At 42.0% G+C, this 110,416-nt stretch overlaps 1 protein-coding gene and 1 long non-coding RNA gene across 2 annotated transcripts; both read right to left on the bottom strand.

The window, feature by feature from the left end:
- Positions 1-510: 510 nt before the first annotated feature.
- Positions 511-64,621, bottom strand: LOC127581792 (uncharacterized). The gene is made up of 3 exons (XR_007958012.1): positions 64,305-64,621; positions 52,789-52,988; positions 511-1,554 (listed from the first exon to the last, which is right to left on the bottom strand). It is a non-coding gene; the product is annotated as an uncharacterized LOC127581792 (long non-coding RNA).
- An 8,220-nt stretch (positions 64,622-72,841) lies between these two features.
- On the bottom strand, positions 72,842-104,284 carry LOC127581730 (YTH domain-containing family protein 2-like). Its single transcript, XM_052036399.1, is given in 6 exon segments — positions 72,842-73,726; positions 93,155-94,441; positions 94,443-94,724; positions 100,414-100,493; positions 103,607-103,631; positions 103,810-104,284. Coding segments are annotated over 6 exon segments (1,725 nt in total). The 5' UTR covers positions 103,837-104,284; the 3' UTR covers positions 72,842-73,702.
- Between the last annotated feature and the right edge of the window lie 6,132 nt (positions 104,285-110,416).

Raw genomic sequence — 110,416 nt, 5'->3', positions numbered from 1 at the left:
AAATATACTCAGTGACTGTATAACCTATAAAGATCTACAAAGCCCTCTTAGGTAAAGAATTCTGAAGCATCACTAACCTCTGGGTCAAGAAATCTCTGTACTGAGTGGCCAACCTCTTATTTTGAGACTGTGACCCGTGTTTCAAAATACCCCAGACAGAGAAAGCATTAACTTTGCATCCATCCCATCAAGCCCTGCGTGAATTTTGTATATTTCAATAAGATCAGCTCTTCTTCTTCTAAAGTTAAGAAATAATTGTCCCAGTCCTGTTAATTTTTCATCATATGACAAATCCATGAACATTCTTTGCACTCCCTTTATCGCAAATATATCCTTCCTTAGATAGGAAGACCAGACTTGCATATTTTAGATGCAGTCTCACTAAGGCTCTGTATAATTGAGCAGTCCGTCTCCTCTCTTCTGTTCAAATCCTCTTTCAATAAGGGCCAACATACAGTTTACCAAAGCATTAAAAAGAAATGACAGAAACACATCATTTTTTAATGGTTTTTCTCCAAAGTTCTACTTGAAACTTTAATTTTTGAAGTGTTTGCGTCCTCCTTGTGAATCAGCAACCTTAGTCTTGTAGTTTATCTGCTTCATTTCCACTTCACCAAACCTCCTTTGTGACTGGTTTTGTGGAATCAGGGTTCCATCCCACGTTCTCCCTACTACCTGCTCAGAGCACCTTGGACCATTGCTACTAATACTGAAGTGCAAAGTTAAATTAATCTTCTTCTCTTGATATTTTTCCTCTTGTGTTCCTTTCCATCTCCCATATCCCAATGTTGTGGTATAGCTTGAAAGGTTCTGCCCTCAGAGGTAGCCATTAACAGACGAAACTTTAAGCAGAGTTCACCAGCCTTTGAATTAGAGGATAGTACAGCACAGAAGGAAACCAGCCAGCCACCATGGTTGTGCCAGCTCCTTGGTAAAACAGCACCATTATTTCCACTCCCATGGCTTGTTGCCAAAATCCTTTACACGTGTTCCCTTAAACTGAACCATATTTAGGATGAAGCGGATTAGGTGAAGATTATCAAACAAATGATTTGCAGAGAAACATTTCAGCTCACAACCTGCAGAGGAAGAACATGTGGGTGACGTCAGTGAAAATTTCAGACGCTGATGAATATGCAAGATGGCCAAAACAGGGCTTAAGAGATAACACCAGTTTTGCCTTCAGGATGTCCTCTTGGTAAAGGAATCAAAGCAGCAAATAGACGTCTGGAGGCTCTTTAAAGGGTTGATTAAATGCCTTCCATACTCATCCAATAGGTACACAGATTTTTGGTTGCCAGCATTTGGCTTAAATCCCGCTCCAAACACTGACCAGCTGTCAGAGAGCAAACACGTCATTTTTGTCAATGTTAAGCAATACTTAAAGCTTCTGCTGGAGCAAGAGGATAAGGAGAACAAGTTGGCATGTGTCTTCCCTGCAGTTATATCTCTCCTCCTCTGGACCTCTCCCACCAGAACCTCCAGTGCCCTCTCTTCCAGTACCTGTGACATCCTTCAGTGGAGATGAGTGCAAAGAGCGCTTGAGTAATGAATCTATAGTAAAGGAAGAGAAATTCACAGTCATAGTGTCACAGAGCAAGAAAACAGGCAATTTGGCCCATCAAGTCCACATCAACATTAATCCCATTTTATTGTCCCACTTTCCCATCAACTCCCTTCAGATTCTACCATTCAACACAATTTGCAGTGGCCAATTAACCTACCAATCTGCATGTCTTTGGGATGTGGGAAGAAACCAGAGCGCTCAGAGGAAACCCAAGGGGTTACAAGGAGAATGTGCAATCTCCACACAGACAGCACCCAAGGTCAGGACTGAACCAAGGTCACTCGTGCTGTGAGGCACCTTGAGGCACATCTTGCACATGTGAATACATTAAACATACATAAGGGTTATAGGTCTTTCAGCACTAGAAACCAAATACAAATTCCCTCCCCCCTCCATCAAGTTCAACTTATGAGAAGTTCAGACTTTCAAACAGACTAGTTATATGAGTACTTCATCCATTTAGACTTTTCAGCCAAAATAATCCCCTCTCCCCTTGTATACATTTGATGTCTTGAGCAAGCTTCCAACTCAAATACAGCTCCTGATTGGAATAATTACTGAATGGAAACATTGACATTTATTCAACATTAAAGAGAATTTAATTCATTGCAAAAATTGAAATATTGTAGATGGTGGAAATCTGAAATAAAAACTGAAAATCTTGAGATAGGAATGTGGATAGACCAGATAATCCAGGGTTATTCTCAGTAGAGCAGTTAAGGAGTTTAATGAAAGAGTTCATTAGGACTTTGATAAAGTAAGTAAAGAAAAACTGTTTCTACTGGCATGCGGTCTGATAATGAAAGGATAAAGATCCCAACTTCCTAGTAACTGAACCTGAGGGGAATTGATGAGAAATGAACTGTTATGATCTGAAATGCAATACCTTAAATAGTAATTCAAGAGTAATTAAAAAAAAATCAGATAAATATCTAAAGGGGAAATAAACTAAAGTGCTAGAGGTAAACAGCAGAGGCATGGAACTAATCTGAGATGTCTCTCATTGAGTCAGGATTGACACGATAGGCTGAATGGCCTCCTTTTGTTTTTCTGACGCTAAAATGAAAATGCAGCAGGACTAACAACCTCTGTGGAGAAGGAAGGAGAAAATTGATGCTTCAAGTCAAGGAGGTTTCTTCTGAGTGGAATATCACCAACTATAAACACTATCCCTGACTTTCCATCTTCACAATTGCAGTCTGTCCTGTCAGATGTTTTTGGCATTGTTCAGTTTTTTAACTGTAGTGCATTGTTTTTATGCTTCTCCTCCCTAAAAGCAGTCACCACTCATAAGCCTCTACCAACATTTTTGATTTAGATTTAAGTGATGGGCAAAGTTGTATTGTAATGGGCATCAACAAAAATTATATAACATAACATTAGCCAAAGTCAAAGTCAAGTTTATTGTCATATGCACAAGTACAGGTGTGCACAGGTGCAATGAAAAACTTGCAGCAGGCACATAGCATCATATAGGCAGCATTCACAAGAAAAACATAAATTATTCACAATTTTTACAAGAAAACAGATTTATAAAGTGGTCATAGTATAGCTAAACTGCAGTGATTAGGGTTTTGCCAGTTGGTTCAAGAACCAAATGGTTGAAGCGAAGTAGTTGTTTTTGAACCCGGTGGTGTGGGACTTCAGGCTTCTGTACCTCCTGCCTGATGGTAGCTGTGAAAAGATGGGATGGCCCGGATGGTGGGGATCTTTGATGGATGTTGCCTTCTTGAGGCAGTGCCTCCCATTGATACTACCAATGGTGGGGAGGGATACGCCCATTATGTATTGGGCAGAGCCCACTACTCTCTGCAGCTTCTTACATTCCTATGCATTCGAATTGCCGTAGCAGACCATAATGCAACCAGTCAAGATACTTTCAACAGTACATGTGTAGAAGTTTGTTAGCATGTTCAGTGACAAGCTGAATCTCCTTAATCTCCTAATAAAGTAAAGACATTGGCTCACTTTCCTTATGATTGCATCTATGTGCTGGGCCCAGGAACAGGTCATCCAGTATGTTAATGCCCAGAAATTTAAAGCTGCTGACTCTCTCCACTGCTGATCCCCCAGTGTAGACTGGCACATGTTCGCCCTCCTTCCCCTTCCTGAACTCAACAATCAGCTCATTATCCACACTATTGACTTGAACACCCTGAAACTGTGCTGCAAATAGAACCAAAGTCTTTTGTAGCAGAGATGTGAGTATGGATTAATATTTTGAAAAATTTTGAACGTCAGAAAGATTTTATGCAGAAATTTAGTGTGAGAGGATCCATGGGTGAAGTGTATAAGTGCAGATCAATGGGATCTTTCCATATGGGGCAACGGGAACAGATTTAAGCACTCCCAGGTCAAGTTATTACATTACAAGATACTCTTCCTACTCTATCCTAACATTATGCCTCACGCCCAGCCTTAACTGCGTGTTCCTATCTCTATACCATTTTACCATTTCTACTCAGCTGCTTGAGATTACTAAACACGGACAAAACATTTAGCTTGTATCCACCAGACTGTTGCACCAAGCAGATAGAGATCTTCACCTCTTCCTGCCCCATCCTGTCATGCTGCATCAAGACCCATTTGTCAAGGATGAATTCAATTCTCCTACATTTGCCTCTTACGTGTAGCGAACCTTCCAATTCTCCACTCACTGGTCATGTGGCGACTGGTATTGACACAGACGGAGAACTGAGAACACTAACTCAATCCACATCCCTACCAAGTGACTTACAAATAAATGTACCTGTTATGCGTGCCAGATGTGGAAAGGATAGTCTGGATTGTAATGCTTTCTGCAGTTAAACAGACTCTGTCTCACGTGCAGAGCAAGCACCAAGGCAAGAAAGTGGGCATCCGGAGCTCCCAAAGTACCGTATCCCAAAATGAGGCACAGGAAGCAACCAGGAAGATCCCATTTGTTGCAAAATGATATTGGAGGAGATTTCTATTTTATGCTGAGTCATGTCATGTGGACCTATTTTTACAATAAACATCTTATTTATCAATATTTAATGGATCTGTTTGTAGCTTATTCCAAGTATGCAGTTCTGTTCAACTGGAAGGCCAAAGCACTCAACCTGCACACCCTTCCAGTAGAGCAAGAGTACGTACTCCCTCCAACCTGCAGTTAGAAAAGTGATCACTTTGAGAAGTGGTATCGTACAGTTTATTTTCTTCTTCACCACTTTTCCTTGGCTCTCTCTCTCTCTCTGCCTTGTTCACTGATGTTGCTGGCATGGGAGTTGCTGACTGCTGCTGGTACATCTTCCTGAACACTTGCCCTCACTGTGTAGTTGGATGACAGGAGACCCTTTACAGATCAGTTTCTCTGCCCATTACTGTACACCTCCACATGGCCTGAGAAGCAATAGCCAGTTCCAACATAAAACCATTGAAATCAATGCATCTCAACTGAACTCCTTTCCCTCTTCCACATGCATTTCATCTGTAAACAGATCAATAATACTGCAGTAGCATTCTGATTACCTAATTTGGACTGTGCACTGTCGGTGCTGAGGACAGGAGTGTTTACTATGGACACTCTGAATTGGCACCAAGAGCCCTGAAGTCAGGAGAAGCACAGAGAATGTGCAAAACAATGATGTCCTTATCATTGCCGTCTCAAACACTCAGAGATAGCACAAGTGAGACACAAGATGAAAGTCCCTTACTTGGGTCAGATGGACAGTGCCTCAGTTCAACAGTTCATCAGAAGGCCTACAATTCCCTCAGTACCACACTGGGAGTGTCGGCCTTGGTTACACACTTAAGTCTCGGCCACAAACCATGCTTTACTGTACTCATTTGTAATCTCTTTTTCTCACACTTGCTACTCTCCTAGTTCGTCTGACTGAAAATGCTAATTTGGTCCAAATCACTGCTGAGTGGGTAGAAGAAATTTGCTGTGCACCTGTGTACACAAGTGCAGGGTGAGAACTGTCTGCATTGTTACCACTGACATCTCCAACAGATACTGTTTAGTGACAAGAAAAGGAAGACGTTCATTTAAATACCATTTCACAACCTCAGGGCATCCTGAAATGCCTGACAGCCAATGTAGCGTGCAGTAGTGTTGTAACATAATATTAACAACAAACAGTTAATTCTCAACGTGTTCCCATTAACATATAGATCAGATTGTTCAGTTTTCAGTGCTGTTTGAGCAGTAAATACTGATTGTGACTTTGGGAAGAATTGCTTTGTTTTTCTTCAAGATGGTACTGTGGGAACTTTAACATCCACCTGAGGAAAGACAGAGTCTCAGTTTAACAGCTCATCCAAACGTCTGTGCTTTACCATGAAGCACTCCCTCAGTACCACTCTTGGTGCAGTACTGGGGGAGTGCTGCATGGTTGGAAGTGGAGGTGTTTGGATGCACTTAAGTCTCAGGACTGCATCTGAAACCCTTGGCCTTTGGCTTCACTGGAATGGACTGATGCCTACTGAAACTGAACTAATGCAAGAGTGATTCAGTGTTCAAAGGTATTATTAGTATTTATTATTTTGCTGTTCTCTATCCAGGCCCATCCAGGAATTTCTGGGCAGCCAGAACCTTCCCCCTCCCCTGAAAAAACATCACTATGTCAATACTTCCCCACTTGTCCTTCCAAGAAGAAAACACTTTGGCCTGCCAGCAGATCCTACAGTGACAGCTCGCAGGCTGGGTGATGGTAAACAGGACACTTAAGGTTCAACGGAAGGTTGCCAACTTGTATTCCTGGAGGTTTCTTCACATGATCTTTTGCCCCCGACCAACCTACCCTCACACCCACCACTGGTTGCTTACACATCCATCCTTTCCTCTGGACAACCAAAGTGCTAACAGCTTCTTGGTGATCTAGTTAGGTGATTCTTGATTGTCAGTCTTGCTATTCTTCTTCATCTCTCATATTGCTAAAACTAATAAGCAAATGTTTTCAAAGAAAATGAATAAAAGCAATTCTTTTACGAGTCAGCTGCAATCTTCCCTCCGGGTTTGCTCCTGGTGTGGGTTGGGGATTAATTATCAGCTCCTCGAGACACTGAGGCAATCCCAGAGAGCCAGCAACCCAAATGGAGCAGAGGAAGGTGGGATACTGAGAGACAGCCCTTTAATGTACAGATACATACTTGATAAATGAAGGCAATTCAGAAAGGTTCAATTTCCCTTTTAACCAAGAACTGCCAGATTGTAGTTTGTTCTCTACCAGTTAACTAGTACACCACCGGGCTGGTGGTGAACCAACCTTCACTGATGTCCTTGAAATGGGGCAGATTAAATCAATAGGCTCTATCAAGGATATCTTGGTGGAGAAAGAATGAAAAGTCAAATGGAGCTCAAAAGCAAGGCCCATCAAAATCAAGATGTCAGCAAGTTGCACTGTCAGGACACCCCACCCCCTCACAAAACTCAAAACATCACACTCATGCACACGAACCCCCAAGAAATAATACTGGGTTGACGAAAATGATTTAGAGGAAAATCTAAGAGGAAACATCCACCAAACCCCTCAGTCCCTTTGACTAACATCCCCAGAACCCCTTTAAATGGCCCACTGCTACAGAATACGCCAAATCATTTATAATCCAGTTTAAGATATTGACAGTGACAGAAACTGCTGGGCATTTATCCAGTTCTTCCAGTAATGTGGTATCTTAGCAACTGCTGCGTTGCTATGGAGAGGCCCTGATGGTTGCTGCAATCAACATGATGCACAGCGCTGTAGGCAAATCTTAGTTCTGCAGATCCTCATTCCAATGCATGATGTGCTGTGTGTGCTGAATACTAAAGTAGGCCCAATGGATTATCAAAGAGCAAATGTTGACTTTTGAACAAGCACAAAATTCTTTGTCTCTTTCACTCTTTCTCTGTCTGCCTCCCTCTCTCTCTGTCCCTCCCCCACTGCAGTCAACAGCCTATATAAACAGGGCAAGTCAGTAAAGAACAGAAAGGTCATTTGATTGCTTCACGCAGGCGGCTTTTAACTATTTCCCTTTCTCTGTTCTGTTTACAGTTTGGCATCCCTTCTGCTTGAGTTGGCCAGTATACATTGCTAAGTCCAGCTCTGACTCCGCTGGGGTCACCAATACACCAGGATTGCTCTGGATATCGGATTGATCTCCACGGCACTGCTGTGAGCAAATTCCATAAAAAAACCATAGGGGTATTAAAAAACTGAATGTACTTTAATATTAAAATTCCTGTATACTTTTCCTATTAATCATAAAAAGTATTGGCCAGGCGATCATACATGTGGAGTTATGTAGTAATATCAGTAGGAATACATTCAGCCTGAACTGGGAAACCTTTTCCAACCCCAATGGGTTTTTATACTCAATTTTTCTGACTTTTTTCCCCAAACTGTGTTGGGACCAGGTCCACAGATACCATAAGCTCAGTTCAGCAGTCATTCTTGTGAGTTTAAGATGATACACATTCACACAAGAATATCACACCCAATTCTGGCCTCAACCTGACTTCCATATCAGGGCCCTGGTCCTGGCCAGAAAGAATCTTTAGAGTTTAGAAGAAACATATAAAATCCTGAGAAGGCATGACAGGGTAAATGTCAGGATGTTTACACTAGTGGGAGAATCTTGAACGAGTGGACAAACTTTGAAGATAAGGGACCAGTCATTTAAAACTGAGATAGGTAGAAATTTCTTCTCGCAGAGAGTGGTGAACCTCTGGAGTGTGTAGGCAAGCTCATTATAAGTATTTAAAAGGGAAGTAGATATATTTTTCAAAGACTTGGGAGGGGGGGGGGAGTGATTGAGGGCTGTGGGGTTCTGGCACAGAGGAGGATTTGAGGCCTGGGCTAGATCAGTCATGAAAATACTGAGTGGTGGGGCAGGCTTGAGGGTCCAGGTGATCTACTCTGTATTCTTTTATTCTTGTGGAACAGTGTCCTCTCTCTTGCTGATTCTGGATAGGATCCACTCACTGAGGGCAATTTGATAAGATAAGATATCTTTATTAGTCACATGTACATCGAAACACATAGTGAAATACATCTTTTGCGTAGAATATTCTGGGGGCAGTTCTCCAGTGTCGCCACGTTTCTGGCACCAACACAGCATGCCCGCATCTTCCTAACCCGTGCATCTTTGGAATGTGGGAGGAAACCGGAGCACCCGGGGGAAACCCACACAGACACAGGAAGAACATACAAGCTCCTTACAGACAGCAGTGGAATTGAACCCAGGTTGCTAGCGCTGTAATAGTGTTACACTAACTGCCAGAATACCGTGCCTGCCCCCTACTGTGGCTTAGTGTGGCAATAGTTACTGTCTCAACCAATAGGGGAGACTTCACAAGCCACTGACCAATATTTGCTCCACTCTTCCTGAACTTCTGCCTTCCACTGTGCTCATTCTCACACACTTCAATTGGCTGCATGAAAAGGCCCAAGAATTTTTTTTTCTTCTTTCACTCTCTGACCCCATGAAACTTGACACCCTTGTAGACATTCAAAGACTTTGGCTTGACAACATGTTCTCCAAACCTGGCTCTGGGTGGCAGGTAGAACAGTTAAGCTGCAGTCTTAGGGTAGCAGTTCAATAAGCTTTCCTTCCTAGGCCATTCTTGATTCTCCTCACCTCTTCATCTCCTTCACACACCTCCTTCAGTCACCACCTCCCCACAAATCATCTCTCATCACCACCCCGCTCCAATCACTGCTTCACCCATCTAATCAGTATCCCGTCCCACCAATCAACATCGATACCTACCACTCCAGCCAATCACCACCACCCAACCAATCATTACCTCACCAATCTCTACCTTTGTCCCTCTCACCACCTCAACCCCTCCAGTCACCAGTTCTATCATGCAAGGTGGGACAGTAGTAAAGCTCCAAAACCTGGGCCTCTGTACCTCCCTCTGCAACTGGATCCTCGACTTCCTTATCAGGAGACCACAGTCAGTGAGGATCAGTAACAACATCTCCTCCTCACTAACAATCAACACAGGCGCACCTCAAGGATGTGTGTTTAGCCCACTGCTCTAATCTCTCTACACTCATGACTGTATAGCTAGGCACAGCTCAAACACCATCTATAAATTTGCCAATAACACCACTGTTATTTGGCGTTGAGGAGGTGTACAGGAGTGAGATAGATCGGCTGGTTGAATGATGTCGCAACAACAACCTCACACTCAACGTCAGCAAGACCAGGGAATTGATTGTGGACTTCAGGAAGGGGAAGTCAGGAGAACACACACCAGTCTTCATTGAGGGGTCAGTGGTGGAAAGGGTGAGCAGCTTCAAGTTCCTGGGCGTCAGCATCTCAGAGGATCTAGTTTGGGCCCAACACACTGATGCAATCATGAAGAAGGCACGCCAGCAGCTCTGCTTCATTGGGAGTTTGATGAGATTTGGTATGTCATCAAAGACTCTTGCAATTTTCTACAGATGTACAGTAGAGAGCATTCTGACTGGATGCATCACTGCCTGGTATGGAGGCTCCAATGCACAGGATCAAAAGAGTCTGCAGAGGGTTGTAGACTCAGCCAGCTCCATCACGGGCACAACCCTCCCCGCCATCTACCCACACTCAATCTTTCAGGAACAGCTTCTTCCCACCTCCATCAGATTTCTGAACAATCCATGAACACTACCTCGTTATTCTTCTTTTGCACTATTTCTTTATTTTTGTAACTTCTAGTCATTTTTATGTCTTGCACTGTACTGCTGCCGCAACACAACAAATTTCACGACCTGATTCTGATTCTGAATTAGTATTCCACAAGCTGAAACCAAAAGATCCACGAATGTGAGATCAAATCCCGCCACAGTGCCTGAAGAATTTAAATTCAATTAATTTAACAATCTGAAATAAAAAGATAGCAGCAGCGGTGTCAAACCTGGCCTTTGTTCCCCAGAATATTCAACAGGCTTCTGGCTATCAGTCCACAAACGTTACCACAATGCTTTTCTATACAAACTAATAACAGATTCCAGGAAGTTATGCACTTTCCTGATTTTCCTCCCTTCCTTCTTTCTTCATTAATGAAGTGAGAGTCACAATTTTATAATCCCTAAAGGAGAGGCCTTGAACTTAAAGGGCTCTAAAAAATTATCATTAATGCTTTTATATGCTTCTTTTAATGCCCTGATGAACACTATTGGGTCCTGTTTTCCAATATCCTAAGTCCATTATTTCTTTCTATCACCATTTTTTTAGCTTAAATTACACTTATTAAATTGCCCTGAATTAGTTTCACAGATGTTTTGCTTTTTCCCATGAAGATAGATATAGCCCTCAGTTAACAGGTTTGCCATTCCAGATAATGTACTTTGTTGTTTTCTTGTGAATGTGTGGATAACCCAGTGTGTGGGGAACAGAATGTAGAATTTACATCTTCAAACTGCTCTCATGGGACTTGAACTGAGCATCCCTTAGCTTAGGGTAACTACTAACATAGTAGAGAATATTGTAACATGGCAGTTCTTTTCCTGGATTAGTAATCCAAAGTCCTGGACCAATGATCCAAAAACACAAGTTCATATTCCACAACCCTAATCACTACAGTTTAGAAAGACTATGACCACTTTCATCACTTTGCACTAAAGTGGACTTTACTTTTTTTGTTCTAATTGTGTTCTTTCTGGAAAAAATTGTGTATAATTTATGTTTAATTTATGTTTTTCTTGTGAATGCTGCTTATATGATGCTGTGTGCCTGTGATGCTGCTGCAAGTAAGTTCTTCATTGCACCTGTGCACACATGTACTTGTGCCTGTGACAATAAACTCCACTTTGACTTTACCATTGTAACCTCAGGCTAATTAAGTAATCTGGAATTAAAGACCTCGAACTTGTGATGGTGACCATGAAGCTACAGGATGGTTACAGACCCTATCTAGTTCACTGATGTCCTCTTTGGAGAAGGGGACCTGCTGGCCTATGTTTGTTTCATTTGCAGCATCCAACTGCAAACTTCTATCACACAAGGCTCAAGGTGTCAGATGCATAAACACGCAATGGGCACAAAAGCCTTTGGTTTATTATTGTGCATTCAGCAAATAAAATCAAGTAGCCTGTGGATCGTGGGGTTGGGGGCTCAGTCATAGGGAGGTGAGGTGTTCAACCAATATAATCCAAAGACCTGGACCAATTATCCAGAGACACAAGTTCATATTCTACCATTGTAACTTCAGGTTAGCTAATGAATCTGGATGTGATTGGACTTGTGTAGGGGACTGTCAAAGAAGAAATTGTGAGGTCCAATCAACATGGCTAACACGAGGGGACATAATTTTAAGGTGATTGGATGAAGGTATAAGGGGGATGTCGGGTAAATTTTTTACACAGAGAGTGGTGGGTGCATGGAATGCACTGCCTGCAGAGGTTGTGGGGGCAGATACATTAGGGACATTTAAGAGACTCTTAGATAGACACATGAATGATAGAAAAATAGGGGGCTATGTGGGAGGGAAGGGTAAGATAGATCTTAGAGCAGGATAAAATGTTGGCACAACATTGTGGGCCGAAGGGTCTGTACTGTGCTGTAGTGTTCTATGTTCTATCAGGAGCAACGCGGTGGGAGGGGGAAAGCATATCTTACCAACAATCATCATGTCACAATCAATAGCAACAGACCAGGTATGCCTGGTCCCTTTTAACTGGTGAAGAAGTTGCCTTCAGCTGCCAACAATAATTTTGTGCAAATGAATGCATGTGTCCAGTGTCCATATGCACAGAGAGCCTAGAATGAATGTTGCACACTCTGTGACCCACACACATGGATTTGGTATGAATTTCTTCAGATAAGACACAACAATGCAAACAAATTTCGAGGCCACCACCTGACTCCAGATCCACAAGAATGTGGTGGACTCATACCTGGCTTCTAAATAAAAATAGTTCAGCAGTTCAAAGGTAATTAAGGATGCAAAATAAACGCTGCCCTTGGCATGACATAAATGAATAAAAATCGGTAATATAACCAGTGTGCCACTACACACCTGGGAAGGAGGTGAGCCAGGGTTAGGAAGATTTTCAGAGACAATGCTAAACCCAGTATATTTCTCATGCATTCACCTTCTGGCCAAGGTCAGCGCATGGTGATCAGGATCGAAACACCTGATCAAATTTTCCCTTGACAGATACCGGCATTCAATCATTGCTGTGCTCTGGAGGCTGCTTTCCTGCCCTGATCTCAGCACCTAAGCCTCACATTGCTCTCTTTTTTTGCATTGCTCTTGGCCTGTGTGCTTCTCTTTCTGCCTCTCTTGCTCTTTCTTTTCTGATACAGTTAAGTTCATTTTTTACTTTATTCCTGAGCTCAGCGCTGCATGAAAATCCTTTCAGGATGTTTTCGATTTTCTGCCTCAGGTCATCCTCAGCTTATTACTGGATCTGGTACATTAATGGAAAATGAAATATTTAGTGCATCCAAATGAATAGACCTGCATTTTACAGATGAAACTGCAGAGTGTTAAAGGAGATGGAAGAAAGCAAAGCAGTGTTTGAAGCAGCAGGTCTGAACTGGTTGCAGCTCTTCCACAAAGTGATAACCTCCGCAGCAAGCTGCATGGGGGGAAGGGGTGCACAAAGGGAATGCAGTGAGGGAGAGATTGCAAAGGGGGAATCACAGTGAAGTAGAAATAAGAAGCTCAACTTAAGCACCAACTTTCATAACCTCAAATGACTAAAGTCTTTCACAGCCAATGAAGCAATTTTGCTGTAGCTTCTGTTGTAATTTAGGAAGTGTAGTGGCCAATTTATCTACAACACAGCAAAGCCTCACAAATAACAACTTGATAACCAAATAATTTGTTTCTTGTTGATTTTAGTTAAAGGATAAATGGTGCCCTTGGAGAGCTGATACTCTGTCTGCAAGGGTATCCCTGAACTTCCAGTTACTTATCACTTTAATGCCCACTTTGTCCTGTCTGTGTGTGATCTATTACTCTGTTCCAAACATTTCATTTTCCAACTACGCACATTACAGACCTCAGTGCTCAACATTGAATTCAATAATTTCAGATAACCAGCCTTTCCAGAGCAACAAACAATCTGCTGGAGGAACTCAGTGGGTTAGGCAGCCTCTGTGGGAGGGAAGGAATTGTCAACATTTTGGTTCAAAGCCCTGCATCAAGACCTTTCTTTCTTTCCCTCCACAGATGCTGCTTGACCCATTGAGTTCCTGCAGCAGATTGTTTGTTGCTCCAGAATCCAGCATCTACAGTCTCTTGTGTTCCTCCCAGCCTTTCCAGTTTGTATCAGAACTGTCCATTGTCAATGGAAGACCATCAAACTGTAACACTAACTCTGTTTTTCTCCCTCCACTAACCTGCTGGGTGCAAGTTCTCCACAAATTAAAACATTTAAACCCCATATCTGCTGAGTTATTTATCTCATGTCTGGCAATATTTTGATGTTAAAGTTCCCATCCTTGTGTTCATATCCCTCTATGACGTCACCCCATCCAATCTCTGCAGCCTCCGCTAGTCTTACAATCTTCCAAGAGCTCTGATCTCCTCCATTTCTGGCCTCTTGCACATCCCTGATTTTATTCACCACTACCAGTTGTGTCTTCAACTGCCAAAAGCTCTAATCACAAAAAATACCTCCCTAAACCATTGCACCTCTCACACCCCATTCATGACATTCCTGTAAACCTACCATGCCAGCTATGACTTTGGTCATCTGATAATCTGGATTTGAAATTGTTTGAGACAGCTTTGCTGTGAAGAGCCTTGCAATGTTTTACTATGTGAAAAGCACTATATGAATGCAAGTTGTTGATATTAAGTAACAACAGGTAAATATACCAAATGCAAGGAACTTTAAATGTCCTCTTACAAATAACACAGTTCCAGCAAATTTGAAAACAAGTATAAAGAGATTATACCCTATAGCCCCCATTCACCATTGGAAGAGTGTCGATATTATAACAAACCCACTGATACACTGGCAATGAGCAGAAACCTCCCAATTAATGAGCAGTGAATTATTCTAATACTTCTTTAATTGCAGCTGGTTCAAAACTTGCAGGCTTGTTTTAAGATGGGGGTGATGGATTAAAGAAAAAATAAGAATCCTCAGCATGTTATTAAATGTACCCAGAATGATCATTATCGCTTGTATCACTGTCAGTGCAGAAATTACAGGATGGAGCTAAATATATTCAACAACCTGACAAACTGCCTGAAGGTACTGTTTGCCCTCGAGTTTAAAGTTCCTTCAACGTCTGACCTGGAGTGGTCACAGACTGAAGCGCACGTCATTTTAATAGAAGTAATTTAACTTGGCAATCTTTTGATTAGAAGGGGAAGAGCAAGACTCAACTAGCTTAAAAGTGATAAATTTGGCCCAGAACTTGCAGTCAAATTAAGACTGAGTTCAATGTTTAAATCATCCAGTGGAGCCACTCTGTGATTTGCAAATTGCACAAGTTACTGGGCAATGTATCAAAATGGCAAGTACCCTCAACAAGCTGGTGAATTCCAGGAATTCTCTTTTATCCATTCATTGGCAAGGCCAGCATTTATTATCCATCTCTATCTGCTCTTGAACTGAGTAACTTGCCTGGTTATTTCAGAGAGTAGTGAAGAGTCAACCACATGCAGTGGGCCTGGATTGTAGTCCAGACTAAGAAAGGAAGCAGAACTTCCTTTCTTAAAAGACATTGGTGAAGGACTTAGGTCTTTATGTTAATCCAGTCAATACCATATTTGATATGAGCTTCATTACAGAAATACTTATGACAATCTATTTAATCACCTGAATATAAATTCTTTAACTGTTGTGGTAGGAATTAAACACTTATCTTTAGAATATCTATCCAGATTTATAGATTATGAAAACAGTAAATTTACTACGTGGCTACAGTCCCACTTGTGCTGCATTTGCACATAATTATTCATTAACTTTTCTGCAAAAAATTAGGGGTGGTGCCTTGTAACAAAAGAACCTTCTGAACGTTTATCATAGAATCATAGAACAGTACAGCACAATACAGGCCCTTCGGCCCACAATGTTGTGCTGACCTTTAAACTTCACCTAAGACTATCTAACCCCTTCCCCCCACATATCCCTCCATTTTAAATTCCTCCATATGCTTATCTAGTAAGCTCTTGAATTTGACCAATGTACCTGCCTCCACCACCACCCCAGGCAGCGCATTCCATGCCCCAACCACTCTCTGGGTAAAAAACCTCCCCCTGATATCTCCCTTGAACTTCCCATCCATTACTTTAAAGCCATGCCCTCTTGTATTGAGCATTGGTGCCCTGGGAAAGAGGCGCTGGCTGACTACTCTACCTATTCCTCTTAATATTTTGTATACCTCTATCATGTTTCCTCTCATCTTCCTTCTTTCCAAAGAGTAAAGCCCTAGCTCCCTTTGTCTCTTCTCATTATGCATACTCTCTAAACCAGGCAGCATCCTGGTAAATCTCCTCTGCACCCTTTCCAATGCTTCCACATCCTTCCTATAATGAGGTGACCAGAACTGGACACAGTACTCCAAGTGTGGTCTAACCAGAGTCTTGTAGAGCTGCGTCATCACTTCGCGGCTCTTATACTCGATCCCATGACTTATGAAAGCTAACATCCTATAAGCTTTATTAACTACCCTATCCACCTGTGAGGCAACTTTCAGGGATCTGTAGATATGAACCCCCAGATCCCTCTGCTCCTCCACACCACCCAGAATCCTGCCATTAACTTTGTACTCCGCCTTGGAGAGTGTCCTTCCAAAGTGTACCACCTCACACTTCTCCGGATTGAACTCCATCTACCACTTCTCAGCCCAGCTCTGCATCCTATCAATGTCCCTCTGCAATCTTCGACAGCCCTCCACACTATCCACAACACCACCAACCTTTGTGTTGTCTGCAAACTTGCCAACCTACCCTTCTACCCCGTCATCCAAGTCATTAATAAAAATCCATTAATAAAAATATTCCTCCAATATCACTCAATCTCTCAAACTCTGAAGGGAAGATCTCATTCCTGAAGATAGTAAATTATTGTTAGAGTCTTTTAAAATCTAACTCTTAAAATTCTATTTTAATTTTTTTCTCCCTTTACTTCCCTTCCTGAATGTGATTACATTTTAATGTATGCCATTTCCTTCTCCGTCATCCCTCAGTTTTCCTCTTAATCATTGAATCTCATGAGTTAAAGGATAATTGGTTTTGACATTCACTGAGGTCTCACATGCCCATTGGCCTTACAGAGTTGTTATCAGCGCATGCTCCCTGTGAGTGATGATGTAAAGCATTTTCCAGCTGAAGAGTGAGGAAAACTCTAATGATTCACACTGCAAGATAACTGCTCCAGCAAGATCTGGGCCAATGTCCAATTCAAAATTGATTACAATTTTGGTCAAAACAAGATCATTAAATGCTATTCGATCAAGAAGGTATTCTTATGTTTCATTAGGTTCAGTAAAGTAGCAAAATAAATGTACATTTCCCTATTTCCCCTCTAATAGCCTGTCCTGGTCCAACCACATAGACGCCACAGCCAAGAAAGCTCACCAACACCTCTACTTCCTCAGGAGGCTAAAGAATTTGGCATGTCCCCTTTGACACTCACTAACTTTTATCGATGCACCATATAAAACACCCTATCTGGATGTATCACGGCTTGGTATGGCAACTGCTCTGCCCAGGACCACAAGAAACTGCAGAGAGTTGTGGACACAGCCCAGCAGGTCACAGAAACCAGCCTCTCTTCCTTGGACTGTGTCTATACCTTGGTGAAGCAACCAGCATAATCAAAGACCCCACTCACCCGGGTCATTCTCTCTTCTCCTCTCTCCCATCAGGCAGAAGATATAGGAGCCTGAGGGCATATACCACCAGTCTCAAGGACAGCTTCTATCCCACTGTTATAAGACTATTGAACAGTTCCCTTATACGATGAGATGGATTCTTGACCTCACAATTTACCTTGTTATGACCTTGCACCTTATTGTCTACCTGCACTGCACTTCCTCTGTAGCTGTGACACTTTACCCTGTCTACCTCAATGCACTGTGTAATGAATTGATCTGTACGAATGGTATGCAAGACAAGTTTTCACTGTACCTCAGTATAAGTGACAATAATAAACCAATACCAATACCAATTTAGTATCTTTCCACATTGCACACCATCCAATTCTTGGATTATTAGGGCAGCTGACATGAATGGGTGACAAAACTTTGGTCAAAGGTGTTGCTTTTAAGGAGTGTCACAAAGGAGGAGGGACAGAGAGAAGCAGAGAAGCTTAAGGAGAGATCGTGGAAATCACACCTTGAGCTACTCAAACCCAGTAACGCGATGACCTCCTTGGGCTCACTTTCTTCTTCCACCGCATACACCTTGGAGCGTCCTGCTCTCTCTTTATCATGGACACTTGTAGCAAGCTGACAGCATTTGAAAGGTAGACTCACCAAGGTTGGAGAAATTCAGCTCAGGCATGCACACGGTGCCTAAGTGGGGGAACACAGAATTTGTGGAGACAGGCAGAGGTTGGGAGAAGACTTGGTGGGATTTGAACATGAGGATGATAAAGGGGATGGAGCATTCTCCTGCTCAGGGGTGAAGAATAAAGTATGTAAGGGTGTAATGGTGAGGACAACAAGTAAATTGGCTTGTGCAGAGCCATTTTGAAAGTTACTATTGAATCAGCTCTATCCCTTCTTTCAGTGCAGAAAAACTCCCATTTCTTTGCTGGCTTTTTGCCAACTAACTGTGTCTAATAGTTACCCACGTTCCTGCCACTGGAAACAATCCCTCCTCTGACATATGCATCATTTAGTTGGCGTACATAAAAATGTTGGCCAGGACACTTGGAATAATCTCTGCTCTTCATTGAACAATGCCACAGGGTGTCTTTTTAAGCTGGAAAATGAGCCCTCGGTTTAACATCATGTCTTGGAGATGGCACTTTCCTGAGTAATGCACTGAAGTGTCTGTCCAGATTACATGCTTAAGCGTGTTTGAACCTAGAATGTTCTGACTCAGGCAAGGGATTCCTTCAAACCAACTCAAACTGACATTTATCTCAGTCGGTCTGAGTTTCAGAGAAACACAGGGAAGTGTTGCCACAAAAAAGTGTGACAACTATGCAAGGTCATGCCATGTTAGCATGCTTAGATTACAAAGAGAAGGGAGAGAAAAAATTGGATTTATACAGCATCTTTGGAACATCAAAAACACTTTACAACCAATGAAGTTTATGTTCTGAATTATAGTCACAATTGCAATGCAGAAAATGTGACAGCCACTGTCCATCAAACAGTATTATGATAATATGCAGATAATCTCCTTTGTGATCTTAATTATGGGATAAATACTGGCCACACCAACCAGGACACTCCTTCAAAAATACTGTGGATGCATTCATCCACCTGAGAGAGCAGACTGAGCCTTGGTTTATCATCTCCTGCTGTTACTGGAATCACCACCTGTGCAGTGGTCATTCTGTAGTGCACTGCAGTGGTCAGGCTTTGTACTCAAGTCTGTGAAGCGAGGCTCAACCACACAATCTTCTAAACTTGGTGGCAAGAATTCCACCCACAGAGTCGCAGCTAAAATACCCCATGGGGAGTGTTTTACATAGTAAACACACAATTGGAAGAATGGAAACATAAAAGCTGTGTCAACAGCTCAGAAAGAAATTAAGTTTGAGTTGGGGGTGGGGGAGGAGGGTTTTTATCACAAGAAGCATTGAGATGTTTAAAGCAGATTGCCCACACTGATCCCCATGGTGTTGTGCATGACTTGCAAATAGTGTAAATTTAAACTATATCCCAAGATATCAGCACCTAAACTAGGGTGGGATTATTGTGCATGTTGGTGGAACTGCTTCCAATTGAAAGCTCTATTCTTCAGAAGAAAAATTCACCCACAATCCCACTTGTTTGTTCAAATTGCCACTGAAGATTCCTTTGCTTTTACCACTGCCTTAGACAATATTCCACCTGGGATCTGTATTTGCATAAAATAAGAATCAATGTGACTGTCACATGATGCATAGAGTGAAATGGCAGCCAGTTTCACTTCCCTCTTGATTTGAATTGTTCAGAAATAAAAACGAAAAGAAATGTGAATGGAATCTCTATTGAACGATATATGCTATTGTACAGTGTACAAATTGCTCTGGTGACTGCTGCATTCACCTACTTAATGAGAAGGACCATAACTCAAAGCAATTTATTGTGTGTGAAATATTATGGGATATTCTGAGCAACATGATTTGGTGTTTCTCACATTTCAATTCATTGGCGATGGTTATATATAAACAAAGGTTTACTAGACTGATTCCTGGGATGAAGAACTGATATATGAGGGGAGATTGGGTCTATAATGCCTATATTCACTGGAATATAGAAGAATGAGGGGGAATCTCATAGAAACCAATAAAATTCTAACATTACTAAGACTAGATACAGGGAGGATTTCCCGATGGCTGGATAATCCAGAACCAGGGATCATAGGTTCAGGAGACACAAGAGACTGCAGGTGCTAGAATGCGGAGCAAAACACAAAATGCTGGAGGAACTCAGTGGGTCAGGCGGCATCTATGGAGGGAAATGGACAGTCGACGTTTTGGGTCAAGACCCTTCATCTAGACTAAAGACGGAGTCCAGGTGAAGGGTCTCGACCCGAAATGTCAACTGTCCATTTCCCTCCATAGATGCTGCCTGGCCCACTGAGTTCCTCCAGCATTTTGTGTGATCATAGCTTCAGAATGTTGGGAATGCCGTTTAGAACCGAGATCAAAAGAAATCTCTTCACCTGACGAAACCTCTTCACCTCACAGAAGGCCATGGAAACCAAGTCACTAAATCTATTCACAAAGGAGGTAGATATATTTCTTAATGCTAAAGGGATCAAGGGATATTGGGGAGAAGGCAGGAGCAGGCCAGGGGGCTGAATAGCCTGCTCCAGCTTCTATCACCCTTCGCTCCTGCATTGGAACACCTTCAGTTGTCTCTCTGGGATGGTATCTATGGAAAATCCAAATTCAGTACCAGAGATCTTCAGGTTTTTGTTTTCTTTATGAGCTGCTGAAGCAGAAACCCTCAAATTTGTTTTCTTTTTTAGAAGAACAGCAGAGATCTAATCGAATGTATGGATGAACAATTGCTTCCACACAATACTCAGCAGAGTCCAGCTGGCTGGAGTTAATGAGCCACTGTAAAACCATTCCTGCTCCACATGAAACATTTATCTGGTTACTTTTGATCTTTAGTTTGCCCAAGATGCAAATTAAACCGACAGTAAGAGTCAGTCATTTAGTTTACAAAAACCTGCAGTTTACTGCTGGTTGGTATATTAGAATACAGAGAATTGTTACCGGATTTTTAATTACCTGTTTACATTTCATCTAAAGCAGGCAAACACTTGGGAACAGATATTTGCTTGCAAGCTACCTTCATGTGTGGATTAACTGATCATAGGGAAATTTCTCAGCTTACTATTTCAACAAAATCACAAACGCATTTAAATTCAACAAGTTAATGAAATTAGTTATGTGTCTGCTGTGGCTTAATGGGCAGCACTCTTACTAAGTTAAATCCCTTGAGTGGACTCCCTATGTCTTTTTTCCCCCAGGATTGACGGTGATTTGCTTTCATTCCAGATTTGTGGATTCCATGGTGACTGGTTAATGCTCCAATACATGCAGGTCATGTCCTGCCTCCACCAAATGCTCCCTTCCACTTCTCCTCCCCCTAACCCACTAATGCCCAGAAGCCTCTGATGGAGGCCCAATCTCCATTGCCCCCGACCCCACTACTCCCAACTCCAGGCTCTGATCATTGGTGAAGATCACCTTACCCCATCTCTAGACCCTGAGCATTCCTGAAGACTCTTCTCAGCCACCTAGCCTCTTACCATCCTCAGCAACCTGATCCCAATCTTTGTCTTCTGACTGCTGGCTCTCTTCCCACCCAAACGCTGGAACATCCTGAGGTGTAGGTGGTACATTTTCCACTGTAGAAAGGTACAATTTCAGCAGTTTCCACTTAACAGGATCTTGGGTGTATTAGAATCTTTTGGCCATTATCTGATCTTTATCACATTGCTTTGTGAAAATTGGTTGCTGCTCTTAACACCATTATCCGTACAGTATATTAGGGTGCTATGAATGACATCATAGAAATACCTGACTTTATTTTAGTTCTGTGTGTTATCATACAAGTTTACCTACCATATGCTGGACAAATTGTCCAAATGACACTGAAGTTTTGCCAATTTTTTATGTGTCTCACAAAATCAAAGGATCAACCCTATGATTTCCCAAGTGCAATGGCTCTCGCTAAAAAAAGAACAGCAAATGCTGGAAATGGCTAGGGTTAGGGTTAATTTAGTCCCAAAGAGAAATAGGAGAAACATTTCAGGTATGAATTTCACCTGAATTCACATGCTTCAACCTTTCTGCAATGAATTATTGGCTACTTACACCACGTGATTAAGCCTGCACTTTCCAGACCAGATGTTCATGGGTTTTGGTGTGTGTTCAATGAGCTGACCTCAGGCAGAGCCAAAACTAGGAGCAAAGGAATTTACTGTCCAGGGAGCCCAGCTGGAAAATCTGTGCATGATCAATGCTCTACTGTAACGGCAGTGGCCAGAGTAACAAATAGAATGTTACCAAAAAATTGATCCCCAAATGCAGACACAAGAGACTGCAGATGCTGGAATCTGGAGCAAAAAAACAAACTGCCAGAGGAACTCAGTGGGTCAGGCAGCATCTGTGGAGGGATATCAACAGTCGATATTTTGGGTCGAGACCCTCCAACAGTTTGTATTTTGCTCCAGATTCCAGCATCTGCAGTCTCTTGTGTCTCCATCTCCAGGTGGAGGGTCTCGACCCAAAACATTGACTGTTCATTTCCCGCCACAGTTGCTGCCTTAACCGTTGAGTTCCTCCAGCAGTTTGTTTTTTGATCTCCAAATGCAGTTGGGTGCTTTGTGCATGATCAATGTGCTTTCATAACTTAGACTGTGATCCTCCATGCAAATGCTGCATACGCCCACAGAGGCTATTGAGTATGTACAGTGACAGCAAGCAGCTACTAACATTGTTTGTTTGATTGACATATAGTGCTGGTTTCAGCTGCAGTAACAAACCTCCCCTCGCTCCTATTTCCTACCTTTTCATAGCGCCCATTTATAAGAGGCCTTTGTTGAGGAGCCAGTGGTGAAGACTCACCAAGATTTACCAAGTACGCAATGATTTTTCTTGTTGCCTGGATTGGAGCATTTCAGTTACAAGGAGACTGGATAGGCTGGGTTTGTTTTCCCTGGAGTTCTTTTCAAGTTTCAAGTCTTCAAGTTTCAACTTTTCACGTCCTTGTACTCTCTACACATCCTGAAGGATCATGCCCCACCATCAATTTACCTCTTGGTTCCTAGTTCCTCCAATTATGCTCCCAGACCCCAAATCTTTCCTATCGCACTGATTGTCCACCTGTTTCCACAACATCAAACATCTCTGCACCTCATCCTCACAATCTTCTCCCCAGTTCCTGCAATGTTAGCTTTGATCCTTAACTTCCTCTCTGGCTTCCACCATGAACATCTCCTTGGCCCTATTCCAATCTCCTTGTTAGGGAGTGCAGTGTTCTCTATATGTGCCCCAATCCTCAATCCTGCAGGCGATGGTGTTCCCACACACTTAGTGTCCCTGCTCTTCTTAGCAGCAGAGGTTGCAGGATTGAGAGGTGCTCTTGCAGTAGCCTGGGTGAATAACTGCAATGAATTTTGGAGATTGTACACGCTGCAGACACTCTGTGCCAGTGGTGGAGGGAATGGATGTTTAGAATGGTGGAGACCGTGCTGATCAAGTGGGTTGCCTTATCCTGAGTGATGTTGAGCTTCTTGACAGCTGTAGGAGCTGAACTCAGCCAGGCAAATAGAGAATATTCCATCATGCTCCTGAATTATGTCTTGTAGATTCCGTAAAGAGCTTGGAGTGTCAGGATGTGAGTCACTCACTGCAGGATATTGAGCCTCTGACCTGTTCTTATAGCCACATTATTTGTGTGGCTGCTCAATGGTGCCCCCAAAAATAATGATAGGGGGACTTGGCAATGGTAATGTGATTGAATGTCACGGTAAGTGATTCGATTCTCTCTTGCCCATTGCCTGGCAATTTTGTGGCACTGAAATTACTCACCACTTACCAGACCATGCCTGAATGTTGTCTAGATCTTCTGCACATTTCCTGTCATTTGTTTTCCCTTCCTCTATTTTCTTCCTGTTTAACTCTACTTGGGAGGAGTGTGTATCTTGCCAGTGTTTCATTGTACGAAATGTTTAAACGTTGGGACAATGATTAATCATGCTCTGTCAGATTCTTCTCATTGTTTGTCAGACAAATGCTTTGAACTTTTCATTGTGGTTAAGTGAATGTTTGGCTCTTCCATAAAGGAGCAGAACTATCCAACATACTGAGGGCTGGTGAGCCAGGGATTGCTCTCCCAAACCTTTCTGGAACATTGTTAAAATGATGTTTAGAATTGACAGGGCACCGGTTGTACCACAAATTTATGTTTTATTAAGAGGGACTTTGCTATGTACCACTGAGCAAATCTGAATTTTTGCCCAAAAAATGATGGCCTGGTGTGAGAGATTTGGAGTGTTCTGTTGTACATTGAAGACAATGGGTTAAAGAGCAGACTTTCTGTGGAGTCATCCTGTACTCATTCTACATAACCAAGCTATTTACTAAGTTATAACTGCTGTAAAGAGCACTCTATTGTAAACTGGGTGGGAGGTGGGCTGGGGAGAGAATGGGGAAGGTGGAGCCAAAAGAGGAACAAGAACCTTCTGCCAGTTTTTTCCTCAGGCAAGATAATTTAAAAGGGCAATGCACCAATCCTACCATTTGTCATCACAATGACTTGCATTATATAGTACCTTTAAGATAATAAAAATCATGAGGCATTTCACAGGAGTGATTGAAAAACCAAATTTGACACTGATGCAATTAAAGAGATATTATGATCAGTGACTGAAAACTTTGTCAAAATGATAGTTTTCAATAAGCATGCTAGAATAGGAAGAAGAGTTCGAGGGGTAGAGAGCTTTAGGGGGATAAATCCAGAGCTTTGTGCCTGAACAGTTGCAAGCTGTTCCTTACTACCAACACTTTATGAAGGGTAATGGAAGGGATGCCAGCCAGGCAAATATTGGAATAATCAAGTCTTGCAATAACAAAGGCATGGGACAGGGTTTCAGCAACAAATGGGTTGAAGAGGGGTGGAGACATGATATACTGTAGGTGGTCTTGGTAATGGAAGTGATGGGGAATGGATAGTTCTGCCCAGAATTATTTGGTGACAATGTTCCCCTGCAGCTGAGCCTGGTCTCCAACCAACCTGGCCCTCATTGCCATGGATCAAGACCTTGCTCTGTGAAGTCTGTGTGGTAGCTGGTGTGCAACACAAAGCAATGTCAGATTAGAAGCCCTGTTATGCAGCCGGGCTCCTAAGCTGGTAACTGGGTGATGTGTGTGTGTGTGTGTATGTGTGTGTGTGTGTGTGTGTGTGTGTGTGTGTGTCTGTGTGTGTGTGTCTGTGTGTGTGTGTCTGTGTGTGTGTGTTGTGTAAGTGTCTGTGTATTGTGTATGTGTGTGCGATGTATGCATATGTTTATGTGTCTGGTGTGTATGTGTGATGTCTGTGTGTGGTGTATGTGTGTGCGATGTATATCTGTGGTGTCTGTATGTATGTGAGGTATGTATGTGTGTGTGATGTTTGTGTGTGTTTATGTTTGTGGTTGTGTATGTGTCCTGTGTGTGCATGTGTGCTGTGTGTGTATGTGTGCTGTGTGTGTGTGGTGTATGGGTATATGGTATATATGTGTGTGATGATTGTGTCTGGTGTGTATGTGTGGTGTGCATGTGTCTGTATCTGTGTGGCACGTGTGGTGCATGTGTGTGTCATGTATATGTGTATTTATGTGTGTGGTGTGTATGTGTGGTGTGTGTGTGTGTGGTATGTGTGCATGTGTGGTGTATGTGTGTGTGATATATGTGTGTGGTGTGTATGTGTGGTGTGTGTACAGTGTGTGATGTATGTGTGTGGTGTGATGTGTGTGTGTGTGAGTGTGTGTGTGTGTGAGTGTGTGTGTGTGTGAGTGTCTGTGTGAGAGTGTGTGTGTGTGAGTGTGTGTGTGTGTGAGTGAGTGTGTGTGTGTGAGAATGTGTGTGTGTGTGTGTGTGTGAGAGTGTGTGTGTGGTGTGATGTGTGTGTGAATGAGTGTGTGTGTGTGTGAGAGTGTGTGTGTGTATGTGTGTATGTGTGGTGTGTGTGTGTGAGAGTGTGTGTGTGTGTGGTGTGTGTGAGAGTGTGTGTGTGTGTGAGAGTGTGTGTGTGTGTGTGGTGTGTGTGTGTGTGTGTGTGTGTGAGACTGTGTGTGTGGTGTGTGTGTGTGCCTTGTGTAAAAACACATCTGCAAGTGAGTGCTCACATGCTGGGTGATACCTGTGCATATGTTCTCATTCCGAATTCCAGCCTCTGGCTGCATACCCGACCCACATTTCCCATCCCTTGTGTTCTTCTGGAAGGGCAAATTGGAAGAAGATCAGCATCTTTGTGCCATCATGGTCGAGCTAGGCCTGCATCTCAGCAACTCCCCCGTGGAATTAGCATAAGATGTATGGCCTTTCAGTCAATAAGGACACACTAGGTTCATTAGCACATGCACCCCAATCCTGGAACTTTCAGCTGAGGTCAAGATGGACTTCCTGGAAAATATCAAGGCTCTCATGCCAAAGAGAAACAAACTGATCCTCCTGGGTGACTTCAACACCAGGGTAAGAAGTGACACAGATCTCTGGGAAGGAGAGAATGCAAGCAGGGAGTGGGTTAGACAAACTCCAGTGGGTCCTTCTCTTGACAAAATACTTGGAGCATAGCCTTTTCATAACAACTGCCCTGTTTTGTCAGGGGGACAATCACAAGACGTCATGGAATTACCTGTGATCCAAGCACTGGCTCCTGTAAGATTAATTTCCTGAGTGTGGGACTGCTAAAGGTGTGTATCACCCAAGCCACGACAGATCCCAATGACTGCTGGATTGACCACTGTCTAATCTCCATCAATCTGGCTTTAAAACACCAGAACATCAGCATCAACAGAAGCATTGCCACAAGAAGGTCAATGTTGAAGCTCTCAAGGGTTCCCACAAATGTAGGGCTCCTCAGACAGCACCACATAGATAATCTGTTGACTCCCAGTCTACAGGAGCCTCAGATTGTCCACAGCTTAAGGGCTGCCCTGAACTCCACCATATTTGGCATCTGTAAAGAGACACTTAGCTTCTCTACCATTTAATGAGAATGACAAAGAGATTGAGGAGCTGAAGAACTGCAGATGGAAGGCACTATTGGACTGGGAGCTCCTCCTTTATTCAAAGGAAAATAAAACATTTCACAGGCACCTGAAGGCCGAGGCCCAGCAGAAAACCTGTGACATAACCAACTGAGAGTGGATGGAAAGAGCACAAGAAGCTCTTTGACATGCCTAGGTTCTTCAGCACTGTAAAAACGACCCACAACCCAGGCAGCCAACAGCCAACCCCACTGTGAAATAGGAACAGGGTTGAACTCATCAGCTATAGGCAGTCAACACCCACTGAAAGGAACACCTTGAAGTCCTCAGCTACAAACCTGTCTTTGATTTGAACACCCAGGCCAGCCTTGCTGCCATTCCTGACTGATAAGAAGCTTCGAAGGCCATATCCCAATTCAAAATTAACAAGGCCTCAGAGGAGACAGAATCCCCAAAACTCGACAGCGAAGAGCTTCAGTCATGAATCCATGCCCTCATCGTCCACATCCGGGAAGGAGACAATATGCCAGGGGACTTCAGTGATACTGTAATCATGACCATCTTCAAGAAAGGAGATATCCAACTGTAGTAACGACAGAGTTGTCTTCCTGCTGTCTGTCACGGAGAAAGTCATCGACTGGGTGCTCCTTAATTGCCTCCATTCAGGGATAAAGACCTGGTCCCTGAATCACCGGATTAATTCCATCTATCTAGAGGCATAGTTGAGGCATAGTCTCCTTTGACTCTCACCAACTTTTACCGATGCACCATAGAAAGCATCCTATCAGGATGTATCACGGCTTGGTATGTCAACTGCTCTGCCCAAGATCGCAAGAAGCTGCAGAGAGCTGTGGACACAGCCCAGCGCATCACAGACACCAGTCTCCCCTCCTTGCACTCTGTCTTTACCTCTCGTTGTCTTGGTGAAGCAGCCAGCATAATCAAAGACCCCACCCACCCAGGACATTCTCTCTTCTCTCCTCTTCCATCGGGTAGAAGATACAGGAGCCTGAGGGCACGTACCACCAGACTTAGGACAGCTTCTACCCCACAGTCATAAGACCATTGAACAGTTCCCTTATACAATGAGATGGACTATAACCTATGACCTCATGACCTCACGATCTATCTTGTTGTGACCTTGCACCTTATTGCACTGCACTTTCTCTGTAGCTGTGACACTTTACTCTGTACTGTTATTGTTTTTTTTTACCTGTACTACATCAATGCACTCTGTACTAACTTGATGTAACTGCACTGTGTAATGAATTGACCTGTAAGATCGGTTTGTAAGACAAGTTTTTCACTGTACCTCGTACAAGTGACAATAATAAACCAATACCAATACCAATACCAATACATAGTTTTCATTACGTGACAACTACAAGAAAAGTCCAGGGAGCAACATCAGCCATGATACACAGCCATTTTTGACCTCACTAAATCCTTCGGATCCATCAATCAGGAGGGACTACGGAACACCATCCTCAAATTTGGCGGCACAAAGAAATACATCTCCATTTTACATTTGCTCCACATTGGCATGCAACTACATGATACAAATAAATTGGTGTGCAACAGAACCAATCGAATCGGTGAAGACCAGTCAAACAAGACTGCATCAGTACACTAACCTTTTCCACCACAATGTTCTATCTCCCCTCCAACAAACTTCGTGTGGGAGCAGAGCTAATCTTTATCACTAATGGGAAACTGTTCTACACTGGAGAATCAAAGTCACTCAGACCTTAGTTGAGAGGCAGTATGCATTTGTGCACACATGGAGGCCAAGTCCAGGACATTGTCAACTCATTCACCAAAACATATGAGAGAATGGGTCTTCCGCGAGACCAGAGTCCTCCACCAACCTACCCACTGTACCACACTGAACTCTGCCTATAAAGGTTCATGGTGAGATCCTGACAAATGGGGATCCCTTCCAGGCCTCGTCAGCCACCAGTTGACAAAGCTGACATTGATAATGAAATTTACCACTGTCTTCAATGTGCCAGCGCAGTCATCACAGTCATTGGTCGATTGAGGAAAAGGGTATTTGAAGATCAAGTCTTCAAACAGAGCACAAAGCCCGTGGTCTACCAAGTAGCAGTGATTCCTGCTTCTGAGACCTGAAGTAGGCACCTCAAAGCACTGGAAAATTAGAGCAATGCTGTCTCTGCAATACCCTTCCAACTCACTGGTAGGATAAGCAAACCAACATCAGCGGCCTCTCTCACGCCAACATCCCCAGCACTGAAACCCTAGTTACTCTCAGTTGGCTATGTTGGGCAAGCCATGTTATTCACAGGTCTGACACCCAACCCTCAAAACAGGCCCTCTATTCTAAGCTCTGTCCTGAGAGAAGATGACCAGGTGGACAGAGAAAAAGATTCAAGTTTGTGCTCAAAGCTTCTTGGAAGAAATGCAACATCCCCTCTGACTCCTGGAGAAAGAACATTCAGGATGGTATTGAGAACCTCAAGGCCATGCAATAGGTGCACACAGGTGACTACAGGCCAGTCAACCTTACATCAGTGGTAGGGAAATTATTCGGGAAAATCCTAAAGAATATTAGGTTCATTTGAAAAGGAAGAGGCTGATCAGGGATGGGCAGCATTGCTTTGTGAAGAGGAAATCCTTTTAGTTTTTCGAGGAGCTATCTAAGAAGGCTGATGAAGGCAGGATGGTAGTTATTATCTATACTGACTTAGTAATGTACTTCACAAAGTTCTGCAGGGTAGACTGGTCCAGAAGTTTAAGGCATGTGGAATCAGAAGCAAGCTGATTGATTGGATCCACAATTGGCTCGGTGACAGGAGGCAGAGGGTAGTAGTGGAAGGATACTTTTCTGATTGGAAGTCGGAGACCAGTGTGATACCACAGGGATTGGTGTTGGAACCCTGGTTGTTTTGTGATACGTACTAACGACTTCGTTGTGAATGTAGGAGGTACGATTAGTAAGTTTGCGGATGACACAAAAGTGGGTGGTGTTGTGGATAGCGAGATGAGTTGTCTAAGGCTACAGCAGGATATGGATCGGATGGAAAACGGGGAGGAGATTTGGCAGGTAGAATTTAATTCCAAGAAGTGTGAGGTGATGTAATTTTGGGAAGTCAGATTGTGGGAGGACATGTACTGCAAATGTTGGGGCACTAAGGGTCATCGATGAACAGAGGGACCTTCAAGTCCATAATTCCCTAAAAGTGGCAATATGGGTAGATAGCATGGTGAAGAAGCATATATAGGATATTCATAGGTCAGGGCATTGAATATAGAATTTGGGACGTTTTGTTGCAACTTCACAAAACTCTGGTCAGATCACACTTGGGTTATTATGTGCGGTTACAATTGGCACACTAGAGGAAGGTTGCCGTTGCACTGGAGAGAGTGCAGTGGAGCTTCACCAGGATGTTGCCTGGATTGGAGGACTTTAGTTATGGGGAGACATTGGATAGACTGAGTTTGTTTTCCCTGGAGTGAAGGAGGCTGAGGGGTAACCTGATAGAAGCTTATAAGATTATAAAAGATATAGATAAGGTTGATAGTCAGAATCCTTTTCCCATGGTAGAGGTATCAAAACCAAGAGGGAATAGGTTTAAGGAAGGAGCTTTAAAGGGGATTTGAGGGGAAAGGTTTTTACACAGAGCACAGTTGACATCTGGAACTCGCTGCCAGAGGAGGTGGCAGAATCAGACACAATCGTTATATTTAAGAGACATTCAGACAGGCATTTGAATTGGCAAAGTGTGGAAGGATATGGACCCAATGTGGGAAAAATGGGATTAGTGTAGATGGACAAAACAGTTGGTATGGATGTGATGGGCTGAAGGGCCTGTTTCTGTGCTGTAGAACTGTATGACTCAATGACTACGAGAAGCTCTACAAAAGCAGGAAAGGAGCTCACTACCTCACAAACTCTCCACCTGCCCACCACACCAACCACCTTTGAGGAGTCTGTGGTTCCCACATTGGCCACATCAGCCTCCTCAGAATCCACAAATCTGGGGTGGATGGAAATTGTTTGCCTAAGGGACTGCCCAAAGGACTGCCTAAAGAGAGGAAGACAGCTCACCCTCAGTTCTCAGTACTTCAGTGGGTTTTAACAGTGGTGACACCAACCTGTCAGCTTTCTGATCCCTCCCTCATGAAAATGATTTGTATGCAAAGAAGTTTAACCAAAGGTTGAATAAATCATTATTTTGAAATACTTAATGACAATTAACTCTAGTTAATTTGCTCCAGGTCTCACTAAAGAAAGTGGCCAGGTCATGGTTGCCTCACAGAATCCCTTATTATGCAGACATGGAAAGAATGAAGTCACAGAAAACAAAAGCTGTGAGGGGTGGGGAGGGGAAGGGAGGGGACACATGTGCTCATAAAAGGGAATTGTGGCTGATTCTGCAGTGTAGGTGTTGCAGGATGATAAACGTCTTGTGGGATCCTGTGTAAATGTCCTGCCTCGAAATTAGATCTGCTAGGATTCCCTGACTGGCTATTAGGTCAAATGCCACTCACTGCCCTCATGTAATCCCACCTGGATTATCCAAGAATCATAGGAATTAACCTCTAAGGCAACCCCGGAGAAAAATCACTGCAATGTTTTCTCATTGTTTTTCAGCTCCTTTTCTTTTATTTATAAAAGAACATTGGAGAAAAGGGTTAAGCCGTTTGATTTAAATTGAGATTCATCTAATTGGGTAAGGAAGCCTTGGTTCTGATTGACTATGAGCAATCATAACAGAAGGAAGCAGGGTGGAGGTGGATTGTTGGAGGCTGCAAGTCATGTGATGAAACCTCCAGGGAAACATCGAAGTAGAGTTGGCAATACTAATCCGATGCCACCCACTGTGCAGTTTAACCTGTGTTCTGTTCTAAATAACAGAAAAGGAAAACTCAAATAGCATTGCTCGGAGCAGAGAGATTTATATTTTTGGAGAAGATATATTTAAAAATGAGTCACCGCAGACTTTGCATTGTGGTAATTTCCTGATGCAGAAGAAATTACAAGTTTATGAAGAATTTTTAAAAACTACTGTAGTATAGGAAGAGGTCATTCTGCCATTGAATCTTTGCCAGCTGTCAGCAGAGCAAGCCCATTAATTTCATTCCCCTGCTTTTCCCCATTTACCCTACAAATAATCCTCTCTCAAGTGCCTATCCAATTCCTTTTTGATGCTGTTTCCTCCACCTTTATAGGCAGTGAGCTCGAGATCATAATCTGAAAAAGATTTTCCTCAAATCTCCCTTGATTCTTTTTCCCTTAGTCCTTGAACCATCAGTTATTGGGTCAACCTTCTTTATTCCAAGGAAAACAGCCCCAATTTATCCAATCTAACTCTGGACCTGAAATTTCTCATCCTTGGAATCATTCCATTAAAATTTAGGGTCACACATGGACTCCAATCTTCTGCACCCTCTCTAGGACTTTCTCATACTTCCCAAAGTGCAGTGACCAGAATGAGATGCAGCCCTCCATCTGTGGCCTGACCAATTGTTCTTTTCATGACTTTAGTAAGCCCAAAAGCACTCGACAGTCAATGGAGTATCTTTGAAGGCTAGTCACTGTGTAATGCAGAACAGAATTTATCTTTGGAGTAATTCTAAAGTAGATCTGAATAAAAATGACTCTGTGGATCCAGCTAATAAAAAATGTTGTTAATCAGGCAAAGTACAATAATCTATAGAAACCCATACATTAAAAATGAGGGTTACAATCTTCTGCTGCATCCATTTCTACTACAAAATAAAGAATATGGTCAGACTGTCAAAGAATGTTCTCCCAGAGTAGACCATTTATAGAAATAAAATTTGGAATGGTTTCAAGTGAGATTATTCCACTAATGGGTTAAGGATTTCATCAATAATGTAGGACATATTAATAAGATTGACCTAATTATTTCATAATTTTAGAAAAATAAGTAGGCCAAAGCACTTAATAAGCAATTAATTATTTTTAAAGGAAACAGGATGTTATATAGGTAAATACAATTCCCAGGATACCACAAGCAACAAATGAATTAAGGATCAGATGTTGGGTTAGGACCCTAGATTCCCTTGAACAGTCTACCTAAGAAGACAAGAAGAGGTCTCTTTCTAAACATTACACCTAAAGGACAAAACCTCTGACGTGCTGCTGTCCATTGCTATAGCACGAGCCAGGTTTGTTTATTTATATCCTAAAGTGAGACTTGAACCCACAACCCTTGGTGAGGGTGTGGCAGTACAGGACCAATTGAAGAACTGCATTTATGTAGAGAAACAGGGATTATTCTTCCTCAAAGAATTTTAAGAGGAAATTTATCGGATGCACTCAAAACAACCGATAGAATAGATAGAGGGGAACTGTTTGCAGTGATGAGCACGTTGATAATCAGAGGACATGATTTTAAGGTAATTGTCAAATGAATCAGCAGGAGGAAAATTTTTTTTACCCAGAAAAGTATTGTGGCTTGCAATGCACTGCATGAAAGGGTGGTGGAAGCAGATACAACAGTAAATTTATAAAGGCAATAGGTGCACATATACATAGGCTACGGAGTAAGCAGGACTCATTTGATAAAATCCAGCACTTCCACACAATGAAGAAAATTGATTCCTTCTCTGTCTTATTATCCCATGATTCTATAAGAAATTATCTAACTTGACACATACAAAAGAAACAGATTAATATTAATGACTAACAAAACTTTCAGGGAAACCTATTGCCCGAGCGGTAGGAACCACTATTGTGAAATTCTCCAGCACTTAAACTAAAAAGGGAAATTCTTAATAAGATTCTGTGGTCTCAGATGTGCATCCAAGCACAGATTCATCTGAACAAAATAAAAACAGAAAATGCTGGTAAAACTCAACAGGTCAGGCAGCATCCGTGGACCTTCTCTGCAACTTGGACTGACTTGTTTCTCCCTTTCTCAGTTCTGATGAAGAGTCTCAGAACCGAAACATTAACTGTTTCTCTTCCCACAGATACTGCCTGACCTGCTGAGTATTTTCCAGCACTTTTGTTTGCATTTCAGATTTCCAACATCTGCAGTTTTTTTTGTCAGAATGATGCCTGCTATCAAAGTATTAAATTATAAAGACAGTTTGCATAAACATGCTTGTATTCCCTTGAGTTAAAACAGTTGAGGGCCAAGCTAATTGACAAATTGAAAATGATTGTGGAAGTTGATAAGGTAGATACATTTCCCATGGGTCAGATGGGTAGTAGGGTGTGAACCCTGAAAATGAGGGTGACTGGAAGTTTTATTTCATACTAAGTGGAATGAAAATCTGTGAAAGTTACCCTAAAAGCATTGAAGCTGGGAGTCGCTTTGACGCTGACATATTATAATTTGGTGACAGTCTTAAGGTTTGTGAAGTTAAGTCTGGAAAACGGATATGTTACAAGTCAGCCATGATTTGAATGAATAGTGAAACAGGCTCAAAGAACTGGATGTCATCTCATTGCCCCCATGCTTCTTTATTTCTAATGGTTAAGCAAGACAGAGGAAAGTAATATTACTGAGTGACGTGATATCCTTGAAAAGGTGGAGTACATTCAACCATGTTTTGCTTGGTAGTGTGTTCCATTTCAAACCTGACCTTGGGTATCAGTTCTGTGCAAATGGAAATGATTCATAAATGAATCCGGGCACCTCAGATATGTTCTCCCAATTAGCTGTTTCAGCAAACATTGTTTCAAAATAAATTGGTGACTGTTACATCTAAGAGATACACTGAAAAATATGTGATCATGTCAGTGAATTCATTAAGAACAAATTCCATAATTGTTAGGCTCCATAATGATTAGTGACCTAGATATCTTAGATAAACCTACAGAGACAGAATTAGTTAAATAGCAGGGTGTATTAATAGTGGTTTACTCATAGATGTGACTAAGAGCAGCTTATTAAATTTCCCAGTCCAATGAAGAAGTAGATTCCCCTTGAAGTTACACACCATTCTGATGTGAAGATATATCAATGATCCTTCCACATCCTAGGACCTGCTCCCAACAATACCATTAAGGATTACTGTAGTTCATGAAGGTAGCTCAGCCCCACATTCCCACTTTGCCATTAATGCCCTGTTCCTGGGAATGTAAGACAAATGTGTGTGAAGGCAAGAGCGAATGTTCATTGAAAGATCATCTCAGAGGATAAACTTTAGATGTGGACCCACCAGAGACAAGGAATTAGTGGATGAATAACTGCCCAAAGTGGAAGGAAACTGTATTTTATTATGGCTAATTTGCAAACAAGACCATTTCAAATCAGAGCAAGAATTTATTTTCTTTTCCAGCTTCAGAATAATGTGGCTAGCAAATTAAAGATGACAGGCATTGATCCAATGCAGTATCAGCAAATTACACACCTTAAGCTTTCACACAAATACCGCATCACTGATTGTAGGTCAGATGTGATTCAATTAGCTACTTATATTGAGTTGATTTCCCACAACATTGAATGCAGGGATGAAAGACCACAAATAGTTTTGGGGTGAAGTGGGGAAATAATTAAATAAGGATGGCTAGAGATAATTAGGTTGCAAATTCAATGCCACACATTCTGCCTTTATTTTTGATATTATATACTTCCCTTTTGACACTGAGGCCTGGAAAACATTCAGGTGGGAGATACAGATGAATATGACTTGAGACATCTTAAGTTACCTAGATAGACATAAAGAGTTTTTGTTACATAGTTTAAAGATGTAGATTCCAGCACAACTTGATTGGGTTCTACAAAATAATGCTTAATTGTGTGAACATTATTAAAGTAATTCTATGCAAGCTATTGTGAGTGTTTGCATTTAAATTATGCAAGGGGAGAACTAAGTTTTAGGTGTTGGGTAGTTTTCCCTCTCCCAGAGAACAGTAGGTGCATGGAACAAGCTCATAGAGCAAGAACTGACTTATTTTGAAAGCCAGGTTGGTTTCTGACTGGGAGGGGATTATCTCATTCAAGTACCAAATAATGTATATGAAGGTCAATGTGATCTCCTGTTAGTTTTGGACACTTCCCATTCCTTACCTCCCATTTGGCAATTTGGCACAATTTTTTGATCAGGTGTTTTGCCTTTCATGGGAGTTTCCAATGAGATGCATAACTAGATGATAAAGGATAGTCAGACCAACTCATCTTCCTTGTCTGATGTTCTTATATCCACAATTATGATGAGAACTGGCATGTGGTCTCTGGTAACTGGTATTTCATCATGTGGACATGGTGTGGCTGATTTACACAGGCATTCCCAACATAAATGTGGATTTGGTATTTTTAATAGAAAAAGTTAACAGCAAATGTAAGCAGATTTCATTAAGACATTGTGGAGACAGCCCAGATGGGGGCCTCTGTATGTGGTGTCTTAGCCAATAGTTACCCTGCAATCAACAAATAAAATTATATGCAAAAAAGAGTTGCTGGAGGAACTCAGCAGGCCAAGCAGCATCTGTGGAGGGAAATGAACTGTCCATTTCCCTTCCCATGCTGCTCAACCCACTGAGTTCCTCCAGCAATATCTTTTTTGCTCCAGATTCCAGCATTTGCAGTCTCTTGGGTCTCCAATAAAATTAGATTATCAAGTCATTTTCACATTGCCATTTATGGGAGCTTGTAGTGTGTAAACTGTCTGTATCATTTCCTACATTACAGCAATGATTACACCACAAGAAGTATTTAATTGGCTGTTGACTGCTTTGGGAAAAGTTTCATATCAATGCAAGTCCTTTTCTCTTTCTGTATTCATTGAAACTCAGAAAATTTTTATTTTTATGATACATAGATGATGTATTTCCTGGCTGGGGTGTTAAGATCCAGGGATCACTGTCTCAAAATAGAGGTTCAACCGTCCAGACTTAAATGAAAAGAATTCTCTTCACCCAAGAGGACTGTAGAGGCTCAGTCATTGGGTGCATTCAAAACAGAGACTGATAGATTTTCGGATATCAAGGGAAGCAAGGGATATGGGGTTAATGCAGGAAAGCAGAGCTGAGGAGTGAGATCAACCATGATCTTATTGAATGGCAGAGGAGTCATGAGGGGCAAACGGCCTACTCCTTCATCCTTCTCTTGTAGGTTCTTATATTCTCTGTAACCTACTCCAACCATCCTCCAAGATCAATATGCTCCTCTAATTCTGGCTGCTTGCATTCTCCAGATTCACCTTCCCAATACTGGTGCCTATGCCCTCAGTTGCCTAGGCCCTGGGCTCTGGAAATGGTTCCCTAAACCTCTTCAGCTCTCTTTCCTCCTTTAAGATGGTACTTGTAACCAGCCAGTTTGACCGAACATTTGGTCAGCTGCCCAAGAATTCCTTAAGTGGACTGATATCAAATTTGCTCGCTGAACGCCATAGAATATTTTATTAGATTGACTGTGTTACAAGTTGTTGTTGAACATGCAGGCGGGATGGAGATCTGCCAATAAAGGCACTTTTCAAGTGGCTGTGCCAGAGATTTAATTCTGAGTTTAAGAACCAAAACAAGCCTACAGCAGGAGGGGGCGGTTGCTCTAGTAGGCACAGAGTTGGAGGAACTGCCATAAAGACTCAACAGCCACACATATTTTTATATGTGTTAAATGGTAATCATTCAGTTCATTGGTATTCATATGTAATCCTGTGAAAAACGTGTGAAGAACACTGAAGTTCCTGGAACTCCTGAAAATACTGACACACTCTTGGGGAACAGAGATAAACATCATGGGGATCCCCAAAAACACTGGAACTCTCCAGGATACCTGAAAATACTGGGGAACACTTTAAAATACATCCATGCTCCTGGACAACCACTGAAAATGCAGACACACTCCTAGAGAAGCCTATAAGATACCAACAGTGTCTGGAGAATCCCAGTTCTCCCTGACACACTCCAGAGAGAACTGAAGTTACTGACACACTCCTGGAATGTCAGAAAGTACTAACATATTCCCAGAGAACCCCACAAAATACTGGAACATACCTGAGCAATAAATGAAAATAATGATGCACTCCAGGGACACTGGAAAATGCTGACTCAACTGTTAAAAACACTGTTACACTCCTGGGGAACTCAGGATATACTCTCACATGTTTCAGGAATCTCCAAAAATACTTACACACACTACAGAAGAACCCCTAAGCCACCTGCAGACTCCTGGGAAACCCATGTAGATACTGAAACACTCCTGGAGAATCCTTGTAAATACTGACACCCGATCGAGGTACCAGTGGAAATGCAGACACCTCTGGGGAATACCTCAAGCTACTTACGTGCTCCTGGGGAACCAATGAAAATACTGACATGCCCCTTGGGAGGCAGTTTACATACAGGCACGTTCTTGGGGAACAATGGAAGGCACCAACAGAATCCCAGGAAAAACCTGAGGACACTTATATAAATCTTGGGGAACACCCGAAAATTCCGACACAAATATTGACACATTTCTCGGGTGCTCCTAAAAAAAAACTGCCACTATCCTGCAAAACCCCTCAATATATTGTCACACTTCTGTGGAAAACCTGACAGCACTGACATATTCTTAGAGACCCCTGAAAATATAGACATTATCCTGGGGGAATACTTGAGAATAATAACCCTACCTTTGGTAACCCCTGCAAAATGTAGGAACACATGGAAATACTGACACATACCTGAGGATACTGGAAAATACTAACTCACTCTTAGGGAACATTGAAAACACTGACACTAAGTACACCTGAAAATATTGATGCATAGCTGAGGAACACCCCCCCCCCCCCCACCGGGAATACTAACACACTGCAGGGGCATCTGAAAATACTGACACACTCCTGGAGAACTGTGAAAATACTGACACATTCACGTAAAAACCTCTAAAATATCAGCACCTCCTGTGAAGCAACTCCAAATACTGATACACCCTTGGGTAGCTCGCTGGCACAACTAAAGGAGCTGCTGCCTCACAACATTCCAGGTTCAATCCTGACCTGATGCTGTCTGTGTGGAGTTTGCATGTTCTCTCTATGACTGCATGGGTTTCCTTCCACATCCCAGAGATGTGTGGATTGGTAGGTTAATTAGCCGTGCTAAGTTGCCCCAGTGAGCGGTAGCATCTGGGGAGAGTTGATGGAAATGTGGGGAGAATAAAATGAGATTGGTGTAAGTTTACTGTACACAAGTGCTTGATGGTTGGCTGACTTGGTGGGCTGAAGGGCCAGTTTCTATGTGTTTGACTTTAATACCTGAAAATACCGACAGACTCTGAAATTACTGAAATGAGTCTGGGGAACCAATGTAAATGTTGACACACTTCAGGGACAACTGAAAAACTCCTAGGAATGCCCTAGGGTACTGACACACTCTGAGGGAATACCTAAAAACTCGGACACTTTCCTGGGATATCCCTAAAAATACCAACTCCCATTGGAGAATCCATGTGAATACCCTCCTGAATCACCCTAGAAATACTGGTGCAGACCAGGATCATCTCAAAGCACTGAAACATTCTCCGGAAAGCCATGCGAATACTGACACATTCCAATGGAAATTCCTGAAAATATTGACACAATTCTAAAAAAACCACTGAAGTTATGGACAAATTCATGGGGAACCCGTGAACATGCTGGTGCTCTCCACCAAATGTACTAATGCAATCCTGAGGAATCCCTGAGCATAATAACACATTCCTGGAAAAAACCTGGAAATACTCTCATAATGCTGGGGAATCCCTGAAAACATTGCCTCTCGCCTGGGGACATCACTAAATTTACTGACATTCTCCTAGGGAATGACTGAGAATACTTCACATTCCTGGGAAACCCCGAGAGTATTCACACACCTGGAGAAACACATTAAAATTCCAAAGCCTTCCGAGGGAACACCTGTAAATACTGGTGCATTCCAGTGAAACTCACATAGTCCTGGGGAATCAACATTGTCGAGGGGACCCCCTCAAGATACAGACACAGTCTTGGGGAATAACTGAGAATATTGAAAGAGAAGTGGAAAAGCTGGAAGAACTCAACCAGTCAAGCAGCATCTGTGGAAAGAGAAGCCAGTCAATGTTTTGGGTCGGGAACCTGACTGGCTGAGTTCTTCCAGCACTTCTGTATTTGCTTCAGATTCCAGTGTTTGCCACTTTATTTGTTTCCCAACTAAGAAACACTGGAACACCTTAAAATACTGACACATTCCTGGTGAACCGTTACAATTACTGGTGCACTCCAGCAACTATTGAACACACTGACACACTCCTGGTGAATCATTACAAATACTGGGGCACTCCAGCATCTATTGAACACACTGACACACTCCTGGTGAACCGTTACAAATACTGGGGCACTCCAGCAACTATTGAACACACTGACACACTCCTGGTGAATCATTACAAATACTGGGGCACTCCAGCAACTATTGAACACACTGACATACTCCTGGTGAATCATTACAAATACTGGGGCACTCCAGCATCTATTGAACACACTGACACACTCCTGGTGAACTGTTACAAATACTGGGGCACTCCAGCAACTATTGAACACACTGACACACTCCTGGTGAATCATTACAAATACTGGGGCACTCCAGCAACTATTAAACACACTGACACACTCCTGGGGAACCCCGTAAAATACCCCAAACCCTCCTGGAGAAGCCCTATAAATACATACACGTTTCAGGAACAGTTGAAAATAATGATGGACTCTAGGGAAAACACTTAATATACTAATATGCTCCTGGGGAACCCATGTAAATAACACTGCACTCCTGATGTACCTGTGAAAGCACTAACACACTCCTGGAAACCCAGTGAAAATGCTACCAAACTACTGGGGAAGCCCAGTAAAAACTAATACATCGGGGAAGTCTTAAGATGCTCCTCGGGATTTGGAAAATACTGACTCTCTTGGGAAACCTTGAGAAAACCATTATCAAAACTCCCAGGGGACATGTGACCATTTGAATTAGGAGCAGGAGTAGGGCCTCCCAGTCCCTCAAGCCTACTCTGCCATTTAATAAATTCACGGCTGACCCTATTGCAACATCAAATCTCCATTTCCACCTCTGCTAGCAGTAACCTTTCACCCACTTGCTTATCAGGTATCTATCTACCTCTGCCTTAAAAATGTTCAGCGCCACTGCTTCCTTTAAGGAAGAGAATGAAGACTCACAACTCTGGAAGAAATAAATGGGAAATGCCTTAGTTTTAAACTGCTTTAAATTCTCTGGCAAGAGGAAACATCCTCTCCCCATCTGCCCCAGCAAGACTCCTCAGGGTCTTATACATTGCAAAGAGATCATCTCACAATCTTCTAAACTCCAGTTGATAAGAGCTGAGCCTCTTCAAACGTTCCTCACAAGGCAACCCACCTATTCCAGGTATTAAAAAAAACAAAATGCTGGAGGAACTCAGCAGGTCAGAGAGGATCTGTGGAAAGAGAAACAGAATCTATCTGACATGCTTAGTGTTTTCAGCTATTTTTGTTTTTGTTTCAGATCTCCAGCATCTGCAGCCTTTTGGATTATCATCAGTCTAGCAAGTCTTCTCTGAACTGCCTCCAATGCATCAATATCCTAAATAAAGAGAATCAGTACTATGATACCAATGTCCGGCTATATAGGGCATTGGTATCAGTACCAATGCCCTATATAACAAAAGCATAACTCCCCTACTTTTGTAATCAATTCCTCTTGCAATAAATGGAAACATTTTGTTAGCTTTCCCATTTACCTGCAATCTAGCCTTTTGCGAATTACATACCAAGGTCCACAGATCCCTTGTAGCTCAGAGCTCTGCAATCTCTTATCGTGTAAATTATCTACTTTTTTTTTGTTTTTCCAGCCAAAATGAACAATTTTACATTTTCACACATTTATCCTATTTGCAAGATCTGTATCCACTCACAGGACTTATTGACTATCTCTGTAGTCTCCTTATGTCTTTTTCACAACTTAATTTCTTACCAGTCTTTGGGTTACATCCTGACACAGTTGAGGAGTCACCAAATCAACCCAATCCCATAAATCATTGCAATTACTGACACACTCAAGAGGCTCCTGTGAATATTGATGCACCTCCGGGGAACCTTTGGAGATTATGACACACTCCAGGGGAACCCTCATAGTTGGAGGTCCCCTCGATATGCCTTTTGCCCTCATGTTTTCTTACGGGGTTCCGTGATTCCATTTCCTGCCCCTGTACCCCAAAACTCCATGAGGAAATAGCTTCCTCCCAAATTACCCCCCTTGATTACTCCATGTGGTAGCGATTCCCTACCAGAGGTTGACTTACGGCTGATGGGAGACACAAGAGACTGCAGATGCTGGAACAACACAAAAAGCACTGGAAGAACCCAGTGGGTCAGGCAGCATCGATGGAGGGAAATGGACAGTCGACGTTTCGGCCGAGAACCTTTATCTAGACTGGGAAGGAAGAGGGAATAACCAGTATAAAAGGTGAGGGGAAGGGGTGGAGCAAGCGCTGGTGGGTGATAGGTGGATCCAGGTTGTGGGAGGTGATAGGCAGGTGAGGGAGGGGGAGAGTGGGTATGACCCCCTCAGAAGCTGGGATGGAAGTGACAAAGGGCTGAAGGTGATGGAACCCGATAGGAGAGGATGGTGGAACATGGAACAGAGGTGGGGAAGGGAAAGAGAGAAGTGTGTAAGTGAGGAGCAGATGGAGAGGGGAAGGGGAGGGGAGGGGGAAGACATGGGGTGATGGCAGCCAGTTGGATCAGGAGGAGGGACAAAAAGGGAAAAATAAGGGGAAAGGGGCAGAGGGGGAGCGGTTACCAGAAGGTTAAGAAACTTGTCTTATGGCTACTGTCCCTGTTTTAGTCTCCCACAAGTGGGAACAACTTGAGAAGTAACCTGGGACACAGGTGGAGGTAGAGGGAGCCTTAACCCGTTTTGAGGACCAGAAAAAATGCAGAAAAAATGGTTTTGTGTAGATTCCTGTTCCAGACAAATCAGTAAGAGATGGCAGGTTTTCACATATCTCATGAACTTTATGGAACCTAATAAAAAATGTAATCACCACAGGCGACTTTTATCTGTTTATTTTCTTTTAAACCTCTGTTGACATTAACAGGACGAATCTGGGGAATTGTTCACAGAGCGCTCCCCACTTCCCTTGTGCACAGGAAGGGAAGGAGAGGCGCAATGCTGCTTGTCCCCGGTTAGAATTCCCTGCTATGTCCCATCAGAAAGACGGCAATGTCAACATTTCAAAGGATTTCGGTATTGCAGATTTAGTACCTTCATTTGCCCAAGATGGTCCTTTTTAATTGTAAATTTTATTTTCCACGTGAAGGCGATGTGATGTCTGCAGGAGAGAAACACCAGACTGGTTTCAAACCTCCGATTCCGAGCATCATTGCCGCTGGTAAATGAATACTTTAAAAAAAACTGCAGAAGCTGAAAATCTGAAGTAAAACAAAACGCTTGAAATACACGGCAGGTCAGGCACCATCGGTGGAAAGAGAAACGGAGTTAAAGCTTCAGATCCCAAGCCCTTCCTCACCTGCTCTTTCCTCAGATGCTGCCCGACTTGCTGTGTTTTACTAGCGTTTTCTGTTTTTATTTCTGACTTTCTCACCCATTATCCTTAAGAGTGTATTTGTATTTGCCTCTGGAGTCGTTATAAGGGTCAAAGAACAGCAGGTTCAAAGACACATACTTCCCTTCAACCATCCTGCACAACCCTAATCACTACCTCAGTATAGCAACACTGTGACTATCTTGCACTACAATGGACTACACTTTTTGTTCTAATTGTGTTCTTTTTTGTAAAATTTTGTATAATTTATGTTTTTCTTGTGAATGTTGTGCCTTTAATGCTATGTGCCGGTGATGCTGCTGCAAGTTTTTCATTGCACCTGTGCACACATGGACTTGTGCATATGACAATAAACTCGACTTGCCTATAGTTACCGCCCCGTCCGATATCCCAGATGAATCAGTGGAATGGGGTTGGAATCTCAAAGGCCGTGACAGAATCATAGTTGTGCTTTTCACCTCCCTGTAACAGACCTACCCCCTCGTCATGCTGGATAAGAGTCAGGAAAGGTGATTGTTGCAAGCACAGCGCCTATTTTATCACACATATTGAATACAGCCTGTGAGGAAATGAAAGGGTTAATGATGAATGGCTAGTCGCCGTCCCTGGGGAGAAACCAGTGAAGGATGCTGAGGCTGTGGCTCAGGGCTCGCTCATTTCATCATCTCCCATCCCAGAACCCCCTCTCTGTTTCTCTCTCCCCCAAATTCTTCCCCCCCCCCACCCCCACCCCCTCACCTCCATCTGGCCCACCTCCAGCACCACTCTCCCCTCGCCCCGCCTTTGATCTGCGTGGAGACGTTTCCTCTCAGCTCCCAGGTTCCAAAATAATGTGAAAGCTTTTACAATGCAGAGAAAAATTGTTAAAGCAGATCACATCGAGCTTAGTTTCCGTGGATTGCACCTCTGAGAACCTGTTTGTTCATTAAAATAACCGTTTAAAAATCACTGCAAAATCTGACTTCTAGTCTGAAAGAACGTCGCATGGTTTGCTTCAGAGGCTGGCTGTAAGTAGTATTAAATGTAGAAACCTCAACTCTGGGTTCTAGAACGAATGGATGAGGGTTTTCTCTCTGCCGATTATCTTCATTACGAGCTTGCATTCAAACGTCAAACAGTAGGATTTGTGATCATCTAATCGGCTCATCCCACCTCTCTCCTTCGTCAGAAAATTAGAAATTGTCATAAACAATTGCATTTCTCTTGGCGATCTAATCAATTGGATCGAAAATTTATTTTACAACGAGATTTTTGCTTGCACGACAAGTGGAAATGTTGGCTTAGAATTGATCTTTTGTATGTGTTTTAATGTTGTATTCTCTTAAAGGCGAGAAACCAGCGGGATTAAAACCTGTGGTAGGATATACAGGATCCGCACACCTTCTGTCGCAGTGGGAACACTGACCATTCCCAACAGATCGATGTGTCTTTTGACAGCCCGCAGTTGCTCATTTATTGCTCTGTATATTTAGGCAACATTTTGCTTTCGAAAAGAAAGGAAAACGTGTTTGAAAAGGCCTGACACAGATATTTCCCGAGAACGGGACGATAAAAACCCTTTCCATTCTCCTCATCCGTGCGGCAAAAAAAAATCTTTCAAAAGATTATAAATGTTGCCCGAAATAATTCTACCAGCCCGCAACTGAATGCACTCGCTGAAGCGCACTGTCTGTCATACAACCGTTCAGTAGTTTTGTTTAAATCCAGCAATGGATTTTTCTTGGATAAACAGGGTTAGGGTGTATGGGGAAAACATTAGATTTTATTTTACAAACTCTGCTTTTGGGACGAATCCATGCCGTTTTTATTATGTTGCCCAATATAAGAAATCCGGTGTATGTATATGTATATATATATATATATATATATATATATATATATATATATATATATATATATATATATATATATATAGTTCGAATTTTCCAAATTGTTTTTAAAGTTTTCATCAGAATTTGGTCAGCCAGTTAAAGTATCTGCTTAAAATGCAGTCTTTTCATGTGTCTGAAAAGAAGTCTTTCCCTGTATATTTGGATCTCGTTGTTTGGCTGTAACTCCCCGTTATTATAACTTAAAGATTCTTTTAAATTTCCTTTCTTTTGGGTCACATAAAATTTGCGTTCGAAGGGAAAATCTCGATTCAAAACAATGGTCTTGACGTCTTCTGCTATAAATGATGGAAATAAGTCCATATTGGCTTTGCCTGTGTATTCAAACGTTGAACTAGTTTGCATTTTAGTTATAATATTAAATAGAACGAATTAGAAAGGTATCACCGTCTGTTTTCATTTTTTTTAATAGTTCATGCTTAGTTTTAATTTGTCCTTCGCATCTTGCATTAAGGTTTTCCCCTTGCCCCCGAATTTATTAAAAAGAGAAATATTGATATAGGTGGTGGTTAACTATTTGAATCCTTATCCTCCAATAAAGTGAGTTCCGTTCGAGCTGCAGTTGAACAGAATATTCTGTGCGGGAGTTGAGGGTCGAGCCGAGATCTGCAGGTCCAAGGCTCTCTGCACTAGCCAGACAACCGTTGTCCTGCCTAGCGAATGCGTTGGTTTGTGCCATTTCTGCTCCAGTCTCACAAAGGGCATTGGAAACATTTTGGGAGATGTGGTTGAGGGAGACCGGGTTAGAGATGGGGTGGGGGGAGGGGATTTATCTCGAACTCCGGAGTTGGGCCATCTGGTGTCCCGGTGTCAGATTTGTAGAGGGCACGCGTCAGACAGCTGACTGCAATTATTAGTCTTGTTTGAGCAACTCCCCTCCCCTTCCAGCTTTCAAAGGACCCCTGAGCCACCCAACCATTAACAGCCCCCCTCCTTCCTCTCCATACACACACGCCAGACTTGTGACCCGAGCTCAACGCATCAATTTATGCAGATAGTAAGAGCAGGAGATAGAATAAAAATAGGAACAAAAGCGCTGTGGGGAGGTGGAAAGAGGAATAATTCAAAGAGGCCGCCCCATTGCCAAGATCTGCAACAGATCGGCCTGTAATCTCTGTGCTACCTCATCTGGCCCGGGATTAGTGAGTTGTAGAAAAGAGGTGATGTGTGTGTGTGTGTGTGTGTGTGTGTGTGTGTGTGTGTGTGTGTGTGTGTGTGAGAGAGAGAGAGAGAGAGAGAGAGAGAGAGGAGGGGAGAGAGGAGGCGAGAGCGTGTGTATGTGTGTGTTCGGAGGTGGGGGTGAAATGGTAATATAATGTTTGAATTTGGTGCACTGAATGAATGTCACCGTGCGCTGCACCCGCGAGGGCACCGAGAGAAGTAAGAGGTCAGGTCTTCAATGTTTGAACTGTTCGACTTCTAAATTGGAAAATGTTTAGTGTTTCTGGTTGTAATTGTGCGCGGCAGCTCTCGGTTATGTGTACAGCCCTCTTCATCGCCGATCAAACCGGATTTAAGAGGCTGCGGCGATTTGTTAGCAAATGGACTTTCTATTGAGCTCATGCAAGTTGGAAAGACCGCTTTATTACATTACTGTGATGCGAGGTCAGTCAATATAGTTGCTCAATATCTTCATCAGATGACAAGGAATCTTTAACAGGGCCGCGGCCCGTGGTATTTTAGTCATTGCATTCTTAGGACATAGATGAGCGGAAGAGATGTTTCTTATTTCGCCAGATTATAAAGGGCACAACATCTTCTCATATTTTGTATATATAGAAATATAATGTTCAGAAATAATCTGAGTATTTCACTATATGTTCCTTTCTTTTAGATTACTTTCGTGTATTTAAAATCATATATTTTAAATGTGTTAAACTATCAATTCAATGAGGTATATTGTTATTCATTCTTTGGAAGTGGGCATAATTGGCATCGCTGGTAATTACTGCCCATCCACGGTGTCCTTGAGATCGTGATAGTATCAGTGCCGTGCTTTTTGTTTGCAAATGGTCCTGTTAATGAACCTGGTGAATAACCTCACAGTCGCGGGAGGTTTTCTTCCTCCTCTCTATCCATTTGGGGTGTCTCAGGACCACGGACAGCGCATCTCATAATTGGTACCCGTTCCACTGTCCGGGGCAATGATCCTTCGCGGGATTACACAATTAGGATAAAAGGGGGAAATGATACATTTGATAACCAAGTCAAAAGATGGATGTCTTTCTTCAGCACGAGAATGGAGTTAAAGAAATTAATTGTATATATCGATCCCGGCTTCATCTGCCTTTTTGAACTCTCCGAGGGCCGCGGGATAGATAGTTAATTTATAAAATTAATTGATGTCAGGTCCATTCTGATCCTAATCAATCAAGATCCTGACACATCGGTTTATATCTATATATCCGACAGTGCGAGCACACAAACATATGCGAGTGAGTGATCAAGGGAACATGCGCATTCTGCAGTCCCAGAACTTGGGCCTTCTGAGATGCCACATGGAGGATCATTGTTGACCGTCTGTGTCTAACTGCTTCGCTAAAATTTTCTTTTTAATCCTCCTTGGTTACAAATTGGGAAAGAAAATATCTTCCAGTTGCAGTTTAACAATGCACCGGTTAATCTTAATTTGGGTGCGTGTCGAACCCTAGCCACATAACTCAGCCGAACAGATGAGATACAAAGATCAGGTAGCAAGAGTGTTCGAGTGGCTTTTTAAACAAGAAAAGTAGATACGTTTTTTTCCTTCAAACTCACATATAAAATGAACAAACTTTTGGCCATTTCAGTTATAAACATTTGTTCGGCAGTGTCTGGTGAAATCAAATGCTGTGTTACTTGTGACACTCTGGCCTTTTGCTGGGGGATAATCATTGCTGATCTCATGGAAGCTACTTGGGATGGCGGATTTAAATTAAAACAAATAATGGTTGTGTCAATGTGGTCGCTAACATCGCCTCTGCACCCGCCGCAGTCCCGAGATACAAAAAAAGCAGATTCTGTTGGGTTGAACTGCCTCTGCGAGAGGCAGCACTGGTGCTGACGTCATGATCGGCCAGTAATCCGTTGGGGTAGAGTCTGATCCCACCAGCTGTGGTCCTGAGGCAAGGCTCAGGCTGCAGTGGATGCATAATCTGTGCCGGAGTGCGTAATGTGACTGCGAGCACATCCCTTCTCCCGTGGAAAGGGAGGGAACGCAACGGATGCTGAAGTCACAAGTTGCACCCCTCTCGCAAAAACAAACCTCTCCAAAACAAAACATTCCTCTTCAGATCCACATTTTCCAACAACAAATATGGAATGACATTTCTTCTCCTCCTCCCAACCCCCCACTATCCCTGTCGCATTGGTTCGATATCGATTTGGGTGGGAAAGGAGCATTTTTGGAGAGTTGCAGACCCAAAATGGTGCATTTCTCAGTTTAACTTTTGGAGTGGGGCTGAGAGACCGGCCAGGGTCGGTGGGACTGGCCCCTGTGGGCGCACTAGTCGGTAACCGACACAGCCATCGCGACTCACTGTCCCTCTTTTGTTTGGTGTGTGTGTGTGTGTGTGTGTGTGTGTGTGTGTGTGTGTGTGTGTGTGTGTGTGTGTATTTCTCTCTCTCTCCAGGATTTTGCGGATCCTAAAAGACCAGATGGACCCTGGAGCCACATGGGACACTGTCCTACTTTGAACGCCCTCCCTTTAATAAGAGAGAGGCACGAAGGACAAGGACCAGCAATATAGAGCTCCTCTCGCCCGAATAGAAAAGTGGTTCATCCGAAAAAAAAGACACCGAAACCTTAGCACATGATTGTTACAAAGCAGCCCAAAACAGGAGAGACATTTACAGCGAGGATGCGGAGAAGGAGGAGTCCGGCCGTACAGGTAACAAGCGCGCAGATAAAACGGAGCAAGAAGCTCTTAATGTTTACAGCACCGGCGGAATCCGGGATTGGGAAACGGTCTCACTCTCCGTGTTCACGGCGGACCTTGATTTAATATCATACAATTAAGGCACGCGGTGAATGCCAAGGGAGAAATCGAAAAGGCGACCTTAATATATTACTGCAGATAAAAACCCTTGTCATCTGGTAGGTAAATGAAATGTAACATATTGCTAAATGTTTCAAGAGAAGGTGTATGATGTACATTAAATGTATTGGTGCATGGAATGTGCGGAGAGAAATAAACTATAGATAAATGTGTACTGCCCTGAGTGAACTTGTAATCATATTAACTGGTGTGAACTGTCTGTGTTTTGCAAACTCCGATGCCGGTTAAACCGGGCAGCGCAGCTGCACCAGAATGTTTTCTGACACCATGCAGCGAAACAACGGGTTCCTGAGGTACACCGGCCAAGCTGGGTCTGTGCATTACAGAGCGCTCGTCTTAGTCGCTGCCTATTTGTGTCCGTGAGCGGCAGCTTTGCTTGCAAGGATTCGGAGGGTGGTCCAGGGACGGGAAGCTCACCCTAACCCCAGCCGGAATCTGGGGACCCCAGCGGGAATTTTGGGGACTATTTTAAATGGGCATACTTCTTAATGTGATATTCCTGTTTGAATTACATTCCTGACGGGAGAAACTGCATTAATTCACCTTTCAGGGCCAGCGGGGATTTAAAACTAAAACTGTCCGGGAAAATAGAGTTCGGAGGAATTTGGAATCCATTTCTTTATTTGTGCGGACTTTATTTTAGAGGGTTATATCAGGGGAAACGTGAAGCAGGATAATAATCGCTAACTGAGTCCTTCAAAGTTAATTTGACCTGAAAGCTTTGTGTTTCCGTAGAGGAAATTTATCCTCGGCCAGTGACAGACAGGGGCGCATCAGTGACATGTACAGACACACGCACATACACAAACATACACTCACTCACACACACACTGACTCACAGACGTAGGTGTCAATAGCACCATCTGAGTGCATTTAGTGAATGTGTTGGTTAAATTCTCAGTCCGAGACGGGCGCCCGCTGCTCTGATTACACATACCTCCACATATGCTTCTTCACAACTCAGTATCGTGGATCAGGGTGGGAATGTGAAATGTATTTGCGTTAATTTATTACTTTAAAGTTTTAAAATAAATACATTTAAAGTACTGGAAATGAGTGGCCAGTTCAAAACTCTGACCGCTCGTTAGGTCTTAAAAGCAGATCCCTTATTTCTACCATCCCTCGCTTCACACACACACACACACACACACACACACACACACACACACAGAGAGAGAGAGAGAGAGAGAGAGAGAGAGAGAGAGAGAGAGAGAGAGAGAGAGAGAGAGAGAGAGAGAGGGAGGGAGAGAGAGAGGGAGGGAGGGAGGGAGAGAGAGCTTGCACCTAAATGGCCAGATAATTACATAGAACTAGAAGAGACAATTTGATGCGGGAATTAGGTGCTGCCAGACCATGAGGAGTTATGACTTGATCATAAACTGCTTCGAATTGTTATGGCTAGCTCACAGAGATTACGGAGTTCAATAAGTGCAGGATTCTCAGAAAGGCAAACTGGATCTTTACGCAACGGATTCAATTGAACCCCAAGTACACTTGGGTCTTGCACTGTTTAGCATGGGATAGAATGAAGGTTCTTTGAGTGCGCCCCGGGACGGAAGAAATACGGTGGAAATGGGGAGAGAGAATTCATAGGTTCACGCTACTCTAGAATTTCAATCAGCTAAATGTATTTATAAACGTACAAGCAATTAATGCGCAACGGATGTGTGTGTGTGTGTGTGTGTGTGTGTGTGTGTGTGTGTGTGTGTGTGTGTGTGTGTGTGTGTGTGTACATAACTCACGACCTGGACGGACTGTGTGTGAAATGGCCAAATCACGGGAGCAATTCAATCAAAAATGAGATGTCCCGAGATCGCTACTTCAGTGAGTGAATTTAAATACAAGGAAGAAATTGATACTAAACACGATTTTAAAAAGAATAAATATATTTAAACACTCGGAGACTGTCGGCAAACAGCAAGTGTTTATAAGTTAATAATTGGTCATGCTTCGCGAAAAGATGCAGGCAGTGAGAAAGTGGCAGACTCAGGGCGCTTTCGCTGGTTTAAAGCATCTTACAAAACCGCCTTCCATAGTACATCAAAAATTTGGGCTATGGAAGGTAAATTATCGGACATTAAGGTTTTTAAGATCAGCATAGAACAAAAATGGAGTCTGAAATCAAACAATTGTTCTGTTTCGCCCAGTCGTAGCACCAAATTTATATTCGTCACAATAATAGTGGCGATATAGAGGGGAACACTAATGCAACGACAATAGCCAGACCATTCGTGGGATGATACCGATTCCGTCCTGGAATTGTTATTTGTTTTGAGGGACCTTTTTTAATATAAGAATTTACTTCAGATTTATCCCTAACCTTTAACCCCAATCACATCGTTCATTTTCAGCTAACGTCAATTCATCAGTGACTCCTGGACTACCCAATTACTGGTCTTACTCTCAGCACTGACCTCGGCCCTATTCCAGCAACTGCCTCGACCTCATCACTAATCCTAGCCCCTCTCACTAACCTACGCCCTACCAATGATCCGACGTTGTTCCTAACGCTGGCCTGCACCACACAGAGCCAGAGTTCATCCCGCGGGAAGTAGTGTTGGAAAGTGTTGTCACCTACTTTCAAAATATTGTAAAGTACTCACGGTACAGATCATGCAGCCCAGTTTAAAACAAAACATACGAGGGTATGTGGTCTGCGAACCCCTCTTGCTTAGCTCCCAATGCACTTATTTTTCGCCTTGCGGGGAACGAATTGCACATTCTAACCGGTTTTGTTTTTAAAGAATTTTCTCCTGAATTTGTGATTGGATTGATTAATGGTGGCGATATAGTTATAGTCCCACATGTTAGGTTCGCCACTTGGACGCGGGTAGTCTTCCTTTATAAATGTTCTACGTGTATCGCTCATTTTCATTTTATAGACCCCGAGGATGTTACACATTAAGCCTTAAGATAAACAATGATCAAACCCCTCCCCCCCCCCCCCCGAAAATGCAGATGTTGGAAATCCGAAATAAAAACAAAAAGTGTTGGAGATACTCGGCAAGTCAGGCAGCATCTAGAGAGAGAAACAGAGCAAAAGGTTCAGGTTGATGGCCTTTCATTCAACTGATTGGTTTATTGCACTATACTGAAAGGTCAGCAATCTGAAACATTAGTTCTGCTTCTCCCCCCCCCTCCCCCCCTCCCCCCCCCCCATGCTGCTTGAACCGCTGCGCATTTCCAGAATGTCTATTTTTATTTGTTGTAGGAAAGACCTTTCTTCAAAAGTGTGGCATCGTTCCGCTAGTCAAATCTCCGCCGATTCTGCCCCGGTTGGTAGAATCGCAACAGAAAATCACCGGTTCCTAAGTACTTTTTGCGGTGAGAGTGTTACTCAGCAGATTGCGCCGACTGTTCCTGGGCATGGCCAGTCTGATGCAGCCCTTTCCTTAGTGGAACCTCAGACTATTCCGCGCAGGCCGAACTAACGGATCTCTGAGCTTTTGGGCCTTGGTAACCATCTCAAGCCATAGTTATACACACGTGTGTATCGGCGATCTGGGACCGGGACGTTTACCTCTAATCCATATTCTGCAGCACTGGATTCTCCCCACTTGACGACTGACCTACTTCGCGATGACGTTTCCTTCCGTCTTCTCCTTCGGGCTCCTCTGTCCTTGAACCAAAGGCTTTCCGTTCAGGGGTCGCGTCTCTTTTTGTTCCACTTGCTCCGCAGTCCCCAGCTTTCTCTCAAAGCGAACAGTTTCTGATTCTACTCTGTGATAGAGACAAAAATAGTTATACAAAGAATTGTTTTATTTACACCATACTCTAAGGCCCTGAGTATTACTTCGTCAAACCACCCCCTCCTCACTATCGCTGACCTCAAACCGAACAGGTTCACTCATTTTAATTGGCGTGGTTAACAAACGGCAGCAAAAAATCGTTTCGGGCCCAGTGACTCCCACTGACAAAGACCACTGGTATCGAAATAAATTTACTTTACTTAAATACATTGAGTGGGGATAGCATTAAACTGTTAGAACAATTATCTAGCTCCCCAGACTGGAGAGTGTGTCAAAGGTCATTTTATAACATCTTAGGGGCGATCCTATCGGAAGGACACCTCCCAGTGAAAATAAAAAACAACCACCATAAACGAGGTTAGAAGGACATATATAATGGTTATGTTACATGTAGTAAGTTAAAACGAACAATACGTAAGTTAAAAGAAATAAAGACCTCCCAAAACATGGAAATGCGTAATTAATTTATTTCTGTAACTAGCAGAAATAAGGGAAAGACGGGCTAAGGAAGATAAAGAAAGGAATAGAAAGATGTGTTGACGAAGAGGGATGAAAGAACGCTTACATAGGTTCTACAGGACCCAATAGCCTGTTTCTATGCTGTGTAATAGCCAAATACATGTAGAAGCTGGAGCAATGTAGACTCATCATTATCTTTTGTATGTAGCTTGCACTTAAGTACCTAGCAAGTTTATTTCCATTAATATATTTTCTATAACACTTCCCTGGATATACGCTATTGATGACACATTATTGTAATACAGATTTATGTACACATGTATATTCAGTGCACGTTTCCCATTATAAGTGATGATGTACATATTTATGAGGAAGCAAAGTAAATGTGGCATTCCAATTTTACTTTCCTCCCAAGAGGCAATGGAGCGCCACTACAGGTGGGAGGATACAAGTACAGCGTGACAGCTTTTCACCAGCAGTTTCCATTAAAGTGACCGACAGAGTGGAAATGCACGAGTATATGAGCACGAATGCTTGACTTTAAACAGGGATTGTTCGAATACTTTCCGTCCTCCAACTCTGTTTTATTTAAATATCAGTAACACACAAAACACACAATGAGATTAAGTAAACTATGTTTTAAAAAACCACTGTATTTTCCTGGATTTTCGTGCATTGATAACTACCTCCGAGTGGGAGATAAATTATTTTGGGTGACGCCGGATAAGGAGAATGAACGTGACATTTCTAAGCACGATTTTCAAACACTTGCCAAGGCCAAAGGAAAATTTAAATCGTATAACGTTGCCATGTCTGTGTGTGTGTGTGTGTGTGTGTGTGTGTGTGTTTCTGTTTTCCTTCTTATTTTCGATAGATATTTCCATTAGGAATTAAATAAATGCATACATGTCTGGGACTCTTGATAGAAACAGCTCCCGGAGGGGTTCCAGCCAGTCAAAGTCAGTTTACAAACGGAGGATATGTGACTCGCTTATTTCTAATATTTGCATATTCATCAGTGCAGGGGGGAGGGGAACGCTAAATTTCTCCCACTAGATTAGAGTTTTATTCCACAACATTCAGGTCCAAAGGGATCGCAGTATTTTTTAAACACACAGAAACAGGTGCAGACAACAAACGCCAGGCGTTGTCGCAATTTCCTTTCAAAGCCTATTCTCCGCGGTGGGGTGATCCATATTTATAACGGCGGATGTGTCCTGGGGTTTGATGGAGCGTATCTCTGCTCGCTCTCCTGGGGGAACGCCGGTCCCGTGGGATCAGTTGGAGGTTTGAACCCAGAGTCACATTAAAAAAAAACAGCTGCGTTTGGGCCTTAGTTAATTAAAATATATAACGCGGTACTGAAAGCATGCAAACTGATGAAATTACCAACAATCCCCATTCCCATTTAACTATTTTGCAGGAATAAAGATTTAAAGTGCTTGCCGAACCTTTTGGTGTTGAGTGAGTTTGATTCCGCGTTCGATGTTTTAATCCAGTAATGAATAAACTACATTAGTGACACAACCATGGAATCACAGAATGATAACGCCCAGAAAGAGACCGCTCGGCCTATCGCGTCCATCCCATACTTTACAGGCCGTTTAGTCCTTTTCCACCATCTCTCCAGAGTCAAGCAAGTAGTTACGTCTTCAGATTTCTCTAATTCCCTTTGAACTTTGAGGTTTCATTCCTTTCAGGCATTTCATTCAAGATCAAAATTCTCTGAACATAAATAACTTCTCTCATCACCGCCAAGCCGCCCCATCCCGTACCTAACTCCGCACACGCGCACTTTTTTTTGCCATCGCTCTCTATTCTTTGGGTATCAACTCATCTGGCTTTAGAACCCATTTAATTCTGGTCACTCTATCTGAACTACTTAATTTTAAATGCTAATAAATCTCCCTTTTAACTTATCTACTCTAAGGAGTACATTCTCCACTCCAAGCAATTAAATTGAAGGGTATTACTGAAGGACAACGCTGTTATAGGGCGGGAGTGGTCGGCTTCGACCCTAAAGCTTGTCCTGCCATTTAATAACACAGCTGATCTGCCCATCAGTCATGGCTGTCTTCATGTCACGATGACAGTGCCACGAGAGCCAACTACTAAAGCCAGCAGGGGAAACAAGGAATGGGGTTGTGGTCGGCCTTTGTTTTTACCTGCTGGAGATTCACAGAAAACGGATGAAATTAACTTCTCATCGACTCAGTGGGCACTACAGCAAACAGGATTAAACTGATTCTGCTTTCAGTGCGTCCATGTAGGAATTCAATGTGGCAAACTAAATAGCCCTGCCCAAAAGCTGCATAGGTAGTGCGGAAGTCAGAAAACATTCTTGATTATCCTGTGGTACCTCGGGATCAAAGAGTAATTTTCTAGGTTCTCCTCCGAGCAGTAACCAAGCTCATGTTTTCTTTTACCATTCTGCTTCAGGCGGATTTGGGACAAAAAAAAACCACAGGTCCACAACATTCACGGGATGCAGAACAATCCTGCAGAATTAAAAATCATGCAATGGATAAGGTGGGTTCTGGAACAAGGAGGACTGTGGGTATTTAAGCAGCCATTGTTGATCAATTGACATGTCATGTGATCCACGGCGGGATTCTGTGCTGGACTTTTGGAAGTGGGAGCTGAAACCTCTCGAAATATTGTCCCTCAAGTGTGTTACACATTATCAGCTATTTATGTGATGTTTCCATATTAGGCTTGCATGCATCAATTTCGGATCTTATACTTGATTATAAAGGCAAAGAAACAATGTTTCAAAGGGAAATCCAACCAATGATCTGAAGAATGAAGTTAACCATCACTTTCATCTCCACGATCAAGCTCCAGATGACTTTACCCTGTGTTCACTTAATAACAATCAGAATGTGTTATCTTTACAGTGACAAAGCACCAACATAGCAAGGGTAAAGCAGCTGAAGTGAACAACTCGGCTACATCTTCATGCAATTTGCAATTAATCTGTCCCAGTGAGAAGCCAGTTTGTTATGTTTTGAGACAAAATACAGCATAACAAGAACATCGGAAGAAGCGGTGTATATTTTTACACTGCTAATAAAAGGCCTCAGACAAGCTTCACTCCACCTTTCTCTTTGACTTGCTCATTTGATCTATTGTCTGTTTCCAGAAATTTCTGCATTTTGCTTTACTTTTTACCCTTGTCCAATTAGATAATTTAAAATATAATTTTATCACCAAGAGCGTTTGCTCATGATGCTGCATTCCCTCCAGAAGGTGCTCATTAATCCATCTATGTGGCTGTTTGGGTATACAGTCTCTCTTGGGCCTCACCTGATTGGACCACTCTACAAGTATGAGATTTGGCAATGAGTGTTGATCTTGAGATGGGAAACTATGATATTCTTCACACCCATTTCAAGTACTGATATTATTGCAGAAATTGCATTCTCATGTTTCCATGGTTGCAGTGTTTCCAATAGCTGTCGTGAAGCAGGCTCAATGGGTCGGATAGCTGACTCATATTCATTAGCTGCCGTTGGTATCCCCTACAGACTGAATATCATTATCAACTATGGACAAAAGGCCATCATGAGCAGCAGAAGAATGGGAGCATCCTGATTAATATCTCACAGTCTAGCCCTCAATGCCCTATAGATAAGTAATGACCTCTCAGTATGCTGTAACCACTAGTGCCTTTTCCCAGCCATGAAACAGCAAGTGTCCTGCTCAGTGTACTCTAACCAGTGAAAGTCTCCCAAATCTTTTAAGCAGTAAATCCTACACTGCATTCAGCTCTGGGTTTGCTCCATGCACTGTGTGGAGTTAGCTCTTCACCAGTGTGACTTTAATTTCTCTACTATGGACCTTAACACTTATGGAGAGGAGTAAATCATAGAGGATATCTGCTGCTGATCCAGTGATAGTCCCCTAATCCAACTGCACCTCTTCATATCCATCCACAGAGGTAGCATGTGCTTGCTGAGAACAGGATTGGGTTTGACTGTAATTCATCACACAGGAGCAGGACCAATGAGGTGTAGGACTGTTTATACAGACTTTCACTGGTTACAGTACACTGAGGTGCATACTTGCTGTTTCAAGTGTTCTGGCAGGGAAAGGACAATACTGGTTGCTGCATACTGAGAGGACGTTATCTACCTATAGGGCAATCAGGGCTAAACTGTGAGATATTAATGCAGCTGCTCCCATTCTTCTTGTGCTTATGATGTCTCATTACCTGCAATTGATAATGTTATTCAGTCTTCAGGGGGTGCCAATAGCAATGAATGCCCTACTCCCTATACACTCATGACTGTGTGGCTAAGCACAGCTCCAATGCCATATTACAAATTTGCTGACGACACCAGTGTTGTTGGACAAATCACAGGTGGTGATGAGTCAGCGTACAGGAGCAAGATAGGACACCTGGTTGAGTGGTGCTGCAACAACAACCTCTCGTTCAACATCAGTAAAACTAAAGAACTGATTGTTGACTTCAGGAAGGGGAAGGAAGGTGAATATGCACTAGTCTACATTGGTGAATCAGTGGAGGAGAGAGTCAGCAGCTTTAAATTCCTGGGCGTTAACATATCAGATGACCTGTCCTGGGCCCAGCACATAGGTGCAATCACAAGGAGGTTTGGAATGTCATCGAACATTCTAACAAACTTCTACAGATGTACTGTTGAAAGTGTCCTGACTGATTGCATCACGGTCTGGTATGGCAATTCGAATGCACAAGAATGTTAAGAAGTTGCAGAGAGTAGTGGACTCAGCCCAATACACGGGCATATACCTCCCCACCACCATCTACATGAGGCGCTGCCTCAAGAAGGCAACATCTATCATCAAAGATTCCCACCATCTGGGCCCTGCCATCTTCTCACAGCTACCACTGGGTAGGAAGTAAAGAAGCCTGAAGTCCCACACCACCAGGTTCAAGAACGGATACTTCCCTTCAATCATTCGGTCCTAGAACCAACTGGCAAAATCCTAATCACTACCTCGGTATAGCAACACTATGACCACTTTGCAATACAATGAACTTTTTTTTTTATTCAAATTGTGTACTTCCTTGTATAATTCTGTATAATTTGTCTAATTTATGTTTTTAGTGAATGTTGTGTCTCTAATGTTATGTGCCTGTGATGCTGCTGCAAGTAAGTTTTTCATTGCGCCTGTGCATACATGTACTTGTGCATATGACAATAAACTTGACTTTGACTCTGAAATTAATATGAGACAACTATTCAACCCATTGAGCCTACTTCATGACAGCTATTGGAAACACATTGCAAACATGGAAACAGGAGATGCACTTTCTGTGTTACTTCGAATGCTTGAGACGCGTGAGATGAATATTGTTCCAGGAGCACATTGACAGTATCTCCCAATGCAAATAGACTGAACTGGTTCCGTACTCAAATTCCATGTGCCAGCTAAGAATTTATTTCTGTTAATTCCAAATACGCCTTGCCACAACACAAATAACGCTAACTCTGTCCCATCAGCTGCAGTTACATAGAATATTTTCTCTCTCTGTGCAGAACAGGCAGAGATCTGTAATATGGTGTCAGAAGAAAGGGTCAACTATCTTGAGACTGAAATTTATTCAGAGAAGCTAAAGAGAATCTTTGGAATTCCCACCTCAGAGCCCGTAGCCATTCAGTTGTTGAGTTTATTTCATTTATTCATGGGATGTGGCAAGACTGCTGGCCACCCATTCCTTAACTGCCCCTGCACATTAGTCAAATTATATGGGTTGCCTGTATTTCTAATGAGGCATGCAAGATGGTTCCAGGAAATCTCTCTGTTCCCCCCACCCCTTCACCAGCCCCCTCCCCCCCTCCACCAGCCTCCCCCCTCCTCCACTGGTGCTAGTCTTGCACTGCTGGTCCTCCTCACCCTGCCTCCACAGCCCATGGGGGCAAAGGCAGAATTTACCTGTAACTGACCTGCAAACAGCAGGTAGCAGACACCAGCTCCAAATCCTGCTTCTGGGAAGCAGCAGTCCCTAAAAGAGAGAAAAGGTGGGGATGGACATGGTGGGGTAGTGAGATAGGGAAAGAGAGGGAGAGCAGAGTGAAGGATGGGGGCAAGGAGAGAGAGAGAGAGAGAGAGAGAGAGAGAGAGAGCATGGATAGGGGAGAGAGGGAACGAGGGATGGGAGACTGAGAAAGAGAGGGAGAGGGGACATGGAGGGCAGTGAAGAGGGAGAGAAGAGGTTTGGGAGAAAGGATGGAAAGAGGGGGGTGAGTGGGGAAAGATGATGGAAGGGGGAAAGGAAGGGAAAGATGATGAGACAAGATGATCAGGAAAGACCTTAGAGGGGAGAGAAGGGAGAGGAGAGAGAGGGCTGAGAAAGGAGAGAGGAGAGTGAGAGAGGAGACAGAGGGGAGTGAGAAAGGAGAGGGGAGTGAGAGAGGAGACGGGGGGAATGAGAGAGGAGAGAAAGAGGAGTGAGGGAGGAGAGAGAGGGGTGAGAAATGAGAGAGAGGGGGTGAATGAAGTGAAAGGGGAAATGGGAGGGACAGAGAGGAGAGAAGGAGGTGGAGATTAAAGCAGAGGGATAGAGAGGGGAGGAAGGGCAGGGAGGGGTATGGGAGGGAAGAGGGGGAAAGATGGTAGGATGGAGAGACAGAGGGGAAGAGGAGTAAGAGAGGAAGTGAAGAGGAAAAGAGGAAAGAGAAGGGAGGGAGAGAAAGAGGCGCCTGGGAAGAGAAGGGCGTTAGGAGGGGAGAAAGAGGGAAGAACGGGGAGGGGACAAATGGGAGATGGGGAGACAGAGAGAGAGAGAGAGAGAGAGAGGGGGGAGAGAGGGAGAGGAAAGAACAGATGCATTGAGAGGGAATGAGGGACGGGGTGAGAAATGAAAAGTACTGAGGTGAGAGGGGTGAAGGGCAGGGGAGAGAGGGAGGAGAGGAGGTAAGGAGGTTAGAGAGATGAACAGTGGGAGTGGAGATGCTGTAAAGGCCTGAACTCCCCTAGGCCCCATCCCCTTTCTACCCCCAATCCCTCTCTACTCTCTGTGCTCCCTCCTTTATCCTTCCCATTCACTCCGCTTCCCATTCACTCCGCTTCCCATTCACTCCGCTTCCCATTCACTCCGCTTCCCATTCACTCCACTTCCCATTCACTCCGCTTCCCATTCACTCCGCTTCCCATTCACTCCGCTTCCCATTCACTCCGCTTCCCATTCACTCCGCTTCCCATTCACTCCACTTCTCCTTCTCTTCCTGACAAAGACAATGCATTTTCCATTTGTACTACTCATAAATATTGGTATGATATTTTTCTTTTACAATTCAATTAAAACCACAATTTACTTGTCATTTTTTATAAACGCACAATTAATCTTTAATCGCTCAGCGGCCTTAATTATATTGTTATTATATTAAAGATGTTGATAATGATGTTACTTTATGTTGTGATATCATAATGTTAATCATCAACACAGCAACTGATAAAATCTTATTTTGTTGCTGATTCCAGTGGTAAACTGGTCAAAGTTCTGCATTTTGCCTTTCATATTTTTCTACCATGATTTTGCACCACTGTTATATTTAGAAATTTGCTTTTCTGAGTGACAGCCAAATTTCTTAAGGCTTTGAATACTCTTGAATATAAAATGAGTTCAAAAAAGGGTTCATAGGATGTCCTTGAAAGGTGATGGTGATGCAGATAATCCGACAGTGCTACTTGCGTAGGGAGTTCCAGTATTAGGTTCGGAGAAATATTTCCATAGTGTGCAACTTGCAGACAGTGCATTTCCATTCACCTACTGTCCTTGTCCTCACAGCTAGTGGACTCTGCAGTTTTTGGAAGTATTGCTAAACTTGGTGCTGGAGTGTTGGAGACTTGGTGCAGTGCTTTTCATATGAGATTTAGATCACAAGACTTTTGGACATCAGGGGAATTAAGGATGTGTGGTTCGCTGGGGGAAAAGCATTTAGTATTTAAGTTTTTATGCTCTGATGCAATAGAATTATCTGATGGCACTCATGCTGCTTCCTGATAAGGTTGATTCTATTTCAACCCTTTGCTGTCCAAAATAGTTGAGTCATTTTTATGAGACTATCACGTTTGCATGTAAAGGAATGTCTGACAAGTGGGAGGCTTTCAAGAGTGAGATAGGAAGAGTTCAGGGCTGGCATGTTGCTATTAGAGTGAAGGGCAAGGCCAGCAAGATTAGGGAACCTTGGCTGATGAAGGATATTAAGGGTCTAGTCAGGAAAAAGGAGGCACATGTCAGGAACAGGATCAAGCAAGTCCCTTGAGGAGTGTAAGGGGTGTAGGAGTACACTTAAGAAAGAAATTAAAAAGGCAAAAAGGGGCCATGAAATATCCCTGGCAGACAAGATAAAGGAGAACCCTAAAAGATTCTATGAGTATATTAAGAGCAAAAGGGTAGCTAAGCAGAAAGTAAGTCCTCTTCAGGATCAGTGTGGTCATCTATGTGTGGATGCACAGGAAATGGGCGAGTTTTTAAATGAATACTTCTTGTCTATATTGACCATGGAGAACGACATGGAAGCAAGTGAGTTCAAGTGAGGAAACAGTGATGTCCCGGAACACATCAACATTACAAAGGAGGTCCAAGAGAGACCGCGGACGCTGGAAATCTGAAGCAACACACACAAAATGCTGGAGGAACTCAGCAGGCCAGGCAGCATCTATGGAGGGAAATAAACAGTCAATGTTCGGGCCGAGACCCTTCATCAGGACCAGATGAAGGACATCGGCCTGAAACATCAACTGTTCATTTCCCTCCATAGATGCTGCCTGACCTGCTGAGTTACCCCAGCATTTTGTGTGTGTTATTACAAAGGAGATGTTGGAGGTCTTTAAACACATAAAGGCAGATAAATCCCCAGGGCTTGACCAGGTGTATCCTAGGATATTATGGGAAGCAAAAGAGGAGATTACTGGGGACTGGGCAGAAACATTTGTATCTTCGTTAACCACGGTTGAGCCACTGGAAGACTGGAGGATAGCTAATGTTGTGCCTTTATTTAAAAAGGGCAACAGGGATAACACAGGGAACTAAGGCCCCTGATCCATACATCTGTAGTGGGAAAGTTATTGGAACGGATTCTGAGCGACAGGGTTTATTTGCATTTGGAAAGGAAATGACTGATTAGGGATAGTCAGTGTGGCTTTGTGTGTGGGGAATCATGTCTCATGAATTTGACTGAATATTTCGAAGAGGTGTCCAAGAGGATTGATGAAGGCAGAGTTGTAGACATCGTCTACACGGAATTTAGCAAGGCCTTTGTTAAGGTCTCCCATGACAGACTGGTCAAGAAGGTTAGAGCACATTGAATCCAAAGTGAGCAAGTAAATTGGATACAAAATTGGCTTGGTGGTACAAGGCAGAGGGTGGTAGTGGAGGGTTAGTTTTCAGATTTTAGGCCTGTGACCAGTGGTGTGCTGCAGGGATCTGTGCAGAAAAGATTCCCAAGGCTGTTGCCTGGAATGGAGGAGTTGGATTATCAGGAGAGATTGGATAGGTTGGGGTTGTCGTCTCCGGAATGAAGGAGGCTGAGAGGTGATATAACAGAAGTAAATAACATTATGAGAGGCATAGATAGGGTAGATAACCAGTGTCTGTTTCCCATAGCAGGGTGTCTAAAACTAGAGGGTATAGGTTTACAGTGAGAGGGAGAAGATTTGGTAGTTGGTTTATTGTTGTCTTATGTACAGAGATACAGTGAAAAACTTTATTTTGCATGCCATCCATACAGATCATTTCAAAATATAAGTAGATCAAAGCAGTACAAATAGAAAGCAATAACCGAATGCAGAATATAGTGTAACAGCTACAGAGAAAGTTCAGTGCAGGCAGACAGTAAGGTGCAACGTTTAAAGGGGATCTGTTCCCACCACAAGTCGCAGTGGGCCGAAGGGCCTGTTTCTGTGCTGTACAACTCTATGGCATCCTAGTCGAGGTTCCACAGCAGTGGAAACAGCCTCTCGGCGTCTGTTACACGTCTCCTGGCGATCATCGCCATTCCACTAAACCTATGAAGGTATTCCAGTTCTACTCTACCTCTCCTCTCCCTCTCCTGAAGAACAGTTGATGTTGGGAAAGGACGCTGCGTTTTCCTTAACCACCAACCTATCATGGGGGCAGTAAGCAAGCCACCCAATCATTAGGGCCATCACAGGTCAGTCCAATATTCTCCATACCCTCTCCAGCAGGACTGAGAACAGGAACACCAGGGCGAATTCTAGCGCTCAATTAACTGTTCTAATCAGAGGCCAAATGCATGCATCTGATGAAGGGTCTCGGATCTGAAACATTAACTATTTCTCTTTCCGCAGATGCTGCCTGACCTGCTGAGTGTTGCCAGTATTTCCTGCGTTGTGACCAAGGCCAGCTTTATCCCTGGGAGGGCGCGGGCAACAGAAACTCCTGGCATTTCCACGTTTAATTCCAGCAGAGCGCGGAGTGGATGAAGAGATCTGAAATTATCTCTTGCATTGCTCCCCGTGCACGTCCCTGCCTCCAGAGCGCACCCGACCCCCACAAAAACTTGCATTTCCACCAGATAATGCCTTAATTATCTTCCTCTGTTCAAATTAAACCCTAAACTTCACCAAAGGAATTCCTGAACTGTGTGTGTGTGTGTGTGCGCTTCGTTAGAGGCGGAGCACTCAGAGCGTTACGTTTAAAGTTGAGGGAGGGGGAGATGGAATTTGGTGGATTAGCGGGGGAGGGGAGGGGGGGTTGTTAAGAAAATTAATAACTGGGGCATTTAATAAACGCGAGCGAGCTGTCTGAGCGCCAGGAAGATTAACCATAGTCGAGATTTGTTTTGTCCCCAGTTTGCCGCAGATTTCTCGCTCTTACCTTTCAGGACTTGCAGTTGAGTTAGTTTCGGCAGTGTCGATTGTCCTATTTCTCTCCATTCTCCCCACCAACACGCCCCTCTTCTCCCAGGGGCGGGTGGGCTACGCCCAGGGTTCGGTGCATTCCCGCGGTGACCAGATAACAAGCATTTGCTGTCCAAAATAAAGTTTTTGTTTTGAACCACTTCTACCGAACAACAAGGGCTTTGCCGCAAATTTGCCTCGCCCCCTCCTCTCCCAGGGAGTGAATGGGCCGCTTCGCTGCCTTCGCCCGGACAACGGCTAATCCACTCGGCACTGCCGAGTCTGGCTCCGAAAACAGAAGGAAATGTTGGCTGCATCCTTAAAACAAAAACTAACTTTAACATAAACAGAACGGGGTTTCCCATCCCTCGAGGTTCAGAGACTTTTTTGGTTCCTTCCAATAATTCAGGGGCTCCCAGTCACCTGTAGCACCTTGACCGGGGAAGGGACTGCACTAGGGAAACTTCAGGACAATTTTGCATTCTCCAGGAATCAGCCTCCAATTTGGTCGGGATGTCCCGAAACACCGGATAACTTAAAAAGTCCAGAGAGAGTGTGGGATAACTCAAACCGGCATCAAAACAAAAAGGCAATGTTGAATTCCCCTCCCCCACCGCATTCCCAATCCCCTTCACATCTCGCCCCATTCTTTCCAAACTCATTTTCGCAGGACAGCCATCCCACGCTCCCCAAGCGGCGAGAGCCAAGGTAAGCGCTCTGACGAGAAGATATACGTTCTTACATTTACAGTCTTGCAACCTTACTAATAGACAGAGCCCGACGGTGCAGCGGGTTCCACAGTTACTCATGCTCGCGGGACCTAAATCGTGGAACTCCCTTGCCGGCAGTATCCTGGAAGTACTTTCACCAGAAGAATTGCAGCAGTTTAAGAAAGTGATTCAGCACTACTTTCTGAAGGGCATTTAGGGAAGGGCAATAAATTTTGGCTCTGCCAACTACACTAGGCTACAGACACATAAATGAAAAATTGCAAAGGCAGCAGGGAGCCCTCGTCTGCTCCTCTCTATGTAGTGTCCTGGCACCTTTTAACTCGCTGGGAGGCAGTGTTCACAGATTAACATCTCATCCAAGAGATGTCACCTTTGCCAAAGCAGCCAGCCACTTAGAAATAGATTGGGAACATCAATATAGATTTTTTTTTGCTGGTCACTTTTTAGACTCTTGGCCATTGGCCTATTCAGTGACTGGCTAACAATTCAGGAATCAGTTTTGAGAACTGATGGACCTAAGAAAATGGGAAGAGTTGATCGCACTTCCCAGAGACAAGAAAACTCTTCGAAGAAGTGAAAGGAAGTAGTTTGTTGGCCCATTAAAGAGTGAGCGAAGTGACCTCACTCAGACTGGGCACTGAGGGCAAGTGGGGAGAATAGAGTCACAGATCCATTGTGCAGAACAATCTCTGGCGTCACATTGATTGTGTAGCTGGCTCTACGATATCACAAGTTTATTGTGTAGGCTGGTTCTATGACGTCACACACCGAGTTTGTAGCAAGATTAATTACGTTACAAATATGCCACGTTATGTGATCAAAGCAAGTTTGATGTATGAGGAGAGATTAAACAGACTGGGGCTTTTCTCTCATGAGCATTGAAAGGATGAGAAGTGATTTCATTGAAACGCACAGAATTCTTAAGGGGTTTGACAAGGTGGATGTGGGATAGACGTTTACCATGGCTGGCGTGTCAAGAACCTGGGGTTACAGTCTCACAATAAGAATGCAGTCATTCAGGACAGAGATGGTGAGAAATTTCTTCCCTTTGCCCAAGAGGGCTGCGGAGGCTCGGTCTACATTCAAGACAGAGATTGGTAGATTTTTAGACATCAAGGGAATACGGGGATATGGAGTTAGTGCAGGTAAGTTCAGTGAGGTAGAAGATCTGCCATAATCGTATTGAATGGCAGGGCAGCAACAAGAGGCCAAATGGTCCGCATTCTGATATATTTATGATCCATATACAATGCCCTCTCCCACCCCTCTTTTAACAACACATAAAATATGGACAGGTGCACCCCACATGGCCTCCGGAGTCTGCTCCACCACTCAACGAGAACATGGCTGATATCTTTGGCCTCAACTCTATTTTCCCGCCCCTTTGCCATCACACTCAATTCCCTGAAAGCCCAACATCTATCCAATTCTGTCCTGAATGAATTTAGACTCAGCATCCACGGCTGATGGAGCAGAGATTTCCAAGATCCACAACCGTCTGAGAGAGGAAATTCCATTTTAACCTTTTAACCATTTAAAGTTGCTGGGTACAACATATATTTTAATGTTAATGCAATATGTGTATGAAAGGAATAATGCAATAAATGCTCACCTTCTAAAAAAATCCTAATGAGAGCAAGTCTAATCAGCATGTATGACGGCGAAGCAACTCATTTATTAAAAAGTTGGTATGGGATGGAGGGGGTCTCTTAATGATTGCAATTTATACGTGCATGTATAGTTGCACTGTTACTGCTTTGGCAGTATTACTTTCCGTTATGTCTCTCCCACAAGCACTGACGGATCCCGCTGCAATGTATTGAAGGACGGGAGTCTCGCCGTCACAGATCGGAAAGTTAGGGTGCGGCTCCCTCTGGCGACAGAAACGAAGAACATCAAGCCTCGTCACGTGTTCTTTTATAATGGTTTCTGCTATTTGGTCCTAATTTGATGGCTTCACAACTCAACATTTTAAAAAGTCCACCATGCCTGTAACAGATCTATTCAAGTTGTCCTACTTACCCTGTCCCTTTCCCATAGCACTGCATTTTTTTTCTTTTCAAGAACGTATTTTGGAGCTTAAGACTCCTCCTTACGAGTCCCCATTAGATATAATTTCCTTGAAGCAGTAGCCAGTATGTGGGACAAAAAAACTAACTGGTGGAAGAACTCAGCGGGCCAGCCAGCATCTGTGGAGGGAACTCGACAGTCAACTTTTTGGGTTGAGACCCTCCATCTGGACTACAGTATGTGACTTGGCCCAATTTCCACTGAGGATGTGGAGTGTGCTGACTGCCATTGCAGAATGCCCCAGGAGTTTAATTGACATTGCAGAATGCCCCAGGAGTTTAATTCAGATAAGTGTGAGGTGTTGCATTTTGGGAAGACAAATCCGGGTAGGACTTTCACAGTGAATGGCAGGGCCCTGGGAGGTGTTGCAGAACAGAGGGACCTAGGAGTACAAGCATATGGTTCCCTGAAAGTGACATCGTAGGTAGACAGGGTGGTGAAGGCAGCTTTTTGGCACATGATAAATGGAATGCTATACATTCCCCTCATGTGGCTTGGTTTGATAACACAGTGGTGAAACACCCTAGTATGTTAAAGGCACCATCACAGTGCAAATTGTTGTCACCTATGGATCACAGTGGCCTCAAATAAAAATCCACCTGCCCAAATCCTCTTTGTCATAAGCCCCAGTCACCCAATGTAATGGGTAAAACATTGGGTGCCTCATGGGTGACAGAGCAGAGTGCTAAATGTGCCAGCTGCACATTTGATAATCACCAATGAGATAATTATGTTTTTCCTCACTTCAGTACTGGAAGGTAAACAGAAAGTCAAGAAGCAGGCTCCTCACCTGCTCAAAAATAGTGCCAACCATGGATTAGTGAGTGTTGATCTCCATTCTAAGTCAAAAGGCCACGGTCCAGGTTACACTCCACACATTGAACTAAAGAAGCATTATTTAAGGTGAGAGGGGGTAGGTTCAGAAGAGACGTGAGGGGTAATTTTTTACTGAGTGATGGATGCCTGGGATTCGTTGCCTGATAGGGTGGTGGGGCAAATTCATTGGGGGCTTGGATGGGCACATGAATGAGAGGAAACTAGAGGTATATGGGCATTCTGTAGGTAGGAGGGAACAGCTATGTCAACACAACACTGTGGGCCGAAGGGCCTCTTCTGTGCTGTACTGTTCTATGTATATAATCTAAACGTACACTCCAGTACTGCCCTGTCACTAAAACATTGAACTGAGACCCACCTCAAGTCGACATAAAATGATCCATTGAGATTATTTCAATGAAGAAAGTGGGAATATTCAACTCCCAGGCAATAATTATCTTTCAGTCAACATCATGAAAATTTAGATTACCTGATCATCATAATGGTGGTGGATGAGAGAGCTGCTGTGAATTAATTGGGTGCTATATATCCTATATTACCATAGTCATTGTTAAAGTACTTCAATGGTTGTAGAATATCCTATAAAGGTTTTCCTTTTAATGACTTGGTGACTAAATGGAATGCCATATATCCTACGCCGCTGTGTTTGTGTTTAAGGTATCAGCATTGTTTCCAACTGGGTTATGAAAGTACTACAGTTGTTCTCAGTGCCTCTGGAGAGAGGCAGGAAAATGCAGGGCAAGAGAACAGAAAAATCAGCCTGGCCTTGTTTATTCAATAACTTCTCCAGGGAACTGGCAAATCTCTCAATATATAATAAGTTGATGCTTGGCAAGAAGGCATCATTCTCCAGCAGAGTTCCACTCAGGATTAGCAGAGACAGAAGTATAACACCTGTTTACCTCAACAGCAAAAACTTCATTTCTGCATATGGTAATTTCACCTTTAAGGCAGCTGAGCAGTTGTCCAAAACCTTCAACCTTCGGTGCATTTCACGTTGCAGTCACTCACTATTTAGCTCCAGAAATTTACAAATGCAGGTTATTGGTTAATCTCTGTATAATCAAATCTACTATCCATAATATAAAGCTATCATTCCTCTGATTCAAATCCCAAATGCAACAATTTTATTTGCGTGTGTGCTATTACGAGGCCTAACACAAGCTTGAGGAACAGCACCTCATCTTCCATCTGGGCACATTGCAGCCTTCTGGACTTGATATTTAATTCTACAACCTCAGGTAACTTGATTTTTGTTTGCCCCCTTTTTTTCCCCCCTTTGGGAGTGGAGGACATTCCCAGTGTGACCTGCTGGGTATGTCTTCCTGCTCTGCATTTTGCTGCCACTCACATTCTTCTGCCAATGCTATCAGTCTCCCACTATTCCCATTTACTCATTGACCAGAATAACCTTGTTCACAGCTTATCCTCATGGTCACCATGGTTTTACCCTATCAGAGACACCCCCCTCTCTCCCTTCCTGCAGCTTAACAAGCTTCTTTTCTCTCCTTTCCAGTTCTGACAAAGGGTTGTCGAACTGAAACATTAACTCTGTTTCTCTTCCCACAGAAGCAGCCTGACCTCCTGAGAATTTCCAGCATTTTGTTGTTTTATTTCATAGGTAATTCCAGAAGTGAGAGATTATAATCATTACCAAAGACTGACCCAGCTCGGGTTCTTTCCTCCAGCAAAGAGGTTAAGAAATAACCTGATAGAATCATTCCAAATGATTCACGTAGGGTATTTACAACACAAAAACAAGTTATTTAGCCCAACCAATGGAAGAGTCTGATGGGTTTAAAAAGTAGAGAAAATGTTCTCTCTTCTGGAGGTCAAAACAAGCAGCCAAGCTTAACATCTTGATTAATGAAAGGGATACTTCCCTAAGGAAAAAAAAGTTTTGTTAAGCGAAATTTCATAAATCAAAAAGGTTAGGCTAAAGGCATTATGGGTCCTTTGGTGCAGTGCATTTTCATGTACCGGGAGTGGAGGCCCATTTGTTGTCGCAAAAAAAATAACTTTATAAATCAAAGATAATACCTTCAGATGCAATGGGGTTGTAGGGAAAGATCGTAAATCAAATTCTCATAAATTGAGGAACACCTGTAACTACTAACAAATCCAGATGAAACCCAGGGAGTAGTATGTGGAACTCTTCTCTACGGGCAGTACTTGAGGCCACAGAGCATAGACGCCTGTAGAGGGCACATCAACTGGCTTCAATGGAACAAAGAACGGGATAAAGAACAATGAAAAAAAAGGTGGGAAGAATCAGGTGAAGAGTATTAACACTAGACTACAGATGAGCCTAAAGCTGTGTTCCGAAAGGGGAGAATTCTGGATAATTCTAGCTAGAAACTAGGTGGCTTATTCTGAAGGCTAAGGTAACAGATACTATAAATATACTGCACTCCACAATCAAAAGCCCTGGTAAGCACATCTTACATTGAGGTATGTTACAAAAAATATTCAACCACCCACTATCACAACTGCAATACGTACACTGGTGTGGCAGTATATAATTCTGCAATGTGGTCAGCTGTTACTGACATGTTAGTAAACGAGCAATGACATAAATTGAGAAATTGCCCAAAGCTTTGTGATGGCAACACATAGGCGATAAATACAGCACCATCAGCTTTCAAACAGCACCAGAGTCCTGAGCAGTTTTAAGAAAATCAGTTTATAGCCTATTTAAGTAGCTATACTAAGTAGTCCATCTCCCATGACATTACATTCAGGGACTTGGAACCAAATGTAGGCGTCACGTGAATTGGAGTTAGAGGGCAGGAGTTAATTAGAACAGTGCAAAGAGAATTCAGTCTCCTTTTTCAAGTCGTACACCTTTTTTCCTCTAAAAACCTTGATTTTACATTGCATTTTAAGTTGAGTTGCAAACCTTGCAGTCATTTACAGAGCAAAGTGAAACAGGCTGAAGAGCAGCACATTGGAGGGCAAGTCACAAAACTGGGAATGCAACTTAATTGGTCAGATGAATCAATTACAATGTGGGGAATTCCCATTTTAAATACTTACACTAGTTAGTATGCATTGGGATGGTTACCCAACTGAATTTTTGCCAGCAGTTTGATGAACACACGTCTGACCTTGCAATTGCTGATGGGGATCTTTTGTATGGGCCGAAGTGAACTGACTGACCAATACAAAATACATACTGTACACCATCAGACTTTATTCCCAGTTTGATTACAGATACCATTCAAATTTCAAAAGGTTGATTAAGTTCAATTCTGGAGCTTTACTACTGTTTGTGGGAGCAGTAGATTCCACTCTTACAGCTCAGTGGATCCAATCTATAATTCCTCACTCAATGAGTTTCAATTCTCCACTGAATCCAGCTAACTCCCCACAGGGAAGAAAGGACAAAACATCAGCAGCAATTCTCATCGGGCCTGTTACAAAGCACCAATAGGAAATAACGTTCTTCTCAGCAAAATATTACCCCTATGTACCTTTCAATGTGGGAAGTATTGGAGGTACTAGAAACACATGGTCACACTGCAAACATTTTATCCCTTAAAATTATCACCATGGTCTCCTGTATTTATATTGGGGATTATTTTAATCCCTGAATTTGAATGGCTTTAGTTTGTGAGAGAAGCAAAAAAAAACTTCAAAAATCTCACAAATTAAGCCAATCTGGTGCAGGTCAAGGGGGATCAGATGGGGAACTGGATCTTCAACTACCATAATGAAGCTGAGAGCATCACATCTAAAGGTTAATTCTGGCTGGTAGTTTTCCCAACCAAGGAGACCCATCAATTCAAGGGAGCAGGCACATCATGGAGGAAAAAGTAAATGATGTTGCAGCACAGCCTTGGGGCAGGAATAGAAGCAAACCTGTAAACCTTCCCCTCCCACCACCACTGATGCATCGAGCTTACAGAGTTTGTGATGAGCCCCCACTTTCACGTCACCTTCAGCCTATTCCACTAGATGACGGCATGTTCCTACTTGCTCCTGTGGCCTGAGTGAGAGTGCTTTCTCCCTGATGGGAGTCAGACCTGTCAATCAAGCTGAGGGCCAGGACGATATCAGCGTGCATTGAAACTCTATTTCATTCTACTCCAAAGTGTTTCCTGTCAAAATCAGGGGCTGTTTTCTCTTCCTTCAGCTGGTAGATTCCCTCTGCTATTGTTCTGTTCACTCACTACTGCCACATTGAAACGGTAAAACTCTCACCCTTTATTCTCCCCAGACTGTACTCCTCACCCACACACAAGGGGCAATTTACAGTGGCCAATTACCAACCCACACGTCTTTGGGATGGGAAACAACTGTAGCACCCAGGAAAAACCCATGCGGTCACAGAGAGTACATGCAAACTCCACCCAGATAGCACCAGAGGTCAGGATTAAACCTAGGTCGCTGGAGCTGTGACTTGCTATTCTACAACACAAGCAGCAGCATACTGCTACCGAACCCATCGCCTTTGCAGAAGTTGTTCCAATGGAAGGAAGGATGCATGAATCACCCTTCCTTACCACTTGAAATAGTGTCTCAGGATTTTTTAAAACATTCATCTGAGAGAACATGGAGCCTTTATTTAACATCTCAGCTGAACGATGGCATATTCAACAATGCAGCACCCTCTTAAAAAAGCACCGTAATATTAGTTTGACTAATCTGTTCCAGTCTCTGGAAATTTTACTATTCCCCCTGACCTTTTGTATTCAAAGTGCAAGATCTCAGTACTTTCTAACATGGAGTGTTAGCACTGAAATTTAACCAGCTGGATATAGCCTACACCCACATATATAGCATTCTAATCTTCCTCAACAGTCTCTTACTAAGTAACATTAAAACAACACCAGGAAGAATGAAAGACCAAACAAAAATGCATTTGACGCATCCATTCTGCTGAACAGGATATCACATTTATTACTGAGAAGTGATTAATAATGAAGAAAGGGTGAATTCCCAGTTTTTCCACCGTTGACGAGGATTGAAAAAAGATTCTAAGCAGTTTTTGTTTCTCAAAGTTCACTGTTCAAAAAAATTCCTTACAGTATTCCTTTAGTCCAGTCTTCTCTTTTAAGGATTTAGACTTAATTGGTGGCAATTTTCTTTTAAACTTGCTCACGTTAACTTTTGTCAAGAGTAACTTGCTTTTAATATTTTGGAACGAAAGGCGGGACAAACACAAAAGTAACTGCTCTTTCCAGGAGCCTTTTTAAAACAAAACAAGCAGCATTTTCAGTAAAATGGAGGGTGAGGTGGGGTGGGCGGTCCTCAGAAAGGCCTGAATGAAACAATTTAGGCTCCATAAATTAAATCGAGTTGGAGAAGGAATCTGTCCACGTATTTACCCAGCTGGGCGACAATGTTGCAAGGCAACTGGTCTCTTCTCCGTGGAGCTGCATTTAAATGCAGACCACAGACCATAAAAATCAAAAAGTGATTCATTGTTTTAATATTTTTTTAAACAGAAGGAAAACAAATGTACCACTTTAAAGTCACAACTGATAATTGAGAAAGGATCCTTAAAACGTTTTGTTTCCCCACCTAGTTCTTGCTATTATTACCATAGTGCTACAGAAGAGGATTAAGTTTGACAACTACATGGCTGAAAGTCGTAGAATTCACTGAAAATGAAAGAGGGTGGGTGGGAAGGAAGGAAGGGGAGGAGAAGGGAATCTTCATTATCACTCAATTTCTTGAAGAAAATTCAGGATATGACATTTAGGTCGACGTCACATTTCCAGAGACTGCAGTATTATTTGACACGACCTTGGCGTTCCTGTAAAAGCAAGGAAAAGGTTCAATGTACAATTCTCATGTTTCAGTGACAACAAAATACTATCACTAAACTAGACAGAGATTTCAGTAAAGTCAGTCCCTCGAATTAGGGGCTGTGGGAAATTAGAATATGGAATCCTCTGCTAGAAAAATCTGTTGCTTGAGGAGCTTATAAAACTCTATTAAAGTTTTAAGTTGTTAGTTTGAAAAAGACCAATTTTCAAGTATATGAGAGAAGCAAGTTCTGAAAGCAACTATGGCAATATTGGTTTGCATTTCTTCCTTAATTGGGACAACTAAAACACAGGTGAAATGAGAACTGGCTTCTTTTATTGAATGTGGAGACAGCAAATTAAGAATCAACACCTACAGAGATTGGTGTCTGTGTTGGAAGAACCTTCAGTTCTATTAGGATTTTATTGATGATCAAATAAAGCTAAAACCCATTCTTCAATCCCTAGCAATCAATTAAAAATCTGCTAATTGCCTACTTGATAAAAGTGGTGTAAAACTAAGACTTCCAGATCTGAAATAGCCCAGATTCACCGTGCAGCATGTATTATATGGGGGATTAGTGGGGAATAAAGAACAAAGTGGCACTTAGACACTGGTCCACAACCTTAGAGCCCAAAAACATTTTGCACCCAAATGAATCATGTCCAAAAGGCTGCATCCTTTTTTGTAGGAAATAATGAAGACTTTTCGTAGACATCAACAATCAACATCAGCACTCAATTTATCTATTTTTTGATGGTCTCAAATAAGGGAAGGAATGTTGGCTAGGACAAGGATACAATAATTCTCCTTGGTGTCCTGAATTTATTGTGTGGGGCAGACGACATAGTGAATAAGATCATGAGGGTGAGAGGAGGCTTGAGAAAAAATAACCAGGGCTTAAAATCCTTGTTGCCATCAATGGCCCATGTTGGTAGTGTGTTGGAAGAGCATCAGGCTAAATGCAAATTTGGGTCTTATTCACTACTTAAGTTTAACCGCATAGGGTTAGGGACAAACTCTTGCAAGCTATGCAAAGGCTGAAATATTAGAGGTCAAGAGTAATGAAATATTAGTGCCCAAGAGTAGTGGACCTGTGAAATAGGTTACCAACTCATACAATGAACATCAATTCACTCAATTCATTTAAGTAAAAGTTGGATCCATTTCTGACTCCAAGCAGAAGGTGATCACTGTACCTTATGTTATTCAGGACCAAGGCGGATCCCTGGCTTAGCTCTGACCTCTCAAGTTCACTGAAAGAAACTCTGCAGAAATTTGATTCAATGCTTTGTAAGAAAAAAATAATCGGGTTCTGCACTTTTGCCAGGATCAGGCAAGTGGGGTGCAGAGTGCCTGTGTTGAGATACACACACCACCCCAGCCACATGCAGCAGGTTAGATGGACCCGAATGTCTTTTGTAATTTTTCATTAGGATGCATGGCTTGCAGACCCAAGACCTTACATCATTTGTAACAAGACAAGACAAAGCCATGTAATTACACAATTAGATTTCCCTCTTCTCTCTCCCATCCCACTACTTTCCAGTGTCAAATGTGGCCATTGGATGAGCAAATATGGATAGCAAAAAATGCTCAATTTTCTAAATATCTCTCAGTGAAGTCAGGATCAGGAAAATTCCCATCTTTCCAGACTAACCAGTTTAGCACAGCTTTACCTCAGGCTGACAAAAACAAGCATACAGCAATACCACCACCAATCAGGAAAAATTTAGGACTTTAACCCCAATTGTAAACATCTGAAATCAAAAATGTTCACCATGGTCCCCACTTTAAACCCACCATTCCTCACTTTCCCCAATGTCTTTCAAACTTTTAATTTTGCCCTAACATAACCAATTTTTACTTTTAATTATGAGGCATAGAAGAAGAAAACATTTTCTTCTATTCTCCTGCCCTTCTCTTCTACCATCTATTTAGGGTTAGGAAGAAGATTTGCTGGAAATAACTTGGGAATAATTTTCCATTCCAAAAGTAAGACTTATGGACAAGTCACAGAAGGAATCCTGCTCATCTTTTGACACACTTCTTCAACTTGGATTGTGAACAAGCTGAGTAATCAGATACCCTAGGAGATTACTTTTGGGTTGCACTATATATATAAAAAAAAATCACTTCTTTTAATTGCCCCTCATTTCACATCTCCACCTGTAGTTATTTAAAAAGGTTTCAGGATTCAAAGAAGAACCAACATTCATACATGGCTATTTTGCATCTGTCTGAATGGGCACCATTGTAAAACTATGATCTGATACTTAAAACAGTATTTGTCTGTGATTGGCATGTACTGATGCAAAGCTGTGGCTTAGGAACACTAGCAGTGAGAAAGAGCACAAAAATGTTTCAGTTTTTATATTTATTACACATATACACAGCCATACTGTTTTGGACTTTTATGGACTCTGATGCAATTTTATATAATCATAAGAAATATAATCCAAGGGTATAAATATTCCCAAACTGCATCCCAAACAGGACTCAACACGCTCCAACGGGGAAAGGAAGAAGCTGGTGAGGAAGTAAGTGACTATGTAAATACAGAATGAGAACAGAAAGTAGGTATCCCATCTATCATGCCTTTATTGGTTTTTTGAAGGAGCTACTAATTAATTGGAAGCCCTTGCTCTTTCCCACTCTTGCAAATATTTTAAGTATATATCGAATTCCCTTCCTAAATATTTTTTATCAAATCAGTTTTCAATGTCCTTTCAGGAACTCCATCCATAACAACTTGAGTGAAAATCAAGTTTCTCCTCACCTACTCCCATTCACAGTTTTTATGCATTGGTAAACCATAAAAGCATTTCAAAGATTCCCTATCCTCAAAATGAAGGCATTTCTTCACATCTCTGTCCCAAATGACCAACCTCTTATTTTAAGATTGGTTCAAGACACCTCATCTAGGGGAAACATCAACTGTACCTTGTGCCAAATTCTTCCTTTACAAGAGACTATAACTTCAGTCTGCTTAATCTCTCTTCATATGACAGACCCATTATACCAGGAATCAACCTGCTGAACAACTGTTGCACGAACATAAACATTCCCTTTCATACATAGGGAGATTAGAAATTGCAATATTCCAGTTACAGGTTCACCAGGGCTCTACGTAATTGAGCAGGACTTTCCATTTTTGTACTCAGATTCTCTTGCAATAAAAGGCCGAAATAGGAGTTGCAATCCTAATCACTCACTGTATTTGCATGTTCATTTCCAGCGATTCATGAACAACGATATTCAAGTCCCTATGGATACGAACACCCTTCAATCTCACCATTAAAAAAAATACTCTGCCTTTATATTTTTTTCCCCAATGAAATGGATGACCTCAAATTTGTCCACATTATTTTCCATCTGCCACACCCTTGCCCATTCACTTAACCCATCTCTCACCTTCATTGCATCTGCCTCACAGCCCACATTGTCACCTGACTTCATACCAAACTTAGTGTTGCACTTGACCCCTTTATCCAAATTACTGAAAGAAATTTGAACAGCTGGTCTCCCAGTACCAATCTCTGCAGCACTCCATTAGTCACAGCTTCCCAACCTAAAAACAACCCTTTTATTCCCTGCTTTGTTTTCTGTCTTTTAACCAATCTTATTTTGTTTAATAATCTCATGTGGAATCTTAACAAAACCCTTCCTAAGTCCAAATACACCACATCAACTGTTTTGTTCTTATCCATTCTGCTAATTACAATCTCAAAACAACTCTCAGCTTTGTCAAATGCTGTTTTTCTCATAAATCCATGTTGTCTCTGCCCAGTTCTATTATAAGTATGCTATTACAACATTTAAAAGACATTTGGACAGGTACATGGATAGGAAAGATTTAGAGAGATATGGGCCAAACACATGTAAATGGGACTTGCTCAGGTAGGCAACTATGGCAGCATAGACAAGTTGAGGCAAAAGGTCTAATTTCCATGCTGTATGACTCTACGACTTAATGAGAGCACAGGCTAGGTATACAGGTAACAAAAAAAATGTGCTCCCCTCCACAAAATGATTCTTAAAGAAAAAAATCATTAGTTTCTCGACCTCAGATATTTTTGTCCTATTTATAAAACTTGGCCACTCACAGTTCCTGGCATTATGCAATTTTTATTTCAATGTGTCTAAAATGTTTAACAGCCCTTGATGAATTAACTAGCACTTTTTTCAAAAAAACAAAGAATCTTCTTATATACACAAAGAATGCCTTTAACAGTGTAATAGATCATATCTGCACTGTGCACTGTACAATATATTTGCAAAATATCAAACTGGGACAAATTCAAGATTTAGGTTTCTTGAACCCTAGGAATAACCCATATAAAAAAGATATATATTATAAAAGAAAATCACACATCAGATTACCTAAGCAACCCAAATAAATCTAAAATACCAGAACTTTCAAAGACCAATTCAAAACCAAGATATCCCCAGAAATTATTGAATCAAATATGCTTTGTTTTTTCACTTTCAGAAGTTTAGGGGAAATAAGTTTTTAGTTCCATTGAACACATGGAGATACTGGTACTCCTACATGCCTTTTGTACTAACAATCACCAATAAATGTCTTCCCTTAGAAATTATTCCTCTCATTTCAAAGGTGAGAAGTGAAATTCAGAGATATTAGTAGTTTAGGCATAATGGCTAATATACCATAGATACATTTGGGGAAGTGGAGGGAGGGGGTGGGGTGGAGAAGTGGGGGGAAGAAGATCCTCAATTTCTATGTTGCATAATCCTTGAAATTTTGTAAGGATGCACTGGAGATGATTTTGGCTATTTGTTTGCGTAACATTTAGCGACTACAGTTTAAAACTCTAAAAAGGTAAGATAAAAAATAATTTTCCTCATTTGTTAAACCTCACTTACATTACTGCACCAACTCCAGGACAATCCCCAAATCCCTATGCTTGCAGCAGAGAGTACATTTACAGCAGAAAAGAAATGCATCAAACAAATGATAGAGAAAAATCACATTTCTGGATTTGATCAACTTTTTCCTTCCATTTTCCCTTCATAGCCAGTCTAAACTTAGCCACTTTTACTATTGACACTGCTTGGAGTCAAATTGTCTAATCTTACCAGTGTTTGCAATCAGGGTTTTCACACGGGACAAATGTTAACTTTCTTATCCACACGTCAAAAATCCAAGCCTAGCTCAGACAAGCTTAACGCTGGAGTTTCAAATTTAAAGTTCAGATTGAAAGGGAATAAAACAAACGAATGGAATATATTTTAATGTGTTTTCACATATTTCCATCAACATGAGCATTTGTTTAATCTGTACAATGATCTCCTAATGAGACAGCCCTTTGGGATCATGGATGACTTGCTTCCATTCAAGTTGTTTGTGCTCTGTGGTGTCTAATGAGACGACATGGGACCTGCAGCCTCTGCCACAGGTAGGACAGGATATACACGACAGGTCAGGCAAATGAGTAGTTTGTGAGGCAATGATCTCCTTCCATCATTTATACTGGGGTTTTGTGTGCTCCTGATGAATGAACAAGGATCTCAATGCCACACAAATGCTCCTCCTCCACTTTAAGCACACATGGGCCAGGAATTCTTACGAGTGAATGGGGATATTACACTTTTTCTGCAAAAGCCTTTGAGAATATTTGAATATTTCCCTGTCTGCTCTCTTGCTGAGATGGAACTCATCATTGTGTTTTGGGAGTATGGTGTTGGGCACATAAATGATGTGGCCTAACCATATGAGCCAATTGAATTAATTAAGGCCTTAGTGCTGAGAAGAGGACTCTGAAGCTGGCTTGCTTCAATTTACAGAGACAATACCGGTGGCATCCTTTCACTGCTTTGAGATGCCTGCTTTAGGTACTCTACAGCTCGGAAACACACAGGAGCTCAGGAATCACTGCTATTTGGTGCTATGTTTGAGGGCTGGATCTTCAAGCACACTTTTCTACAGATGGCTTTCCTGGTGCTCTGAAGGAAATGGTGGTTCATTGATGCCTGCTTTCATTGAGAAGTGGGTCCCTAAATTTGGGAAACTATCCAAATGTTTTAGGGTCCGCTCATCCACCTATATTGTACAGTGCAGGCAGTTTGGTAACAAATCTTTGTCTCGTGGAAGTGAATGAGTTAACATGACAGAGCTTAGCCTCAAAATGAACACATAGGCAAATGTTTATCTGAGGCTGTAGTTGAGGTGACCTTCATTTGGATGGAGGTAACAGAGATGAAACATCTTCCTGTTTGTCCTGTAGATTTACTCCACTCCAGAGAAAGTTTTTCTTTGGAAGGTGCAGCTATGTGGTGAGAAATGCTGAGTAAGGATTGGGATAACAAGGTAGCCTTTCTCAACAGCAACTTGCATGGATTCCATTTTGGCCACAATGGCTAAGATTGTGGTTTGAATGGCATCATGAAACAGGCACAAGATGTGGTAAACTTCAGTAGTCAGCCAAGTACAAGATGTTCCATATTTCCTCTCAATTGATAGTCAAAGGCTTCTGAGGTCAAAAAAGGCCAGGCATAGCTACCTGCGCTTCTCCTGCAATTGATGCAATGAAGATCACATCTATTAAGCTTCTACATGGATGGAATCCCCAATACAATTTAGGGAGCAACTCTTTAGCCACTGAGAGGAGACAGTTTAGCAGAATCCTGGCAATGACATAGCCAGTGATAGACATCAAGCATGGGCCGAATGGCCTGCTTCTGCTCCCTTGTCTTGTGATCTTGTGATCTCACTGACATAGCCATTCCCCAGCTGTGGGAGCAGAGATCATGAATGCACACCTTAAGTTTCTCTCTGACAAGTTTCAGAACTTCAAAACAAAAATCCCTGGTGACGAGAGGCATTAAAGCCCATCTGTGCAATGAAGTTTAAGATATTAGCCAGTGGTCCAACTGCAAAGACCATTTGAGTCAATAGTTCAGTCCTTCATGCCAGGGCTGTTCAACCTTCATTCCCATTCCAGGGAATGGTGACCAAGCTGTGGTAACTTCTGGCCCTCAAATCTCCATTATTCTATACTTGCGCTTCAGATTTCCTGTTTTATATTGTTTAATTATTGTGGGCTTGGAAATTTGGGAAACATTGTCACCTAACCTCATCAGTATTTAAATCCTAAATCAACAACCCAATTACAAATTTGGATTTTCAATTTTTATGTAGCACCAAGGCTTTGTGTATTTGGTCCAGGAAACTATCAAGGGGAAAAAAAATACGCCCCAATTTACAATTAGATTCCCATTTTACTAAAGGAAATTGCTATGGGATGCAATTTAAATAAACAGGCAGAATTTCTCATCTTGATCACTATCCATTGATCAGTGCTGTATTATCAGGCGAGGGTGGGTTCTGGCTCAATTGTGATGACTCACCCAAAAACCAATAATAATGCAATTATTAAGCATACTCTTGCAAGAGTCAATGAGGGGCATTTGACTTTGAATGCCACCACTAAACTTACACGAGCAGTGGCTAGTCGTATCCTAGGTCATCTGACTCCATTAAAAATGGCAGTCAAAGCAAAAAGGAAAAGTATACTAAGCTATTTTAAATGCCTCAAGCTTCATGCACTTTTGGAACCAACTCAACTTGATCAGTACAATTGTACAGTAGTGGAACTGCTACCTTAATGCTAGAGAGCTGGGTTCAATCCTGACCTCAGATACTATATGCATGGAGTTTGCATGTTCTCCGTGACCACATGCGATTCCTCCAGCTGTTCTGGCTTCCTCCCACAGCACAAAGAAGTGCAGGCTGGTAGGTTAATTGGCCATTGTAAACTGCCACTAGTATGTACGTGCATGGTAGCATCTGGGGGAATTGATGAGAATGTGGGGAGAATAAAAAATGGTATTAAATGCAGGATTGGTGTAAATGGATGGTTGATGGCCAACACAGGCCCGGTGGGCTGAAAGGCCTGTTTCAGTGGTGTACTTCTCTATTGCCACAGAGGCTAGAATCAAAGTAATGCAATACCAGACAGGCCCACAGAACTTAAGGATACCATTCAATTAGTCAACCTCACTAGCTCACCAAAAGTACTTCAATTGTACCTTTTTGGCTAACAAGCCAATTAAAATTCTGCAAACCAACGTGGAACTGGTTGAATAAGTAGCTAATTGCTCCATGTAGTTATAACAATTAACTTCAGCAGTATCACTGTGGAATGAAACTAAGTCCTATTGGTGATTATATCAACCTCACCTGAATTCAGACACAAAGAATTGGGCATGCCTTTTTGGGTGATGACAACATTCTATCAAGCAAAGAGAGGTTCCATAATGGACATAGAATTAAGTTGAATGGTAAAGGAATTGGGCAGCAGGATTTAGAATGGACTCCTAAGAAGGTTCTGAAAACAGAAATAAGGATAGAAAATACTGGTAACACTTAGCAGGTTAGGCAGCATCTGTGGAACAAGAACTAGAGTTAACACTTCAGTTCAAAGATCCTTTGTCAGAAATTCATTAGTTTGATTTTCAAGTGGTGGAAACAGATGGACTCTAACATGAGAAGCAAACTTGCACTTGAAAATTCATGGACTCTACAAGTACTCTCATGGCAAACTTAGATTAACCCCATATTACTAAGCAAAAGTTTAAATCTAAACATTGGCTGGATGGTTCTTCCTGATTTGGTTCCAAGGCCCTTTGAAGATATTGCTAGACTTACCAACCTGATCTTAGGTCTTCTTTCTATCTTCAGGGGAAAATAAATACTCAGTATGAACCCAATTCATGTTTGTATGCAAACAAAATGAGCTGTGCATATACAAAAGATGCACACAAAACTACTGGAAGTGCAGAGGTAAAACCACAGAAAAATAGGTGAAAGGAGGAAATGGAGTAAACCAGAATAAAAGGCAATACTATCTAACAATATACAACATAACTAGTACAATGTACAGCAAACAAGCCAATTATTTGCAAAGTAAAGGAGTTGCTTTTGACTACTTACTGCATTGTAGTTGTTCTTTCTTTACACATTAACTGCATCACTCAATTTATGACCAATTTTCCAGTTCCTGCCTTTTAGGTGTTGTTTTCCCCATTAATAAAATGCAACCCTTGCTAAAAAATCTACTGTAGCTCACCCAACATATCACATCCACCTACAGGCAAACGGGTATTTTTCTGGATCCTCCACTGACTCGAGCTTGATTACTGGTTTTTCAGACCAATGAATACCAGATCAAACACAGGGTAGCCATGGAGATGAAAAAGGAAGAAGAATTCAACATTTGATTCTCAAGCCAAAGTGTGGGTTTAGATTATTTATTCCAGTGTGGACAATTGGAAGCTACTTTCTGAAAGATGTCCAAACATGGTTGGTTTTAAAAATGACTTACCCGAATGCTTAACCAGAATATTGCAATCTAACCACTCAATCTGGATAATTGTTTTCAGGCAGATTACTGTGGATCAAAGCCTCCAGACTTCTAGAAACACTCATGGTTGGGCTAAATAATAGAATTTTAATATGTTTTTATAACAATATTAATTACACCATTAAAGCTGAACTGTTTAAGAAATGCTGAAGATAGTTTAACAGCTCAAAAATAAATGCTGACTTAACAGTAGGAGTATTTGTTTATCACTCAACAGTTCAGAGGACAAGCATATTTAAAAGCGATTTTAGAATTGCTCTGGGCCTTGAAGCAGTAGCATCAACGTGTATGCACCATTTACTCTTTCAGGTGGGGTCTTAAACTGAATGTTGTCTACTCTCAAGTGGATGTAGATGATCCCAAAGCACTATTTTGAAGAGCAGGTGACAGACCCAGTGTCATGTCCAATGCTTATCTTTTACCAACATCAAAACTCATGCACAATTTGATAACCACTTTTTCTACATTAAACACTGATTTATTGGCTATAGGGAACTGTGAGATAATGAAAGGTGCTAAAGTGCAAGCGTCTCACTTTAATCCTTTTCTCAAACAACAAAATTGTAGACTATTATATTCATACAGACATAGACAATCTAGATACACAAAGTATTCAGGTAATTAAAGGTTTAGTGCTTTATTGAGCATATAGCAGAGAGTCTGTTACACCCACCTGGTCAACGCTAGTGTTTATACAGCACACAATCCTCCTATCCCATTTTGCAGCTTATCCTTCAACAGTTTTCTCCTGCTGTGCATGTTCTAGTTTCCCTTTAAAACCATCTATGCTGCTCATCTGAACTAGTCCATGTGGCAGTAAATTCCACATTCTTACCAACTCTGAATAACGTCTGACCTAAATTCCCAATTTATTATTCATTACTCTACATTCACAACCCCAAGCTGTGACTATGACCTTAAGTGGGGACATTTCCACTAATCCCACCCTATTACATTTGCACTTAGCTACTTTCCAGTGAATCTATCTTCTAAAAGTCTCTAAGATAATTAGAAGAATAAGCAAGATTTTGGTGAATTTCACAAATTCCAAACATACAGATGCACCTCAATAGCTAGTCTCTGGCTGCAGATGACACTGAGTGTTGCACAGAGTGAATAAATTATGGAGAGGAAGAACAGAATAGGCTTGCATTTCCATTGATCAGAGGTTTGAGGATGGGGTGTAGTAATAAGGTACTTTGTGAAGATGAAATGATAAAGAAACTTCATCAAAACATCCTTTAACAAGGGGACATAACTTCAAAATTAGAACTAGGCTGTTCAAAGAGGTTTCATGAAAGAATTCTTCACCCGAAACAGAAATCTGGAACTCTCAACATGTAAAAATTTTCAAGTGGGGGGTAAGGGGTGGAGAGTGGTTAACGGGAATGACTAGAGACTGAATTTTTCTTAGGTGGTGGTTTCATCAAACATTATGGAACCAAACCAGATAAATTATTTGTGATCCAAGCAAACAGTTTAAAACTTAAAGGGCTTACTTACCCTCCTCTGTTCCTTAAGATTTTACTCATAGATTCTGCATTGATTGTCTTCACTACCATAGAGATGTGTGCACAAAGTTGATTTTAAAAAGCAGTTCTGAATGCATCATTAATGCTTCAAACACACTGCCTGAAACAATTAGGAAGAAATCCACAACAGGAGCAGCCTTATAGGCTGACGAGGTTCTTCTACAGGATACAATTGGGCAACCTCTATTTTGCTGAATATACCATTTAATAACTCCTTTTTTGGCCCTTTGCTACAACTATTTCTTCTCCCCCCGCCACTTATTTGCTTCAGTACTGAGCCTTGCTGGTCTACAATGACCAGCTGCTTTACTCAATAGAACATCAGGATACAAGATCTGTTTTCTATTATAAGGAGCAAAATAAAGCATGCAAGGCTGCTCTTGTTGAGGATTTCTTCTCAATTGTTTCAAGCTGCATTCTTGAAAATTGATGCATACATAACAGTTCTTTAAAGCAACTTTATCTTCATTACCTATCATACATGCACAATTGCCAATGCAAAATCTGAAGGTGGCTATTTAAGCCATTAAGTTTTAAGGTATTTGCTCAGATCACAACAAATCTATCTGGCTTGATTCCATATTTTTTGATGGATTTTTATTAGGCAATAGATTTAATCTCCAGTTTTGACATTCCCATTAAACACTTCCCACCAACAGATGTTCTAATAAAGGGCCTGTGCTTAAGCCCTTGGCCATTTTGTATTAGAGACTTGCAGTTTTCCAGCATTTGCCAAGAATTGAGATTTGTTTTCATTTTAGATTCCAGCATTCATTTCCTGACAGAAGTTATTCTTTAAAGCACCTTACATTTAAGGCATGGTTAATATTCACAGGATAAAAATAATTGTACAAGTTTTATTTACAGCAAGAATGCCACCCAAGAGGTACGATTACCTTGGAGATCCTCTAGATTGCTTTTCCATGACAAATGGTTTATAGGCCAGTACCTTTTACATTCTTGGAAGTGGTTGGCTCATTCAATAATGAACTAAAACTGACTTTGGGTAGGGGGTTCCAATTCTGAGCGACTTCAGTCCAACTGTGGAAGAACCAACAGGAGGAGTAAAGTAGCCTTGCTTCTACAAAAAAAACTTTCACCCAATGACAATAAAATTTACTGTCATTTACTATAACTGCACACAGTTATTTACTATAACTGCACACAAACCCAATCAATACCTTTCTATAATTACTAATAAATTATTGTAGAGCACAACTTTATTTGAACCATACTTAAAACATGAATCAGAAATTCAGTGATAAATTCTTCCTAATTCCACTTAATTTTTTTTTAAACCGACCTCTTGCCTTAGAATGTCCTCCTCCAACCCAGTCTTTAGTTTTCTCAACTGATATCACTGAGGATTATTGTTTCTTAAAAATGTAATGCTGCACTTACAGAACCTCGATGCACATTTGTTTTTCCGTAAGTATAACCAGTGCATTACCAACTACCTTGTAGGTTTCTGTACCACCCAAGGATATAAAAAATCCAACATTCATGCAATACCAATTACAAGGATTCACAGAAACTCAAATGTACTTGAGGCACAGAAAATATTCAGTATTTGTACCAACTTGCTTCAGTGACAATGAATCTCTGGAATGCTGGATTCACAATACATTTGTGCAAATCATTAACTGATTTTTTAAAAAAATAAGTACACTATTTCTCAGCTGCAGCAGAAATATTTACCTTGTACTATTCACCTGTCTTTCCACATCATAAAATGTTACCTGGTGGTTCCTTGGAAGTCTTCACAGCCTCCTGCATGCCTAATACTCAACTAACTATGTTTAGCATTTGATTTTACTTCATATATAAATTAATGTGGCGAATCATTCCGCAGACAGACATGTACAGACTTGGAGGGAGAGCAGGCAAATTAAATGGACTACAGAATGCCATACCCACAAACATCTGAAATGCTTTTGGGATTTATTAACTTACAAGTTATATTTAGAAACAACAATTGAGAAGCACTCCTCAAAAATGCTGATACAACATAATCTCCAAGTGATTGACAAAATCAACAGGGGAACCATTTTGGACTGGGTCCCAGATAAATGCATTCTACTTTACTAAATCAAGTTTGCTTAACATTGAGGCAAACACACAGCCACCGTGGAATTATGGACCCATAAGTCTGTGGTCAAAATCAGATAGTAACTTAAATGGTCAAATTCAGTTTACTGATGCCAGCCTCCAGAATCTGAACATAGCAGGTTGTGCATGTACACTTTTTATACAAAAAACACATCTATTGTAAAAGCTATCATTACTGATAAAACTTGATCTGTTTATTGAAGATTTCACTAAATTTTTAAATTTTCAGTCAGGGTTATACATGAATCAGATGTTTTCAGAATATTTTCTGACGCATTTCACAGAACACACACTAGTTATGTAACTTCATGCAATGGCAAAGTTACCAAAGGCCAGGCAAAAAAATTAAAAGCTGGCAAGAATTAGCTAAACCGCCATGAATATAACACAAGTGGTGAGAGAGGGGGAAAGCATGCAAAATGCCAGTCAAATAATGGTTGAATCTCAATGTACACAATTACAGTATTGATAATATGAAAATTTTTTTGGACCGATTATGAATGCCTCATTCTTTTACTTCAGATGAATGGTCAGACTTAAGCCAGGAGTGTTTTCACTAAATGTTGCCTAGTTTGGAACATTTCAATTAGGAAGAAGAGAATGGATAGGCCAGGTTTGTTTTCCTTGGAACAGAGGTGACTGAGGGGGGGAACCTGATAAAAAGTATACAAAATTATGAGGGACAGACAAGCATGCAGAATTTTCCCCATAACATAGTTGTCTAATATAAGACGGCAAAGGTTTAAGGTGAGGAGTAAGAGGATGAGGTTGCAATCTTGAAAGCACTGCCCAAGAAGGTGCAGACAGGTACTGTCACAACATTTAAAAAAGTACTTAAATGAGCATAAGGTCACAGACCAATTGCAGGTTAAGAGGACTAATACAGATGGGTGCTTGATGGTCAGTATAGATATGGTGGGGTAAAGGGCCCATTTCTGTGCTGTATGACTATGTCCACAGGCCAATAGGGCACAACATTGTGCAGTTTTAGTTCTCTATCCAAAAAGGTTCTCAAACAATCCAAAAAGACTGGGCATGGCACAAGACACAAATAAGTGCTTCGCCCCACAATTGTTCAGTCTCTTCATCTTGGATTGATTGTGCAAGGTACAATAAATTTGCAGACGATATGGAAATTGGTGATGTCGATACCAAAGCTGGTTGTTTTAAGCAAGCGTGACATAGCTCAGCTGGGTAAAATTTGGCAAAGCGGTAGCAAGTAGAATTTAATCCTGACAAATACAAGTTGATGCTTTCTGGGAAAGCAAATAAGGGTAGCACGTACAAAGCAAATTGTAGGCGCTAAGGCTGTGGCTGATGAACAGAAGGACCTTGGGGTACATTCATAGATCCCTGAAATTACCAGGTGGATAAATTGGCGAAGGAGGCATTTGGAATGCTTGCCTTCATTGGCCGTGACAGAGATTATACGAGCTGGGACTTCATATTACACCTTTATAAAAGATTGGTCTAGCACACTTAAGAGTTCTAGTTGTCACACTATAGAAATCATACGATTGCACCAGAGAGGGTGTAGAGAGACTCATCAGATGGTACCTTGATTGGATTATTTTGGTTATAAGGAAAGACTGGATTAGTTTTCCCTGGAGCAGAGAAGGCAGAGAGGTAACCTGATACAGATACACAAAATTATGAGATAGCAAACATCTTTTTCTTCATTGCAGGGGTGGGGTGGGGGGGGAGAAGAGTTTATAAGACAAGAGGGGAGAATGCGAGAAGTGGGAAATTTAGTGGGTGATCGGAGGGCTATTCCTCCACTCCACCCCCCCTCCCCCCCCACAGAGGATGAAGTCTGGAATGTGCTGCCTTAAGGGGTGGAGGCAGATACACTCACGACATTCAAGAAGCATTGAGACAAGTACTTGAATCGCCAAGATACGGAAGGCTACAGACAACGTGGGTAAATGGGATTAGCATAGAGAGGTACAACAGGTTGCATGGACATAGTGAGCCGAAAGGTCCATTTCTTGTAATACAACTATGACTCTCCAAATGGGTCAGGTAGGATTGTGCATTTGCTTTGCAAGCAATTGCATAACCCATTTTAATAAGACTTGGAAATGTTCATATAGTTAAGTGGTGTTTAGTTTCTTACCCCACCCTCTGTCCCCTTCTGCATTTCCAATATTCTTGGGATTGATGCCCACTTTATGGCATAACATATTGCTTAACATAAGAAAACTGGTAATCGCAAAAACAAAAAGCTTCTAACACTCATGGAACCATTAACAACCTATGACAATAATTTCTACTATCCATTGTGTTATTTTTATCTCTTATAGGTTAACAGATGTTGCATTAATATAGTAACTAAACGTGGAACATTTCTGTGGTTAATAGAGAAAAATTCAGCTACAAGCATTAGAAAAGTTAGAAAGGATTGAAAGCATTGCAGAGGTTACAAGGAGGCTCAAAACGCACAGAACTTCCAAGAAAACAGAGTCAATATCTTTTTATAGAGCCATTTTCATTAAATAGTGCTTTGGGATCTGTTATACCTTCCCAAAAAGCATCTCTGACAACGTGGTATTCCCTTAATATCACAATTGGGATAACGAGCTGGAGAGACTTCAGAACACAGGCAGTCCCCAGGTTATGCAAGAGCTCTGGTCCTGAGAAATGTCCATTAGCCAATTTCTCTGTAAGTCAGAAATATCCATTTTCTATAGTAACCCATATTGTATTTCTCTACATACATTTACTATAATTCTTTCATTTCTTTGAATAATCACACAATCACTACCCATAATTAAACTAATGGAATATATACTGTATCCAACTCATTAATGAACATCATGAAACATATTATTACTAGCTTGAAAAATGTTTCAACAATGTATGAAGAGAAATTGCGTCAAGTCAGATTTCCGCAAGTCAGGTCATTCATAACCAGGAAGCCCCTGTACTTGCAAATGAGGACAAAGCATATAGGTGGTTAATGAACAGTTCATCTGAAGTTGGCCAGAATAGAGCAGGACATGGTCTGAAAATTTAACACACACAATATAAACACAGATTAAGCTTCTTAGTTAGTTATCAAAAAATAAAATTTAAACTTAATCCTCTATATTGCAGGAAAACAAACAGATTAGAGCTCAACATATTTAAATCTTTAAACAATGTTAAAAGTTTTGCATTTATCCCAAAGTTGTACTGGAAGGAGCAGACCCAAACCAGAATCAGACATTCCCCTACAATAAGGTAGAGCGACACCAGAGGCACCAGCTGGATTTCAATGCATTCACTCTAGAATACCAGCATTTTCCTGGTCTGTATAATGACAGGTGAAACTGTGCCTAGTTCAGCTGCCAAAATCATATTGGAACAAGTACAAAAATGTTCATCTGTGTGCTTAAATCTAACCTATATGGTAAAGACAGCCCAAAGGTGACATTTATCCAAAATTAATTTCAAACCATCCCCATTTAAAGCATAATACTACACTCAAATTTAGACGAGTTGCCTAAAAATGGAATAGTTAGATTGCATAGAAAACAGCAGCCACCTTCGTGGATGGAAACACAGGGAGATGGACTGCAGCTATATGCCAACATGGGTAGTGTCAGTTTCAGATGACATCCAATTCGCCCTGTACTCCACTTGTTTGTAGAGGAAAGCATTCCATTCTTAAACAGCTCCCTCAATAGCAGAGGTTTATTAAATATTTACATCACAAGTTTCCACTGCCTGACCAAATTGATAAATTAATTGGCAAGATTCAGTAAAGCAACATTGGTTTTAAAATGAAATAATCAGTGAAGCAACAGCAAGCAAATATAGCAAAATGCCACCTATCCCCAATATAGCATTAAACTGCATTGAAAAGAACACATCAATACTTTTTTTTTAAAATGTATAGGATTGAGCAAAGCTTTTAATCAGCCATTTTAGACTGAAGTATCACAATTTACTTTGCTTGGTGATTCAAACTGTTAATTCAGTCATCAGTATAGCACACCAAGGCACTAAACAAGATGTTAAGTTTTAATATGCAGAATTTATTTGTAGACAGGGTACTTGGTCCAACTGGTCTGTCAGTTATACTGTTAGCATCAATCCACCCCTCTAACCATTGCATTCATTTTTCCTCATGTTCTCATCCAGCTACCCATTATCCATACTATTCAATCTGTACTACTTTATGGGGATATAGTCAGTCACAGAACAAGGAAACTGCCCTTAGACCCACCAGGTTCACATACACAATCAGGTACCCATCCACACCAATCCTCATCGACATCAACTTCCCTCCTGCCCCCACAGAATTTTCCATCACACTGCCAATCAAACCTATCAATACACGTCTTTGGGATGTGGGAGGAAACCAGAGCATCCAGAAGAAGCCTACGTGGTCACAGGAGAATGTGCCAAACTCTACACAGAGCACCGGAAATCAAGATTTAAGCTAGGTCCTTGGAGCTGAGGCAGCAGCTCTGTTAGCTATGCCAATGTCCTGCCTATTCTAAACACACTTGGTGCAGCAGCCACAATTTACCAGTAATACCTAGCACAGCTAAAGCTCGTTCATCTTACTATTGGCATAGTGGTTAAAACAGTAATGCTGGCCATTAAGAACTTATAACTTTTAATGCTCACATCCTCTATGTTCCAACCCCATCTTACGAAATATTAGTGCAAAATTTCTTGGTCACAAATACAGGAAGGATGTGGTAACAACAGAGTGCAGAATAGATTCACCAGGATGTTGCCTGGAATAGAGGACAGTAGTCATGGGGAGTTTGGCTGAGTTTTATTTGCACTAGAATGCCTTAAGGACATATCCTGGTGAAGGTGAATTGTTCACTAGCCGTTATATACTTGGTACCCATTTTGCAAGTACATCTCTAGCTGCTGTTGAGAGCTTGGTGGTGCTACAAATTTAGTAACAGAAGTATTCAGATAACTGAGTTCAAGAATTATGACCAGCAATAATGAAGTGATTGTACATGCCCAAGTCAGATGGCGAGAGATAGTGATGTTCCTATCAATTTGTTATCCGTGATCTTTTAAATGATGCAATTTCAAGGTTGAGAGGCATCACACTGCAATCTTCAGATGGTAACTGTTGCAGCCACTGTACCTGAATGGTGGAGGGAGTTGACGAAATCTAAGAATCAAGTGCCTTGCTCAGAGTACATCGTTTGGTATGCATTTTTTATATTGTTAATTTCATATTGAACTATGATATCTGATTTGTTGAACAACAAGAGATAATGGAACTATAACCAGACATCCATGTTTATCTTTGGTTTTTTTTACGCTTATTATGAAGTCTATTAATGTGGGGAATTTAACACATCTTTGACATGGTGGGCCGAAGGGCCTGTTTTGTGTTGTATGGTTCTATGGTTCTATTTCATTCACCTAACATTACCATAACACACATTTAAAACAGACATTACGTTTGGATTTACAGAATTTAAAGTAATCTATTATTCAAGAAAACTGCCCTCCAACTCAAACAATGGTTTACCACTGTTGCAGCCATTGTGATATTTCTTCTTAGAGTGCCACCATAATACCAAATTAAGTACAACTGCACATCACTCCATTAAAATCTAACTGGAACTGAGATACCCCCAAATTCCTTTATACATTAAGAACATTTAGTCTGTCAGTTGGGCAGGTCCTAAAATGCAAATCATAGACGATTAAATACAGAGAAGAATTTTTTGCACTAATTCACTGCCAGAGTTTAGAGAGTCAAAGTCAAACTGAAGTGAGGTGTGAGTAAATTTTTTCTACTGGTGATGACAGAGCAAAATGAAAACATGGTTTTGTAAAGAATAATTATGGGTAATCATCACTATGCTGTTTAGTAGCTGCACCCTAATCTTTTAATGAATTTACCCATACAATTCCTTCAACCATACAAGTAGCTAGATTCAAATCTTATGTTAACGTGGCCAGTGCTGTCATCACTAGCTTTATTTTTCGAACTATAATTGAAAAGAGAAATCACATTTGAGCCAATACACTTTTATTATATGATATACTTGTGTGACACCTGAATTCATTGCCTTAAATTTCTCTCAATGCTTCATCCTATTGTAATACAACTCAAAATATTCTCCAGACTCTACCCAAGCTTGGAAGGACAAAATCTAAAATGTTAATAATTGCAGGGTAAGGGATTACAGTGCAAGAGTACACTGAACATTTCACATCCCTCATTACTTTCTGAAATTCTAGTGACATTTATAAGCCATCAAATTCAGACAAAATTAGGATTACCAGGGGTTTAAGTAAACAGATTTTCTTGTATATGTATATATATTTAAAAAAAAGAAACTTAACACTTAATACTCAAGTTTCAATCAACTTTCAAAAGTTGACAATTTTCACCATTTTACAACTTTCCAATTAACATTTCTTAGTATGACCAACCTTTTTAACACACTCCTCTTCCTCTTGACGTTTTTCGTAATGAGAAAAGTCATCAAAGATAGAGGTCGTATGCTTGTAACTGGCAATAATTTTCAGAACCTGCTTGGCCTTTTCCAAGGGCACCTCCTGAGTGTCTCGGGAGTTGGTGACAGGTTTATTCTCATTGTTTTCCAGGCGAATGTGCCGCAGTTGACTATTGGGCACGTCCTTCACAAATATCCACCTGACGTCAAACCGTCCCTTCCACTTGTCCTGAGACCACACCCCAGCACAAGTGTTGTAGTCTACAGTCGACTTCATCTCGGCAACACCACAAAAGTGACCACTCCCATTGACACTAAACAAGAGGTAAACAGGACCCTTGCCGTTCATGGTACGATAGGCTGCATCCAGTCTCTTGTTGCCATGCTCGGTACTACACCAAATGGAATATTTAATAGAGCGATGGATGTCATCCTCAGAATAGCTCTTAATGATGAAAACTCGTCCATGTTTGGGGTTCCAGTCAAAATCCTTGGGGTTGTAGTTGTTGACAGAACGCAATTTCTCCAAAACTGGGTGTGCTTCCACAGAGGCAGAATTTGAATTCCCATGCGCCAGCCCAATGCCTCCAGCATCCACTCCATTTTGACCAAAGCCAGCTGCACGGTTGCGGGGTGCAACCCAGCGATTTGGCTGTGGCTGCTGCTGCACTGGTTGTGCGGCCACCTGCTGCTGCTGCTGGCCCGAGGACACTTGCTGAGGCTGCATATTGACCACTTGTTGGTTCACCGGCAGCGGAGGTGGCTGGCCTTGTTGCTGGCCACTGGCTTGAGTTGATGGCTGAGGAGCAGTTTTGGCCACTGTACCTTTGTTATCCCAGGTACCAATATCCATATTATGTTTAATTGGAGGTGGTGGGAGAGATGGCCCACTAGACCCACCTTTTGCTTTCTTGGGTTGGGGTTTTGCAGGCTTGCTTGCAATGTCCGCCCATGAAGCTGGCTTGGGGGGAACAATTGTAGTTGGTGGCATGGGATTAGAAGGTATCGCATTATTTGAAATAGTCGATATAGGATTGCTCCCAACAGCAGAACCTACCATTTTAGATACATTACTAGCGACCTCACCACCACTTATTTTCAGTCCTGCCATTCCTTGGTCAATGCTATTCATACCTGGTGCTTTATTCAGTGTGTCGTTGGCAAAAGTTGACTGTCCATCCATCATAGCTCCACCCAGAGAGCTAGGAGGATAGGCATAGCTGCTGGGGCTATAGCCTGAGCTTTGAGTGGACTGTCCCTGAGAAACTGCTGGTCCCCCAAGCCGAGAAGTCCACACCACTAGGGAAGAAGTTAAACCCATGCTGGCTCAAGAAAGGAGTATTACCCAAAGTCCCTGGCTGTCCAAACATGGCATCAGGTAGAAAATGATGCTCTCCATTACTTAGCTGTCCATACGATGTCAGATAGGGCATAGGTGGATCCCCTCCTGTAGACCAAGCAGCCTCACTCAATGAATACTGGAACCCTATAGATGGACTATAGTAACTTGGTAGATAGGAGTCAGACATGGCAGTATAGGTATTGTTCTGCAAAACAAAAATAAAAATATTCAGTAATGAAAGGCAACACACAGAATGAGTACATTTAAGAATCTAAATACATTTAAAAATTCAGCTTAACTGCCAGAAAACAGCAGAAATATGCAATGCTTTCACTGGGATCGCCCATGTCATTGATATCGCTGCATAAAGTTTTCACACATCACTTCTACTAGAAATAGAAAGAAACACCCAACAGGAGTCTCAAGACTAAACAGTACAGCCCCACGATTATAAAACTCTTCTGCAGAGTTGTAATTGAGAATTACTTGGCACAAGGCATTTTTGGCTAAAGATATCAAAATATGGAACTTAAAAGCTGTGTAAACAAAACATATAAATTGGAATAAACATTATGAAATTAAGATTCCCAGGTTTACACTGCCTTAGATATTCTTCAGCCTTTACACAATAGGTCTTTCACACCCAAAACATTGTGTATACAATTACATTATCAGGAAATTCTACACATGAATCTGGTCACCAAAGGGCAGAATGGGTTAAACTTAGCACAAATTGATGGTTTGAAGATTCTTTCTGTTAGCATTCCATCTTTAGTGAAGATAGCTTGAATATCTAAATCCAGCACAAAATTATCCCCAACTGAACAGATTATCAATATTAGTCTAGTGTCAGGCTGGATGGTACTTGAGAAAGTAGGAAGCACAACCAACACATGACTTGATGATCAAGGTGAGGTACCTGAATTGAAGAAACTTCATAGCTGTGCTTACACTAAACCTGGAAATACTAGCCGTTTACACCATTGCATTAATATCTCACAAAGACTAGTTTTTTTTTAAATCAGCTTGTGAAATTCTTCCTTCACTCCACACATAATACCGATTAATTGCAAGAGAAACAGCAAACAGAAACAAATAAAAGTCTAAATGACAAAGCAACAAGGGTAAAACAAACAATGAATGGATAAATCTTTGATAAGCTAGTTCAATTCCTATCTTTTCCTGCAGTACATAGCTTTAAAATAATTTGCTTGATCAAGTACAATCCAGACTCTGCAAAGAAATCTGGCTATAGGCATGGCCACAGAAGTACACAAATGTAATCTTTGTTCTGACTGCTGAAGCCTAAACCCTGCACAATTATAGCGTTTTATTATTATAAGAGCATAATGAAGAAATGCTACAGTGAGTGATTCAATTCTGCTGTAACAACTCCCAAGAACCATCCTTTAGAAAGTTGAAAGTACAGAAGAAAGAACCATTACATCATTTTCTAGCAAAGTAGAACTAATACTTTATTTGGAGGGGTTTTCCAGCACCAACTGATTGCACAGTCAACTTCCCAACAAACCATACCATTAGACATTTAGGGGAATAAATGGCTCTTGTAGCCATCTTTCATCTGATGTTCCTGCACTATCCCACTTTTCTCACATTCAAATATCTAACCAGGAAGAGGCATCAGTGATTTACCTCACTTCTTCTCAAAGGCATAACAAAACTGGGCACTAAAAATCAAGTTATCTTACATGAGCCCAGTGAATTCTTGCAGGCAATGTGGGCAGGAGCTTCATCAACAATGTACATTTATCCAGCTGCTTTAACTAAAGACGTGCCTGGAACTCCATAAAACAAACTTACATCAGCTCAGAAGAAAATGTTACAACTACTTTCAGTTAAAGAATGTGTCAAATATGGAAACTGCTACACATGATCAGCAGTCAATATTTCACCTCAGATACTCTGAGAAGTAATTCCTTAGAAAACAAAGCCTTCCTTTCTGTTGAATTCCATCATAAGTAGGGAGCAAAACAGCAAAAAGGAGCAGTTTGGGAGCAGGAGAGGAAAGATTTAGGGGAAGTAAAGATTGTAGGATGTCTAATAAGCAATATTTCATCAAAAAAAATCAGAAACCAAGATATTTGTCATGGGACAGGAAAAGAGAACAAAACAGTTCTCACTTAGGTCCAATAAAAGTAACAATCAAGTTTTAAATAGAAACTTAGTTAAAAGAAGAACTCAACAAGGGTGTGGTGGGGGCAGGGGAGGTTGGAGAGCAGAATTTATGGCTGGACGAAGGAAAGAAAGATGTTTGGCCTGCAACCATGCAGGAACTCAGGGATAAAGATCTTAATAGCTCAAAAAAGAAATAATCCACCAATGAGAAGCATTGTTCATTATACTGCAAATTAGCTTTGTGATCAGTTGCTCTAAATGAACAATTCACACCTTGTTTTGCCTTCCTGATGTTCTTTCAGGCTACTTCTGAAAAGACTGGAATTGATATAAAACCAACAACAATCATAAGGAAACATTATTCTTATGCCGCTAGGTAATATCATTATCTGGACACATATTGAGCTGCACAAGTCTACTGCAACATACAGGAGTGGAGAAATCCCTCCATAGTGAATCTAAGAAGGTATCAATGGCAAATCTGAAATAATAGTTGGATTGGAAGATTGAAATTTGAAAAGATGGGGGAAAAAAAATTAAGCAAAATGTTGGAAAAGGCATAGGTGCCAAAAAGCTTTCCAATCCATTTACAAAAAGCCAGAGCCCGAGAATAGCTGAAGCATGGAAGGACGTTTGAGGATGTAGGAAGAGCAGACCTTAGGGCCAAAGGACATTGGGACCATAACAGAGCTCAAAAGTACATATCTTTAAATGAATGGCACTACGGACAGGAATCAATGGAGATTAGTGAGGGCAGCTCTTTTCCTATCAAATATAACAGCTGACAGGCTAAGAGCAGAGTTTTGGACAACTTGAGAATTATAGTGGGTGGAGGAAAAGGGAGACTTAGCTCTAGAAATGACTAAAGCACAATGTTTCTGGTAATAAGAGACTGTGGTTAAAGACAAGAAATGAAAGTCAATGAGCTTGTGATACAAAGGATGAGTGTCTGGGGCTGAGAACAAGCTTGAGCAGCACACTAAGGCTTCAAGTGGCCTGGCTAGTAGAGGGGCAGCAGGATGAAATGTTAGTGAGAAGCAAATAGATTATGTTGGGACTCACAGTAATGGGTTTGACCTTCCTGGTTGTGATGCATCCATGTATTTGACATGTAGCCTAGCCCAAAAGCAGCAAGTGTTAATGGATGCAAGCTCAGATGTTACTGACATATGGAACCAACATTTGCCTTCTAATGATCACATGAACTCGATATTATTCTCACTAAATGTCTAAGCAGCTAGCAGGGATGGGCCTTGTTAGAAAGGAATCAGTACTTCCTCACATTCTCCCTATCCCTAATGAAAACAGAAAATGCTGGATCTATTCATCAGCCAAGGCAGCACCTGCAGATGGGTTAAGATTTCAAGCCGATGACCTTTCATTGCTAGTATTTCTTGTATTTTGTTTTTTTATTTCAGATTGCCATTGTCTGAAGTTAGTTCTTTTGCTCCCTATGCCAGGAAGAAGACAAGTTAAAAAGTAAAATACTGCAGATGCTGAAAACCTGAAATAAAAACACACTGGAAATACTGGTAATGAAAGGTCGGTGGCATTACCTCCCTCCACAGATGCTGCCTGATCTATGGAGTATTTTCAGAATTTTCTCATTGTAACCCCTTTCGTGCCATTCTGGGTAGAACCAGCAAAGTCAGCAAGGACATTAAGTCATGATGACCAAGTATGACCAGGCTACTGGGGTGAGAATTTTTAGAAAACATTTCAGAAGTGGAGTGGCCTGCTCCTTTATCTCAGCCTCTAAAATACCAGAGCTTTGAAATATTAATCATATCTGCCAGCATTCTTGTCCTTTTTTTCCCTTTTAATTTCTGTTTCAGGAAACCACAATTGCACTAGCCTAACCGAGACATTTTAAGAAAAACATTTCAAACATCTGGGTGGGGATTCAAATGCACTTTTTAAATATATAGATGAAGAAACCAAAGTTAGGCTTAGCTTCTTATAGGAGTTTTTAAGAAGTTACAAGTAACAAAAGCAGGAAATAAAAACCAATAATGAAAGCCAGCCCTTCTCATCCTGCCTATTTTTGTGTTTCATAAGATACCAGCAAGCACAAAATTGCTTTTCTCCTCCTTCCTTTGACTAGCTTCCCAATGCATTCATCTTTCAACAAACTTGACAGTCAGATCATTAAAGACAGTTAGTCGATAAGGGCAGAGAGCAACTAACTTTTCCCACAAAACTCACACCAACTAGACTCTGCAAAGACATAGCCAAACATTTCAAAAATTATCAAGCGTTGTTAAACATTATAAAAATGCAAAAGTTGCTCTACTGCATACTGGGCTTCTGCATTCTAAAACTGGCCATTAATTCAAAATGAATTGGCAGCTCAACATTTACCCTAGAGAAGGAGATAAGAAAGTGAGCTAAAGGATACAATTACTTAAAACTAATTAGCAAGATTCATTAGAAGCTTCATGAGACCTCAACATGGTTTGTCCCCATCATAGTACTTGGTCTTTCTATTCAGAAAGACATGAGCTCAATACTCACTCAAGGATTAAATACAAGTCTAAATCATCCTACTTGTGTACTGAAACAAAATATCGGAGGTCACCTTTCAGATTCAACCCTAAATCAAGTAATACGTCCTTGTTCCGAAGAATTTTAAAAATTATTTGATAGGAACCAAGAAGAAAAAAAGGATTTCCTGGGAATTGTGGCAACATTACTTCCTTAGCCAACAATTTTATCAATTTCTGATCTTATTGTTCTTTTGTTGGATTGTGTACATGACATTCTCAATAAATTATCCATGCTCATCTCCTTCTCTGGGGTAAATGTTGAACTGCCAATTCATCACAGAAGGTACTTGCTTATAAACACTCAAACACCCTAAAAAAAATGTTAACATGTCATATAAAGGTACAATACTGAAAAACTGGAGAATCTGGAACTAGGGGTCAGAGTCTCAGAAAAAGGGGTCAGTAATTTATGACTGAGCTAGCACAAATTTCTTCACTCCGAAGATTAGTGGTCAAGCAAAGAGCACCAAAATACTCAAATGCAAAACTAGAACCTGCAACCCCATGAAAGGGCAACATAATCATTTGCAGAAGTATGGGGCTAAGAAAGAAAAAATATTTTGGGTCAAAAAGAATTAGAGACAGACCCTGACTGTTCACCAAGACACATTTTTATATCCTTTTCTCATATCTGTATCCAGATCTCTCCCAGCTCGCTACTAATCTCAACCTCAATTGTGGAAGTGATTCTTTTTCAATCTTTTTATTAGTTTTCAAATTAATACAGATTGATACATAGCATCAATATTTATACATGTAATACAAAGAGATCAGGGTAACAATCACAGCATAGATAATCAGTGGAAGTGATTCATGGTTAAGTTGTGGTTGGAAGAAAAGATGCAAGAACAGGTGAGGAAAGCCTATTTATAATATTCCCATAAAATCCAGAAACACTGAAAATATTCTTAGACTGCCTGGACAGTAGAAGTTTAACTTATCACAATGAATTCATGTGCCAGTTGCATAGAGTAACCAAAAGTTTAAAATAAAAACACCAGAAAAATCGATACTTCCAGTTCACCTTGCTTTACAACTTTAAACTTTTCTACTTAACTCAGGAAAGACACCAAATTACATTAATGCTGGGGTGATGGCAACTTTATCGTGGAACACAGATCTCAGCTTCCTTCCATTGTGCAGTAACATCGAGTAAACATTATTTTCTCTCCCAGAAAGCACAAATCATTACTAAAATTCACACACACTCACCTGCCTGGTCTGAGTGTTCAGATAAGGCTCAAAATCGTCATCATTTAGTGCATCCTTTTGGTGAACCGCTCCATTTTGCACTATAAAAGAAATGATCATAGAATCATAGAAAGAGATAGTGTAGAAACAGGCCCACCAGCTAACAACAACCACATTGACCATCAAGCACCCTTTTAGTTTTACACCAATCCTACCATAACCCACTTTATTCTCCCCACATTCCCATCACCAGATTCTACCACTCATCCACACACTTGGGGCAATTTATAGTGGCCAATTAACCTGCCAACCCAATTTTGCAATGAGGGAGGACACCAGTGCACCTAGAGGGAACCCACGCAATCACAGGGACAATGTGCAAGCACTATACAGACAGCACTGTAGGTCAGGATTGAATTCAGGTCACTAAAGCTGCAAGACAGCAGCTCTAATGGTTGTGCCATTATGCCACCCTCTATATTGTGGTGCGAAAGGAATGGGAGACAAAAATTCAATGAAAACTTAAGATCACAATAGTAGCTAACTTCCAATAGTCAACTGAAGCGCTAAGTTAGCAATCAAGACTAAATGAAAGGTGGATCTGATTACATATAAAAGTGAGAAACAATATAAAATCAGACGATGACAAAATTCTTTCAGCCCCATTCCAATTGTGCCCTCCCCTAGCTAACAACTTTCAGAAAGCAGAGAATCAACACAGCCAATCCTATTTGCATCCTCACTAGACACTTACTCCTGCACTTTTAAGCAAGAGTTTGGTTTGCATGACTCACTAGCTCATCATGCAGTCTTATTTACTCAGTAGGCCAGACATGCACGTGGTGTAACCATTCAAAGATATGGCATTCCTGCCAAGATAAAATGCTAAATGCCTATGAATAGCAGCTTAGCTTTCCTGTTGCATGCTTTTGTTAATAGGGCATATCACCAGTTTTAAAACCTCAGGCACCCAATAATAAATTCCTTGTCCAGTGCTTTGAATAAATATATACCTTAGTATCAAAAAAAAGGGAGTACCTTTACATGGATGCTTTCACTACACGAACTACAGGCTCCATTAAAAATAGATGGAATGATAATGAACTGCCTAGACTGCCATTTGGTTACAAATGGGAAAGTCATGTTTGATCACAATCTGGAATAATTTGCGCCAGAGCACAAGTGATGTTCTACAATTTGCCTCAGCAGTACCAGTCCAAGGAGATACTAATCAACCAATGTTTCATACCTAATCAAGATACAATGACCCCCCGTAGAAAGGGCAAGGCTCTAGACATCAAACAAAAACAAAATTTAACCCTCCCAGTCAAACCACATCCCAACAATATTGAAGCTCTCATACAATAAATGACCAATGCTAATGTACCCCATCACAACTTGCACTACAAGACTGGAGAAAATTTGCGGTCTGACAAGGAAAAATCTAAATTAGAAACAGCAAGCAAAGTTTCTGGTTTGATATCTCCCATGACAAATCAGCTGCTGTTTGCATCACAACTAAAATCACACTAAAAATAACACTACTTTAAGTGGGAATGCTAAATCTTTGGAAGCTTCTAAACTATGCTAATGACTGAAGCAAGTGATAACGTAACCTTCATGAACATAGTCACCAATGCTTCTATTAGTCTGTATCTACCTGCTGGTCTTGTATACACCAAAGCTAGCAGAGAATCCAGATGGACCTTTCCATAGACTGCAAACCAGAAACATTAGTTTACCAAACACAAGCCTGAGAACGTGGTATGACTATCCTAACATGTCCTTTTAGTTTAATTTGCTATAATTTACTGGCCAGCCTGAAATCTATCTAGGGATTAAGTTTACTCAGTTCCTATATACATTTAACCAGTGTTTGGGACCTATTGCCAGCTAACCAGTGTAGAAAAGTGCACAACAGATTTTAGGAGGAGGAGAATGTTATAAACTGTTTGCAAGGTTAGAATGATTAACACTTAACTAACCAACTTGTTATGAGCAGGAGATATGTGCTATTTGGCAGAGATCAATTACTTGTGAAGGTAATAATCAATACAGGAAAAGCATTTAATTTTGATACACTGATAATTTTAAGGGTGGTGTTGTAACTGTAAACATTTATATTTGAAAGAGTGTTTATTTTTCCAGAAATACAGGTTACACTTAAATCAACATGAACAAGTTTACTAAGGGTGAGGAAGCTTTGGGGAAAAAATATGAGTAGATTCTTGCCTCAAAAAGATCACAAAATAATGACAGTGAATGATGGAAAGAATTGATAGAATATTAAATATTAAAATTATTAATGAAGTTTTACAATTAAACAGGAAATTCTATAAAATAGGGGCATGACATTCAAAGGAATCCCCAGCAGGTGAATGTGCTTATAAAGTTAGAGGTAATCTTTTCAATGGGGAGTTCATTGTAAGATTGCTAATCACCTAGAATGAAAATCATTCAACCAAAATGGTGACACAAGAGGCTGCAGATGCCGGAATCTGGAGCAAAAAAAACAAACTGCTGGAGGAACGCGAAGGGTCAAGCAATATCAGTGGAAGCGAAGTGATGGTCGAGCTCCTGCATCAGGACTGAAAAATGGTGAAAAGGTCTCCCTTCCCCCATTTATAAAAGTGGAATGCAAACGCTATTATTTGTACAATTTTAAACCCACAACTCGTGGAAGTGCGCCATTTTTGGAATAAAAATCTAAATCTCCCGAAGAATTGCGATCAATAATCGAAATGTCTCGAGAACCTAAAATGACGATAGTATTGAAATACATTAGTCATTCTTCCTGTTGGTGGGGAAATGTGTATCTTTATAACATACGTCTTTTAAATTAAAACTCCCATCACAGGTTCACACCCCGGAGAAGGTATAAAGGTGGTGGTGAGACAGAAGGGAAGGAATGATTGGGGCGGGAAGGCGATTCAACAGATGTATCGGAGGACTGACTCAACTCGAGCCCCAGGCTTTCGGGCCTGTCTCCTGCCCTTTCCCTCCTCTTCCCCCCACCCCCCCGCCAAACACACGAGTTTTCTTCATCCCAGGGGCTGGATCCAAGGAGGCAAATCCATTCTTGCGAAGAAGGGAGGAACAACCGAGACCCGCTCCCGCCTTTCACACGCGGCCCAGCCACCATTTTAGAATCAAAACCCTGGGACAGCCCGAGACGGTAGGGCCCGTCGGGCGGCAGCCAGCCACACTTCCTTACCTTTGTTTCCTTGGCCTTTCGGTCTCTGCGTCAGTCGGTTTCCACGAAGCGGGGGAAGAGAAAGAGGGAAGGAGAAAAAAGGGGGGGAAATCATCAATCGAGTGCCGAGGCTGCGGCCTAACAGTCATCACCCCGCCCGCCCCTCCTCCCCCACCGTGCAGACGGTCCCCCGCTCGGTAAACACTGACGGTCCCGCTCCGTACCTGATCCAGGACGCTGGTGGCCGACATCTCTTCATGAACCGAAGCCGGGGGGGTGGGGAGGGGGAAAGGGGGAAGAGTAGTTACGCGAGTCCCGAGGCTGCGGGTTGGGCTCCAGCGGCCTGCACAGCGCGCTGTCGGAGGCGGGCAGGAGGAGGAGGAGGAGGAGGAGGGGGGGTGCGGAAGGGCGCCGCGCAGGGATCGGGTTTATTTATCTTCCTCCCCTTTCCCCCGACGGGCTGTGCTGAGCGCCGGCCGGCCGATCGATCCCCGCCGCCGCCTGCGATCGGTGCTCCTTTTGTGCTGATTATTATTATTATGACTCGACGACTCGCTTGTGTCCCCGCCGGGGCCCGACGCCGCTGCTCCGCGCACTCACTCGCTCGCTCCCTCCCTCCCTCACACAATGGCAGCGCCGCTCACATGGGCCGCAGCGGAAACCCAGTTCACAAGAGAACCGCCCGCCCGCCCAGCTCGGCCCCGCACCCGCGCCCTCCCCCCAGCATTACAGCCGCCCAAACTCACGCCGTCCTCCGGCCACAGCGCCCCCCGCCGCCCGGGCGGATTCCTCCTCCATCCTCCACCCGACAACATCTCCTGCCTTTGCAACGGGATGGTTGCGAGGCAGGCCACTTGAGGTAACTTTATTGGTCACATGTACATCGAAACACACAGTGAAATGCATCCTTTTTGCGTCGAGTGTGCTGGGGGCAGCAAGTGTCGCCCCGCTTATGGCGCCAATGTAGCATGCCGGCAGCTTCCGAACCAGTACGTCTTTGGAATGTGGGAGCACCTGGAGGAAACCCACGCAGACACGGGGAGAACGCACAAACTCCTTACGGACGGTGGCTGGAATTGAACCCCTGCTATCTGCTTGCAAGAGCTAAATATAGCTGATGCTGGAAAGCCGTGATAAAATAGAAAGTTCCTGAAATACTCGGCAGGTTGCATCTGGGGAGAAGGAGATAAGGTTTCAGACCGATGACCTTTCATGATGGTCATCAATCTGAAACATTAACTCTTTTTCTGTCTCCGCAGATGCAATATAACCTGATGAGTATTTTGTTTTATTGCAGATTTCTAGCAACTGCCAGATTTTACTTTTGAAAATACTCAAATCTGTTGGGCTGCACCTCGCATGATCATAGCGTGGGTGGAATCATAGAGTCCTGACGACGACTGTTATGTTTGTACTTCATCAAGAGACAAACTTCGCGTGGGTTTAACATCTAAACATTTTTATTAACCAACACCAGCCAGCTTGCTTTCCCTCTCTTTTTACAGCCACTTCCTGTTCCCCCATGTGACCCCTTGCATTGCCTACTGGGAACTGTGGTGCTTTATTATAACTACATAATAACACATCTTCCCCCTTTAAAGAAAAACAAACACAATACTTTGTCCTTATAAACCTGCCAAGAACCCTTGTCCATTCAGCAGCTTTTATCAGTCTCTGAGGTGGTTTAATGGTCCTTTTTGGTCTGGTACTTATTTTCACAGGTGTGTTGCTTTCATTTGCTGCATTACTATTGGTGTTTTCCTGGGAACTCTGGTCCACTTCTTCATTTTCTCCATATGCTGGCCCCTTTGGTGTACTGACAGGGGATGGGTCACAGCCATGGTTTGGAGCTTGTGGTTGTAGATCCACGTGTTTCCTCCTCAGAGGTGTCCCTCGCTCCGTCTGGATCTAGTATGAATGTGGATTTACTTCCTCTTGCACAACTCCTTGCATTGACCATGTGCCAGAATCATGATCTCGGATTCGCACTTGATCCCCAGGCTTCAGGACTGGTAGGCTTTTTGCTGTCTTGTCATGATTCTGATTCTGTTTTTCTTTCCCTTCCTCTCTAGCCTGTTTGACCTTGTGTGCTCCTTCAGGTGTCAACAGGTTTTCATGTATTGGAAGGTTAGTGCGTATGCTTCGACCCATCAGCATTTGGGCTGGTGAAAGGTTTCTCTGCAGTGGCACACCTCTGTAAATCATTAGATTTCTATGGAAATCCTCTCGTCCATCTTGCACTTTCTTCATAAGGCCCTTCACCACCTTAACTGAACTCTCTGCTAGGCCATTAGATTTGGGTGATGTGGGCTTGAGGTTATATGTCGAAACCCCCAAACATTGGCAAAGGATTCAAATTCACAGCTCGAAAATTGTGGACCATTGTCTGATACTACTTTACATGGAACTCCATGCCTCGCAAACACAGCTTTCAGGAACGTGATAACTGCTTTGACAGACGTTGATTGCAGTGTCGCAACCTCTGGGTAATGGGAAAAGTAGTCTGTTACAACAATATGGCTCTTCCCATTACAGTCAGACAAATCCACTCCAACTTTGAAATATGGCCTGTCTAGTACAGGGTGTGGTGCTAGTGGTTCTGCTTGCTGCTTTGGTCTGTAGGTAAGGCATATTTCACATGAAGCAGTGGTCCGGCTGATGTCTTGGTTCATTTTTGGCCAGTACATCACTTCACGTGCTCTACGTTTACATTTTTCCTCCACAAGATGCCCTTCGTGTATCTTCTGGAGCATCTCCTTGTGTAGTGACACTGGAATCACAAACCTGTTCCCTTTGAAGACCATATCTTTCACTATTGACAGTTCAGCTCTGCATGCCCAATAATCCCAAATAGACATTGGACAGTCATCCTTTGCTGTTGGTCATTCTTTCCATATTGTATCATTGAGTACTTTCATTGTTTCATCTGCCTCTGCTGCTTTCCTAATCTGCTCTGTTCTATCCGGAGATACTGGAAGAGAGGTGACAATCATGTCAACATAGGCCTCTATATCTGCATTAACCTGTCGGTCACTCTTTTCTGTCTTGTTGACTGCTCAAGACAGAGCATCGGCAGCAAACATATATTTTCCCGATGTGTCGATCATCTTCACATCATATTTCTGCAGCCTTATCAACATGCGCTGTATCCTCATGGGACAGTCATTCAGTGGTTTGGACATAATTGAGAACAATGGTTTATGGTCTGTCTCCACTTCAATAGCTTGCCCATAGATGTACTGATGGAACCTTTCACATGCATATGTACTGGCGAGAAGCTCTTTCTCTATCTGTGCATAGTTGGCTTCCGCACTTGTTAAAGCCCTTGATGCGTAGACCACAGGTTGCCATGTGCCATCATGCTGCTGCAGTAGTACTGATCCAAGGCCGTGCTGGGATGCAGCAGCTGATATCCTGATACACCTTTCCAGATCATAAAACTTCAGCACAGGATCTTCAGTTAGGACCCTTTTCAATGTCTGGAAACACTCTTCTTGCTCATGAGACCAAATCAATTCATTTTGTTGCTCAAGGAGTGACCAAAGTGGTGCTGACACTGTTGACAGTCAAGGGATGAACCTAGCCAGGTAAGTCACCATCCCTAAGAAACATCTCACCTCCTCTTTGTGTTGGGGCCTCTTCACGTTTTCAATGGCTGATATCTTTCTTGGGTCAGGCTTCACTCCCTCTTCAGATATGATGTCTCCTATGAAGATCAGTGTCCTGACACCAAACTCACATTTCTCTTTATTTAATTTCAAATTGACATTCCTTGTCACATCAAGCACTCGTCTCAGTCAAGTATCATGTTCCTCCTTGGTGGACCCCCAGACGATGATGTCTCATCACAGTCTCAACACCAGGTATGCCCTCAAAAATCATGTAGATGCTTTTATGGTAGACTTCTGGTGCAGACAGGATCCCATATGGCAGCCAAAGATAGCAATATCTTCCCTTTGGTGTGTTAAAGGTACACAGTCTCAAACTTGCCTCATCAAGCTTCATCTGCCAAAGCCCAGACGATGCGTCAAGCTTGTTGAACCATTTGGCACCTGAAAACCGGGACATGATCTCCTCCAGTGTTGGCAATTTAAAATGCTCTCTCTTGATGGCTTTATTGAGATCTCTTGGGCCTAGACATATCTGCAATGCTCCATTTTTCTTTTGCACAATGACCAGTGAACTCACCCAATCTGTTGGTTCTTCAATTTTCTGTATGACATTCATCCGCTCCATGCGTGCTAGTTCTTGTTTAAGTTTATCTCTAAGTTGAAACAGAACTTTCCTGCATGCATGGACAACAGGAGCCACTGCCTCATCTATGTGAATTTTGTGTACACCAGGTAAGCATCCGAGCCCCTCAAAGACATCTGCATACTCTTCCATGAATGTTGTGTGGTCATCTTTGGTATGTGAAGATACTATGAAAACTGTTTTCACTAGGTTGAGCTTTTCACATGCACTCAGACCTAACATTGGCTGTACTCTCTTTCCTACATTCAGTAGCTGTGATTTTAAATGCTGTCCCTTATGCTTAAAGGTCACCATACAGCCCCCTTTTACTGGAACTTTCTCTCCAATGTAGCCTATCACTTATAACTTTACAGGGTAAATCTTATTCTTTACTGTGAGAGTCTTATAATCATCCATGGATAACAGATTCACCTGAGCTCTGGTGTCAAGCTTGAATGGAATTATTGTCTCATTCACAGTTACTGGAACAATCCATTCTGTTTTACCAGCAGCCACAGTCTGTACAGAATCCACAAAGAATTCCTCCATTTCCTCATCAACTGTGTGTACCTTTCTCCTGTAAGCCCCAGCTTTGCAGCACCTTACAAAGTGATTTTTCTTCTCAAACCTATTGCAGGACTTCCCACAAGCAGAACACATCTTTGGAGTGTGTCTACCTCCACATCTGCTGCATTTGCTGTTTGAGCCTTCCTCTTTGCTTTGCTGATGCTTTTGGAAATACCTTGTGTGCTGCTTCTCTATTTTCACAGCATGCACTGTTGTGTCTGCCCTGTGCAGCTCCTTAGCTTGTGCTCGTGTGGTTTCTGCTGACCTACACATATTCACTGCCTTTTCCAGGGCCAAATCTTTTTCACACAACAGTCTTTCTCTGAGTCCATTATCTGGAATTCCACAAGCTATTCTGTCTTTAACTAGTGGGTTTCTTAAATCTCCAAATTCGCAAGACTTACTCAGTGTGTGAAGCTCAGCTAAATATTGGTCGAAGCTAATACATTGTTTCTGGTCACAGGAAAAAAATTTATATCTCTCAAATGTGATGCTTTTACTTGGGATAAAATGCTCCTCAAATATTTTCATCGAAGTGCTCAACTCAAAAGCTGTGTCATCAATTTGAAAGCTGTTATAGCTGTCCAAAGCATCTTTGCCAATCACGTGCAGAAAAATAGATGCTTTAAATTTTTCATCGTTCCCTCCCGCTCCACTAGCGTCGAAATATATGTTGAATCGCTGTTTGAAGCATTTCCAATTATCAGTTAGATTGCCAGTAAACTGCATAGGCGTGGGAGGACTTAGCTTTTCCATAACAGGAACTCTCGGTCTCTCACCTGAATCTCTCTTGGTAAATCCGGTGACTGCTGAACTTCAAGAACAATGTGCTCCCTCACCACACCGGCCAGCTTTTTCTCCATCTTATTACAGCTTTTCTTTCATACTCACTGAGTCTCTTTCTCAATTGCACACAGTATTCATCTACTCTCCCTGTTCAAACCTCACTCCAACTTCTGACACCATGTTATCTTTGTTCTTCATCAAGGGACAAACTTCGTGTGGGTTTAACATCTGAACATTTTTATTAACCAACAACAGGCAGACTTACTTTCCCTCTCTTTTTACAGCCACTTCCTGTTCCCCCATGTGACACCTTGCATTGCCTACTGGGAACTGTAGTTCATTATTATAACTACATAAGAACACATAACAACACGACGTCCACTTAGCTCTTCAAATCCTGGTTAACTTCTGCCCTTCAAATTATTTTCCCCTCAAGTGTTTATGAAAATCCATTTTGAGAACCCTAATTGGCTCTGACTCCAACCCCTCTTCAGACATTATGTTACAAATCATCACAACTCCGCATGACAAAAGTTTTTCTTTACGACCCCAGAGTCAGTATCAGATTTATTATCACTGACTTAAGTGATGTGAAATTTGTTTTGTGGCAGCAGTACAGTGCAACCATAACATTACTATAAATTACAAAAAGAAATAAATAGTGCAAAACAAAAGGAATAACAAGGTAATGTTCATGGGTTCATGGACCATTCAGAAATCGGATGGCGGAGGGGTAGAAGCTGTTTCTGAATCGTTGAGTGTGGGTCTTCAGGCTCCTGTAACTCCTCCCTGATGGTAGTAACAAGAAGAGGGCATGTCCCAGATGGTGAGGGTCCTTAGTGATGATACCATCTTCTTGAGGCACCGCCTCTTGAAGATGTCCTCGATGGTGGGGAGGGTTGTGCCCGTGATGGAGCTGGCTGAGTCTACAACCCTCTGTAGCCCCTTGTGATCCTGTGCATTGGAGCCTCCATACCAGGCTGTGATGCACCAGTCAGAATGCTCTCCACTGTACACCTACAGAAATTTGTAAGAGTCTTTGGTGATATACTGAATCTCCTAATGAAGTAGAGCCACTGGAGTGCCTTCTTCTCTTTTGCCCTTCATCTTAAATCCTCATCCTTGAACCACGTGGTAATAGGAATAACTTCTGTTTCCCCTAACCAAACCAATACCTCGTGGTATTGTATACCTTTATCAAGTCTGCTCTCAACCTTCTTTGCTCCATGGAGAACAACCCTAGTC

This window comes from Pristis pectinata, chromosome 22, assembly GCF_009764475.1.
Source record: "Pristis pectinata isolate sPriPec2 chromosome 22, sPriPec2.1.pri, whole genome shotgun sequence".
In the NCBI taxonomy this organism is placed as follows: domain Eukaryota; kingdom Metazoa; phylum Chordata; class Chondrichthyes; order Rhinopristiformes; family Pristidae; genus Pristis; species Pristis pectinata.
The sequence above is the reverse complement of the archived record's forward strand: the minus strand, read 5'-3'. Positions and strand labels throughout refer to the sequence as shown.